Consider the following 110,165-nt stretch of genomic DNA (forward strand, 5'->3'; position numbering starts at 1 on the left):
CTGTTACCATCTTAGGCTGCATCATGACTTACCAGCTCGCGTGATTGCAGTCAAAGAGTTGTAGAGGGTGATCTTACGCGGATTGACGTATAAAGTACAATTCTATTTCATAGTACCTAAACAGAATTAAAAATAGACAGAACCCTCATTCATGATTCAGCCATTATTGCATGCAGTGCATTATGTCTGAAATCAGTGAAAATGCCCCGCGGGCGTCTGTCTTACTTCACATCCGCGGGAAGTTCCCTAGCTCTAACTCGCTAACGTTTTACCATTTTCCCATTTTTAACAGACTTTCCAAAAAGGGAGAGATTCAATTCGCTTGGATTTACTTTTCTTTTTTTTTTAATTCGTTATTTATTCTGGACTTTTCTTAACAATAAGAATGTCAGCCCCATCGTTCCCTTTACGAAAATTGATACTTCCTTTCTCGTATCTTAACTTAAAATCTAATAGCATTCTGGCTACCTCTGAATATGGTGTTGTATTTACTTGGCACCGACTAGAAAATTTTGGTGAAAATATTTATTTCTTGCTTTTTAGTGGTATAACATAGTCTGTTCTTTTTTGTGATTTTTTTTTTATGATTTTATTTTTAAACTTTTAGAACAAAGAGGTAAAATGGTTACTGTCAACTGTTAAATGGTATGAAGTGACCAACCGGCTGTTCTTAAAACACTACTAAAGTTAAGTGGTTTTCGATGGTTCAATATTGGTGTACACGGTTTCTGTTTGTTCTTAATTCTATGAGTACTTACCTAGTTAGTTCTGACAAGACGATAAGCATGCTTAATCATAGCTTAGTATGAATCATAGGATAGTTTCGGCTTCGACCTACATTCTCGAGCACGCGATAGCATCAATGCAGGCCACGTCGCGAGCTCTGTTTAAGGGATTGGCTTTCTTTCTTACATCAGCTAACACTTGGGGAACAATTACATAATGGACCTACGAGTTCCTATTGTGTAACACCTTACCTTTGGGAGCCTGTACATAGCAAGCATAGAATCCGATACCAGTAGCCTTAGTACAAGAAATACTCGCCCGCATCGAGGTGTCGTTTTCGAGTATTGAAATACTAGAACATCGGAGTAAAATGGATCTTATGTGTATTATTTTTAAAGCTTAAATTTCATAAAACGATTGCAAGATAAAAATCTAAAGCAAGTGATATGAAATCCATTTTGCTAAGACGATACAAAGTTTGGTTTGCTTAATGAACTCCTCAATTGCGAGCGAGCGCAAATCTTGTACTAAGGTGGCCATAGGCAAAACAACCTTATCCGAAATAAATTTAAAAAAAAACCTTTAGTAAAAAAATTTGCTAAGTAATACAAATTAAAGTGTATGTTCAGATCAACAATAATTAAAGTTAGTAAAGAGTTAGACTTAACCATAAAGGTAAGTTAAAATAAAAAAGCTTACTTAAATTTCCCATCATAATTTTAGACACAGTGGTATCTACCTACCTAATTTTTATAATAAGTAGGTACTTTTTTAAGACGGTACATTTAGGTACCTGCTTCTTCTGTTCCACACCTAGAGGGTGCATGTTGCGGTACTATCTATAATAGATAATAGGTATGTTGGGAAGAAACTTTTAGTCGGTGCACAATTATTATTTATGTTATAATTCTAATCTAACTAAGTACCTATATAAGTTGGTCGACATTAACCAGCTTACAAACCGTTCTCATTGAGATTAGCCGTTTTGGTTTGGATAAAATAAATAAATATATTACGACAATACGCACATCGCCATCTATCCCCAAAGTAAGGGTACTTGGTATTATTGATGTTATGGTTAGGAGGATAATCAATGATTTTTTTTTAATAGTAATAGAAAGCTTGAAAAATAAATATCTAAGATAAATATTCAAGAGTAGGACCGCAGTAAGAGCCTACTTTGAGCATGTTTGAAAATAGGCGCTAACTTTTTAAAGGGACTACAGTTTCTTCGGTTAGCCGCTAGATGTCATGTCCTCCAACATGTTGAAAATTCAAGTATAAGGAGAATACAATCAGTGTATATTACATAAAATAATTTTAGAGAAATATTTCATACATTAATAAAATACTTTTTTTAATAACTATTATCGTTACCTAAGTATTAATTAAATAAAAAAGCAAGGAGTTTAATGTTTAATTCTACGGTCATTTGAAGAACAAACGACAATTGTGTGTAGTTCAAGCATACAAAGTAATGTAAATCTCTGTCTCTCCTACTCCTATTTGCATGAAAAATTGAAGTGAACGGCATGAACTTTATTCAGACAATTGTCTATGCTTGTTATGCTTCGCTAAATAGAGTAGGCTCTGTTCTGTCTGTGATTTTAAGTTAACTTTCAGGTTTGTCTATGACTCTAAAAACATTTTTTTTTGCTGCAAGTGATTGTGAATAAAAATAAACAAATTATGGATTAATTTGAATTAAAATAACTTTCAGAAGATTAAAGATACTCCAACTTTATAATTAAAAACCTTTAAGTCATTAGTTTGTAACAGCCTCTGTGTCTCGATTAAATTAAACTCGTAATTCACCGCTTCATCATGCTTAAAAAATAAATAAAGTTAATTACAATTGGAAGTGCTTTGAGAGTGTTAAAACGCCTTTTCAGCGTAATATTTAAACTTAACTTGTTACATAAATCGATAGCTACAGAAACATGTCGATGCCACATAGCAGCTCGAGCACAAGTTCTAGTACAAAACGCAAGGAAATATACAAGTAAGCTATGATTGTATGATACAAGAAAGAACTTTTTATTAAAAAAAAGTGCCATGTTATAAACTTGCATATTCAAAAAGGCCCTATTGAACATGCTTGCATACCTGTTGATCTGGCCAAACTCAGAACAAGGGACCTACCTATCCATGAGCATGAGTGTGGTTTAGATGAAAGCACTGTATTTCTCTATACATCTATCCAAATTAATCCTTTCTCTATAACATTCGCCAGTCTATCAGTACAATGCTGGACAAAAAGCCTCCTCGCAGGAGTGTTTGCTCATACAACACTGGGTAGACGGCTGGATAATAGCAGTAGATTATCCATTTATATGTTCATAACATACAAAATAGGTACAAAGTAGAGAGATTATTCTGATACCTACATTATAATACTCCATTGTGGAGGATTTATAAGCCATCATCCTCAGCCTAGCAATAGGAGATTGATAGGCGGAAGATGGTGGAGAAATAATATAAGTTTTTTATTTTTCTTCCAGATACCAAGCACCATGGCCCCTGTATTCAATGAACTGGTCTGTGCGTCCTGACAAAAGATTCAGGCTTGCTCTAGGGAGTTTTGTCGAAGAGTACAACAATAAGGTAATTAATTTTTATGAGATAAAAAACTATAGGATTGTCATCTATCCATCCGTGCTTGTGCTGCAAAACTCTGCCAAACTTTGTGGTTTTTGTGGTTGTGTGTGGATTGAAGCTCATAGCGTTTTTATTACAGCCTTCCACCCTGTTCTATCCTCAGCCTTTTTGATAAGTACTGAAATAGGGAGGTCTGTGAACAACTACATGGTCAGACCAGTGACAACAAGGTGATTCGCCGCTTGGTCTTGTACCCTCCACCCTACTTACCAATATTAGCTTATCTAGGTTACTAGGCAGGCATTGGGCAAATGTGACCGAATTAGTCAAGAATATTCTTCTTATGTACAATGTGCAGAGCTTAGAGCTAATTCATAGCTGCGCCGGCCGAACTACTCAAACATTATGTCATGTTTAATAACAACCTCCCTGGAGCAAAGGTGAGCTCTATGAATTTCAATGGGAGGTCCCTGGTTCGATTCCTGGCAGGGGCAATTTGGTAATTTATAATTTCTGAATATTCTCTGGTCTGGTCTGGTGGGAGGCTTTTGCCGTGGCTAGTTACCACCCTACCGACAAAGACGTGCTGCTAAGCGATTTAGTGTTCTGGTGCAATGTCGCGAAGAAACCAATTAGGGGTATGACTGCCATACTCCAACAAATTAACAATCCGTCTTATACTGCATGATATACATAATACCTTACAGTAAATATCTACAGTGAAGATTGATGTACTTCTTATATTTCTTATTCCTACCTTTGATGGCCATTGCAAAAGTTGCATTTGAGCATGCCATATGTATCTATCTATCTATCTTGTAATGAGGCCCGCTTCAGCGGATGCACTTCGACCCTCCAGGATCTTTTGTGCTTGCCCCGTCCTTGTATCCCCTCACCCGAAATAGCTTCAAATATCCACTCTAAGAGTTTGATTGAAGCTTTTACGTTGGAGGCACAGTAATCCTCTGGTTGTGGATAGGCCACTCCCAAGAGGTCCAACCGCTTTCTAGCCAATCCGTCGCATTCACATGTAGGGTCATCAATTATGCCCATTTTGAGCAGCATGGACCCTGTGCCAGAGTGTCCTGTTATGGCCGCTATATGCCATATGTATATAACCTGTTTCTTTTATTTTAGGTGCAAATAATATCACTAGATGAAGAGACAAGTGAATTCAGTGCTAAATCAACTTTTGACCACCCATATCCCACCACCAAGATCATGTGGATACCCGACAGCAAGGGAGTGTATCCAGACTTATTGGCTACCAGTGGTAAGTTTGCATTATTATAATATGACTGCTTGTGGTTTTGTGACGTTAATATTCATTTAATTAAAGTAGGCTTAGATTATATGCACTTTTGAAACGTCAAGTCGGTTGGTTTGTAGTGACTCTACCACCGGTTCAGAAGGCAGATTCCACTGAGAAGAGCTGGCAAGTAACTCAGCATATTGCTCTTTTCCACATAATTTTATAGTTTAACAATCTTTTGAATTTTTCCGTTTTGTGAGAGATGAAAGCAGAGTGGCCTGCTTCCAAGCAGCCTTGTCGTTAAGGAATTCGTCAAACGTGTTGTAACCACGATTGGTTAAATTGGAGGTACTGGACTCAAAGCCTCCTTGCCTGGGCATTTTCACTCTGTCTCAGTCTGTGCTAACTGGACTTTGCCATCAGCTCTTCTAAATGGGGCTGAGACTGCGCCTGCTCGCTGCAAGCCTTGTGTTAGAGGGTTCGGTGGGATATTTACAGTAGGATTGAAAGGGGAAAGTATTACTGATACTGTTTCTTAGTACTAGATGGCGCTTTTAGGATTCCATACTAATCGTAGCTAACGCTCACGCAATCCAATAAGTTTACATAGATAGTTCTGAATTTGAATTTAATTTTACTTTCTAAGCTGTCATGTTTCTTTGACTTTTAAGGTTTTTTTAAGCCATTATCTAATTTTGACAATTTTTATTGAACAAAAGATTTACTGGTGATAGCATTGTGGTCTTTATATGTCAGGTTCTCTTTATTTATTTATTTATTAGTAAGGCAGATTCCACTGAGAGATTTATCTTTCGGGAAAACGTGGAAGGCAGAAATAATTGAAGGCTTCCAATTTATCTTGGACCACGTCTGCAGCTCGTAATAGCTCTGGGTGGAAAAAGTAGTCTCCGCCCTACGCACCACCAGGTTTTCAAGGGCTCAAAAAAAGAAGAATAGAAAACGGTTTAGTAAAAGGGGCATGAGGCCCAAACAAAAAGTATTAACTGCAATCAAACCTGAGTAAAACCAGTCGTATATTTAATCTAAACCTGTAAATCACTTTTAGTGATAAGTTCACCTTTTGCTTCTAATTTTTTTAATGTATATTTTAAATTTTTCCCATACTACGCATAAAAAGGATGTTTAAATAAATAAATAAAAATATTTTCCAGGCGATTACCTCCGCATTTGGCGTGCGGGCGAACCGTACACGCTATTCGAGTGTGTGCTCAACAACAACAAGAACTCTGACTTCTGCGCGCCGCTCACCTCGTTCGACTGGAACGAGGTCGACCCCAACCTCATCGGCACCAGCAGCATCGACACTACGTGCACCATCTGGGGGCTGGAGACGGGCCAGATGCTGGGCCGCGTCAACGAGGTCACGGGCCATGTGAAGACGCAGCTCATTGCGCACGACAAGGTGAGTGCCTAATGGCACAGTGCCCGCCCTACTCTACCTGGCTGAAACTGTAGTAGTAGTACAGATTTTTTCTTAAATTATTAGGTACTATATACAGATTTTCGGATGGACACTTGCCGATAACCACCTGAGGGTTTGCTACGGCGTCACCGGGGGATTTGGGCAAGTAAGAAAGCTCTTCATGAGAAAAGCCCCAAGGCTCGACGTAATCGGGGGAGGTAGGAGGGTGCCTCCTGCGAGGACTTTGATTTCGGCTCGGTACGACGTTAATCTGAGTGTAAAATCAAGCTCCATAAACATCTAAACAAAACTAGAATTGTTCTCCGAGCTTAAATAAAAACTTTCTTGTCCAGGAAGTATACGACATAGCGTTCAGCCGCGCGGGGGGCGGGCGCGACATGTTCGCGTCCGTGGGCGCCGACGGCTCCGTGCGCATGTTCGACCTGCGGCATCTGGAGCACTCCACCATCATCTATGAGGTGAGGCGTGTGCTGCTGTGTTGTATCACCTTTATATCAAATATATCATTTTGCAGGTTTGTCTCTTGGGTTTTGAACGTTGAACGTTGCTGGCACCATTTAACAACAAGTTGGTTCGCGTAAACGTTGCTAGCACCATTTAACAACAAGCTGGTTCGCGTAAAACGTTGCTAGCACCATTTAACAACACTTAACTTAATTTAGCATTTGTGACAGTGCTCGTTCGGGCAAGCTTATTACTGCTGCCAAGCAGCTTTGCTGTGTTCCGTTCTGAACGGCATAATGGTTGGTGTAGTTAGAGGCACATGAACACCTACGACGCCCCAGGTTGATGGATACAGGACTATAGGACTATGAAGAAAGCGTTCCTTGTGCTGTGAAGTGTTGCTCTGTTTATAGTTTACCATTTACCAATGGCCCACCTGTTGGTAAATGGTAAACTATAAACTAAGTGCGTTTAAAATTAACGCTATTATGTCACTTGCATTAACGGTGAAGGAAAACATCTTGAGGATTCCTGCATGCTTGAGAGTTCTTCATACTTCCACCAGCGTGTGAAGTCTTCCACTCTGCACTTGGTGGGGTAGTTTAAAGTTTTAATAAATTCTCATTCTGAAAGAGACCCGTTCCCTGTAGTGGGCCAGTAATGGGATTACGATGATGATGATAGTATATAATTTAAGATTGTTATGTAGTATATAAAATATATATATATATATATATGTATATATATATATATATTTATAATATATTTTATTTAATGATCAATTGTTTTTTTATATAAATATTTTATGTGTTTTTATATGTTCATTGTTGCCTGATGCAAATAAATAAAGTCAAAGTTAAAATTATCTTTATTCAAGTAGGCCCATAGTCAAGTGGCACTTTAGATACGTACATTACATGAACCATATTCGTAAACTTAAAACTAAAACTCCAAACGCGCCCTTGTCTAAGAAGAAACCAACAACAAACTTAGCCAGGTGTTTTTTTTTTTTTTGTTATCACTATCTCACATTGTCGTTTAAAATTATTAGAAGAGCAACCTGGTTAGAGAAATAATTCACACCCAAGCTTTTTTATTGATTACGTAGTCCTTTATACTATAATAGGACTTTCCTATAAGCTTACGTTTAATACAAACTTTGAACTTTTTAAGAGACATCTCCAAGATCTGAATGGGGCAATGATGTCAATGGGTCCGTTTTTCTGAGAAACCTGTGCCCTGAAGTAGTTCGGAAATGGATTGATATGATGATTGTATAGTATTGTATGTGTTATATATGGGCCTTGTTGCAAGAGACAAATAAATAAATAAACTCTGTTCATTCTGAGAGAGGCCCGTGGCATGTAGTGGGCTGGTAGTGGATTTATATGTTGATTGTACAGTATTGTATGTGTTATAAATGGGGCCTTGTTGCAAGATGCTAATAAACAAATAAACCCTGTTCATTCTAAAAGCGACCTGTGCCCTCTAGTGGGCCGGTAGTGTATTGATATGATGATTGTACAGTATTGTATGTGTTATATATGGGCCTTGTTGCCACATGCAAATAAAGAAATAAACCCTGTTCATTCTCAGAGCGACCTGTGTCCTGTAGTGGGCCGGTAGTGTATTGATTGTACATTATTGTATGTGTTATGTATGGGCCTTATTCCCAGATACGAATAAATAAATAAACCCTTGTCATTCTGAGAGGAACCTGTGATCTGAAGTGGGCTGGTAGTATATTGATGTGATGACTGTACAGTATTTTGTGGGCCTAGTTGCCTGATGCAATTTTTTCGATGTTTCGACAGGACCCGCAACACACGCCGCTGTTGCGGCTGGCGTGGAACAAGCAGGACCCCAACTACCTGGCCACCATCGCCATGGACGCGTGCGAGGTCATCATCCTCGACGTGCGCGTGCCGTGCACGCCCGTGGCGCGCCTCAACAACCACCGCGCCTGCGTCAACGGCATCGCCTGGGCGCCGCACAGGTCAGCATTCACTTCTAACGATAATAATTTAGACGGCCGATTGGCGCAGTTTGCAGCGACCCTGCTTTCTGAGCCCGAGGCCGTGGGTTCGATTCCCACTACTGAGAAATGTTTGTGTGATTAGCATGTATGTTTTCCAGTGTCTGGGTGTTTATATGTATATTCTAAATATTTATGTATATTATTTATCATCTTAGTACCAGCAACAACACAAGATCTTAGCGGGTAATACTGCATGGACTGAAGGTCAAACTCCTCAATGGTGAGCAATTCTGCTTTCGAGCCAAACATTCTTGTGTCCACCAAGCGGAGCTACCACCTCACGGAGTACATTTTGACAGGTGTTACAGTAATTTCATAAAGTGGATAAATAATTAAACTTTTGATAACTACAAATTCGTATAGGCCAGATATTTTATTAAATTGATTAGGATTTTTTACAAATACGTAAGTGATAACTGTACTCGGACTCTATAATGTTAAATGATTTATGATAATACAGTATATCGTTGGTATATCTAATGAAATAAATAAATAAATGTGGTGTGATTTATGAAATTTAAAATGTACCGATCGCTCAGCTTAAAACTATGCTCAAATTTCGAAGCTGTTTGAAAAACCTTTGGTCCCCAGCTCTTGCCACATCTGCACCGCGGGCGACGACCACCAGGCCCTGATATGGGACATCCAGCAAATGCCGCGCGCCATAGAGGACCCCATCCTCGCGTACACCGCGGCCGAGGGGGAAGTCAACCAGATCCAGTGGGGAGCCACGCAGCCAGACTGGATCGCGATATGCTACAACAGGCATACCGAAATACTGCGGGTGTAAAACACACGTTCGTCGGACCTATTTAATATTAGTACTTTTTTTAACCGATTTCAAAAAAGGAGTAGGTTCTTAATTCGACCGTATTTGTGCTTTTTTGTTTGTTCGCGGACAACTTCGTCGTTTACGAACGGATTTTGATGATTCCTTTTGCGTTGGAAAGAAGATATTTCAAAGGTGGTCCCGTGATAAGGAGATCGGGGTTTTGGTGATGGCAGACCAGAGAAATCGAAGGGACCTTCCGAAAATCGTAGGGGCGACTAGTGCGATTGTAAGTTTATCAATTTGTATTTTATATTTTATTCTGATGAGAACTTTGCACCCTTTGTATTTAGGTTAGGTTGTAGTGAAGCTCTGCAGTAGATCTGATGCTGGAGACCATAGGCAGTCGAAGGAATTTTTTTTTATTTTACAAGTTAGCCCTTGACTGCAGACTCACCTCATGGTAGGTGATGATGCAGTCTGAAATGGTAATGGGGTAACCTGTTTTCAATAACCTGACAAGGATCAATTTATTTATTTTTTTATTCCACAAGTTACTTACTACACTTGACTGTAGACTCACCTGATGGTAAGTGATTACGTAGTCTCAGATAATAATGGGTATGGCTGTTTGAGAGTATGGCAGTTACATTAAAACAATACCCAAAATCGGAATGAAAAACAACACTAAGTCATTATTTTAAGACTGAAAATTGTATATCTAAAACACTAAAATTTAAAAATGCTTTTGTTCTTATTAAATTAAATCTTTATTAACAAAATGTACTGCATTCCCTCGATTATAAAATAAGATTTGTCTTTTTTTATTTGCATTTATACTTATGAATATTGTGTATATGATGCCTGAATTTTGAAAAAAAAAATCCTTTTAAATTTAATTTTACAGCAATATAGTTCTAGAAAATATGTAAAAAGTATTAAGGTCTGATCAAACTGAACCGATCAAAGAAACTAGCTTGCTTGCTTAGCCTTTGCGGACGGGACTAGACGGCTAAACGTCGTTTTAAGTAAAAAAATGTACACTCGTTAGAATTTATACTTCTTTGGCGTAATAAGATAAAAATCTAATATTTTATCTTTCGCCTTATTCTACGTCTGTAAAGAAAATGACACTAATATTAGAAAAATAAAGTTTATTTAAATATAACAAAAAAATATTTCTAACTAATTAAATAAATGGACATTTTATATATATTTCTTGTGTGCGTGTGTATGTCACTGAATTCCAACTAAACGGCTGGAGCGATTTAATTGAATTTTTCGGTATGCGTTTGGGTGGCACCCTGGATGGTTTAGATTCACATATCAGCCCGACAGATGGCGCTGGGGTCCGCTAGTAATAAATATAATTCAGGGAATATTAATTAACTCATAATCGGACAACTAAGTCTCACAATTGAATCAATTATATCACCGGAATGAGCCCGCAGACTTTGACAATTCAAAGTGTGCACTGTCAAACCTTATAGCTAACTTCAGGGTGCCGACTTTTTGTGACGGTGTGCGCGCGCATCGTAAAAATTTACTCTCATAATTTATCCCTAACGCGCCAAAAGAAGTATAACTTAAAAATTTTCGGAGTTTCTTTTTAAGCCCTTCCGTCCTTTGCGAAAGGACTCGTGCCCTGTAGTTTGCCGGTAATGGGTCGATAAATATGACGATGAACCTATCGCAAAATGCACTGTGAGGCTTCACAGTAATGTTTGTGAGTACAGGGGTGTCGGTAATTAAATGACAAAGAAATATGAGTGGATTCATCTTTAGTATATTATTTACTAACTTACCCTTAATTTTACTTGAAGTAGGTTCAGCACCGGTTTAGCATAAGCTTCAACAATGAATCTGTGCCAAATGCTTTTCGGTTGGCTACAATACGAAGTTTTTTTTAAGAGTGCTGTAAATTGAGCCAATCAACTTCGACAATAGAAAAAATCCGATTTAAGTTATGAATTCCATGGTGGTTTAAAACTGAGCACTCATTGTATGAAAGCCTCGCCCACCATGTTTCGCCACTCACTAGTTGTGGAACTCATTAGAATTACATTGCATGTCAACTTCGTGCATAACACGTTCGGTGCTAGAGCCCCAGGTAAATAGTACTATAAAATATGGTAGAATTAATGTTTTGAACGTCAAGCCTCTTAGCGTACCCTAAACCCTTAGCTCTTTCTCAGTAGACATTGCATTTAATATATTCGTAGTTATATAATACATTTACTTAAAAACATGACTTTTACAATCTTACATTGGCAGCATTTTTATCTCTCCGATATAATCTTTAAGCAATATATAAAATGTATCTGTTTCTTTGCACACATTTTGTTGCACTAATGATAAAAAAAATAGTACTTCTCAAGTATTTATTGAAATATTTTACCCCTAAGGTGAATGACCATCCTATTGCCCCTCTAAAGTCAATTACGCCTATGCTTAGATGCTGGAAGGGCGACGATACATAATTTTAGATTATCGTATCTAGAGGGACAAAGGAAGATTCTATTCCTTCATTGTTTGATTAAAATGAAATAAAAAAACGACCAACAGAGTCGACAAGCCTACCCGCCTGCACCAAGTACGACACAGTTAGTATAGGATGTTTCCTAATACACCACCAGAAAAGTCACCGTGAATAACAGCCATTTTTTGGGATAGGGTAGGATGTTTTTCTGTTTGGAATTACGTCTCCTTCTGAAAGTCTAAAGGGCAGATATTTTAAGCCAAAACTAACATAGTTTTGGATTAAAATATCTGCGTTTATTTAGCGCGATTATTTTAACACTAGATCAGACTGACACCAATAGGCATAAAATAGGAAATCGAGGACGATTAAGTATAAAAATTGTTTATGACATACAATTGTATAGATGCTTCGCAATTTGGATTGTTAACTTGAAAAGGTAAAGTTTTTACAGAAGGTTTGAAGAAGTTACGAAGAAACTTATACCATTGCAAAATTTTGCATTATTTTTGTTTTAGTTAAAAAATAAATCAATTTGCTTATTATCCATGACCTATTGTATAATGATGATCCCTGCACAACCTCGAACAACCCCCTACTGACCAGGAGGTTAAATTGTATGGGATAAAATTGGTAGTGAAAAAAATTCAATAAATCAATATTAATAAAAATTCACTGATTATAAACAAAAATGTAAATCAATGTAGATTTTTTAATTTTGTATAGTTAAGACTAGATTAACTTAATTTATATACAAAAATAGTAATATAAGATTTCTTACAACATTAAATAGTTATACAAATATTGTGTATTCTTTTTTATATCTACATTCATTGCTTGTTATATATAGTTAAATAAAAATAGTTTTTTATACAATATAATTAACTCTTATTTAACTGTGGACAGGTAGTGTCCTAAACCAATGAAAATAGAGAAAACCAGGAGACATTAGCAGTTATATTTACGACAATATAGTTATACTTTTGGTAAAACGAAAACTTTAATTGTAAAAACAGTTTTAGACAATCTACTGAAAATAATGATAATCTTTGGTCACAGATTTCCCCATGCTGCCAAAGTACAATGAAACATTACCTTAAGATTGTGCACCTTTTGTTGAAGTTTCAGGCACAGATGAAAATAATAAAGGAATAAATTCCTAACAGCATAATGTTGATAGTACACAGGTAAATATTAACAAATATTGTATCAGCATTAACCAGATCTTTGTCCTAAAGCAAATTCTTCATATACCTCCAACATAGACTGAGGTGTTCGCGGCTTAAATTCTTTTAGGACATGTTCAAAATGCTCCATTGTTACTGCTGCACAATCCAGATCTTTCTCTAACGCTCGTAACGCCGCTTCATGGCAAAGCGCCTCTAATTCAGCGCCAGAAAACCCCTCTGTCCTTGTCGCTAAACTATGAGGATTCACATCGTCACTAACACTCATTTTATTCAATTTTAGCTCGATAACTTGTAATCGTGTTTCGAAATCTGGTAAAGGCACGTATATCAGTCTATCAAGTCGTCCAGGACGAAGCAAGGCTCGGTCCATTCTGTCAGGACGGTTCGTGGCTGCTACAATTGTCACTGAATGCAGAGGAACTACTCCATCTAGTTCTGTCAAAAGTTGGGCTAGTACCCTTTCATGAACGCTGGCTTCCCCCGCACCCCTTTCCCCACCTAGAGCGTCCATTTCGTCAAAGAATATGATAGAGGGTGCTACTTGTCGTGCTTTAGTAAATAGATCTCTTACGGCGCGTTCAGATTCTCCAACCCACTTCGAGAATAGTTCCGGGCCTTTGATCGATAGAAAATTTAGCCCACTTTCTGTAGCTAATGCTTTCGCTATCATTGTTTTTGAACAACCAGGGGGTCCATAAAGAAGAACGCCCGAAGGCGGACGAACTCCTAATCGACGAAAGCTTTCCGAATGTTTCAATGGCCATTCAACTGCTTGGCGTAGTTTCAACTTCAAGTTGTCTTGTCCTCCTATATCAGACCACCTGACATTTGGTATTTCTATTAGTAACTCCCGCATAGCGCTGGGCCTTACTACCGTTAATGCACTGACTAAATCTTCCTTTTCTATTACAGGACTTTTTCTTTTTAAACATTTAAGTGAAGCTTGGGTGCACAAATTTACTAAATCTGCAGCAACATAGCCATGAGCCAGATCTGCTATTGATTCTACGTCGTTTGATGCAACTTTATGAGGAAGATTTTTTAATAGTGCATACAAAATTTCCCTACGCCTTATTCTATCGGGCACTGGAACTTCGATTTCTTTGTCTAAACGTCCGAATCGCCTTAACATAGGATCTATCGCGTCTGGTTTTCTAGTCGTCGCTAAAACGAAGACTTTGCTAGACTCTTGGTGTAAATTGTCTAATAATGACACGAAAGCGGATGTAACCCGTCTTTCCTGTTCTGTACTACCGGAAGAACGGCGTGGACAAATAGTTTCAATCTCATCAACCAAAATAATACTTGGTTCATTTGTAACAGCTTTGGCAAACAAGTTTTTCATTGTAGATTCAGTCTCACCAAAGTATTTGCTAAATATTGTTGGGCCATTGATTTCAATATGAAAACAATTTTCAATTAAATATTGACAAATAGCTGTTTTACCAATACCAGAATGTCCATACAATAAAAGACCTCTAGTAGGTTGAAAATTAGCTGCAAACCCATATGTGTCAAAAGAAATGTTGATTAATGTTTTTATTTCATCTATAATATCATCTACACCACCTAGTATAACAGGTTTCTTGTTTACTTTTTTATCAATATTCTTTTCTATATTCCACACTGTGTTTTCACTCAAAAGGAACCATGTTCCATTAAAATTTTCAGATATTTCTGAATGCTTTATATTGATAAATTCAATTTGCAATTTTTTGCCAAAATAATAATATACTAAGACACTTCCTGTGCTCACATAATGATTTATAAATCTCTCTTTTAAGATATCACTTATGTCTGTACCTACTTTGTGATTTCTTATTTTTACTGTGACAAATGATGCTGATGGGATTACACCTTTTAGAATAGCTACACTAACTTTTTTACTATCACTACACCATACACCAGTTAGATCTGTAATAAGAAAAGTTTATTGTCAATTAAATAATAAACACAGAAATAGCTTCCCAACCTGGGCACCTTAGAAAGTACTCCTTCTGTACTTCAAAAAAGTCAAGACTTATTGTTTCTTCAATAAATCAATCAATCAATTTTATTTATTTGCTGATACAGAAACATCTGTAACACCTACGTGTTACAGATAAAAATTTTGATATGGTATGGTAGAATGTAGATATTAACACCCTCCAAAAGTTGGAAACCCCCTGCTTAATAGGCAATTCTAAAATTGCATTTTCACAATTTTTTGATATCTTGTGACATGTAGCTGCAATCATATTCTGCACAAAATAAATAACAATGATATCATATAATATAGATTTCTAAAATGTAATTCACAAGTTAAGTTATTGCTGGCTTAGTAGAACCTGCTTGCAATCTTAGTCAATAATTCAATAATATTTGGAGCAATATTTAGAGTTTGGATATCTCAGGAACTACCACTACAATTTGTAGCAACAGAACAGTTATTTATAAAATAAACTATTAATACCTGCAGCCGGTAATATGACAGCGGCTGGTGCAGACGCCTTCGACGGCCACATGCGCTTCACCAGCGTCGGAGCGCCATCCCTTTTCAACTCCAAGGGTTTTCCGATTACAGCACCAATGAGAGTCCCAGCCGACGGATGGACTAACACTGCGTCCCTAGGCACGCTATCAGGAGGCGCACTGGCTCGCTCCAGCCATGTAAACAATGTCTCATTTTCAATATATGGGCATTTTACTTGATCTTTTGAGCAATTCAAATCGATGTGTACATTTTTATCATTGGTTAGAACGCTGCATTGACAACGCTCGCACTCGACCCACAAGGTCTTCTTGGTTTGTTTTGGAGGCATTTTTCTGTTAATACACTAAAATTTTAATCATTTTCCCTAATAACTAATTTAAATTAGAAAATGGATATTTATTTTTAAATCGCACATGCACTTTACTTGCTGTCAATGTCAATAACTGCCATTTTGACACTGATGACTGAAGTGCCATCAATGTCAAAATATAAGATATTTATTTCATTGCGTTTAATCCTCGGATACAGAAACTACTCATCCTAGGTTCATCATAGAATAATAAGGATTTTAAAGGTTAATGCCTCAGTCTGTTTAGTATTATATTAAAGCGGTGAATAGTGTCGGAAAGACAATTGATAGCACCATATCTTTGCAATCACCACATTGTTGCCGTAATTCCATGATAACTGGCAAATCACATTCCAGCTCTCTCAACTCTGAGAGCAGAGTTTGAGGTTTTTAGGCTATAAACTATGATCTTAAAGTGAGACCTTTGCGTTTTCCGTACGGGAAAGAAAAAATAAGTTGGCGATTGACGTTGACAGTTGTCAATTGTCATTTGACAAAGCAAGTTTTCGTTTGTAAATTTTATTCTTGTTTCCGAATTTGTTCCTTTAAATCATGAATATAACAATGAAGTTCTCTTTAAATACTGTATAGATGTGTAGGACGTAGGTTTAAGTAACACAAGAGTTATCTATAACAAAAGCTTAGGCTTTAGTGTTAACTGAACCAAACTTATAACTAAAATGACTCTCGCAGAGTTTTTCAGTTGTTCCCTACTTGCCTTCGGGCCCCCTTTTGCGATGTTTGCGCTGACAATCGCAAACGACCCGGTGCGGATTATCATCATGATTGCTGCAGCCTTTGGGTGGCTCGTATCGTTTTTAATGTCGTCACTAATCTGGTTCGCAGTGAGCCCCTTGCGATCGTACTTAGCCTTTGGAATGGTGTTTGCAATAATAATGCAGGTAAAGTAACAGTTGTCGACCCTTTGAATAAATAAACCAGGCCTAAATTCACCGAAAAGTGGGCTTTTACTTTGTTGCTTCACTATGCCTATTTACACTGCATTATTTAGGAAACTAAACAAATACATATCACTATGACTAGGAAAATTGATGATATCACTTTCCTTGCTGATTATATTCTATGGCAAACTATAATAACACCCTGTTAACTTAATAAACTTTCTGTAAAGTAATAATTATCTGTTATAAAGAGAGGGAGTTTACAATTTGGCTTGCAATGACTCATCATCCTCAGCCTATTGGTGTCAGACTCCAACAGAGGGTTTTAAAGATATATATCCTCGACTCTATACTCTATACTTTGAAATGGATCATTATACATTTATAGGCTTACTTAACGATTCTGTAGTTCAAATTTTCTTTGACAAAATTTATGCACACTTAAAAGTGTTCAAATATTTTCACATTTTTGTCAGTAATTGACAATTAATATGTAACATTATATCTGAGTAATTGACAATTACTATGTAACAATTAATGTAAGAAATCTAAATCTAAGAGTGTTACTCTCTTGAGTGAGTTTAGGTTCAAAACAACCTCAGCGGAGTTTGAATTTGAGTCTTATTCTTTGTTTACCACAGTGACTTCAAAATAGTGCTACAGTATAGCCACACTCAGGAGTGTGCATACAGGATATGCAGTAAGTAGGCAGATAATTTAAAATGAAAAAAATCTCCAGTATATGTTATAAAATACTTTAGGGCTTGTAGTTATAAAAAGCCTACCCTTAATTTTTATAACTCATACTGGAGATTTTCTTAATTTTATATCTTCTGCAAACCCTGTACATACACTCTATGCATGCCAATGGCCACACTGCCTATAAGTGTGATATTCTGGCTTATATGAATTTTAACCTGAAAATAATTTTAGGAAGCTTGTCGCTATGGAATGTACTTGCTACTACGAAAGACAGAAGCTGGTCTGAAGGAGATCTCCGAGAACCATGAGATTTGTAGCAACAAACTTGAGATGGCATATGTCTCTGGGCTAGGCTTTGGCATTATGAGTGGGGCTTTTGCCCTTATCAATGTTCTAGCTGACTCAGTAAGTATTCATATTAATTATCTTAATAAATTTATCATCCACAATTCTACATAAAATAACTTGACTATTACGTTGGTTGTAGCCTGATGTTAAATTAAGTAACCTATACTATACTTGAGAGTGGTTATCCACTCTCAAGTATAGTATAGGGTATATGCAAAAGGTTTATCATGTCCAAATGGTTTTATATAGTATTTGTTGAGGAGGTGCCTCCCATTGCCAGAAGGCTGATATGTCCTACGTAAAGCAGGACTGGTAGCGCCAGAAATTAGAACAAACCATTTAAAAAAACAGCAGTCCCCTCTGTAAATGTACATATTTTGGAGAATGAAAATAAAGCAAAATTTTATTATTTTTTTATTTTTTCAAATATTATTTTCAAGGATGATTGGCGCAGTAGGCAGTGACCCTGCTTTCTGACTCTGAGGCAGTTGGTTCGATTCCCACAGCTGGAAATTGTTTGCGTGATGAACATTAATGTTTTTCAGTGTCTGGGTGGTTATTTGTTTATTATAAGTTTATAGTAAAGATTTATATAAGTAATAAAGATTCATCAGTTATCTTAGTATCCAAAACACAAGCTACGCTTCACTACATCAACCTGCATGGGTCTCCTTCTACCATGAGAAGGGGTTAAGGCTGTAGGCCACCACGCAAGTCCAGCGTGGATTGGTAGACTTTATCATAATATATTTATTTATTTATTATTATAACTTATATCTGTTTTTATCGACAGGTAGGGCCAGGCAGCGTTGGCCTCCATGGTGGAACAGAGTACTTCTTTGTCACAAGTGCAGCAATGACTCTGTGCATGATACTTCTCAACACCTTCTGGAGTGTCATCTTCTTTAATGGACTAGACAACAAAAACTATGCTAAAATTGTATGGGTCATTGGTTCACACTTCTTTGTGTCAGGTTTGTATTTACTACTAGATTGATATTTTAGATTAAATTGGCTCTATAAAAAAAAGAGTTATATATACATTTGATTAATAGAACCACAAAAATTCAAAATTTATTAATTCTTTATTTGTTTAGGCCTATCACAGGCACTTAGGAAGTGTTTATATATATATATATGTTAACATAATTTTAAGGGGATGTTGATACATATTGATACATTAATTCACTGGGATTCTTATATCATATTGATAATAAAACTATTTAGTCCATAAATAGACAACAACTCAATTACCACCATGTCATGTAACCACAATTTTTTTCCATAATAGAGCCTAGAGGCCATTCATAAAAACTATATAAGTCAATAGCTAGCGTCAGTTCAAAGTTTTTTATACAATCAAAATCATCCCAAAGTGTTAAGTTTTAAAAATACATTTACAAACAAGGATAATAATATTAGTAATTTATAATTCTATTTGTCAAGTTAAAACTGTTCTTTTCAGGTCTTAGTTTGCTCAACAAGAAGGAGTTGTACGTAGTAACGATTTTACCGTCATATATTATACTCATTATAACAATTGTGATAGCTTTCAAATGTGCGGGAGGATCAAGCAAAGGACTCATTCAAAGCTTTACTGGCCGGCCATAGAAAGGCATTCCTTTAGACCAGCCTAGATAAACAATTCTAAGGTACCCACTATTATGTTAGAGGAAAATAGACAAACCCTTGCCTCTAACGAAACCCAGAAAATATCGTGAAATGGTAATTGGTATTGAATGCACCCTTAATGTGATAATACATAAACATTGTTTGCTTAGTTTCAACTTTGGTTGTGTTCACCTTGTAAACTTGGAATCGTGAAAACAAAATCCTGTTTTTCAGAAGTGGGATAATTTAGTGTACTGAAATATTTGACATTTCGGCTTAAAGCTTTATTTGTATTTATTATAAATAACTTACAATATGACATCATATAATATACGTAACCCATTTGCAAAATGATGAAATATAAATTAAAATCTAAATAATACTAATGTTATAGCATCAAAAAGTATGTCTTCAGGTATGTTTGAAAATGCTACTGATATAAAAAATATTGTATAAAAGAGAGTAATTAAGCAGCAATTGTTGTATATCTTCAATAAGATGTTCTAATAATCGTTAAAGCCCGCCGTTCCGCATTAGAGCGGCATCACGGGTCTTTGCTCAAAAATTCGTCTATCCTATGACCTGTGCCCAACTGTGGAGAAATAATAAGTTGAGGATCATGAATAGAATGAAATGAATGCAACAAAATACTGTAAAATTATTATTATTGTTTAGTTTGTCTTTAACCTTTGTATTTGTAACATGGGTGCATGAATGTATTAATGCTATACTTAATATGAATAAACTGTAAAGTTGGTCGCACATTACGAGCTGATCAAAACTACAAGTAGTGTTTCTTTTACTAATCTGCCAAGTAAACACTGACATAAGATCCTGGACATAATTTTTTTTCCTTTCATTTCTGGAAAGTACAGTGGAGTCTGCGTTTTATGGTACCCTATCGTGGTGTGCAGAAGGCATGAATTGTAAAAATCTTGCCCCCAAAACGCGATATATGTATAGTAGGTATTGCTTTTATGCATGTATGATGTACAGAACTGCCACAGACCATTTTAACTCAGGTTCTTCATTTCTCATTTGATCATGTAGACTCCTAGCATAAATCTCTTAAAAGCCTACTAAGGCTCGTTTTCACTAACCACAAATAAGGTAATGCCTAATCTAAGGAGGTTCCTAGGCATACATCAACAGTTTTTAATTGTTATCACCTAAGAGTTGGTGAAACGTTTTTCTTTTATAGATGTCGCCTCAATTAGTGAAAACGGGCTTGATAAATTCTTCCCATAGTTAGCAACCTAATGGATACCAGCTCTGTATTGAATATCTAAATATTCCTATAAATGTATTGGGCCATATAACATCCGCGCCTAGTGTGAGATTTTATATATATTAGATCGCGTTAAATTCGATTTGTATGGAATTGACACAGCAACATCTAGTTATAATACCGGTTAACAGTATTTTCACTAGATGGCGTTTTTTCAATATCTTACTGATCGTAGTTAACTTTCTCGCAATCAAATTAATATAAATAAAAATAGGTGGAAGAAAAACTCAAACTTGGCAATCAGAAGGTTTGTTATGTTAATAAGAATTGCTTTCTACTAAGCAGTTTCTAGCATAAGTACCAATAAATAAATATATTATTAAGAAAATTTATACAGTTGAAAAAATAGGCGTATCTGACTAAAGCGTGTTTTATGTATGTTTGTGTTCTAAATTATTGAAAAAAAACCGTTAACTAATTGATACATAACCATTCCAACATCTGATACTGGATAGAACAAGGTCAAATTTGTGTTAATGATTTATTATTAATGTTCCCATTAATAATAATACTTTTTATAAAAATAAAAGTAATGATTGAATTGTTTTTTTTTAATTTGCCTCTATCAATTTCAAAGTTTAACCCCCTGATCAATCCTCAAGCTGAAAATCAGAAAATATAGAACCAAAATCAAAATTTAATTTTCTCAAGTAGATCTATTTTTAAATGTCAAGTAAATGTGCTGTTGCTCTTATCCATGTGAACTAACTGACAATCATTATGCTATCTTGTGAGATGAGAAGGACAAAATAAAGTGGAGAGCTTTAATAAGCAATGCAACAAATGTACACAACAACGGTAATTAATTTCATGACTCAACCTTTAATAATTAAAAAAACATCAAAGAAAAATAATAAGTGAGATAAAAGTAGAGCTAACTGCAACCAAGCAACCATGTTATTGTGCACTGTAAAAATTTGATTGATTAATTTAATTGACAGATTAAGTTGATTTTCCTTTATTATCAACACCTCACAAATACTTGAGTCATACAAGACAAATGTTATAAGTATACATGAAAGATAGAAAGTCAGGGTTCATTTAGTCGTCAATTTTGTAACACAGTTACAACCATATATCTACTGACTATGAAATATTGACAAATCCTCATGTTCATAGGTAGTTTTATAGCATTTAAAATGTTCTTTTAGCCAATTCAAATAATATGTGTTTTTTCATTACTTTAAACCACAATTAAATGTATTGTATTAAATAACATCATATAAAAAATGTTAAAACTTATTTAAAGTGACTAAAATACGAAAGAACTCTGATCCACCATTCTTAGATTATGATGATTGTTTGTCGATTGAAATGTTTTAATTTTCACTCTTCACCGCACACCTCCTTGTGGAGGAAGTCAAAATAAAAAATTACGAAGATGCTTGTTCTTCCTCAGCAAGTTGCACCAGCAATGAGTCAACGGTCCACACTGTGTCAGCAGTATCAGCCTCTACTTTTGGCACATAAGAGAGCAGAACCTCCAGGGCTGCCTCCACACCCTCCACTGACCCACTGACACCACCAACCTCTGCCAATGTGTTAACTGTTTCAAAGTCTTGCTCTGGGCTGTAAAATTGCATAAATAAGTATATTTCCAGAGTACATTAGCCAGCCGCATAGCTTTAAATCCTGCTAATAGTTAGCAATATAGCCTTATTGGATATTTAACATTGTTCAAGAATTTAGTTATCAGATGCAGCAAAGATTTTTTTAACTCTGACTGCTAATCTCAGACAGTGTGTTCAAACAAAAATCTTTTGGCTTTATTATAAGTCTAGAACATGTAGTGTAGTCTACGATAGGTGCAAACTATAGTACCTACATACTTTGGAGAAACATACTTTGGAGTTCTCCAAAGTAAGTGTAGTTTGTAAGGCCAGATTTTGTTTGTAATCATATGGATGGAGCTCAGTGGATAGAAGTTGGTATAAGGCACCAATGAACAATAAAGTATAAGGAAATATCGATTAAAGATCTTACGGCGATGGTTTAGAAATCTCTTTTTCCAGAATGTCCTGAAGATCATCCAAGTCCGGTATCGTTGGTATGTCGTCAATGGATTCGGGCGATTTTTTGGGCATTACATACTCCCTGCATAAAAGATTAGCTTTAACACCGTTTGATTGTTTTTAATACAGCAAGAGTGAATTAAGGAACGAAAATTAAACCTTGGTTCTACGGGCGCTCCTTCTGACCAAACGCCTACTTTTCTCGGCTCAGGGCCAGTGGAATTAAAAGGTTCATTCATTGTTAAAAATACAATAATACAAGTAAAAGTACAAGGAAATCTGTTTATGCAATTTGTTATCTTGTTTGTGTACAATTTGAATATGTCAAATCAAAGTCTCAAGTCACCTGTCAATATTTTGTCATCTGACATATTATAATGATAGGAAGCGTTCAGTGTTTCAAACGTGTTTATTACCTATGTGATTTATTGTAACCCCCGATTCATACGAGTCTTACTTTAACGATAAAAAATTCAAAGGTTCGTTCGTTTTAGATAAGGTTGTTTGTCATGGCATTTATAGCCTCGTTGGTTTAGTGCTTATCAGGTTCAACTACGGATCACGAGGTCTTTGGAAAAAATCTCAGTACCAGTCCGCAGCAAGAAAATTAGCGTTGTCCACCCCTGTGCCTAAAAGAGTCGGTTGGAGCATGTTGGGTCACTGCTCTAAAACCATCCCCCTATAAGGCCTGTCCCTGCAGTGGGACGTTATTAGTCTAATGGTGATCAAACAGCGTAATAAAATACAAAATATTGTAAAATATTTATTTTTTCAATTTCTTAAAATATGAAAACAATTATAACTATCACATTAAATGCGAACTTATATTATTGCACGTAGACGTATTTATAGCGTGGTGTTTCATAAACTATTTTATTCTTGAGAACATTGAATTTTACTATTTGATATACGTAGACATGGCTAATGCAAGTATAATTAGTATTTGCATCCACAGAAAAAAAAATGTACAAAGTGAATGAATATTTGCCTATTTTAATTGTCATGAAAAAATTAGGGCAGGTGCACAAATATAATTTATAAAAAAAACTATTTTGTGTAAAAAAAAAATTGAGAAATACAATTTTTCAATCAAACACAGCTCCGCTAATATTTGGTAACAAAAAACATAACAGTAATTTATTTCAACCTTAGTATTCACTTTCAACTTAAACGTAACAATAATAATTAATCACAAATAAAACAATTATTAATAAATCTCACAAAAATATTTAATCTCATATTGTATCATACATATTGCAAATTTTTGTTTTCTTTTTCAAATTTTCTTTGTTTATTTACTGTTATATAATTTGAAAATTTCAATTGAAGAAAAAGTAGTTAACCAAAAAAAAACCACCTTAAACATGATTTTGGATAAAGCAGTAACTACTTTCAATGAAAAAAAAACCTGTGTGTACTTATGTACACGCGATAGAAGTTATACTTCTTCGGCGTAACAAATAACGTAAACTTTTCAAAAATTTAATCTTATACCTTATTCGTTTCTAGAGAAAACAACAATAACAATAGAAAAAAGGTATTTAATACACTGTTACTAATACTAAGTTTTATTATTACGCATTATCTAGTTTTCTCACTATCGGACCACCAAGTTTCACTGAACATTAAAATTGGAGATTTTTGTAAAATTGAATCAATTAAATTACCGGAATTCTTTCGTAACGAATTTCGAATTCGATTCTTCACCCCGCTAAAGAAGTATAACTTCAAAAAATTCATTACATAGATTTATTGATCAAGTTTAAAACTTATATAAACACAAGCTGTTGCTCGCGTTCTTCGTTCGCGGTTATTAAGATTTTTTTAAAATCCTGTGGGAACTATTTGTTTTCCTGGGATAAAAATTTGCTATGTTACTCTCCATCCTTTTAATCAAATGCCAAAAAAACAAGTGGGTTGCTTAGTTAGAGCGTGAAGGAAGGACAAACTAACAAACGAACAATAACACTTTCGCATTTATAAAATAACCAGGATAAATATCAATATTTTACATAACCATAGTTTTTTTGTATTTTTTAATATTATGAAGTTATACAACAGTGAAATACTGTTCGTCAATTATCAAGAAATTGAAATAATTACAACTGAAACTAAAATTCCTAATAGTCATTTCTAAACCAGTAGAAATGGTACTGGAATTTGTGGTCATATTTTGAAGAAAATAGCATACTATCGCATACTATAGCATATATTTGAATTTGTACTAGCTACCCAAAACTTGCCCATTTTTTATTTTCTTCTAGGTGGAGCAAAAAATAAATTCATATTTTTTGCTTAAGTTTGAATGATTATTAGATTAGATTTGAACTGAGGTAAACACCTCAGTTCAAATTTAGCTGAACAATTTTGTTTAACGCTAAAGAATTGTCTTCTTAGGAAACCACAGTTTTTAAAAAAATTAACCATGATATTTGAATTGGTTTACATTGTTGTTATTAAAACATTATCTAATTTAGTATGAAGTTCAACTCAGTAGTGCAATTCGTAGCTACCTCAAGGAACATAATAAACCAAGTATTTTAATCAATGTTTCATGGTGTTCTATCAATCAAAAGAAAATTATGTGGCACAAAAAAATCTGACCTTTTATTTAAAATGCTACTCAAAATTAGATACAAATATACAATATACTGACAACACTGTACAAATACGTTTTTTTATTTATTTTGTTCTTTATTTAAAAAAAAACTGCAAACCTGTCCGTGATAGATTTGTGTTTATTAGCTTATCATATAGAAGACTTTAGTCATTATTTTAATAAATTCCTTAAAATTTCATTCAAGATCACATATTATTCTATTAACTAAAAATATTCTTAATATAGAAAGTTTGTAGTGATTCAATAAAGAACATAATTAGATGATAACTAGGTATGAAATTTCCGTAAACACAGTATTACCCAGCCAACCCTTCTTGGAAGCAATGTGATATGTCTAAGCACCTTCATCGCACCTTTGCTTGAGAGCAGCTCCAAACCAAAAATGGGACATAAATTGATGATATATATATAGCAATATTCACCACAGGTAGTAAGAAGGTAATTAGGTAATATTTTCTACCAGTTGTAAATATTATTAAGTTTTCTGGATTTGTATCACCTGTAGCGTTTTCTAGTTTGTTTGGGAATGACACAAAGTTATTTAACATATTTTACTTGTCAAAATTGTCACAAGGCAATATATCATATGAGTAAGTCACTTTCATAATCTATTGGTTTACTTTCAATTTTAGTTTCACAGTTCATTCACAGGGCCCTGTGGCTAATGCAGAAGGTCGCTGGTGGAGAGCCTGTTAAGACTGTCGCTGAGGTCGGGGCCGCGCGCGTCCAGTAGGGAGGAGAGTCCGGAGAACTCTCCTGAGTACTGTATTCCCTCGCCTCTCTCCAAGAGGAGGCCGGTGAGGGAGGGCGTGTCGCTAGTCGCCGCAGCCTCCATCAGATCTTGTTGGGTCATCTGAAATAAGAGACCGATTTAAATTTCATAGTAATACGGATCTAATTTGCATTTTTTCTTACCAATATTTCTGTAGTCAATAGTAGTTTTAAAAACGAATAAATAAAAATAGTTAAAAAATACTATTTTTATTTATTAATATTTTCAGCTTTGCAATTTTCAGGTAGTTTATATAGTACTCACCTGTTGTTGCATTCGGTTAGGAGAGATGTGCCCCATTGAAGCGGGAGAAACGTGTCCCATGTTTGGCGAGATTCCCACTGGGGACCTGACTTGCCCCATTGGGGACATTTGTGACATCTGCATGTTCGGCGACATGGCTTGCATGTTCGGTGACATTACTTGCATGCTCGGTGACATGGCTTGCATGTTCGGTGACATGGCTTGCATGTTAGGGGACATGGCTTGCATGTTCGGTGACATGGATTGCATGTTCGGTGACATGGATTGCATGTTCGGTGACATGGCTTGCAGGTTTGGGGACATGGACTGTATGGGTTGCAGTGTGTTCTGCTGCAGGTAATTTGTCATGGATTGCAGGTTCGATGCCATGCTAGGCAGGTTTTGGGGCACAGACTGCATGCTTGGGGACAGCTGTGGCAGTGTGGTGTAGTTTTGTCCCCACTGCATTTCCTGGTTGTAAGTCATTTGCCCGGGAATGTTGAGAGCTGGCATCTGCCATTGCTGAAAGTAAAATGTGTTAACATTACACTTTATTTACTAAGCCCAAACACGAAATCCTTATAAATCCTGATAAGTTTATTTTACCATTTTATTTGTCAGCCTTAATACCAATTTTTATCAATATTATTGAAATACTTCTACATAAAATTTGTAATTCATTCTAGGGGAATATAAAACTAAGGATTACATATAGGATAAAAAAGCTTGGGTATGAATTGCTCTAACTTCAAAGCTATTAATTCACTGTGAGATGGTGATAAAAAAAAAAATCCGGCGAATTTTGTTGTGGGCTCTTGCCTCTTCTTCAATCGGGGCGCGTTTGGAACCCTCCTTTAGCTAACCAATGTAGGTACCGCACACACAATAATGGAAACATCTTATATTTATGAACGCTGCATAAGTGCCAAATGATACGCCTATATGAATAATGAATTTTTGAATTTGATTTTATCCGAATAATTCAGTTTTTCCTAAAAGAAAACTTCGTATCAGCGTATATACATATCAAACGTGCAGCGAGCAAGTAGTCTTAACCGTACCTGATACGCGTGCTCGGCGACGTGCTCCGGTTCGTAAGGCGGCGAGAACACGTTCCTCGGGCTGGACTGGTGGGGAGGGGTTTTTTCTAGGGAAAACAACAAGAACACTAGTATAGTACTACTATAATAGTATAAAATAGCCCGCTGTAATTTCAGGCAAACGTAAGCTTATAGGAAAGTCCTATTATAGTATAAAGGACTACGTAATCGATAAAAAACCTTAGGTGTAAATTATTCCTCTAACCAGGTTTCTCTTCTAATAATTTAAAACGACATTGTGAGATGGAAATAACAAAAAAAAACACCCGGCTAAGTTTGTTGTGGGCTTCTTCTTAGACCAGGACGCGTTTGGAACCCTCGTAGCTTTAGTTTTAAGTTTACGAATGTGGTTATCGCCATCATCTCACTACCGGACGTATGGGCCTACCTGAATAAAGATATTTTTGACTTTGACTTTGGCACATAAGGCACCTACGTCTCAAATTGATGGACACAGTTGCATGTTGCAGGACGTTCTCTTGGAATGCCCTGGGAAGTGTTGCTCTGTTTATAGCCGCTCCATAGAAGCAAAGGTGTATGTGTAAAGAAGCATGAATATGAACAACTATTAAGTATATACTAGTATAATATTGAAAAACTAGTACTTTATTATAACGGGTTTTTGCAAACCCCGTTTTTATTTTGTCTGTGAAAAATAGTAGCCTACGTTACTCTAAGTTTTACACCTAACTCTTTGCCAAAAATCGAGTTTATTGGCTGCTTAGTTAGGGCGAGAAGGAAGAGCAAACAAACTAACATTTTTTCTTATTTATAATAATAGTAAGAAATAAAAAAGTAAATACCTCCTCTCGGTTCCGATTTGATATGTTCGCCGCCATAGGCACCTCCTGTGAATAAAACCAAATGGTTAAAATAACTGTTTTATCAAGTACATAAGTAAATAATCAATATAATGCTGCGGAAATAAAACCGTAATAATAAACAACCAACCATCTAACAAAACAGATAATTCATTACTACCACTTTTGTAAAACGATATTTGTTCGTGAAATATAGGCCTTGTTTTTTTTACGTTAAGATATAAAATACAAAATCAAAAAAAAAATAAAGGTCTCGTGTTATCTCGCTCATTTGAAGCCATCATGACGCGCACGCAACAACCTAGGCCTTGTTACTTTATGTAAAGATTATACAAAGTACAACAGTAAGGGTCTCGTGCTATCTCGCTCATAAGAGAAGAAGTTATAATAACGTGTAACTAACAACCAATGGCGCATCAATTCGTTTTATACGTATATAAATGGTGAGTTCTGATTGGCTAAAATATTTTAACGCCTAACAATTATACCTGCACTAGGGCATCGTTATTTACATACAAAAGTGCTAATACTGTAATTAATAAAAAATAAGCAAAGACAACAAAAGGAACAACACAAAATCCATTAAGACACACTTCAACCATTTCATACCTATAGGGCCTAATTCTATAGGTGTTAAGCATAACGTGCCTGTAACTACAACGGCAACCACACCCTTCGGAACAGAGTGGTACCGAGTGAAATTTAAATACATCATCGTCCATTTATTTTGCGATGCAATGGGGCAAAGAGACAGTGAAATGTATGGGTTCATTTTGGTCCATTTGTATTGCGATGCAGTGGGCCAAAGAGAAAAAGAAATGTATGGGTTATTTTTGGTCCAATTACTTTATGATGCAGTGGGCCAAAGAGAAAAAGAAATTTATGGGTTAATTTTGGTCCAATTACTTTACGATGCAGTGGGCCAAAGAGAAAAAGAAATTTATGGGTTAATTTTGGGCCAAAGAGAACAAGAAATTAATGGGTTAATTTTGGTCCAATTACTTTACGATGCAGTGGCCCAAAGAGAAATGAAATTATTGGGTTAATTTTCGTCCATTTATATTGCGATCCAGTGGGCCAGAGGAAATGAAATTTATGATTTAATTTTCGTTCGTAACCAATTATCGCGGGAGTTCGCTGTTGAGCCGTCGAACGTAAGTTGTTTTCGCTGATGTCAACTGTTCGAGGGCACAGGAGAAAGGCGACCGGGCGAGCTAATTTCCTGCTAAGGTTAGCAGGAAATTAGCTCGTTGACTCGACACACCCTCGTTGATTTTGGTTTGCTCAAAGCATTCGGAACATCGTATAAACTGTTGATGTCATAACAACAATGTGCTGAAGGCGGTGTTGTATGTTTGCGGATGCTCGTGCGGATTATGTTACGCGATCATCCGCAAACGTGCCGCGTCTATAGCAGGCTTATGATCTGCGCCAACACTCTTCTCAGTACATTCGCATGTAAGCTGGATGCCATTGATAGAGAAGGTTGGAAAGGTCTACACCGAAAATAGCATAGCTTTTATGTTAAAGAAGAAAGGTTGAAGTGTGACAACAAACCAATCCTAGCGATCTCCTAAAGAATAAAATAAAACATGCTTGTTACAGTTCAAAACTAAAAATAAAACGCTCGCTACACTCAGACAACGATGTAGCCATGCAGAGAATAAATATGCTAAAATGCATGTGTGTTAAGAAACGAAAAAAAAAAACAACATAACTTAAAAATAACCTTTTTAAGCCGCAAATTTAAAGATTATCTTACAAAGTAGTGTAAATATTGTGCAACAGTTTGTAGTTTTGGGAGGTTCATCATAATCTCATCATCCCATCACAGGCCCCCGAGAGCATGGGTCTCCTCCCACAATAAGAAGGGGTTAACGTAGTAATCCACGTCGCTGGCCCAGTGCGGATTGGTGGACACGACGAAACTTTGAGAACATTGTGTAGTACTCTCAGTGCATTTTGGGACGTTAATACCTCCTAAAACTAAATACTGTCAATTTAGTTTACTTAGAAATTCGTTACAGATTTCTTATTTAAATTTTGCAGCACAGCTAAGTTACTGAATAAATCTGCATGCATCTTTAAATTGGTAGCTTAAAATAAAATTAAAACAAATCTACCTCAAAATAAATGACTACATACAAAAACACGCCCATGCTATAAAATGCGACTGTACCTTTTTGACAGTAGGGTACACTTGTAACAGGGATATGTAATGACAGAAATACATACATTCTTACTTTTATTGGCATATTAATTTATATAATAATACATTTCACGCATCCAAGCTATGCTATATTAATATTTCTTCTTTCCTTACAAAAATTGTACAAAATTTATTTTATTTCTCGTATTTTAACTCGCAGTTTTTTTTTTCAAATGTCAACTATTTTAAAACAAGTCTCTTATAAAATTATATAATACAGAGCCTTGAGTGCAGTATATACCAGAGCCGGCGGCAAATCAATTCGCATAGTAATAAAATAGAGGCGTCTTTCGCTCGGCTACGGTATATATTGGTGTCAATTATGTTGAACATTAATCTCTAAACTAAATTGACAGTTCTAAAAAAGTTCTATCTCTTTTTACTGGGAACGTTGTGAAAAGGGCAACACTACTTGTAGTCCCAGTAAGTTTAGTTTAATTTATAGATTTGTGTAGAATGGAATAGTCACCATTTTCTACATGTAGTCCAGTCAAGTAAACAAACATTTTCTCAATTCGTTAATGTTTATAAATTAATAAACATTATTTATATTTGTAAACCACATTAAGTTCCGAAACAAAAAGAAGTAGGATACAAACGGAACGATCTCTGCCAGAACATTGAGTTAGTCGTTGACAAATTTGTTTTGAATTACCGTTCGGTTTGTTTACCTGACAACTTTTTTTATACACTCAAGTTTTTATATATTATTAATTTTTCTTAACAATTATTCTTTGATCGGATATGTTTTGCATACAGGTTAGGCAACTAAGGCGAAACAGTACAATCGCTATGAATAGGAAGTAATTTCAAAAGCTAAATTTACCTGACTGTCGTGTGAGAAGACGACAACGATAACAATTACTTTTATACTAGAATATTTGGTTTTTGACAAATTCCTATGGTCGAGTATTCACTAGTATAAATTTTGTTCATGTTCAAAGAATGTTGTTGTTTGTTTTTTTCATTCACTAATATTTTTTCTGTAATATGTTGCTCTGTCAGTATAACTATATATTTTTTTAGGTACAACAAGTATCTAAGACAATTATATGATATAATGTAGAACTAGGGTAAAATTACACAAGTTTTCCTAGTAAAACATCAATATGTAGGTATTTGACGATTGTATTAAACTGCATTATCATTGTTTCTCATATGCCTGCAGAAATACATCCCATATAAAATATTAATACTTATACTCCAAATGCACTCAAATGCTTTGCCTAGGGCCAAGCTTATTTATAAAAAAAAAAAGTTGAATTAACGCAAAAACATTTAACTACAATACAAACATCGGCCCTCTTAATAATAAACATAGCGTAACGTCGGATTTTTCTTATTCCTAATTATATTATCCTCTCGCAATGTAATTTATAAAATAATTAATAAATGTCCTCCTACCAAAGCAAAGCAACAGGGAATAGGAGTTCACCCACGTTTACTAGCATTAATTACTTAGCTTTTTTTTTTAAATTCTTAACAATGTTTAATTATAACATAAAAGACAGACACTAAATATTAAATTATTATTTTTAAAATGGCTGTACGGAGATACACCTTTGCCTTTTTCCTACGGGAAAGAATAAAGGTATAAAAAAACGATTCCTTCGCTTGTGGGACTTTTAGTCCCGGCAGCCAGGACTCCAGCGAAAGCTTAAAAAACCGCCGCCTTACTATTCCGACATTATGACACGTTTATTAATAAAGTCCCATTAGTATTAATTCTAGAATAAAAATAAGTTAATTGACCATTTAAAATACACATATTCACATTAACATATTTTTGTTTTAGTTTAAGGGAGTAGAAGGGACGAATCAGGGCACTAGTGACTGTATTCCCACACTAGTGAGATTTTATTTTTTGTTACCCTTAGAGAGGTATCCGAGTTTTCAATAGCTTTAAAAACCAAGCAGATGGTCCAAATGATATTTTTTTAACAAATAAGTAAATAAAATAAATAAATTTATTTTTACACTAACGTTTTAGAAAATATATTTTTATCTTTATCTCTAATGTTTTGAATTTTTATGTTACTAAGAGTTTGCCCTTGATTGCAATCTTACCGAGTGGTAAGTGGTGATGAGATCTAAAATAGTAGCGGCTTATATGTTAGGAAGTAGGACAGTTATATTAAATCCTGCAATAACTTTAATCATAGTAAATTGCTTGACGCACGTCTTGGCCGAAGCCACATATCAGGCAAGAGTAAATTCGGAATTTTGAATTCCTAAATTGCCGCTGATCGAATCCTGTACTTCCCACTTATAAGACCACAGCCCTCACCCCTGCACAAAAGAGGTCGTCATGTTACAACTATAGAAGTAAATAATATCCATTAGGTATCGAGCGGTAATAAGAATAATATCTCACTATAGTCGTAAAAATGTAATAGGCCCGTTTTGACATTTGTCATCGCGACGTAACTAGTTATGGAACCATAAGACTCTGTACTCGATACTCACGATAAATCAATTCAAGTTTGTATCAGTACTTGATTGATATTATTATGTATTGTAAAGTGTTCGTTCGTTCAAAGTATTCCTTTAACTTCACAACCAATACGCGTGACTGGCTGTTGATTATACGTCCACTTTTCAACATGTTGAAACAGAGTTAGTACTATATAACAACAAACACAAAAATCGAGTCAAATCACTATGTTTAAATTAATGTCCAAATTAGAAGAGCCATAGTTAACGTAATAGTAAACAATATATATCAAACTTAAACGAGCGCACAGTCAACTTTACAAGATATGGAACGAAAAATTGCGCAGTGCGCGCGGGGACGCTTCAGTCATGTGCCGCTTGGTCAGATACATCATCTCAGACTCATTATTTAGAACCCATTTTGAGAACCAAGCTTATTCTTTGCAGTAAAGATAACTACACAATATTTAATTTCGATATTCAGTAAAAAAATGGTTACAGCTCTAGTATAAAAAAAAAAAAGACTGAGAACGTAACTGTTTTCGAAACGTTTCGCAACAATTATAAATTGCATGCTACTATGAAGTAAGCGCAAAAAGAATACTCGCGATATATTCTTTCATATTATTTAACGTCCCAAAAAAATTTACGTATTTTTTAAAACACTGTATGTAATTGATTTTTATTTTTTTGTTTCTTTCAGTTTCGTTCCAAGTTACATTCTATGGTCTTGCACAAATGTCAAAACGGGCCTATTACATTTTTCCGACTATAAGTGTGTGAATTAAGTCATATTTAAAAAACCAGTATATGTTTTTAAACGAGCTTTATAAACAACCAAGAAATGCTATGCCTCACATAACAATTTCCTAAAATTACTATAAATATATACTCTTTTTTTGGACGTGTGGTTTAGTGGCGAAATAGTAGTAAAACATAAAAGTGTGGCACTAAAACCATCGAGTCTGAATAACAATATCACGGGTTAAATCGTCAAATGAAATGTGTAATGCACTTTATACACGATACAAGTTTCCTGCCCATTCCATATCAGAGTTAGTTTTCGTTCATGTTTAACTGCGTATTTTAGGTATGAAATCATACCTAAAGTCGAATATCGATTACTCACTGGACGACGTGAAGTTTGATATTTCTTTGTTTAACGGTTATATACCACCAAATAAATAGTTGCCTTCTCTGCTCGACTGGCAAAGAACGGCCAGATGCGTTAAATGGTGCAAGGAGCGTCTTGTACTGCCGTACTCTAGGAAACTCCCGGTATATTTTCACTCATAAGGATCCGAACAGACAAATAGAAATCAAAATTTAAAAGGTGTTTCTAACAAAATAAACTTGTATAATCTATAGAGGCAATTGTTATTTTATGAAAATATCATAGAGCAAAATTATAATGACTGATAAATAATTAGTAGATACAGTAAATTAATATGAGAAATAATCATGATTATAATTTTTAAAAGATTTAGTTAACACACATAGCTCCTTTAGCATATTTCGTTACAATGGTCCAATAACCAAATTAATTTAAAACAACTATTTTACTTCTCCTGTAACACTTCGCCAATTAAAACAAAAAATATAATAATAATAACAGCTTGCGAGTTTAACTCACTTTAAATAATTAATTGCAGAAGCACCAATAAGATTTGAATAAAACATAATTTTTATAGAAATATTCTACATAAATGTTCATAATTTAACACTTAACAAAACGTGCTCTTCTAAAGAAATCAATATAATAGAAAAATAATTAGAGTAATATAAAAGATAGTAGATCTCTAATTATATTAAATTTATCCTACATAACAATAATTTAATAAATAAAATCAAAACTATCTAATGACAAGATTCTCGAGAAAAACCAAACATATTCCTAACAAATAAAACAACAAAGTATATGGGACGAATAAGTTATACCTTAAAATTATGGTTAATTAAAACAACATAAACTTTGTCTAACTAACACCCAAGTTTTATGACAAGAACCAGCACCAATAATTTGTAACTGTTACAAAAAATACACACGCTGTTGATACAATTGATCCATCTGCTAAGTTATCCATGATTTTGTAACATTTACACAAAACACACACGACAATTTTAAAGATAAGTATGATTAACTTATAAACGTTGATCTGGAAAATTATGAATACCACAGATTATAAAAACAACCGCCATCAAAAATAGACCCATCACCTAAAATCAACGCTGGACGTATAAACATAAACAATAATTTAAATAACAGCCACAAAATGGTTAAATAATCGCCTGCCCTTATGTTGAAGTATTTTGTTAAGTTACAAACTTTACTCCTTGGGCAAGTTCATATTTTCATTTTCTGACTGTAATAATTGATGTAATGAATAATCATGTATACAAAGCGTAGACAAAGACTGTGAAATTTTAAAGGGTACTTGTCTAAATAAGACAAATCGTTGACTATGAACATATAGCTGAATGATAGCTAACACAAACTTCAATTTCTAAAAGAGCGTTTTCTCTGCAATTAAGATGGTAACTTATTAAAGAATACCACTACTTTTAAGCTGAACCATCTGACATAAATTATCGTCAAGATTAATGAATCAGGGTACAGACAAATAAATATCTTTAAAAACGTTAAAATATCTTACTATAATGTAGTCAGTTTTAACTCTGTATACATGATTAACCATTAATATAAGAAATAATAAGCATTGAATAGTAAACTCACTTTCTTCGTACGCCATAAGAGACGACGACAAGGTTTTCTGTCTCTTATGCTTTAAATAATCCATACCTAGAACATAGCAAACACATGTTTAACATACAAGCGGGTTATTTATCTGTGATCTCTTGGTCTATAGTCTCGCTATAGATTGGAGATCGCAGCACTAAACTGTTTTCAATGTACATAATTTTCCTCGTTTTTGTTTGTGTACAGTGTCATAAGTTTGTACTTTGCGATCATTTAGCACGACGCGACTTATACAGATGATAATGATGTATAAAAAATACTACAAAAACTTGGCAAAATGGATGTAGTATATTATAAGTATTACTAAAAAAGTGTAAATTCGAAAGGTCACAGAACGAACGTGAAAAGATGGTAATACGAGTATCATCGCTACCGAAATATATTACATAAAAAACTTCTTAACCTACATAAATAGACTCTTAGTTTTCTTCTGTATCTTAGTCTGTTTTAAAGGGTAGAAAAACCACAACCCGAATGTGTGTATTGTCGGTTAAACAAATGAGCTTTGATACAAAGGGGCTAGTTCTGGAACTTGCTCCCATCTACGGGCGAATAATAGCAGCTTGTCTCGTCGAACTCAGAAACGGTTGCGTGGGGAGCGACCGCCATATACAGCGCGTAATGCTCCGCTTCTGTCAAATCTAGATCATCCTGTAGCTTCTTGAAAGCGGACGCATCGAGGGCCAAAACACTTTCCGCAACCAGAATGGTACCCCCATCTGTGGGAGGGAGGGGAGCGAGACTCGCGGGGCGTTTTAACGACGTCTGGGATATAGACTTGGTGTCATCCCCATCTCCGTGTAAGGAAATATGGGTAATGCTGTCCGCGTAACTCAATCCTGTGCCGGAAGCGTTATCTTTTAGAGACGTATGCGAAACGGATGATTTAAATTTCGACGGACGAATTCCTGACACGCTACTGACGGATCTACCGACGGGTTTAGACGTAATATCCTTTCGACACTCGGAGTTGATACTGGGGGCGGGAGATTTATCCTTCCTACGGAAGAGTCGCGAGAAGAAAGAACGTTTTTTCGGCGCTGGGGGTAACGCTGGTTCGCTTTTCGCTACAGTCAAGTTCGATTTTGGGAGTAACGCATCCGGATTCCGAGTGATCGGCAATGGTTTCCCCGGTTTCAGAATGCTGTCTACAGAAGTTTGACTGGTTTTGAAGGAGTCCGTAGTTTTGCGGACGCGTTTCGGCGGGAGGGGTGGCGCGTCATCGGTATCGCGTTTGAGCTGGGTGAACTCAATAATGGGACCGCGGTAAGTTTGCACTTGAACGTCTTCGTACGCGAGAGACTCCGGCTCGCTGATTTGAACCGGGTTTTTGAAAGCTAACTGCAAGCTAGTGTATGTCCCGGCGTCGTTGAAATCTTCTAAATCAGTCTCGGTATCGTTCGAGTTAACGTGTTCAAGGCGCGTTCTGTTTTCGGAGTATATTTCGTCTAGCTCAGCGACTTGATCGAGTAGATCGTCTAGACTCTTCTCGTTAGTATCTATGACCATAGCTTCTGGGACTGGCTCATCGATTACTATGTTAGAATTAATATCGGGCTCTACGGTGTCACTAGTAGATGACACAAGGTCGTCTGTCGGTTTGTCTGTGTTGTTGTTTCCATCTGTTTGTGTGTTCTGTGCGCTGTGTGTGTGTACGACATGGTTGTGTGAGTCGGCGAGTAGCAGCGACAGTACGCTGAGATCCGGAAGTGGTTTTCGCGCAGTACCTTGGTGGTTGGGGATGTATTCGAAAGGTATTGCGTTGCTTCTGGCGTTGTCTGATGTTCTCTTCAGTTGTAAGAAAACCTGAAATAGATGCACGATTATGAGCAAAATGGCATAGTCGGTTATTGAAATTCAAGGTACACAGGTATTAAATACAATATTTATGCCTGCAGAGTATTTAAAGAGTGTTAATCTTCTGAATCAAAGCGGTCCCCCGCGACTTCGTCCGCATGTATGTCAATCTTAAAAGATAGACGTATGCCGTCGCGGAATTTTTTTATAGCTTTTTAAGGAGAACAATTCAACTGTTTGCGCATCGCATGCATCATAAGCTCTCAACAACAATAATGCAATATTTTCCATGCTCAATATAAGGCTATCTCAATGGAAGGACTATTGTGTGAAACAAAACAAAGTGATTTTTCCAATTTAACCACGAGTAACAGAGATTAGCGCGTCCAACCAAACTATCTGTTTAAGCTTTATATTATTAGGATGTACAACGTGTAAATGAAAACCGAAATAATACTTCACTGGCTCTAGAGGAACATTACTTACTGTCTCTGAGACTAATCTTTGAAAACGAAAACTTATAGTTTTTGAATAAACCACTGCCATAGTTTTAACTGAAAGAAATCGGATACAGCCCTAACATCCCTTGCAAAATAAAAATCATGTTACTCCTATTACTTTATCAAGTACGTGTCACGTAGCGTAGGTACTATGCGCGAGTCGGTCTTTATCATCAATAGGGTTGCCATAAGCAAACACTTAGTGTTTTGAATTCGTTTGTATAGAAAAATAAATATTCTTCTTTTGATTTAATATTTTTACAGGGTGATTCCTTATGAAATATACTTATGTTTCCTTCAACATTATTTCGTAATTCGGTTAGACGTTGTATAGTCCTATAATTCGAGTTAATACATACATATATAGCTTCTCAATGAGAGAAGCAATCTCCTCGTGAACGCGTATTACGGCATATTAACTCGGCCGCTGACATAAGGCGCTGGCGGTGAGCCAACGAGCCAGATTAACCGTTACTTACATGCGAGCGAGATTTTGTGGCTGCGATATTGAAAGTTTATGCTTTAATATGTTTGACTCCCAGGTAAGACCCAAATTTTTTAAGTATGCCGCGTGGTTGTCTGGGAAGTATACAACGGGTTCCCCGGACGTCCAATAAAGCCAACGAGAGGGACATGCCGTGGTGGTTTTTAGTTCGGTTAAACGAGTCCCACATAACCTCTGTCCTGCCAAAAAGAACAGAGCTAGCCATAAAGCTTTTCCACCACGACAAAAAAGTATGCCGCGTAGTGAAGGCAGAATGTTTATAGATCGATCCCTAGGTGTACCGATGCAAATGTATGGCTGTACTTATTTGACAACGACTTGCCAGATGCGCTCATACTTTTACCTGTTGCACGTTTCAAATCAGTGTTAGTTGACAAACTTCTGGATAGGCTTTATCATATTAATGAGTAATCTAATTAACTGATGGTATTTTCTAAGTATTTATTTTTTATATAATCTGTGATTTTCATTTCTCATATTGTTATTTAATGTTGAAAACTGTTAATATTATTAACGACTAACAACAAATTTTTGCACGCTAATCTTTGCAGGATATGTGATACTTATGGAAAAAATAATTAACACCTTTACACTTCACCTGGAACTCGGTCGAGATCTATTTAATGTCCTTATGATATTTTGGAGTTTAACACCTATCTACACATGTTGCATGTAACAAATTCCAGCAAAACAAAAATTATATGATTAATTTCTCTGGTCTCTAAACATTGGTATCTACATATTGTTACCAATAGTTACGATTGTATTAACGTAACGTAAAGATAAGTATGCTCTGCTCTGTCGTCCACGGTGACCATAAGCCCTCGATCTTGGTTATTGCCACTAACATGTGATGATATCCTTGCCAGAACCTTTGAAATCCTTAATCTGAACTCTTGATGAGACAGGGTTGTTTAAGAGAACAGGCCAGTGTCCAGCTGCGAGAAAATAATAAGCTACAGATGTTGATAGGAACAAACGTTTTTTATATACAAAAAAATAATTGATAGATCTAGCAGATGGTCCACCTGAGGTTATCAACAGAGCAACACTTCGGAAGGCATGCAAGTGTGTCCAACAACCTGGGGCATAAGGGTTTAGGCTCATGTTCTTGTAATTACACCAGCAACCGCGCCATTCAGACTGCAACACAGCATTGCAACAATGCTGCTTTGCGGCAGAAATAAGCCCGAAATAGTACTGTCAAAAGTCAAAGTCAAAAATATCTTTATTCAAGTAGGCCCATAGGTGGCACTTTTGATGCGTACATAACATGAGTATTACACGGTAGTGAGATGATGGCGATGACCGTATTCGTAAACCGTAAATAAAGAGGGTTCCCAACGCGTCCTGGTCTAAGAAGAAGCCCACAACAAACTTAGCTTAGCTTTTTTTTATCACCATCTCACATTATCATTTAAAATTATTAGAAAAGCAACCTGGTTAGAGCAATGATTCACTCTACACACTGTGGTGAACGCATGGTGGAGCGGTATGGATGCGTGCGCACTGACCTGCACGTGGCTCTGTTCGTGCGGGTTGCGGTAGGGCGGCGTCTGGAACACCACCGCGTACTGGCGGTGCACCATCAGCACGTTGGCGTTGGCCTCCCACACCACGTTGTCGCCCTCCTTTTGGAAGAACACCACCATCACGTCCTCTTTGGTCACCTGCACACGTCATAAACAAGCCATCCTTATCAACCAATCACTGGGCACGGATCTCCTTCCAGAAAGACGAAGGCTAAGGCCGTAGTCCACCACGCTGGCCAATTGCGAGTTGGTAGACTTGGGAAGCTTTTGAGAACACTTTGAAGAACTCAACAGGCACGCAGCCTCACGATGTACGTAAAATAAGTAATTCCGAAAAGTGAAAAGGATCTGAGGATCAGACTCGAAGTGAAGTATGAATGAATAATAGAATACACTTTTATTGTACGCCAAAGAAAAAAAGTAGTTACAGAGATATAAATACATAGCAAGAGAGTACAATTTGGTGGCCTTATCGCTACATAGAGATTTCTTCCAGGCAACCAATGCGTAGAAGGAAAAAACATATAGGAAGTATTGTAAAGATCAAGAAAGACAGTTGCCATCAGTCTTTATTGACCAATGAAGACTGATGGCAACAGTCATAAGAAAGAGAATGCATTTTTCGTTCGCCTTTAATAAATATAGTATGACAATGCACACATCGCCATTTAGCCCCACAGAAAACGGAGCTTGTGTTATGGGTACTTAGACGACTGATGAATAATATACATAAATACATATAAAACACAGATATATATACACCCAGATAGATAACACCCAGGCACTCATGTTCGACACACAAACATTTTTCAGTTGAGGGAATCGAACCCCCCACCGTAGAATCCTAAAGATTAGGGGTTACGGTTTAATATAACTGCCATACCCATAACAGAATAGCCTGTTACCATCTTTTCATCATCTTTTACAACCAGTACGGCTAGCACAGGCGGGAGATAAAAACTATATCCCCTGGGCCCTGACCGGGGATATAATTAACATTTCCACCAGCCGAAGCACGGAAACATGGAATAAATAAATAAATAAATAAATATACTACGACAATACACAGGATAAGTTTACCCCCCTTTATTATTACACATATATTATTTCCACCAGTGCGCCAAAAAAAAAGCAAAGCTGTGGGTGAAGATACATTTTTTTTCTGTCCCCTGGGAGATAATTATCTCCTGTCTCCTGCAGGTGAGACGAGTCAAGGGCTGATTTAAAGGGCACCGGCACTCACCCGCTCGCACAACAAGATGACCTCGGTGTCGCCCTTGGCGTGCCCCGAGCAGTGGCTGACGCGCGTGATGATGAGGTCGCTGAGCGCCTTCTTGTCGTAAATGATATCGGACACCACGGGCGGCAGCGAGTGCCGCACGCGATTGGTGCGCTCGTCCTGGATGAACACTTGGAAGCAGAGCCGCACGGCGTTCAGGTCGATGCCTTGCGGCTGGTTCCGGTGGTTGAAGCCGGCTGGAGAAATTACACCGTTTTAGTATTAAAGAGCTTTTGTGACAGACGTCGTCCGGGGAAGTACTAGCGCCAGGCTTATTTCTGTCGCTGCATTGTTTGCAATGCTGTGTTCCAATTTAGGCGTGGTAGTTACAGAAACGACAGAAATACGCATGGTAGGAGTCAGTGGCGAGCATAGAGGGAATGCAGGTGATATAAAATGAAGAAAATCTCCAGTACGAGTTATAAAAAACTTAAGTATTTACAACTCATACTTAAGATTTTCTTAATTTTATATCATCTGCATACTCTGTGCATAACCTCTATGCACGCCACTGGTGTTAGTTAATATTATTAATTAGGAATAAGTTATACTAGATACGGTCTGACAAGGTAAAGTCGCTGTGATAAAGGAACTTGAATCCGGACACGACCTTAAGTAATTAAGTAAACGACAAAGAAGATAGTAGATATAGTTTTTATTGTATCCTAGCTTTAAGTGCATGTTAGAGGTTTATAACATGAGCGTTAACTCGCCAAATTTTTTTTATGTTACATGTGTGCATCTTTGATTTAAAAAATCACAAAAAAAAGTAGGTGCTTCGCCGGACAAGATCTGTCACAAAAGCCTGTTCTACTACTATAGGTATATTTATTTATTTTATTTTTTATTAATTTATATATATGTATCAAAACAAGGTTTACTATGACCCACAAATATTTGAATAGATTTAGGTAAAAAGTCATAATTTGGGCTTTGGCCCTGGTGTGGGTGATTATCTGACTCCTAACTAGTTATAACTGTATTTTGGATATCACATATTCTACCGCGGACTAGTGGCATGTACAGGATTCACATTTTAAATACTGTTATGTAATGTACTTAAAAAGTGCACTGTTATTGATTCGACGTAACTTTTTTTTTTGTATTTACAACGTTTAATGTTTTAATAATAATAATAATATATAAAAAAATATATATATATATAATAATAATATTTGTTCAATGTTGAATAAAACATAGGTACAATTTACATTACATCTGTAACTGTCAACTTGTTCTATTGCTGCTATTTCACCATTTTTCTCTGACTCTCAACTTTTAAATGAAGACAGTGACAGAATTGGTCTACCTTAAGCTAAAGGTCCAGCTGGTATAACAGAGATCTTTAATTATCTATAACTGATATCCGTATTAGACCCAAGAGCGTCCTTGGCAGGCCGAGCGGGGCTAGTCCAATGCAAATAGCCGTTAGCCCATAAGCTGACCGTGTTTCGTGCGCGAGTATTTTTGGCCGCGCTATTTCGACGCTGCGCCGCCCGATCGCGTTCGTTTCGCAACCACTCTTACTAGGCATGGTAACATCGCTTTTACAATGTATTCATACAATAATGTATTGTTTTTCAGGATTACGTACATGAGCCCTACTAAGCTTCTGCTGTCAGTTTGTCCGTCCACTTGTCAGCGGGGTATCTCATAAAGGAAATTTTGAATTGATTTGATTTGATTCGATCTTAATATTCCCACAGCTGGAAAATGTGTGTGTGTTGAACATGAACGTTTTCCAGTGACTGGATTTTTATCTTTATATTATAAGTATTTATGTATATTATTCATAAAAATATTCATTAGTCATCTTAGTACCCATAACACAAGCTACGCTTACTTTGGGGCTAGATGGCGATGTGTCCATCGTCGTAGCATATTTATTTACTTATTTAATATTGTTGATACCACTATTGCATTGCTATTGGTATCCTGTTATCCTGTTCCTACTCTTTCCTGTAGATAAGGATGCCACTACTAAATTCAATCTACCATCTGACGATATCGGATTAGATTGGCTATATGTTATTAATCTAAATAAAATTATAAGGTCGAAGACTAAGTTTAGTGATGTTTTCGTTTTCTCTGATACCGAGAATAGATACTAACTCAATTGCTGCGGGCCCCGCGCGAAAGGGCCCCGCATATTAAATATCGTTCATCTTTATCTAACTGACTGAGTGACAAACAGACACGCACACGCAGACATCGCCTGTAGTAATTTACTACACTGTTAATTACCCACAAAATTGTAACTTATGGATAGTCTTTGAAGGTAGGGTTAAGTAACTAGACACGGCCGAAGCCTCCCACGAGGCAGACTACTTCTTTAAGTTAGTACTAAGGTTAGTACTTAGTTGAAAACAACAGAAGCTATTCACCAGTAGCCTTAGTACAGTAGGTCGCAATCGAGGTGTCGTTTTCAGCTTTCACATATCAAACTCTGTATACCGTCATAGTAAAATGAGCCTTTTCTTACTCCTTTCAGAGCCGCAAATTCCGTAGCTCTAATGGATCCATCCAGGATTACAAATGGACCGCCAAAAGCGCTAGCTGAAGAATTACAGACCAATAAGAACTTTATAACAATAGACATAAGATCTATTTCACTCTTCGGAAAACGGCTCCTCGATTGCGACCCAGCAAACCTTGTACAAATAACAAAAAGTTTGCTCACTTGCAATCGAGGGGTCGTTTCAGCATGTTGAACTCTGTATCGTCATAGTAAAATGGAATCCCTTTAGAGTCGCAAATCTTGTAATTCTGATCTTTGTTTTACAAAAGTTCTGTCAAAAGTCCGAGCTAAAGATTTGTAGGGAAATTATAGCTTTAAAGTAATCTAAATAAGATTCATTTCACTCTGATGCTCAAGTATTCTTATACTCGAAACGACTCCTAGAATGCGAGCGAGCAAAACTTGTACTAAGAGTACATAAACGCAATACCCAGTTCATAAATCGACGTTGTCTATCTGTTTTCCATCGCGATTCCCATAAAACACGCTTCTTATCGGAAATAACTCGCGCTAACGAAGAATGGCTGCGAGTATTGTGTACGATGAAATAACAGTGCCCCGTCCTGACACAGTGGTAAGCGCTGTGCTCTTGTGATTGAATTCCCAGGTTCGATCCCCGGAATTTATAAATTTTGAATTACCACTTGTCTAGTCTGAGAGGTATTGAACAGCAGGCATTACTTTGCGGAATTCCGTGATATATTATAATCTGTGTGGTATAATTTATAATTTCGTCAATCTGTATACTACACAACAAACAGATCTATATATGTATATACAATGTTTAACCGAATTTCCAAATAATGTTGAAGGATGCGTAAGTTTATTTCATAAGGAATCAATTTGTACAGGACAAATATATCCCATTTTTTTTCAGTGAAAACTATGACCTATATTGTACAGGTACTCAAAAACTAGAAGTATTCGGTTTCACAGATAAGTCTTAGAGACAGTAGTAGGAGAGAGATCTTTCTCTAAAGCCTGTGAAGTATTATTTAGGTTTTCATTTACACGTATGTAAATATTTAAGGAAGGGTTGAATAGGAACGGTTTCCGGGGAAGTTTATAGAGTAATATGACGTAATGGCGTAACAGACGTCTAAGTATGATAATCAGTAATTATATATTTATAGAGTGGAATTTACGCGGGAAAAATATAAATCGGTATTTGAGCTAATATTTACACAGCCTCCGGATACGGGCGCACGACGCTAAACGTAATTTCCGCTGTATTATGCAACACCTCAGGTGCCACCTATGCATGAGTTTTAACTATCAAATAAATATTGGATAGAAGTAGGCGTTACTTTGCGGAACTTAATGGTATATTATAAAAATTAAGCTTAACTTGTTAAACGCCGCGAAAAGTAGGAGAATATTTATATTATACTCCTCACCAAACAGACCTTGAGGGTACATTGCCGAAGATCTGTTTGGTGTGGAGTATAAGGATTGAAGAAATTATAAATAACACTACACAGATTCTTCTGCTTTTCGCGGAGTATAGCAAATACAGTGAGTTTACTACTTACTCTACAATTGATGAATATTATAATGAGAAGCTTGATTGGAAGCACACGTTCCGCTTTGGTCTCAAGGCGGAGTCATCACCAGCATTTCAACCAATTGATGTCCAGTGCTGGACATAGGTCTTTTGTAGGGAGTTCTAAATCTACGCCAGCAAAAATGTCAACAGGTAACTCACTCCGGAAAGGGTCGACCCTCAGCCGCTCACGCGTCTTGAGCGCGTTGGCGATGTCCTTCCGCTTGACGCACTGGATGCCCAGGTTGCTGAACGACACCTGCGGGCTGTCCTCCGTGATGGTGGTCTTCACGGTGCACACGCCCTCGTCGCACTTCTCGCGGCCCACCAGGTTGTGCGGGTGCGGCCTGGTGATAAACGTTCCGCGCTCATTACTCGGTAGATAAAAAAATAACTCGGTAGATATAAAATTGCTAATTCATTCAAGGGCAATTATATATTATTTTCAAACAAAATGACCGAATGAAATTCTTGAGATGTCTCTCAATAAGTTCAAAGTTTATATAAAACGTAAGCATATAGAAAAATACTTTTGTAATGTAAAGGATTACTTAAACGATAAAAAAGCTTGGATGTGAATTGCTATAACTTCATAGCTTAGTATTAATTTACTGTGAGATGGTGATAGCAAAAAAAAATACCCGGCGAAGTTAATTGTGGGTTCTACTTAGATCAGGGCGCGTTTGGAATTAGGTTAAAGTTAGCGAACGAAGTTATCACCATCCTCTAACAATTATGTAAACATTTATGTATGAACGCTTCATAAGTGCCTGTGAAAGGTCTACATGAATAAAGAAAATTTGAAGTATGGTACCTTTTTTACTATAATAATTGTCGCACCAAGCAGGAGACTCACCTGAATCTAAGTGGGAAACCATCGCCTATTATTTATTTACTTTTATTTTATACCAACACTTTCGGCATGCCAGAAACACGCCCTACAACCACGCCCATAAATTAAGTGTTATATTTGATTTTAATTAATTTAGTAAACAAAATAATGACGAACCTAATCGGAATGTTATTAAGTAACCTATTACCTTATTTCGTAACGGCTGCGCGAGCGGATTTCTTGTATCGAGGAACGCGTGGAGCGACATAAACTACGTTATTTAACGGTTGGAAGCCAAGTTTTACAAATAAATATTATACCTAATATTTGGAATGAGTTCACGCAAAATCGAAGTTTGCTTTAAGACTTAGCGCACACGAAATATTTTAGCTTATTTCTACTAAATATTATATATAGGAAAGTCTTAAAATAATCGTATTAAGGTGCAATTTATTAATCAAAAACTAAAGCTTCCACCAACTCCATTCACTACCTTTCTCCCGCATTCGTTTTCGTTTTATAAAAGACCCCGCGGGCATAGTTTGTGTTCCCGAGAATAAAAATATTTTAATATAACTATAAATATTAATAAAACTTTCTCAAAACTAGAGTTCAACGGATTCATTGATGTTTTAGCCGACCTCCTTCAAAAAGGAAGTTATCAATTCAGTTGTTTTTTAATGTACCTATGTTCGGCATAACTCAATCATTCATTGACGGATTTGCATAATTCTATTTTTGTTCGACAGGGTTTCATTCCGATAGGCACCATTTAAATTTCATAAGGGTCTGATGAAGAGTTGCGGAGACGAACAATGAAAATCTTCAAGAAATAAAAGAAAATCAACCGCGATTGCATCTACCACATAAACAAGCTTACGCAATCAGAAAACATAACATCACGCCTGTACATGCGAAAAAGTAACACTGATGTATTCAGTGTATCGGGGTACACCCACGTTTTCTATCAAATTTACTAGTAGTTTTTCTTCGTGACTGGAAAAAAATTGTAGCAAAAATTTGATTAATACAAAAATTTATTTACTTTTTAGTCTTTTTTTTTATTTATTGCAGAAGTTGGTTTTTTTAAATGTTCAAAACTTTTCTATCTTAACCGGATAATTTTCTGGTATAAATGCTTGCCAAATTTTATCAAAATGGGTGCTCATTGAAGATAAGTTATATACTCATTGTAAATTTTAAATGGACGCACCAGCTGCTCAATTCAGTAACTTTTCCAAAGAGTTGCCAATCGGTTGTCTTAATGCATAACACATACGAGTATTTTTAAAGGGACGGTTATATTATAATAATCAATAATTACGTATGGACGTAACAGCTGACCGATTCAGTAACTCTTCCAAGAATCCATCGGTCGGCTTCATACGTAACCAGTATGGATTACAATTTTTATAGTAATGCTAAAGTACTTTATCAGCTTCTGCACAAATCGTAATACAATTTGGCACATATAAAGCTTGTATCCTAAGGATATAAGATACTATGCATTCCGAAAAACACCACTGTAATGTTCCCAGGGGATTTAAAAATATAGAATTTGCTTCCAGTTTCACAGCTAAATCAACTGTGATGAAATTTTGCATTGATAGACAGACATTGCATTGATTGCCTGGAGACAGCATAGGATACTTAGCCGATAGAATATAGATGATTCTGTAACTTTTTCAGTTTAATGTGTATAATGAATACTCATTGCATTCTATGAAGATACATACCGGCGTTTAACAGCTGTCCAAAAAGTCAAGTCAAGTCAAGTCAAATATTTCTTTATTCAAATAGGCACATAGATGGCACTTTTGATGCGTTATTATATACAAAATGTGTACATAGCAGTGAGTAGTGATGGCGATAACTACAATCGTAAACTTAAAACTAAAGCTACGAGGGTTCCAATCGCGCCCTGGTCTAAGAAGAAGCCCACAACAAACTTAGCCGGGTGTTCTTTTTGTTATCACCATCTCACATTGTCATTAGAAAATATTTAAGAAGCAACCTGGTTAGAGCAATTGTTTACACCCAAGCTTTTTTATCGTTTACGTAATCCTTTATACTATAATAGGACTTTTCTATAAGCTTTCGCTTAATACAAACTTTGAACTTCTTTAGTGACATCCCCAAGATATCAACCGGTAATTTATTGTAAAATTGTATACAATTTCCTTTAAATGAATTGCTTATTTTGTGTAGTCTAGTGTACTGCACTGCAAGTTTATTTTTGCTTCTAACTGAACGTTAGATTATTGCAGTAAAGTTATTCAATGAGTGATCGGGCCCGAGTCAGTTGTGCGTTTACCCTAAGCATGCGAGTGAGTCACCAGCGCCCATAACGCCTACGCACACGACGCATAATATATCACCCCCACTATTGCAGTATTGACTCATTCATCCCCCTTATGCTATTTAAGGGTAGATATTGGCAAGGCCATTCATTGACCCTAAACACGATTTTGTAACACAACATAGTAACTAATATTACAATTATTTTTAAGCCTAAGATTTAGGTGCCCGTATTCAATTTCTGCTTGTCCACTTAAGCTCAGATATTTTATGCGTTTTCTATCGATTTTAATTATGTCTTCGCTAAAAGAAAGATAACTATCACGATTTAACATAGGCTATAATTTATTTTCAAAAATATAGAGAACCTTGAGAAAATCACAAAAATGTAACCCAAAGAAGCTAATTTTTTCCTATCAAATTCATTATTTTGCGTGCACTGAGAAAACTATTGATGATACGTAATAATTATGTATTACATATCTAAAATACTTATTTTTACCTATAAAAAAGTCCGCGAGGGTATCTAACTATCATATTAAAGTTGAAATAGCAGATTTTGTGTGCTCTAAAATTTTCGCCGGTAGAAATATAGGTGGATTACATTAGTATCGCAGTTTTAAATATCATTCAAATAAATAGTTTTTCATCAAGGGTTTTTATATAGCAGTAAAATACTTTTTAATTCATTCCAATCGGTTTAAGGTCTACACGTAAACAAGAAACGAAAGAAAACACGAAATAGTTATTTTTAAAAACTACACCCGTTTTTTTTACAAGTTTAAAATATGTTTAAAAAAAACGCAAACATAGTCGCGGGCAACAGCTACTTTAGAAAAAGTATGTATTAGGCCGTAGTCACCACGCTGTCCAAATGCAGCTTATTTACCTTAACTAAAATATTATATAAAAGAAATGTTTATTGTATGGCAATAACAATTTATAACAAATTACCAAATTAAAGTTAATTGACACCGCTGCCTAAACAAAAGATTAAAATTACTGAATTGCTTATGCTTCGTCAGTTTAATTCATTAGACGAATATCTAAAATTAAAGGATTAAATTAAGGTGTTTCTAGATACGTTATAATATTTAATTTTATGTTGATACTGTTATGTAATTTCGCAGTTTTGATACCTTAATTTTCTGACATTTGTATAAAATGGAAAAATAATTTACAATTAAGGTGCGATATTATAATTTGCATAACATAGAATGGCGGATTGTAGCACGGAACATGTTATGTTTTATTATAAGATCAATTTTGTTAACCTGAAATCACGCAAATAAAGAATTGAATTTGAATTTAAAAAGTAAAGTGTGATCTAAGAATAATTGGGCATAGAAGATCACAGCCTAAGAAGGGTACTCGGGATGATGAGGGTTTTGAATGATACGTACTTGTACGGCGCTTCCCTGGTGACGCAGGACACGACGATGATGGCCGGGCCCTTATGCCCACATACTTCGATGGTGGGGTACGATCGCCTCTCGGGCGTGGAGTTTGCGCCCGGGATCGAGCCTGCCGACCGCCCTTCGCACTCGTAGCGGAACCTGCGGACAGTCGCAATTTTTTATTACTATGCACAGCAAGAAACCCACTTATAAAACTTTATATGCAATTTTTTTAATTTATTGAATGGTTTACACGAAAAAGATAGATAGAAAAGTCTTCATTGCACAGATAGAAAACAGGTTCCACAAAACCAAAGGTAAATAAATATTTATGCGCAAATGCGGCCTTATCGCTTGCTACGAATGACGAAATACTGTTGAAGAGTGCATAAATATATTTCATAAGGAATGACATTGTAAAAATTTTAAATCAAAAGAAGCATATATATATTTTCATACAAACTAATTCAAAACATTATTAGTGTTTACTTTTGACAACCCTATTGAAGATTAAAGATCGACAGGTGCATAGTACCTACACTACGCGACGCGTAGCTAATAAAGTGACAGTAGTCGCTTGATTTTACTGTTGCATGAGGTGTTATCTGTATCTAATTTCTTTCACTAAAAACTATGGCAGTGATTTACTCAATAACTATTAGCGTTTCGGTTTCACAGATATGTCTCAGAGACTGTAAATTAAATATTATTAATGTAAGCATTTTATGCCACCCAATTTTTTTTTTTGCTTCTGTGCCATTTTCCTTTGGGTTGTTTATACTTTGTATGATATAATGTTTGGTATTTTTTTTTATTTGGTTTTATTTGATATTTGTGTATATCATATTACTTCTTGTGTACAACCAAACCCTACAGATCGCTTTTTAGCGTTAAGGCCGCCTGTGTGTTATATTTAGTGTTGTTTTGGTTTATAATTTAATTCTTTTAGGTGTACAATAAAAAGTATTTTCAGTTAATTTACACGTTGTAAATTAACTGAAAATACTTTTTATTGTACATATGTATATATGTATATAGAAAAAAATATTAGGACTATCGCCTATCGGATGTTTACATATTAAATGATCACCGAAAACATACCTAAATGCTAATCTTACTAAACATATGCAGGTAGGTACCTATATCTGGTGACGTTTCACGCCTACATTCGCAATTAAATTCTCCCCGAGTGATAGTGGGTGGAGCGGTGTTTACATTCGAGCGGTGCGGTGGCTGCGATAGCAAATGTCATGTGTCACTGATAAGCGAGTGAAACCACAACAATGGCTGACCGATCGACGACTGCGAGATGAATGCAGGCCAAAAACCTCAATTTAGATTTATTTGCATTTTACATTACATCACTCGTACAATGTTCATAATAATATCACAATAGTCAATAGTATTTAAAGTTGTAATTGTAATTAAAACCTTGTTAGGGCGCAGCAATTGGGATGGTAGAGGCAGACCATTCATAAAAATGATAATATTCATTAATAATTAAAAAAAAAACATTTCTTTTACACGCTTTATATTAGCTTCACTTGTATGTTTGTATGTATGTTTGTAACCGACTTCTTTGGACGCTATTTTGACCCACTTTAAACGGTCAGATTTTGTACAAACTTTTTAAGGCTATATATTTATGAACACGTTATCGTTCTCTTTTTCTTTAATATTTTCCTCATCAACATTGACAAACTATTACACCCATTTCACTTAAAGGACTTCACACACGGCAGCTATAATGTATATTAATGTACATTACATCCTGGGATGTATAGCTTTAAATTATCTTAACGTATCACACACACAACAGGTAATGTATCTTCATCTTCATTCTATTGGTATAGGTCTCGATTGACGCATTCTCCAGCTGCTAAGTCGTTAAACAGGTCGTTGGTGTTTTAAATAAATAAATAAATACACTACGACAATTCACACTTCGCCATCTAATCCCAAAGAAAGCATAGCTTGTGTTATGGGTACCAAGAGAGGGTAACACAAAAAAATTCCAGTTGTGGGAATCGAACCCACGGCCTTGGACTCAGAAAGCAGGGTCGCTGCTCACTTATTACTAGATTTATTAGATCGTTCATCAGAAGATGATTCAGATTGCGATTATCATACGCGTATTGCCACATTTGCCAAAAACAACAATGTCGATCGAAGATCACATAAATGTAAGAAAAAATCTTGGAGAGTTTCATTTATATATTGAATTATCAGATGGATTATTTTCGGGAATCAAGATCGACGTTTTCCGAACTTCATGGTCTAATTAACACAACAACTGTGGGTACGAAAGTCGATATAAACAGTCGACTAATTAGAAACGGACATAAATTAGTGATATCTGCATATCATCTGAGAAAAGTACCGAAATCCTTTGTGGGGATGGGTATATGCTTTTATACCTACCTAAGTTTAAACAATATAATAAAACACATTTAACAAATCGTGGTTACTACACGATTGATGAATTCCTTAACCACAAGGCTGCTTGGAAGCAGGCCACTCCGCTCTCATCTCTCACAAAACATAATTCTAAAGATTAATAATTATTTTTTTATTCTAAAGATTGTTTAACTTTAAAATGATGTTGGAAAAGAGCAATCTGCTGAGTTTCTTGCCGGCTCTTCTCAGTGGAATCTGCCTTCCGAACCGGTGGTAGAGTCACTACAAACAGACTGACTTGACGTTTCAAAAGTGCTTATTACGAGTAATTAGGCCTTCTTGAAATAAATTAATTTGAAATTTTAAATTTTGAACAGACTGACTGACTGTACCAAACGACTCTACTATTTGTGTCTCTGTCTTTCACATAAACATTTCGAACATCCATTTCGAGGAGATGTTTAGTTAATATACGGTAATGTATTAACTATAAATATAAATGTATCGCTCTCTATATAATTTTCGTATCGCTCTGTATCTTAAGATATGAAGATGTCAAAATATACATTATAGCTGTCGTGTGTGTGGTCTCCTGACGATTTCTGAGATGAAAGATGGATGAGATGTATGGTGCTATAATATACATCTTTATATTATAGCGGCCGTGTGTCAAGTCCTTAATCCTTATTATGTCGGCCGTTATTATTTGTTGCGTTTATAGATACCTACTCTTAGCGTTGACGCTGTGGTTTTTAGCTAGGTCCCAGGGTAGATTCTCAGCAGGGGTAATTTGGGAAGCTTTTTTTTTTTTTAAATATATAGACACGTGCTTGACTGCAATCACACCCGATGGTAAGTGATGTTGTAGCCTGAGATGAAGCGCGCTGGCCTAGAAGATGCCTATTCACTCTTGATTTGAAGGTACTCAGATTATAGGTATCGGGGAAGACGGCAGATGGGAGGACATTCCAGGCCTTTGCGGTGCGGATCAGAAAGGAAGAAGCAAAACGCTTCGAACCTGTTGATGGTATTTCAACAACGAAACGGTGCAGATTCTTTCGGTACCTCGCAGTTCGATGGTAGAAGGAGAAGCTTCGGACGCGGCAAGTTACCAACCCTTCCATAAAAGAAGTGCCGCCACTTTAGCGTAACGGTACGATGTGTTGAACCGATAGAGCATAGGTTAATATTACGGTCATACCCCTTGCAGGTAAGACCGCTACCATATTAGTATCATCACTTAACCCCAGATTGTAGTAAGGGTAGCGGAATAAAAAAAACCTTCAATAACATAGGAGTAATAGTAAAATTCTATGATTGCATGTTATCAGTCGGTCGCTACTCGGCATACTTATAAACAGTTAACAGGAAAACAATGACAGTCGAGTACTCTGCACTCATGTACGCCTGGTAGTTTTATTTTTTGCACTCTAATTATGTGGAAGTATTTTTTATGTATTTACGTTTGTTTAGCTCATGTTTCCTCGACCTTTTACACCTACATGCATAAAAGTAATAAACTTCATGGTGGTTGGCATGGCATGGTTGTGTGTGTCTGGCTTTGGCATGGTTGTGTGTGTCCGGCTTTGGCATGGTTGTGTGTGTCTGGCTTTGGCATCGTAGCTCCTGAACGAATGAACTGATTTTGTTTTATTTGTTTGAAGGTCGGGAGTGTTCTTAGCTACGTTTGATGAAAATCGGTTTTTGACAAATCCCCTTAATATGGAAATGAAAGCACATGACTAGTCGAATAATATACGTTGTATAAAAAGCTTTTTAAAATTTATTTTATGAACAAAATAATTGACATAATAATTTTATTGTCAAATATCCCACACTTGTGTGGCGATCACAAAGCTCAGGTATCCCATTGTTAGGGTAGTTTTATTTATCTTAATTGTTTGTTAAATTTTTTTTTTTATGATTTCAGTAGTTTCATAATTACTGTGTGCGCCTGTCTGCCTGAATAACAAGTACTTATCCATTTCAACTAGCTAGGTTAGGGCGCGGGCGCCGTGACAAATTTCTTAACTTGCAAAAGCACCGCTGGCTTCAAAAGGTTGGGAACCCCTGGTACAGTTATGTTACGTTTACGTTGAAACCCTTACCCTTTAAGGGTTTCAACGCAATATTGTACTCTATAAATCTTGGCGGCACGTCTTTCGTTGATGTCGATAGGAGGGTAACTGCCCACAGCCAGGGAAAATTCATGAACTATAATTCCCGAATTACCCATTTGGAACTACATTTATAAGACAGCGATAAAAAACCACATACATGTCGGTTTTCACTTACGACAAACAATGCAATATCTGAGTAAGTAACGCCTAATCAAAGAAGATTCCTAGGCATACATTTAACTCTCACCAATCGATTTTACTAGACAACTTATATAACCCTAACTTGTCTATGATTCTTGTCACAAGTTTTGGTTTGTGTTTGTATTATGATATTTTTCATTTTTCCTTTGGATTTAAAGTTTAAAAAAATACTAAATTTTTCATCTGTCAAGTGTCAGTTCAGAGTTTCCCAAAACATTACGCATTGCCGAATCAGTGTTGTAACTTGAGATGGCGCCTAACGTTGTTTGTAATTCCAAGAGTTGGTGAAACGTTTTTTTTCTCTACGCATCACTCAAATCATTAGGCATCATTCTCTTCTTGACATAATAATTGTGTCTTCTCCCGATCTTGTTTCTCAGCACGGGCAATGTTCTGCTGATGCCTTTTCTTATCATGATTTAATTTTTCTGTCGTATAAACTGCGCCCTCCAAAAAATAAACCTAAAATACTTCTGCGACGTAATTTTGGTGGTATGGATGTTGATCGATTGTGTGATGATGCTCGTAATGTTGACTGGTCTGCTGTAGAATCCGCATCTTGTATTAATGTGAAAGTTGAAATTTTCTGTTCTTTACTCACACAACTGTATGACATACATGCACCTATTAAATCTGTCAAGATTAAACATTTACCTGCGCCCTGGCTTACTGATGAATTAAAAAATACAATTTTAAAGAAAAATTTAGCCAAGTCTAAATTTAAGAGCAAAAAATCTGCTGAAAATGAAAGAAAATATCATAAGATCAGGAATCGCTGCAATACATTATGTAGAGATGCACAGCGACGCCATATTCATACATCTGTCGAAAACGGCGACTCTTCCAGAGTTTGGAAGTTTCTTGAAACTGTTGGAATTGGTAAATCATCCAGAAATTCTTCACCTTCTCATGTTGATGTTGAACTTTTAAATCAATATTTTTCCAACCCTTCTAACTCTTTTGATAGTTCAGATAAAATGCGTACTATTCTTTCTCTATCTACAATTCCAACCTCTAATTATCCTCCGTTTGAGTTTAGTCAGTTTACTGCATGTGATGTTAAGAAGAGCATTATGTCCATTGCCTCAAATGCTGTCGGTAGCGACGATATTAGCCGTAATATGCTGGTTCCTCTTCTTGATGTTATAGCTCCTGTCATTACTCACTTATTAAATGAATCTGTTTTCACTTCCAAATTTCCTGAGGCTTGGAAGAGCGCTCATGTTATACCTCTTCCTAAGAAGGCTCTTCCAGCTAGCTTCTCTGATTTTCGTCCCATCTCTATTTTACCCTTTCTTTCCAAAGCCCTTGAAAAGCTCATTTACCAACAGCTGAACCTTTTCATTAATCGAAATTGCTTGCATAATCCATTCCAATCCGGTTTTCGTCCTGGGCATAGTACGGCTACTGCTCTTATTAAAGTTACCGATGATATACGTTGGGGTATGGACAATAAACTGCTCACAGTTCTGGTATTGCTGGACTTCAGTAATGCTTTTAATACGGTAGATTTCGACATTCTGTTGAGTCAGTTGCGTTCTCTTAACATATCTCCATCAGTGATTGACTGGTTTCATAGTTATCTTCATGGTCGTCGGCAGCGTATTCACACTGAGGAATCTCATTCCTCATGGTGTGATATTACTGTTGGCGTACCTCAAGGCGGCGTGCTATCTCCATTACTCTTTTCTATTTTCATCAACTCCATTACTCGGAATATATCTTCTCTCTACCATATGTATGCTGACGATGTCCAAATTTACACCCAGTCAACCTTTGATAATCTTCCAATCGCAATAGCTAGCATTAACAAAGACTTGCGCGTTATTTCAAATTGGAGTAAAGCGCATGGCCTTAACGTTTATCCAAAAAAAACTCAAGCTATTGTTATTGGCAGTCGAAGGCAGATTTCAAGGATTTACTGGTTTTCCCTCCCCTCCATTGAGTTTGATAGTGTCACAGTCCCATACTGTGAAAATGTAAAGAACTTGGGCATTTATCTTGACCGAACCTTAAGTTGGACGTACCATATTAATGAGATCAGCAGAAAGACATTTGCAGCTCTAGGCTCTTTGCGTCGTCTTCGGTATTTACTTCCTATACCTACCAAAATTATGCTCGCACAGACTCTACTCCTTCCCATTCTTGACTACGCTGACGCAAGCTATGTTAACTTAACTGAAGATCAGTTAAATAAACTTGAGAGACTCCAGAATTCTAGCATTCGTTTCATATTTGGGTTGCGCAAATATGATCATATTTCTCAATTTCGGTCTCGTCTCAAGTGGTTACCTATCAGACTTCGCCGGAATTTGCACATTGTTTCTATTCTGTACTGTGTTTTGTTTCATCCTTCTACTCCTCTTTATCTAAAAGAGAGGTTTAAATTTGTAGGACTCCCAGACGAACTTCGTTCTACGAGGAAGTTAGTCTTGAAGGTGCCTGGTCACAAATCCTCCTTCTTCAACGGATCATTTACGGTTCAGGCTATTAAATTATGGAACGCCTTGCCGTTAGATATCCGTGAGGCACAATCGATTGGGACCTTCAAGAAACTAGTGAAGGATCATTATTTGTCTCTTTCAGCCGAACAACGTTGAAGCGAATCATTTTAAGTGTGTAATTTGAATTATTTATGTATTTCATACTAATTGGGGATGTTATATGTAATATATTTATATATATATATTATAGTTATATTTATATATATATATATATATATATATATATATATATATATATATATATATATATATATATATATATATATATATATATATATATATATATTATTTATATTTATATATTTGTATAATTTTTAAATCTTATTTATTGCACCACCTACCTCTTTTCTACGTTTTTTCCTTTTACGCCATTGGTTGCCTGGAAGAAATCGCTATGTAGCGATAAGGCCACCAAATTGTACTCTCTTGATTGTATTTATATATTTGTAACTACTTTTTGTTTCTTTGGTGTACAATAAAAGTGTATTCATTCATTCATTCATCAGATTTAAGCGTTTCCTAGGTTTAGTGAAAACGGGCAATAGTGCATATTCTACTTATAACAACAGTCTATTTTGGAAGTATGTTAATAATTCGTCGCGATCGATTCGGTCCTAGGGGGGATTAACCGCAATTCGTTAGTTATCCGATAAATTACCGAATCGGATTTCAATCACCGAAACTCGGATACGACTATTGTTTAAAACAATCGGAACTGACGGATCCGTCAGTAAAAAATGAACACACTGGCCTTCATCTACGTAGCCGTGAGATGTGACGTCAGTGTCTGAACCGCCGACGGATAGGCACTCATCCAACATGACTGCGCGAAAACGCCAGACAGAAATAAAGAAATCAAACCTACTCACATTATACAATTGTATACTCATTGCAGTATAATTATTATTGCACAAGTATTGCTTTTATTACAACATTCATTATTAATTAGCTCGAACTTGTACTGTAACTTGGGTAAAGAGGATTCCATCATGAGGTTCAAATAACAAAACAGTATTTAATCTATGCAGTTCTTCAGGGCTATATAAAAAGGTATGTATTTATTAAATTAATTATATTATAATTATATTTTAAAAAAGAAGTCTGACACCCCGCCCCCGACGTCGTGCCTAGGTGGCGACGACCGAAGCATGTCTGACGATCAAATAACTAACCACAATGTGTCCCAACAGCACACAAACACACAGCCAACACAGAGTCTTCGCCGGCGAAGACGAGGGCCCCGATTTCTCACGTCATCCGGACGTGGATCCTTACCACGGTCACGGGGGCGAGCCCTCGCAGGAGGCACCCTCGGGTTGATGTCTCCCCCTTCCCCCCGATGTCGTCGAGCCCTGGGGCTCTTCTCATGGAGACGCCGTAGCAACCCCTCAGGTGGTTATGGGCAAGTGTCCATTCAAAAATCGAATCGAATTAATCTTATTTCAGATTATACATACACAAATCTTCAATCAGTCATTGTGTCCAAAAACAGAGACGGCTAGAGCACGTCTCACTTCACACCCGCGGAATGTTGCTAGTTCACAAACTTTCTCCATTTCCCACATTTTATGGTAAGCGTGTAGAATATTAGAGGTAAAATAACTACCGTCAACTCGAAATGAATGAAGTGACTACAAAAAAGCAAGTTTTTCTTAAGAGCTCGTTTGTAAACTGTCAATCAGTAAACGAGGCGATAAGAATATTTTTTTTAGTTTTTCACCGCTTTTCTTGTTAAATTTGTATGAGGTGCATTAGGTTCAATCTAGAATAAGAGCGCCAAGCCGCCAACAAACTGGCTGTCCAGTTTGTTGAGAAATTAAATATAAGGACACTTGTGCATCTAAATGTTACTTATTAATAAATTAAAAACAAAACTTTAAGAAAGGTTAAAACAAAGGGTCATTCGTCAGATGTAAAAGTACGCAGGAAGTTTTTATTGTTAAGATGGAGACGAAGATGGAGATGGAGATAGATATAGATATGGAGATGGAGATGGTGATGGTGTTGGTGATGGTGGTGTTACCTGAGGGCTTTGCCAGCAGGTTGCTCGACGATGCGCACGTAGGGCTGGCCCGGCGCGGGCGCCAGCTGGCGCGGCATCCCCTCCACGCTCATGGGGCCCGCGCCGAACAGCGGGTCCGCTCGCGTTATGGCGTCCACTGCACACACAAACACGAGGGTTAACAACAGTTCCGTATTATTATATTAGCATTACTACAAGATTTGGTCGCTCGTAGTAGAGGAGTCGTTTTCGAATAACGAAAAGTTATGACGTTGAAGGAAAGTGGATTTTATTTAACTAGTAATAGAGTAGCTTATTCTAGTAGCTAGTAGAATACTACTAGCGTTAACACCAGATTAAAAATATAAATCGTTCGCATGTGCCTTTATAATGATTTAATATCAAGTAATCGTAATATTGACATTTTTAACAAAAGGATAGATATTTTTAAAAATCAAATTATTCAGCACTAATCAACATAATCATTAAGGAAATTATATTTATAATATTTTTTCATTGATTCAACTTTAATTTTATCTTTACTTTTTGTTATTTTAATTCCAAGTTGTGTACACATACTTTGGGTTGTAGCTTAGAAAAAAAATTGTATAATAAACATAAATAACAATAAACTTTTCAAAGTTCCGGGGAGGATTATTTTTTTAATCCGACTGATTCTTTCGATATGATTTTTTTAATACTAAGTATTTTTTTTTATTCCACTACAGGTTAGTCTTTGACTGCAAACTCACCTGGTGGTAAGTAACGAGGCACTCTAAGATGGTAGCGAGCTAACCTGTTAGGGAGTTTGGTAGTCACACCCCCAAATCACTGACTCGCTTTAGCGGCACGTCTTTATCATTAGGGTGGTAACTAGCCACGGCCAAGGCCTCCCACCAGGCCAGACCAGAGAAATTCAGAAAAAATAAATTCCAAAAATGCCCCTGTCGGAATCCAACCCGGGACCTCGTACAGCGCTCACCGTTGCGCCAGGGAGGTCGTCAAGTGATATTCGAAACTGTCTCTGGATATTATCACATTGCATCTTAAGTATCTCTCATCTTTAATAGGAGTAGGTATGTCTAAAAGATATAATATATCTACATATATTTCTCTATCGGAGAGATAATATGTGGACGATTATGTTCGCTTATCAATCATGACAAGGTAATAGTGACGTGATGTAATCCATTGTATAACGTTTCTGCGTGGATTACCGTTGATTCATTATTTTGTTCAAACTCAATTCATTCATACGAGGTACCAAGTTCAACTTACTATACAGTTTTTATAGTGTAAGGCTTTGCGTATTGTTAAGTTTATATTAACAAGTTTATCTCTTATCGTAGTTTATCCACATTTAACAGAGATTTCGAGATAGTTGATAATGAGACCTAGTATTAAAAATCTGTGATTATTGTCATATTTATGTTTGTTAAGGTTAGGTTAGTTTATTGTTTTTGACGCTTGGTTCCCATTTGAAGCGGCCCTGGCATATTGTAATGTTTAACGAAACATTATTTATAATTTTAATTTTTTTTAATAAATAGACTACGACAATACAAGTATCGCCATCTAGCCCCAAAGTACGCGTATCTTGTGTTATGGGTATTAAGACGACTGATGAATGTTTTTATGAATAATATACATAAATACTTATAATATAAAGATGAACACCCAGACACTGAAAAACATTTATGTTCATCACACAAACATTTTCCAGTTGTGGGAATCGAACCCACGGCCTTGGACTCAGAAAGCAGGGTCGCTGCCCACTGCACCAGTCGGCCGTCAAAGAAGAAGACTCGTGATTTGAAAAAAGTACAATGAATAATATTTATAACTCAAAAAAGAACTTGACAACGAATCGTTCGTTCAGCGGAATGCGATTTTCGCATCGATCTTGCATTGATAGCGTTGCTGTTTCGTAATTCGAACATCCGCATTTGGACACAGTTCACACCCGTTTCAGTTATTTCTGATGCGGGGAAAACCCGAGAGCGAGTGAAAGTAAGACGCCGGGCGGCAGTGGTCGTCAATTTGTATTTACAGGTCGGTTATTTCGCAGTTTGACGACCTCTGCACGTGCCGCGGCCTTGGGACTTCGTTCACGCGTAGGTGATTAACTGAATACATTTGGCTACAATAACCTATAAAGCCGTTTTTTTTTAAACATTTAATTGCACCTTATCCTATTCATACTAATCTAACTTCCTCGTTTGCCTTGTGTTTAGGCTAAGCATGTTTAACTATGGATCAAGGTACCATGCTCAATTTCTGTAGAAAATTTCAGTACCAACCAACCAAGAATTAGGAAAGCGGTTTTCCTTGTTGCACTGCTGGGTACAGTACTCTCACCGAGAAGAGGGTTTTAGATCATAAACCCACCACGATGCTTCAATGCTGGTTGGTGCCGCATCAGACGGCTAAGCGCACTCTTTCCTAACAATTAGCATGACCCGGGAATCGAATCTAGGCGATCTTCAAATAAGCCAACCACTAGACCAACAAGGCAGACAACTTTTACGCTGCCTTAACTAAATACACACAATTTGAGCAGAATGGTTTATCTTAATATATATAAATCTCCTGTCACGATGTTTGTCCGCGATGGACTCCTAAACTACTTAAACGATTTTACATTAAATTGGCACACCGTGAGCAGTCTGCTCCAACTTAAGAGATAGGTTAGCTTAGATCTTTAATTATAGTCGCAATTTTATTTTATTGCAAATTATTTGTCTATAATTAATCGACAGTCACATGTTATTTATACTACTTATACTCATTTGAGGCTTAGCGATTCTGAATACTTTAAAAACAAAATCAAACGCACACGAAGTCGCGGGCAACAGCTAGTATAATATATAAAGCTTGGACACAACATTAATAATAATAAGGCTGATAATAATCATGATAATTATATTATTATATTGTAATAACAATTGACTTGGTCTTATCAGGAAATCCCCGTAGTTTGGGGAAAACGCAACGCAATGGTATTGGATCACATCTTGTATCGGTTTTACACGTATAACATGAATTCATAAACCCGAACCCACATAAGCTCGCGTGAGGCATGCGCGATATGTCGTCAACATGTTTACGTTCAACGTGGCCACGAGACATTCACACCGCGCGAGTTTTTTGTGCGTGTACGAAAGTGTAAGTACGTACTTTAACGTTTTACAAAATTCTGTAGGATTTTATTTTGCCAATGAGTAGAGAATACAGATTGGTATATTATTAAGCAGAATCAGAAAAGACGGCCGACTGGCGCAATGAGCAGCAACCCTGCTTTCTGAGTCCAAGGCCATGGGTTCGATTCCCACAACTGGAAAATATTTGTGTGATCAACATGGATATTTTTCAGTGTCTGGGTGTTTATCTTTATATTATAAGTATTTATGTATATTATTCATACAATTATTTATCAGTCAGCTTGTGTTATGGGTACTAAGATACCCATAACACAAGCTACGCTTACTTTGGGGCTAGATGGCGATGTGTGTATTGTCGTATTATATTTTTATTTTATTTATTTGCAGACTGTCGTTGACAGAAGATTGTGTAGGAGTGTTTTTAATAATTGTTAAACAACTTATTGGGATCCACATTTCTAGCAAATATATGTTATTATTATTATTACTATTATTATCATCTTAATATATATAAATTACGCGTCACGTTGTTTGCCCGCGATGGACTCCTCTACTTAACCGAGTTTAATCAAATTAACACACTGTGAGAAATTTGATCTAACTTGTAAGATAGGATAGCTTTTATCCCCATATTCAGGTTAGTTCCTATGGTAGAGGGGATGAAGATGTTTGACGATTTTACACATCTTCATCCCCCCTGCCAAAGGAACTTCGTCAAAGTGAACAAATTTTATTAATTCATTTTTAAACGGTAAGGTTGTATTATCAGTTAAATGTAGCCCCTCAGCAGACGGCAGCAAAACCCTCAATTAAGGCCAACTATACTAGTTACATAAAAGTCTGCCACATAGGTATATATATATAAGGCCTTCAAGGCAAGGACTGAATAAAATATTTGAGAAATTTTCTAACTATTAATAGAATTAGGTTTTTCTATCAAGAAATTCTTAGTAGGTACCAGTCCGAAGTTTGGAAATTGATCAATCCACGTGCCACGGAGAGCACGTTAAGCTGTCGGTCCTGCAGCTCTAGCACAAGATTTGTTCACTTGCATTCGATGAGTCGTTTTTGAGTATGGAATATAATACTTAAACATTGGTGTAAAATGGATCTTATTCACATTCTTTAAAGTTTAAACTTGATTAATTCTTAAGATTTGGCTTTCGACAGAACGTTTATAAAACAAAAACAACAGTGCAAAATATTAGCATTAAATATTAGCTCTATATTAACTATAAGTTTGGAAAAATCATAGTCCTCTATCCGCGCAATTTTCGTAAACGGGGATGCAAAGTTTTTGCTTCACTTTTTAATATACAAATACACCAAAGGACTCGTTATAAAAACGTGTTTTGTACACGACAGATTTTATCAGCTGTTCATTTCAACTCTCGGCTCGCTCGGTCCTTTCAGCTCAGCTATTTATTGAGAAAAATTCTTAAGATAGAGAGAGAGATAAGAGAAAGTTTAACAATATAAAATCATGTTGGAAAAGAGCGATCTGCTCCGCGAAAAATAGGAGAATCCGTATGGTAGAAAAAATCGTTTATTTCGTTTCTTACATTGTAAATGATATATGTTGTGGAGACCTCCTACTAAGCATCAAAATACCTGTGTCAGGAGGCCTCCTCACTCTTCCATAGCAAATACAAGATAAAATGGTATGGTGTAATTTATCATTTCTTCAATCCTCCACACACTACTCCACACCAAACAAATCTTCGGCAATGTACCCTCTACGCACGTTTCGCTCCGAAACCGGAGCATCCTCGGGAGATGTTGACTTTACAATGAATAATTGGTAGTGAACAATTTGCCAAATGCCGCCTGTCGCCTTTTATACCTTTCTTATAGAAAGGTTTTATACCTTGGTATAGCAAAGACGACACATTTGGTATAGCAAATTAAGCTTAATCTTCATAACATATCATGGATCTCCGCAAAGTAAACCCCTGCTTCTATCTAATAGTGATTAGATGCCTGTATTCCAGCAGTGGAGGAAGTTTACAGAGGTATTCATCTTAACTGCGAAAGGTGCAGAACTCCTTTGTGGGGTTGAGTATACGCTTTTACAACATGATTCCTAAGCAAATTCTTGACCTACCAATGCATACATTTAAAAAATGTGTAAAAACGCATCTAGTACAGCGAGGTTACTATACATTTGATGAGTTCCTCAATGACAAGGTAGAATGGAAGCAGCCAGCCTCGCTCTCATCTCCCGCAAGATAGCAAAATGATTGTAAATGTTGATGTTGGAAAAGAGCAACTACTGAGTTTCTTGCCGGCTCTTCTCGGTAGAATCTGCTTTCCGAGTCCGAATGGTAGAGTCACACCAGTCCGAGTGTTAGAGTCACACAAACATGCATACTTGACGTTTCAAAAGTGCTTATAAAGTAGGCCTACTTGAAATAAATGAATTTGAATTTGAATTTAACTGTCTCTTTATATTTTAGATATTAAGCCTAATTGTTAAAATATCTTCTTCTTTTATCTAAATTATTAATTAAAAATAGCAGTTATTAAATGATGTCATTAGAGGTCAAAAATGCCAACAAAATAAAAAGCGGAAAAATATAATTTTAACTACTACTTGATTAAAAATCGTCCGTATTTAAAGGTTATCGGGTGAATAAGAAGAACAAAATAAGGAAAAAAAAAGTAAAATATTACTTTTATTATCTCTCGGATGTTTTAAGTATATAAATAGCATGAGTATGACTTACTAAACTTTTTATTTGCCATTTACATTACATACAAAGGGTTAAGAATAAATTGTAAATAACAGAGTTCTATTCATAAGAACAAACTGTTACCAACACAATAACGACTTAGGCACCATGAGGTACCTTTGCAAATATAATCTATATCAGCAGCATTACACCATAAAAAAATGCCGTAGGACATAATGCTGTGAAAATAACTAAAATACACAAGCCTAGCAGTTTCTATATTTGTCATGTGACGAATCTTTTTAACCGCGTATGCTGCAGAACTAAGTCTGTTCATTAAATTATTTATATGTGGGCCCCATTGAAGTTTAGCATCTAACGTTATACCTAGAAATATTGTTGTATCTACCAGATCCAACTCCTCTTTATTAAGTTCTGCAATGGTTTTTACTCGTTGAACATTAGGTAACGTGAATTTAATACACTTGGTTTTTTTCCGTTCAGAGCTAAATTATTGACCAAAAACCATTGTACTACTTTAGCAAGACATTTGTTTCCATCGTCAAGATTTGTTTCATGTCGTTTGATTTTAAACATCAGTGATGTGTCATCCGCAAACAATACTATCCCGTGATTGTCCTTAGCAAGGTAAGGAAGGTCATTCATGTAAATGAGGAACAGAAAAGGTCCTAATATAGACCCCTGAGGGACACCTATTTTCACAAATGACCCGTTAGACCGCTTTCCATTAACGTCAACTTTTTGTATTCTATCGTTTAAATAGGAAATCATTAAATCATACATCTACCTTTGCCCAAAAGTTATCACCTAAGAGTTGGTAAAATGTGTTTTTTCTAGACATCGTCTAAATCATTAGGCATTCAATTATAGTGGTTCCTAGGTTTAGTAAAAGCAGGCATAAATGTCTGTGTAATTATTTGCCCAATAGTTATCACCTAAGAGTTGGTAAAATGTGTTTTTTCTAGACGTCGTCTAAATCATTAGGCATTCAATTATAGTGGTTCCTAGGTTTAGTAAAAGCAGGCATAAATGTCTGTGTAATTATTTGCCCAATAGTTATCACCTAAGAGTTGGTAAAATGTGTTTTTTCTAGACATCGTCTAAATCATTAGGCATTCAATTATAGTGGTTCCTAGGTTTAGTAAAAGCAGGCATAAATGTCTGTGTAATTATCGTATTTTTGAACAAGGAGGTAAACACACCTCTAATCGGTTCTTACGCGAAGTAGTATCGGAACGCTAAATCGCTTAGCAACACGTCTTGTCAACAAGACCAGAGAAAATTCAGCAGTTTTAAGTTCCAAAATTGTGCAGTCCAGCAAATCCTCCTCCGAATAAATTCCTCTGATAACGACGTTTTTGTCTGGGTGTTTCAACGATGCATTTTCTCGTTTGTTAAATTCTAAATGGCTTAATTTTAACACATATTCGTACCGCCTATTGGACATAAAACCACACAAGGCCATTTATATATTACGTTTATGTTTGTTTGCCCCAAAATTTATGTACCTCTTACGTTGCTGTCCCTTTTGGAAATATCCTGTTTTGACATCCATTTTAGATGCTTCTCTTAAAGACACTCTATGCAACAAAATTTTAAATTTACATTTCGATGACCGCGCTTGGACTCAAGCCAGCCTTCCTGTTAAATACGGGGGCTTAGGCATACGCTCCATTACAAGCGTAGCACTCCCAGCATTCCTATCTTCCGCTTCTGCCCCACTCATCAGTCAGATCCTTAATCTGTCATGTCCGTCTGATGTTCTGGTGCAGAGTCTTGTGGATGCGAGGTCAGCCTGGAGTGCTTCTTGTCCTGGTAAGAGCTTCCCTTCGGCTGTGAAATGTCAAGGCCTTTGGGATAAACCGCGTGTTATCTTAGCGCACGCGGGTCTCGTCGCACAATGCACGTCGGCATCGGATAATGCGCGAATTATAGCGGTATCCGAAAAGGAGTCCGGTCACTGGCTACACGCTGTGCCATCTCACAGCTTAGGGACGGTACTCTACCGGACATCGCTTCGTGTGGCCGTATGTTTACGCTTGGGAATTAAGGTATGCGAGCCTCATTACTGCCATTGTGGCATTCGATCAATTGGGTCACCATGGGCTCAGTTGTAATCGAAGTGCTTGCCGTTTGTATCGTCACGGCGCTATCAATGATATAGTCCGTCGCGCTCTGGCCTCTGCGTCTATTCCTGCACAATTGGAACCTCCCGGTTTGTTCAGGGATGATGGCAAGAGACCAGACGGTATGACTATAGTACCGTGGTCGATGGGGCGTGCGCTGGTGTGGGATGCGACCTGCGTTGATACGTTGGCAGCTTCTCACTTGCCGAGTACGTCCCAAAAAGCGGCAGCAGCTGCCGAATCTGCTCAAATGCTTAAGCGCCGTAAATACTCCGTTATTTGTAATGACTACGTTTTTGCGGCGCTTGCGTTTGAGACTCTAGGGCCATGGTCTTCGGACACGAAAAATTATACTAACATAGTGTAACAAAAATTGGTCCTTACGTCTGGTGACCCAAGAGCTGGCGCTTATTTAGCACAACGGCTAAGTCTACTAGACTTAGGGGCAATGGCGCCAGCATTTTGGGTACTATGCCTATAAGTGAACAGTTAGACGGCTTATATTTATTATAAATATTAATTTTAGTTTGTAATTATTATTTCCATAGTTTCATTATTAAAATTAAAGTCTGAATATTTATATTTAAAAAAACGATAAAAATTGCCCCTTTTATCATATTATAGATGATCTTTCGACATCAATAACTGTGGGTATAACACAGCGTTATCCATTTTTGTTTTATAATTATAATTGACGGACCAAGACGATGGCTCACCTGACTGAAAGGGCACGTAAGGAACACGTCCGCGTCCTACAAAAAACCATGTAAACGTACATTGCATGCAAAGCTCTGTTAAATGCTCTTGCGCATATATAAAAGTTTGGTATGAGTTTTGACGTTATTACTGCGGTATGCCGTGTGGCAACGGCAGATCAGAATACAGTTGACACCTCTCTTCCAGGCGACTATACTCAGTTTTCCAACGCGTAAGGGTTCTGAGCGGGCAATAATTTACGGCTGGGACGGGAATAATTTACGTTTCCACGAACACAGAGTTTCGTCTTTTGTTTTCCACTGCAAAAAGAGGGATTTGGAGAGAGCTGAACGGAAAATGAGAAATTAAAATTTACCAATGTCCACAGAGATTGAGTGCAGTTTGTGTTTTAAATTGGTTGCTGGGGTAAGAAAACTGCAAATTAGTCCGTTTCAAACTAGTTGCCGAGACCTTGACGTAGCGGACTCATTTTCAAGTACTTTTTACCCGTTTGATCCGTCCCTCTCACCTTTTTCTCTGTGGAACACTGCAATGTAATTTATCACTGCGAGTCTATCGGATTCCGTAATGAATCCGCTCCGCTGCCTAAATCTGAGCGAGTTCATTTCAACTCTCGGCTCGCTCGGTCCTTTCAGCTCAGCTATTTATTGAGAAAAATTCTTAAGATAGAGAGAGAGATAAGAGAAAGTTTAACAATATAAAATCATGTTGTAAAAGAGCAATCTGAGTTTCTTGCCGGCTCTTCTCAGTGGAATCTGCCTTCCGAACCGGTGGTAGCGTCACTACAAACAGACTGACGTTTCAAGTGCTTATAAATTAGTTTACTCTTGCGAGTTGAAAGGAGTCATTAATGGGTCCACTCCGCTCGCGGTGTAAAACCGGCTTTAAGAGAATATAACGGAGAACGGGCAGCAGCGTTGTCTGTGCTACTGCTACCTTTAAACCCATCTGCTCAGTGAATAGTGATTAGATGTTATGAAAATTAAGCTTAATTTGCTATACTCCGCGAAAAATAGGAGAATCCGTATGGTAGAAAAAATCGTTTATTTCGTTTCTTACATTGTAAATGATATATGTTGTGGAGACCTCCTACTAAGCATCAAAATACCTGTGTCAGGAGGCCTCCTCACTCTTCCATAGCAAATACAAGATAAAATGGTATGGTGTAATTTATCATTTCTTCAATCCTCCACACACTACTCCACACCAAACAAATCTTCGGCAATGTACCCTCTACGCACGTTTCGCTCCGAAACCGGAGCATCCTCGGGAGATGTTGACTTTACAATGAATAATTGTTAGTGAACAATTTGCCAAATGCCGCCTGTCGCCTTTTATGCCTTTCTTATAGAAAGGTTTTATACCTTGGTATAGCAAAGACGACACATTTGGTATAGAATATTAAGCTTAATTTTCATAACATGTCATGAAGTAAACCCCTGCTTCTATCCAATAGTGATTAGATGCCTGTATTCCAGCAGTGGAGGAAGTTTACAGAGGTATTCATCTTAACTGTCTCTTTATATTTTAGATATTAAGCCTAATTGTTAAAATATCTTCTTCTTTTATCTAAATTATTAATTAAAAATAGCAGTTATTAAATGATGTCATTAGAGGTCAAACATGCCAACAAAATAAAAAGCGGAAAAATATAATTTTAACTACTACTTGATTAAAAATCGTCCGTTTTTAAAGGTTATCGGGTGAATAAGAAGAACAAAATAAGGAAAAAGAAGTAAAATATTACTTTTATTATCTCTTCGGATGTTTTAAGTAGGTATATAAATAGCATGAGTATGACTTACTAAACTTTTTATTTGCCATTTACATTACATACAAAGGGTTAAGAATAAATGGTAAATAACAGAGTTCTATTCATAAGAACAAACTGTTGATAACGACTTAGGCACCATGAGGTACCTTTGCATCGTCTGTGTCACAATACAAGACTAAAGCGTATCGGAAATGCACCCTTGTTTTTGGCTTTTTTTTTAGTAATTTATCAAGTTTCAGCCCCGGTTCTAACAAATCGTAGATCCGGAGCTGTACTTTTCTAAAGTAAAACTAAGATTGTACGTGGTAAATTATGTAAAAAAAAATTAACCGTTCTTTGCAGTGAGTACGAGCCGTGTAATATACAATGATAGGTGCACTAAAAGCAACCCAAGACATTTTTGTGGTATATAAAAGATAGGTATGAGACTGGATACTCACTGACATCGCTAATATTCAGGTTGGGGGGTTGTTCGCCGTCATCGCTCTCTAACGGCAGAGCGGCCTCTGCAAAATAAACCGATACCTGTAGCCATAGTACAAGATTAGCTCGCTCGCAATCGAAGAGTCGTTTTCGAGTATCAAAATTTTGTATCTTCAAAGTAAAATGGACCTAATGTAGCTCAATTTAGAGTCAAAAATCCTGTGCTTCTGATTTTGTTTTACAAACGTTGTCAAAAGTCCGAGTAAATTATTGTAGGCAATTAAAGCATTAACACAATGCAAATAAGATCCATTTGACTCCGATGTTCAAGTATTTCCATACTCGAAAACGACTCCTCAATTGCGAGTGAGCAAATCTTGTCGACTGCTTTGTCTTGGCTACCGATCACCGGGGCTGAACGTGCACCACTACCGACTAAACTACTGGTCTTATTAGTCCCCTTTATATATGTATAAGCGGTAAATAGCTAGTATATATATATATATATATATATACACTAGCTATTCACCGCGTTCTCACCTACGTTAACTAATGGACTGAATTCGTAGAATAATGCGCGCGAACGGTAATGAAGGAGTAAATCGTATCGTGCTAGACGTCTCGACAAGATGAGTGTTGTGCGTAACCTCAAAGGGTTTAACTGTAACCAGTGAATAAATGCAATGTGCGTTTCATCCTAATGACTTGAAAATTCAAAATTCATTTATTTCAAGTATGCCTACTTAAAAGCACTTTTGAAGCGTAAAGATTTTCTCCTTGTGACATCGGTAGCCACAACGTGATATGAAAAAAAAACTTTAAAATGAGGGAAATATTGTATGTGGCCAAATTCGTGTAATGATGAACAAACACAGTACTTCATAATGCACCAAAGCATTGCCTACCCTAAAAATCTCTAAATTATATCGTGCACCTGTATCTTTTAAGAAAAGTGTATATTCTTGGTATAGAAATAGCCTATATACGCTACTCTCTGGAATGTGAACTATTTCTGTCTTTCCGCAAAAAATAACGTTAAACAGATGTTCTGTAGGTGCAAAAAGGACGAACCAACAAACGCACTTTCGCATTTATAATATTAGTAGAAAGATTCATATAGACCACAGACTACAAGTCATAAAGAACTGCTAGAAAGTTGAGATAAAAGGAACGCAGAAAGAGTGAGAGACTTTTTTTAATAATCTTAATATATATAAATCTCTTGTAACGATGTTTGTCCGCGATGGACTCCTAAACTACTTAACCGATTTAAAATTATATTGGCACACCGTGAGCAGTCTGTTCCAACTTAAGAGATAGGATAGTTAAGATTTTTAATTATAGTCGCAATTTTATTTTATTGCTAATTATTTTTCTATAATTAATTGACAGTCACATGTTATATATATATAATACTACTATACTAATTTAAGGCTAAGCGATACTGAATGCTTTAAAAACAAAATCAAACGCAGACGAAGTCGCGGGCAACAGCTAGTATACTTATATATATACGTTGGATAAAAGATATATATACTAAATTGAGTGTCGTTTGCTTAATCTAGAGTTCCGTTTGTAATATTTTTACGAATTCAACACGACAAGCTACAGCTACCGTGGGGTAGCTGTAGCGTGTAGCTATCAAACGATGTAAATATCTCAGTATGCAGATGCCGAAGATAATACTTACCAGCTCTTAGTAAGAAATTTGAAAAAATTATATTAAATCAACTTTTATATCATTTTATAACTTACTACACCCTGAGCAGTATGGCTTTACTAAACGTCGTAGCACAACGGACGCAGGCGCTAAACTTATAAAACATGTTTATGATGCCTGGGAATGTTCACAGAACGCCATGGGTGTTTTTTGTGATCTATCTAAAGCTTTAGATTGTGTTGATCATAAAACCTTGCTTCTTAAGCTAAGCCACTATGGTATCCAAAACGTTGCACTATATTTGGTTGCCTCTTATCTCAGCAATAGAACCCAAAGAGTTTGCATAAATGATGCAAAGTCTCAGGGTTCAAATACCTCAATGGGTGTCCCACAAGGCTCGATTTTGGGTCCTTTTCTATTTTTAGTCTATATAAATGATCTACCGTACCATGTCAGTGGAACATGCGACATTGTATTGTTTGCAGATGATACATCTCTAATTTTTAAGACTGATAGGAGTAAAGATAACTCTGACGAAGTAAACCGTGTTATGTCGCATGTGTCGAAATGGTTTACAGTTAACAACTTACTTTTAAATGCAAAAAAAACAAAGTGTGTCGAATTTATCTTACCAAATGTAAAGAAAATTGATAAAAATATAATGATAAATGGTGAATCACTAAGAATAGAGACTTCCACAGTTTTTCTGGGCGTGACCTTGGATAATAAGCTACAGTGGGGTGCCCATATAGATTCACTAGCGGATAAACTAAGCTCGGCTGCCTACGCAGTCAGAAAAATTATACAGATTACTGACGTTGAAATAGCTAGGCTAGTTTATTTTGCGCACTTTCATAGTGTTATGTCCTATGGAATCTTGTTATGCGGTAAAGCAGCTGATATCGAAACTATATTTATATTGCAAAAAAGAGCTGTACGGTCAATATATAAACTTAAATCACGCGAATCCCTCCGTGAGAAGTTTAAAGAAATAGGCATACTTACTGTAGCTTCACAATATATTTATAACAATATAGTATTTGTAAGACAACATATTAGTATTTATAAACAAAAAGTGGACATAAACAGTCGACTTACAAGAAATGGTCATAAATTAGTGTCATCTGCATATCGTCTGCGTAAGGTACAGGGATCATTTGTGGGATTGAGTATACGCTTTTATAATATGATTCCTAAGGTGATTTTGGACCTGCGAATGCACAAGTTTAAAGAATTTGTTAAAACACACTTATTACAGCGAGGTTACTATACAATTGATGATTTTTTTAAATGACAAGGTTGCTTGGAAGCTTCCGGCTCCGCTTTCAGCTCTCACAAGATAGAAAAATGAATGTTAAAATGCAAAATGTAAATTGTTGATGTTGGAAAAGAGCAACTGCTGAGTTTCTTGCTGGCTTCTTCTCGGTAGAATCTGCCTTCCGAACCGGTGGTAGAATCACTACAAACAGACAGACTTGACGTTTCAAAAGTGCTTATATTAGGCCTACTTGAAATAAATGAATTTTGAATTGAATTGAATAAAAACTGTACGAAAGGCTTGACTGAGAAGTGCATAAAGCAAGCACACAAAGTGCACCTTACTGGAAAATGTAAAAAAATAGCACTTAAATTAGCATCACTTCTCTATTTTTACATTAGGGGCGGGAATTGATTCTATAAAAGAAACTAACTACTTCATCTTGTTGAATAGAGATGATTACTGCATGTAGAGTCGAGTCAGGACTAGTTGTTACAGTTACAAAATTCTATTTAATAATGAAACAATATTCACACAAACTAAATTGTCAAATTTAAAAGTACTACGTTCTTTGTGGAAAAACATAGCACTTGTTGGAGACTTGTTTTTTTAACAGCTATAATTGACTGAATAAGCAGATAGGCCTACTGATGGTAACATTCGCAGCATATCCAAGGAGAATTCTTACAGTGCCGCCCTGTGTCTATTGTCATGAGGCGTAGATTGAAAACTAATCTTAATTTTTTTTTTCTCCGCGAAAAGCAGGAGAATCTGTATGGTGCAATTTTAATTTCTTCAACCTTTATACTCCACACCAAACAGATCTTCGGCAATGCACCCTTTACACACTTTCCGCCGGAAACCGGAGCATCCTCAGGATATGCTGACGTTACAATGAATAATTATTAAGTGAAAAATTCGATTTCGATGTTCGGATGAACACGGCCGGGTTGCTACGGCGTCACCGGGGGAGTGGGGCGAGCGCCAGAGGTCCCCATGAGAAGAGCCCCAGGGCTCGACGATATCGAGGGGAAGTGGGAGACGTAGACCCGAGGGTGCCTCCTGCGAGGGCTCGGACCTCGGCTCGGTTTGACGTTAATATAAGTGGTAAAAAATTCGCCAAATGTGTAGCCTTTCATACCTTAATTACTCCCACCTTATTTATCTTACGTAAAGTTTCTAAGAGGATAGCTGATAATATAGCAAAATGTTTGTAAAAATATAATTTGTACAATAACAGAAAAAACCAGATAGCTCGGAATACCACTGGACGTTGAGTTCTGGATTGACCAGAAAACACAGCGAAATAGATGGTCATTAAAGACAGTGTTTAATAAACTGACATCTAGCTAAGAACAGGTTCTCAGACATAGATAGAACAACGCTTGAAAACTTGTTCTTAGCTCGATTTCAGTTTATTTATACGAGCCTAAGTGGACAAGAAGCCGCTGACCACAAACGCCAGAAGACCGTGGAGTATTGAAATGCCGACCATACCTTTTTTTGAGAGAGGATATTACTACCTAAATTAATGCTAGCGGATGTCTGGTAGCAAATGACTTTGACTTTGAGAAAGGATTGCCTTGCAATCTTACTCCGACATGGTAAACTCCATCCTAAGTTGGCTCAAGCGATTCAACAATACTTAGTAGATTATCAGTTTTTAGTTGAAATCAATATAAGTGCGTAAATTTTATAGTTTTAGTTTATATATGTGTATAGAAAGAACAGCCCGGCCCATGTATTAATCTGATTTCTCGCTGGATGAAGAAATACTTTTTAGAACTGTAAAAGAGAAACTATCGCACAATGCTTTATTTTCTTCTAGGCTGCCCAAACACAGGCAATATAATATTGTTATTGTCAATAGACAATATTTTTTACCAATACATAAATTCTTCAATACACGAAAATATTATTGACAATATGCATTATTTCATTAATATCTATACTTATAAACTGTAACTGGAAGATTCCTGTACAAATAATTTATTTAGAAAATTTTGACCAGGGGATATAATCGTTACTGAGTCCAAAACAGATTTTTATTAAATTTTTGTCTGTCTGTCTGCCTATCGGGCATCACTACTGAACGGAAATAAATAAAATTTGGTATAGTGGTAGCTGGTATCCCGGGTCAACATCCCGATGAACATTAAGTTTCCTCCGGGAAATGGGATGAAATTTTTTATCAATTTTACTTCATATCTCCGTTAAATTTGCACCGATTTTAATAATTCTTTTTTCATTTGACTGTGTGTACCACCAAGCATGTATTGTCTAATTTTAATGAAGATCTGATGAATATTCTCGGAGATCAAGGACATAATTCTTCACAGATGACAGCAAGTCACAAGGCATGGGACAACGATCGAATGCATGTGTTAGGAAATAGGGAATTACTCAACAAACCATAGTTTGTATACTCATTGATAGTGTTTTGAAAATAGAATAATGGCCTTTAGTAGACTATCAAAGAAAAGTATAGGATTTATGGCGGGTGACGCAAGTTTGACAAGATACTAGTAGATTGGCGGGAAAGAAAAGTTAGGACGGATTTGAATTAATTAATTGAGAAAAAAGAGATTTAGTATGATAGATATTAAGATAGATTTAGTTTGTGAGAATAGATGTATAGATGGATGTGTGTATGTATGTGTGTATCAGCTAAAATAATGACAATAAATATGGTGATAAAACGATACAAATTGGGAATAGATGATTTTGAATGGTAACGATATACTTAATGAAATATTGTTGTGGCGGAACCAGAGTCGTGTATTATACTGTTGATAGAGTTGTTGAAAGTTGTTGGTACTTTGGCGGTACCTGATGTTACATCACATAAGTATATCTCTTATATATATTCAAATTCAAATTCAAAATTTCTTTATTCATGTAGGCCTATCACAGGCACTTATGAAGCGTTCATACATATTTGTTTACATAATTGTAACGGGATGGTGATAACTTTATTCGCCAACTTAAATCTAAAGCTACGAGGGTTCCAAACGCGCCCTGGTCTAAGAAGAGCCCACAACAAACTTAGCGGGTAATTTTGTTTTTTTTTATCACCATCTTCCAGTAAATTTAAATTAAGCAATGCAGCTAGAGCAATTCACACCCAAGCTTTTTTATCGTTTAAATAATCCTTAATATTATAATAGGATTTTTCTGTAATCTTACGTTTTATATAAACTTTGAACTTATTGAGAGACATCTCAAAGATTTCATTTGGTAATTTGTTATAAAATAATATACAATTGCCCTTGAATGAATTTGCAATTTTGTGTAGCCTAGTAAACTGCAACAACAAGTTTATTTTTGTTTCTAATATTTATATTGTTACAGTGCATTTTCTTTTTAAATTTTGATATATTTTTATGGACATAAATGAAATTTTCATATATGTACTGACTATGCACCGTCATTATTTTAACTTCTTTAAATTTATCATCATTTCATTTCTCAATATACTTATTAATATATTTATATATTATATATCATCAGATAAGTATATTGAGTTATTTAGGTATCAAATATGGAGCCCTAGCATTATTTTATACAGACAGTTTATGTAGCAGAGGTTGCTCTATACAAGCAACTTGTTCCAAAAGTCCTGATGTTATAAGTAATAATAGTAGTTATGTTTTACCTGTCTTATATATCTTATATCAAAGGGCCTAGCGTTATAACATATGACAATGTTGTAATTGTGTTTATAAGTCTAGTTTTAATTGATTGAATAAAAAAGCAACGTCTACCGTTGCTTTTTTATTTCTGCTTATATTTGATTCTTGCCAGTGGCAAGTTCTCTGCCGAAGACAGCATTCCGAACTGGTAGTGTCATTTAAAGGTAACAAGTAATATGAATTATAGAGAAGCTTAATATACAGTATAAGAGTCGGCCCAGTTGTTTTATTTTACTCTTTGGGGAGACAGGGTTATAGAGTACAGACCCACAACATTGCTCTAATTCAGGTTGGTGGGCTTTAATGATATCTTTTATAAATTTAATACTTTAATAGTATGTCATAAGTAAGGAAGGATAATATTCATGGGAGTAAATACTTACTGCAAAGAAACTAGGTATTTAGCTTCAATAATACAATTAATTAATGAAAGATCTAAGTGCCATCCTGAACATTGTTAGTATTGAAGTTAATACCTGGTCATCCATCTCCCTATATTTTTTAGCACATGCGTACCATTATAATAATATCATTAATGCGAAAGTTTGTGAGAATAGATGTATGGACGGATGTTTGTATGTATCAGCTAAAATAATGACAACTTACTAACTCAGGTTACCACGTAAAATAATAGAAGGTACATCGCTAGCAAATATGATTATGATGTTGATCTATTCTAGCTTCTCGATTGACTCATACGCAGACGAAGTCGCGAGGGTCTGCTAGTACAAAATATATTTATAAATTATAGCCTATTTTGATCTATAAGCTTAACTACTGTACAATTTTTTTTCCTAAAATCATAAAGTCAGCTTTGCGTGAATGAGTAGCGAACATGCATACATCCTCACAAACTTTCACGTTAATAATATATGTCGGTGAAACAAATATAAAATGAAGAATAGAATACTTAAATGAGTTTTGATTTGCTACTACAAATAAATAAGTAAAATAATATTACCTGGACATGAGATTCCATCCAAAAATATTGTCATGCTTATGTTTGCAAGTAGAAGCTTCAGTTAATTGTTGAAATTTAGTTTTTAATTGGTTAAAATATCTACGGTAATAATCATATATTGCGGATCAACTCATCCGCTCTAAGCTTTCGGAACAACTGAGATGAAGGATACAAACTCGGCGCTACATTAATTCCCTTATCTAGTAATATTTTTTGATTTCGTTACGTCACGTCGCAGAAAAACCGATATCATAATAACTTGTTTTATTTGGATTCCGCATCTGGGCATGCGAAAACGGAACCAATATTATATGAGTCGTGTGGCTAGTTTTGTTGAAGTCTTTTTGAAATACTTAAGCTAACGAACAACTCCTAAGCGTTGAGTTAATAACGGGTTATTTTTTTAATTCAAGTAGACCTAGTTTATAAGCACTTTTGAAACGTCAAGTCAGTCTGTTTGTAGTGACTCTACCACCGGTTAGGAAGGCAGATTCCACTGAGAAGAGCCGGCAAGAAACTCAGCATATAATTGAGGCACTACCTACACTTAGCTGGACTAGCAAGTCTCTTTTCTTCATAGTAATAACAAGCTGTTTCTCAGTTCTTCGTCCGCGTTTATTATGGTTTTTCACAAATCCCGTGGGAAGCGTTGGTTTGTCTGGGATAAAAGTAGCCTTTGTTTCTCTCTGTTTTCAACTAACTCTATTATATATATTCCAAGGCTTGAAGGAAGGACAAGCAAACAAACAAACAACGCTTTCGCATTTATAATATTAATACTAGAAGGGGGAAGTTTTGGCGGACGATGCTGGTTGAGACATTTTTTTTTGTCCCCGGGGAAAGGATTTTTTTAAAAATATAATATAATTTTTGTCTATGTATTATTATTATTATTTTCCGTCATTATACATACTATATACTATATATGGTGATACATTTTTTGTCTGCTGTCTGTGTCTGCCTGACCGGAACACAGTAATAATAATAATAATCTTTATTTCAGGCATCAACGCTCATAATTTTGTTAGTAAAACAAGACGGAAAATAATAATAGTAATACATAGACAAAAATTATATTATATTTTTAAAAAAATCCTTTCCCCGGGGACAAAAAAAAATGTCTCAACCAGCATCGTCCGCCAAAACTTCCCCCTTCTAGTATTAATATTATAAATGCGAAAGCGTTGTTTGTTTGTTTGCTTGTCCTTCCTTCAAGCCTTGGAATATATATAATAGAGTTAGTTGAAAACAGAGAGAAACAAAGGCTACTTTTATCCCAGACAAACCAACGCTTCCCACGGGATTTGTGAAAAACCATAATAAACGCGGACGAAGAACTGAGAAACAGCTTGTTATTACTATGAAGAAAAGAGACTTGCTAGTCCAGCTAAGTGTAGGTAGTGCCTCAATTATATGCTGAGTTTCTTGCCGGCTCTTCTCAGTGGAATCTGCCTTCCTAACCGGTGGTAGAGTCACTACAAACAGACTGACTTGACGTTTCAAAAGTGCTTATAAACTAGGTCTACTTGAATTAAAAAAATAACCCGTTATTAACTCAACGCTTAGGAGTTGTTCGTTAGCTTAAGTATTTCAAAAAGACTTCAACAAAACTAGCCACACGACTCATATAATATTGGTTCCGTTTTCGCATGCCCAGATGCGGAATCCAAATAAAACAAGTTATTATGTTATCGGTTTTTCTGCGACGTGACGTAACGAAATCAAAAAATATTACTAGATAAGGGAATTAATGTAGCGCCAAGTTTGTATCCTTCATCTCAGTTGTTCTGAAAGCTTAGAGCGGATGAGTTGATCCGCAATATATGATTATTACCGTAGATATTTTACCCATTTAAAAAACATTAAAATATATATGTGTATAGACACATAAGTTCGCTCATAGAACTTAATTTCAACAATTAACTGAATCGCATGTCCAGGTAATATTATTTTACTTATTTATTTGTAGTAGCAAATCAAAACTCATTTAAATATTCTGTTCTTCATTTTATATTTGTTTCACCGACATATATTATTAACGTGAAAGTTTGTGAGGATGTATGGATGTTCGCTACTCATTCACGCAAAGCTCTCTTTATGATTTTAGGAAAAAAATTGTACAGTAGTTGAATACACTTTTATTGTACACCAAAGAAACAAAAAGTAGTTACAAAGATATAAATACAATCAAGAGATTACAATTACAGTAGTTTAGCTTATAGATCAAAAAAGTTTGGAAAATCCAAAAGTGCACGCCTCATAATCTCCTTTTTTTCACAATAAAATTGAAATTTATTTAACTGAAACTTTCAATGCTCATTACAAATTTTTTTTTTCATATTAATTATTATTCATTTTTTGTAAACAAGACACGGGAATGTCATAATGATTGCACATTGAAAGTTACAATTAATATTAGCTAGAATAATTACATGGAAATTTAACGACAGTGAATTGAACGCTCATATTAACTAAGAAATTATGTCGTGTGTTACTTTAGATAATTAAAAAAAAAATATTCCGATACGATCATTTTTTCGACCAATTTTGATGCCACATACACCCGTCCATACACGGACGTCCAGAAAAGATTATGTTTAATGTGATTATTTACTATGTTAAACAAAAAAATTGTTATTGAAATGTATTTTATGTGCCTGACAAATTATTTGACTTGATATTAGTGTACTCAAATTAACCTGTAAGTGCAATATAAATAACAAAAAATCAATTTCAGTTTCGAGAAAACTGCTTTTTTTGAAATGTCGAGTAGAGCACAACCTCAACGCTTCGCTTATGAGGCGTGCAATAGGCTATAATTTAAAGATATAATTTATAAATATTTCAGTGTCATATCTCTGTCTTCCAAATCTCGGGCATTCGGATATGATGTGAATAATATCCTCTGCTGTGTCCTTATAATTTCACCTTAACTATAGGTGTTAATACACCTATAGTTAAGGTGAAATTATAAGGACACACACAGTTTTCGGTATCGATCTATACCGCACTTTCACAGGTTAGGAATACGTCACTTTCTGAGTATGTAATAACTTATGTATTGATTTCTCGGTCCATTTTTCAGTTAGCATGATCCAATTAGTTCGTAAAAATAACAGTGCACGAGGTAACTCTTGATTCCGTATTTAGAAGCACAGTTAAAGTTGTAATTACGCGTTTTACTGCAGAGCGAGTTTTTCGTTACGCTCACGACGGTGGTTGGTTCGGAATAGATAGAGCTTGCACCACGCAGCCTCAAAGCGATCAAACCCACAAATTACGATGCTGCTAAGATACCGTAAGTATTTGTGTGTAATGGTAATAGTTTTCAGTTTTTCCCATTGCACCTGGATTTCGAATACATTAAGCATGAAATTATGACCGGTATTTCCCTTAAGATAAAATTATTATGCTGGTACAACCGTACTCTGAGGGCGATTACGGTATTTTTTATGCCAACCCATTATTATATACCTAATAACATATAATAAATAATAATAATAATAAATAAATATACTACGACAATACACATATCGCCATCTAGCCCCAAAGTAAGCGTAGCTTGTGTTCTAGGTACTAAGATGACTGATGAATATTTTTATGAATATTATACATATAATACTTATTATATACATATAACTACCCAGACACTGAAAAACATTCATTTTCATCACACAAACATTTCCCAATTGTGGGAATAGAACCCACGGCCTTGGACTCAGAAAGCAGGGTCGCTGCACACTGCGCCAATCGGCCGTCAATATATTAGGTAATGCACCGCTACTGCTTAAAATTGTATGATTGCAGTTGCAAACATACAATTTTAAGCAGTGTTAGGTAACAAGCCGATCGGAAAAATCTTTGCGCTAGGTAGATCATTCATGGAAGAAGCTGTGGATTGTGGAATACGTAGCATTACGTTGCGGTACCTATAATTGACGCGGATGAAACCGCAGGGCTCAGATAGTCTACGCTAATAATAAACAGTACACTTAAATGTTTTTGCCGTTCGTTTGTTTCAACGTCTAGAACTTCCGGGTTTAAAAATCTTTTTTTCCATTTCCCAATGCCCAATTCTTAAGGAACTCTGAACTTTACAAGGGCATACGTACGATATACTCTCGAGTTAGTGCAGCGCTCCGTGCAGTGCATATTATACAAAACGAAGAACAAGCTATCGTTCAGAATATTATTGACGAACGATTGGCGCAGTGGGCAGCGATCCTGTCGATTCCCACAATATTATGTATATTTTTCATTTGGATATTCATCAGTCAGTATTTTATGGGCATTTTTGCCTGATGCAAATCAATTCATAATTCATTTATTTCAAGTAGGCCTAATAATAAGCACTTTTGATACGTCAAGTACGTCTGTTTGTAGGTAGGTACTCTACCACCGGTTCGGAAGGCAGATTCTACCGAGAAGCCGGCAAGAAACTCAGCAGTTGCTCTTTTCCAACTTCATAAAAATATGAAATAAATGAATTTTGATATGAATTTTGAATTTCAATTTGAATTTGTGATGATGAAGATGATGATTCGTATGGTTTTAACAGTGTAGGCCGAATACGCCAAATCCTACTACTTGAAATGTCTGTTTTTTTTCCTTACTATTTGTGGAGTACAAATAAAGAGTATAAAGAAATGTGCAGTATAAGTCTTGAAGGAACGGATAGGATTCTTCGTAAATGTCCGTACTACCAAATATCGTGTTAAAATGCACGCAAAATGAGTCCGGCCTTAGGAGCTAAGCAAACGAAGCACTAGCGCGGGCAGGCGACGCGTTTGGTTGCAGTGTATTTGTTTGCGAATAATAGTTTGTGCGACAAAAATCTAGTATTTAGAAATTGAATGCGAACGAAACCGCGGGGAATCTCTAATGTAGAATATAGGTTCGTTTCTGGTAAGTGGATTCTTCACTTATTTTTTTCTACAATAAGTCACTTCAGTGTCTTAACGCTACAAACATTTATGTAACCACTGCACATATTATAATACAATATCAAACAAATTAAAATACAGCATGGCACACCACAATGATACGCAAAAACAAATAAATTCATAACATTATGCAAAGAAATAGGAAAACTCTACTGCAAGTGTCTATTTAGCTACATATTAAGCATACTAATACTGTGCATATAGCATTCAAATGGGTACCTATTTATAAAAAAGTAATGCAATTTTGTGTACATAATAAAAAAGGTGTATCTATTGAAGTTTTATGTAGGGCTGCATGTATTTTTAATCTAGCTAACCAAACACTTAATATTTTAACTAGAATAACTAAACAACTCCCAGCCAAGAAAGTATGCACCTAGTACTGACTTCATTTATTGTATGTTTTATCAATCTTTTCAATATTTTTTTATCTAAAGTGCATAACATTTTTTTAAAATAATAAAAACTTAATTAAAGAAAACAAGTTTTTAAAATTTATTGAACTCAAAAAATTTAATAGCTTTAAGTCTATTAAAGCATAACTTCATTTTGCTACGAGTCTCTAATTCTCTCTAGTTCAGTTAAGTATGTATATTTATATAGAGCCCCAAATTTGGTAAATCTAAATCCTCCAAATTAAAAGGTCTTAAGACAAACTTATTTGTGAATACACTGGTTAAGATCATGAAATTTAATTCAAAAGATAAACTTATAGGTTGCACAACACAGTCAATATTTTCAATAAAAACTGACAATATTTTCTACCAATTCAACTACATATTTAATACTGACAATATTTTATTTTAATTAAGTTTTAAGCAAAACTTACAGAAGGTAGAAGAAAAAGTAAAGTAGCAGAGTATAGCCAAGTTTTCACAAGAGAACTTCAAGTCAATAAGGGGGGAAATGCTCACATTGGAATGATAATTAAAGAGTCAATGTTTAAAATAGCAAGCACCAACGTTAAGTGCTAAGACAACTAAAAAAGAATAAGAGAATGGATAAATAAAAATCTGGACAACAAATTTACCAACTCAAGTTAGTGGTTAAAAAATTGGCTGGCCACAATTTTATGTGCAGAGTTGGCATTGGTACAATGGTTGTTAAATGAAAAGCTAGATCACATGCCCCCACACATGTAATATTGACATGTGTGGGAGCCTAAAAATCTCATAGTATTGCTTGGATGAAGATATGTCACGCACATAATTTGTGAAAAATTCACTCTCATCTGATTTTCATAATATAACAATAATGTACCCAGAAGTATAACTTCATATGCATGTGCCTAATATTTTAACTTGACTAAATAAATTATCTTGATTGAGACTTGGAATATTTAAATTTTTAATAAGTAATAAGAGTGGTGTACCTTCTTATATTTATGTATGTTAAATATGCATTGGGAGAATGGTAGTGAAAGTTCAAATTAACTTAACAGGATGTTGTGGGTGCAATAGCACAAATCTGTCTGATTTGCTAACAACATGGGACACTAGTAAGGTGGCAGACTTTGGGATGTCTAAATTTGGCCTTTATCTTTCCTCTAAGCAATCATGAGCACATCATCCGTCCTAGATAATTAAGCTAACATCAAATAATTATTATTATCCGAAACAACCAGAGTTCAGTACCAACGTGTTAGCATAAAAGGTTGTTTAATGCATATTAAGAGTGGCATGCAAAACAGAGTATGCACTAAGTGGGCAGATGATATTAAATAGTGATCATCTCCAGAACGAGTTACAAAAACTAAAGGGTAGGCTTTTTATAACTTTCACAATGCCTAGCCTTAAGTTTTGTATAGCTTTTGCTGGAGATTTTTGCCATTTTTTTATCTTCTTCCCACTTAGTGCATACCCCTGCATGTAATAATATCCTCTACTGAAATTTAATATATATCTATTTAAAAAAATACTTGATAAGAAGCACTACCTTACCAAAGGTTCTACTAAGAAACTGCTAACAAGAAACTTAGCAGTTAATCTATTCCATCACTAATATTATACAATTAAAGTTTAATAAGCTTCTATCATCATTATATAATGTGTGCTGATGAAAGAGTAGACTCCACAAGTTGAAAAGAGTGCATAAAAGAAAGATAAGTTAGAATTTATATACCAAATATCTGCAATATAACATTATAATTGACATATTATTTCATTTGTTACCTAAAATTAATTGGTAACAATAATGTTTTAAATGCTAGCCATAACCAAATTGCTATTGCACGCCTCATAAGCAAAGCGTTGAGGTGGGTATTACTGTCAGCTTACACACACCAAGTGATTCTCAAAAGTGAATATAAATAGATAAATGTTGAGAAAAAATACTATTTTTGACACTCATGATATTTTTAAATCTCTTTTTTTTTATTTTTTCTCTTTTTATTAATTTAAACTAATAAAAAAACTGTTAAAAATAGTTCTGTCTTGGACGTCTGTGTGTCTGTATGTGCGGATCCCATATCTTGTGGTCACGATAACGAGTCAAATACTTCACTTATCGAGTTGTTTTTGTTACCTAAAATTAATTGGTAACAATAATGTTTTAAATGCTAGCCATAACCAAATTGCTATTGCACGCCTCATAAGCAAAGCGTTGAGGTGGGTATTACTGTCAGCTTACACACACCAAGTGATTCTCAAAAGTGAATATAAATAGATAAATGTTGAGAAAAAATACTATTTTTGACACTCATGATATTTTTAAATCTCTTTTTTTTTATTTTTTCTCTTTTTATTAATTTAAACTAATAAAAAAACTGTTAAAAATAGTTCTGTCTTGGACGTCTGTGTGTCTGTATGTGCGGATCCCATATCTTGTGGTCACGATAACGAGTCAAATACTTCACTTATCGAGTTGTTTTTTTTTTTATAGGCGTCAGTATTTTGAGGAATAGAAGCTTATTACTTTTCACTGTATAATTAGATGTAGTTTAATTATTATTCACAAATAATCTCAATTCTATTGTAATGAATGTTATGGGGCGTGCACTTTTGGATTTTCCAATAATAAAACCTAGAGTAATATTTTATTTTACTCTAGGTTTTCATCACATCTTCAGCTATGCTGGTATGAATTGATTTACATGCTGCAAAGTATAAGCGGCAAAGTTTGATCATTAATTGACAGTTGTTTAATGAAATCTGCATTATTGTAAGTTTTTTTTAATACTACAAGATGTTATGAAGGTAACAAGTAGTATATAGGCAACTACATAGTCATATATCTATTAACTTGAAAGTTCTTAATATTGTGTTTCATTAAACCGTTTTTTCATAGTCACTAGTTAAACAGCAAGTACTAAACAGCTATATAAATTTCCTTGGACGTTAGTGCGGGCAGGTTTTAGGGTATTTTTAGATACACACACATCCAGCTGACTACCAAACGGGTGTGATATTTACAGTGGAGGCTGGAAATGTACTACAGAGAGCTAGCTACCTCATTACTTAGTGGAGTGGTGGGTTATTAGGAAACTAGGTGCAAAGTGCCAGGCGCAATGTCAGGGTTCTCGGGCAACGAACTACACGGGCATGCAGGTGCTTACACAGTAGTTGGTCAATACCTCCGCTCGTGTCCATCGCACGTTTAATATGAACGTAACTGCACCGGACACTTCACAGCGGTTCCTCCGTCGCGCACATTTATATTATAACGTCATAACACTGGCTATTGCACTAAACTGATTGGAAGTGCTACAATCGAACTTTGCACGCACTAAATCTCATTAATTAGCGAATCTATTCATAAACACGCACGGACGAGATTGAAATACGTAAACTAGAGACGTACCTCCTCGAGCATGATCCTATAATAACTGTCTCTTCATTCGTCCAAGGAACTAGTTATCAAGGTCTCGTCTCGAACACAGCGTGCACGGTTCCAAGAATTAAGAAACAGGTTATATCAAATGCGACTTTGTTATTATAACACACTTATTGCGGCGAGTTTGAGTATCACAACCGAAAACGTATAATTTTTGCAAATTATAAATAACTCGTAACAATTTTGACGCGATCGTCTGAAGTTACAACTTTTGCGAAGTGAAGTAATTTGATAAAACACGTCTGTGTGCAGTAAAGGAAAACGCCACACTACTGCCGATTTGTTATGATTGGCTACCGAGGTCACAAGGTGCGTGCTACGTGGATAGACGACGCATGCGCGCCGCAGTGCGCGCCAATATTTCAAACATCTGAGTCTTAAACGTATAGAAAATATACAAGCAAAACAATCTAAATTCATAGATAATAATAATTTATTCTGTACGCATTTGTACAGTTTTTAGTATATTTTCAATGTGCCATTTAATACGAAATAAATCAAAAATTCTTCCTTCATAAATTGAGGAAAATTGATTGCCGCTATTTTTCATTTAATTTTATCTGGTATAACATAAACTGTAAATATATAATATAAAATGCCACAAATACCTATGAGATAATCTTTTTGCACCAACATTTTGATTCAATAAAATAATATAAGCTAATAATTATAAGCTATTCCTATTTTACATCCGCTTTAACTACTAACTTTAAGGACTGATGGGCCAAAGTCCTTTTCTAGCATGAACATCTGGGTCATTAGAAATATGGAGAAAAAATTATGATAAAAACAATAAACTCTCAGAGGATTCAAGTTAGGTATATAATGAAGCGTAGGTGTAACGAATCGAGTTACGAGTATGAGTCAGAAGGCTTCATAAGATGTTTCAGAGCGTGGGTGTCCTATTTCAGCGTATTTCGGTTTAACTATATTTTGGAAGGTGACTCATCGCGGGAAACCTATTTTAGAGCTATAAAAAGTAATTTTATTTTTTATTAAAAATTGATCTGAATTAAAAAGTAACACTACGTGTTATTAAGTTATAATATTAATAATGATATTTTTATTTTATGCAACTTATCCTAGATGTCACAGGCTACGCGGTTCTTAATTTATTTTATTTTTCTATCCCGATGAACAGACAACTAATAGTCTGAAATGGGACTAGACAGACCTTCAAAAACGATCTTGAACATTTTATTGTTAGAAGCTTTCTAAAAGGATACTTAATTTTTCATCAGTATTATATCATTTGTGTTATCAAGTACCGCATAAACAATATTTTAATAACTTTTTGGTGTAAATTATGTTTAAAAAAAAGTAATAGGTATGCTACAGCCGAAACGCCTCACCAGATCAATTATATTCTAACCGAATATCGAAGTAAATATTTTAACGGCCGAGTGGCGCAGTCGGCAGCGACCCTGCTTCCTGAGTCCAAGGTCGTGGGTTCGATTCCCACAACTGGAAAATGTTTGTGTGATGAACATGAATGTTTTTCAGTGTCTGGGTGTTTATCTGTATATTATAAGTATTTATGTGTATAATATTCATAATAAAATATTCATCAGCTTTCTTAGTACCCATAAAACAAGCTACGCTTACTTTGGGGCTAGATGGCGATGTGTATATTGTCGTAATATATTTATATATTATACCTTACTAATAAGTGATTGGAACATTAATTTGCCGAAATACAATATAATCATTAATATAAAACATCTATAATTCTCATCATTAATTCATCATCATTAATTATCTTCGCCATTGGTTGCCTGGAAGAAATCGCTATGAAGCTAGGTATAAGGTCGCCAAATTACGTACGTAATTACGTAATTAGTATACGTTGTTGGTGTGCAATAAAGGTATATTCATTCATTCATTCATTCATAGAAAATATTTTAATCAAATCGAAAAAATCATTTGTATATCAATGGCCACATGGGCCATAATATAAATAGCTTCCGAAACCGAATATACCGAAACTCGTGTGTCGAGTGCGTTGACATACCTACACAGAACTTGGCATGTATCTATTTGAAATTTGGATACAAAAGCATTTATAGAAAAAGCTGATCATGGGAATAAACCAAGTTTAAAACTAGGCCGTCGGTAATCTAGAACTCTATAATATATTTGAATTTGTCAAGGACTAAATTTCAAATTTTCGATTCTACTTTTGATTTTTTCGAATACCTACAAGTACAGCGTATTTAGTTAGTGTTGCCAACCATACTCAAAATAATTATACTATTGTACTTTATGATTCATATAAGTAATAGTTGTTAACATATTAAATTAATAAGTACCTATCTATCAATCAAATCTTTATTCAATTTAGGCTATAGTTAAAGCACTTATGAAAGTCATACATTTTTTGTTTTTTAAATATTAATGTAAAAAATAAAAATGATCAATAATGAAAGTTTATGTTACAGCCTTAAAATATATAAGAGATGTTAAATAAAATTTTGTTCTAAAGCATTCATTAATTATTGTTTGTATTATAATTGTTATATCACCATTATAGGGGTTGGGAATGTTTGGGTTTCGGAATTTATTAATATTATGCATTTACTCCACGATAAATAACCTATCTAATAGAATATGCTAAAACACTCCTTTTATTAAAAATTAACTTATTTATTATAAATTGGTACTCTTTATTTTTACCTTTTCTGAACACAGAAATACGAAATAGTGTACCTAGGTCTTTTTAAATTGGCAAGCCTATCCGTAAGTGTAGTACCGACTACCGATTGTGATATCTACTGTTAAAGAGTATATTTTCCTGTTTGATACGAATGGAAATGGTATATTCAATAGCAAACATTGTAATTAGAAAGTTGAGCCCGTTCCAATGTTGCAATGGCGCTCGGCGCTTCGCAGTGAGTCAGTCGACGCGGCAGCGAGTCGCGCCCGCCACTCGCGTGTGGCGCCACAACCTGGCGCGAGCCCGCCAGCCCGCCAATAACCACGGCTCCACGTTCAAAACTTCAAACAACCCTACCACCCTTTATAATATTGCGTGGAATTACTATTCAAGGAAGGGTTCACTGCAACGAGCGATACGTGTGCGAGAAGACGTAGACATTGCTCTAAGTAGGCTGCTTAATTATCATCTTCATTATGATAAACTCAATCGTGAGACGTCCGCCACGAAACACATATCCACAGGTCTTTTATGGGGATTTCCTGGCATCAAGGTCTTGTGCCGTGCAGAAGATACCGACCAGTTCCTTACATGATATAAAACAGGGGATTTATTGTCGTGGAATTATAGCAATAATGTGACAATTGCAATGGTTTTTGGCGGACACTGTTTTTGCCACTATTGGCTTAAACTTAATTTGGGCGAAGGTTTCGGAAATTGATATAAGTTAAACACAAAAAATGTGAATGAATGAATTGATAATCATAAGTGTTTCACCGGTCCTGGGTTCGATTCGCGACGAAGACAAATTGAGATTATATAATATAAGAATTTTCTTCGGCCCTAGCCCGCTTTTACCGCCCTACCATTAAATATGTCGCGTACCAGTTTAGCGATTGGGCAACTATTGGCATATACAAAAGTAGAGATAATTTGTATGAGCTCTATAGTGAAAAACAATATAACCATACTCCAGCTTTCCTACAACACGTAAAAATGTACTCTAAAACGTTTAAGAACGTTTGCTTTCATGCTAAGTCGCTATACTTTAAGGATCAAATCATAAAATCGGATAACAAAGTACAAACAACCTGGAAAATTGTTAATAATGAAACTGGGAAAGCTAAATCTCGCAACGTAAACTTTGAATTAATTATTAATGATAATAAAGTTACCGCTGACAGTGAGGTTGCAAGTACCTTTGAAAACTTTTTTCAGAGTGTTCCTATTTTGTTGACTGATTCACTTAATTCTTCACCTACTGCAGCTCAGAGTTTATTGAGGAACAACGTTAATGAGTGCAACGTTTTATTTAATTTTAAACATATATCTGCATATGATATAATAAAGAATTTTAAGTTGTTGAAACAGAAAAAAACCGGTGATTTATGGGGTATGTCTGTAATGGTAATATCTAACATTATAGACGTTATTGCCCCTTACTTAGCCATACTTTTTAATGAATGTGTTGATAGAGGTACTTTTCCAAATTTAATGAAACATAGTAAACTTATACCTCTATTTAAATCTGGCAATAAAAACGACATTAACAATTACAGACCCATTTCAATCTTACCAGCTCTTAGTAAGGTCTTTGAAAAAATTATATTAAATCAACTTTTGAATCACTTCAATGTAAATAACTTATTACATCCGGAGCAGTACGGTTTTACTAAAGGTCGTAGCACCACGGATGCAGGGGCTAAACTTTTAAAACATGTGTACGATGCCTGGGAACGTTCGCAGAATGCCATTGGTGTTTTTTGTGATCTATCCAAAGCATTCGATTGTGTCGATCATAAAACCTTGCTTCTTAAACTAGCCCATTATGGTATCAAAAACGTTGCACTAAATTTGGTTGCCTCTTATCTCAGTGACAGAACCCAAAGGGTTTGCATAAAAGACATTAAGTCGCAGGGGTCGGCTACGTCAATGGGTGTCCCACAGGGTTCAATCTTGGGTCCCTTTCTATTTTTGATGTATATAAATGATCTACCACACCATGTCAGTGAAACCTGTGACATTGTACTGTTTGCTGATGATACATCTCTAATTTTTAAAACTGATAGAGGTAGAGACAACTCTGACGATGTAAGCCGTGCTATGTCGCATGTGTCGCACTGGTTTACTGTCAATAATTTACTTTTAAATGCAAAAAAAACTAAGTGTGTGGAATTTATTTTACCAAATGTAAAGAAAGTTAATAAAAATATAATAATAAATGGAGAATCACTAAAAATGGAAGATTCCACAGTTTTTCTGGGCATGACCTTGGATTGTAAGCTTCAGTGGGGTACCCATATAGATACACTAGCAGGTAAACTAAGCTCGGCTGCCTACGCCGTCAGGAAAATTAGACAGATTACTGACGTAGAAACAGCAAGACTTGTTTACTTCGCGTACTTTCATAGTGTGATGTCTTACGGGATCTTATTATGGGGCAAAGCTGCTGATATTGAAACTATATTCATATTGCAGAAAAGAGCTGTACGGTCAATATATAAACTTAAATCACGTGAATCCCTCCGTGAAAAATTTAAAGAAATTGGTATACTTACGGTAGCCTCACAATACATTTATAACAACATAGTATTTGTAAGACAACATATTAGTCTTTATAAACAAAAAGTGGATATAAACAGTCGACTTACAAGAAATGGTCATAAATTAGTGACATCTGCATATCGTCTGCGAAAGGTGCAGAAGTCATTTGTGGGATTGAGTATACGTTTTTATAATATGATTCCTAAGGTAATTTTGGACCTACCAATCCATAAGTTTAAAGAATGTGTTAAAACACATTTATTACAGCGAGGTTATTATACTATTGATGAGTTTCTTAATGACAAGGTTGCTTGGAAGCATCCGGCTCCGCTTTCATCTCTCACAAGATAGAAAAATGAATGTTAAAATATAAAATGTAAATTTTTGATGTTGGAAAAGAGCAACTGCTGAGTTTCTTGCCGGCTTCTTCTCGGTAGAATCTGCCTTCCGAACCGGTGGTAGAGTCACTACACACGGACAGACTTGACGTTTCAAAAGTGCTTGTATTAGGCCTACTTGAAATAAATGAATTTTGAATTTTGAATTTTGAATTTTACAAACCGTTGCTGTTTCGGGTATGGTTTTAATATAACTGCCATACACCTAGCAGGTAAGCCCTTCTGAAGATTGTATTATCACTTACTTACAGGTTAGATTGCAGGCATAGGCTCACTTGCAGTGGAATTAAAAATATCCACTTCCATAATATATTTAGACCACGTGGTCTCATAGTTTGCACGAGGGGAACATTGCGTGTCCGTCCCTATAGCTTATTTTCCGATGAGGGTAGAGCGAGCATTGGTTTTTGAGTTCGCCCTAAATTAGAGCTAGGTTCATAACCTGCCTCAAAAATTAGATAATTAATACATAAGGGGTTAGTGGCACTGTCCTTTTCCATCCCTTATTTAGGGTGATCGATGCGATTGCATAAAGCTAGCAAACGAATCGCATAAAATTAGCCCTTAGGACGTAGCACGATTAAAAATGCAATGAGGGTTAAAGACAGTCAGGCAGTCTAGTCGGTCGGTCAAACAAAAAAATGCCATTATGGAAACAACCAGTCAATCAGTCTAGTCAATCAGTCTAGTCAATCAGTCTAGTCAATCAGTCTAGTCAATCAGTCTAGTCATTCAGTCTAGTCAATCAGTCTAGTCAATCAGTCTAGTCAATCAGTCTAGTCAATCAGTCTAGTCATTCAGTCTAGTCAATCAGTCTAGTCAATCAGTCTAGTCAATCAGTCTAGTCAGTCAGTCTAGTCAGTCAGTCCAGTCAGTCAGTCTAGCCAGTCAGTCTAGTTAGTCAGTTTAGCCAGTCAGCCTAGCCAGTCAGTCTAGCCAGTCAGTCAAAAATGCAATGAGGATTAAAGACAGTCAGGCAGTCGGTCGGTGAAACAAAAAACGCCACTATCGAAACAACCAGTCAATCAGTCTAATAAGTCAGTCTAGTCAGTCTTTGGCCGTTGAAGCAAGCAGCAGAGGAGCAGCAGTTACTGCTAGGATTGCTAGTGCGTGCTAGGATTCGAACTTGGCCCCCGAAAGTGAAGTCAAAGTCCCGGCCTATCAAAGATCCAAATCATAGATGGGTCATACAGAAAAGATGTAGCACAGTTGTAATAAGGTTTGACTACCTCCCTGGCGCAGTGGTAAGCGTTGTAGTTTATAAGGGGAGGTCCCGGGTGCCATCCCAAACAGGGGAACGGAGTTTATAGTATCTGAATTTTCTCTGGTCCGTGTGATGGGAGGTTTTGGATGTCGCTACTGCCCTACCGAAAACGTCGTGCCTCTGTTCTTTAGCGTTCTGGTACGCTGTCTCGTAGAAACTGATTAGGGGCATGGCTGTTTTATAACAGGTAAATCGATCGCTACCATCTTACAACAGGTGGGATTGCAGTCAAGGTCTAACTTGTAGTGGAAAAGAGATGAGACAGTTCTGCGCTGCCTAAGTGTATGAACATTACAAGCAAAAATAAACTTGCAGTGCAATATACTAGACAGTAGACTAGGTACATATAATAAGTAATTCATTTAAAGGAAATTGTATACAATTTTACAATAAATTACCAGTTGATATATTGGAGATGTCTCTGAAAAAGTTCAAAGTTTGTATTAAACGTAAGCTTAGTAGAAAAGTCCTACTATAGTATTAAGGACTACGTCAACGATAAAAATGCTTGGGTGTAAATTATTGCTCTAACCGGGTGGCTTCTTAAATAGTTTTTAAAGGACAATGTGAGATGGTGATAACAAAAAAAAAACAACCGGCTAAGTTTGTTGTGGGCTTCTTCTTAGACCAGGGCGCGTTTGGAACCCTCGTAGCTTTAGTTTTAAGTTGACGAATTTATTTATCGCCATCAACTCACTCCTATGTCATATTTTACATGTAATGTACGCATTAAAAGTGCCATCTATGTGCCTATTTGAATAAAGAAATATTTGACTTTGACTTTGAGCCATGCCTGCGTGGAATGGTGCCAGGTATTCGTAAGGTGACCAGAAGACTGATGTAAGGAAACAATAAATAGGCGCTTCTGTCACAGGATAGGCATTTTGAGGCAGGCACGCACACAGAGTTTCTTTACAGAGTAGGTAGGCATGAAGGTGGAAGATGGCGTCTATTTGAGAAATTCTTCATCTAGGTATACAATAGAGTTTTATACTATTAAACGTTTAAGGAATGCAGTGATTTGGGCATGACTGCAGTACACCCCACTGCTTGGGCAACAACTGTGCAAAGTTCTATTGATTTAAATTACGAAATAAGTGGCATACAATCCTTCTTAGTCTCGTAATAGCAGTAAGCATTCATAGCGCTTAGAATGTCCACGACAAAGAAGTGTTCCAAGCCTCCCCAAACTGTTTAGAGAATATTTAGAAATTATTTAGATTTAAGATATATATATCAGAATTGCCATGCCGGGAATCGAACCTGGTACCTCCTACAATATACCACTCTAGGGAGAGTCGTCAGAACCTTTCTGAAACTCTTTATGAGCAAAACCTGCTTGCGATATATTAAATATATATATTTATATATATATATGTACTACGACAATACACACATCGCCATCTAGTCCTAAAGTAAGCGTAGCTTGTGTTACGGGTACTAAGATGACTGATGAATAATTACATATATTTATATATATAATTCTTGTGTGCGTGTGTATGTCACTGAACTCCTCCTAACCGGCTGGACCGATTTGAATGATTTTTTTGGTATGCCGTTGGGTGGCACCCTGGATGGTTTAGATTCACAAATCAGCCCGACAGATGGCGCTGGGGTCCGCTTGTATACTTATAAAATACAGATAAACACCCAGACACTGAAAAATATTCATGTTCATCACAGAAACATTTTCCAGTTGTGGGAATCGAACCCACGGCCTTGGTCGCTGAACGAGAAAGCAGAGTCGCTGCCCACTGCGCCAATCGGCCGTCGATATTATTACATAGATAGTAAATAGCTAGTTATGTTTGAGCAGTTTGACCTGTAGTTTGACTTTTCTGTGATGGCAAAGTAGTAGTAAATCACAAGCAAGACGAAATGATGACAAAAAAATCTTTTATTTCGCTTATGCTCGATGACAATTTGACTCATTTCTCATCTACCACTGCCATCATGACAAATACATTGTTCTACTAGTCAAGCTCTTTTATTAGAAACCAATATTGAGGGATTTGTGAAAAAACATATTCGCCAACTTGTGGCGGCGGCCATTTTGAACCGTTTTCGATCAACTCTCGCTTAAATTTAACTTTCAAACAAAAAAAACTACACACACACAGGCACATCAAACTTAAAATACCCAGTCATTTTTGCGTTGGGGGTTTAAAAATAGAAAGTAGATAGCAGTTAACAGCCTAATAATAAAAAACTAGAAATATTACGCAGCGACACGCAACTGAAGGCCTAAAGCATTAGGTACCTGGACCCCATAGCTTGAATAGACTATAGGTAGTAGTAGTTAGGTACTTAACAGTACTTTACCTGGTCTAACGGCCTGGCGGGCGCCGCAGAGGGCGCCGCCGAGCGCGCCGCCTGTCGCGAGTCGCGACGTTCCCTTGCCACTTTAAATTATTCCTGATTGTATCGAACACAGGTACTTTTACGACACCCTTACCAGTGGTCGGCAAACTAACATTTTAATTAAGCAAAACAACGATAAATATTAAAAAATTGCACGATGAAAATATACTATCGCAGCGGCAACTTGTGACCTTTAATTTATATAATCTTAACAAAAATTATCATACTTATAACAAAGTTGGACTCTAAAAATAGGCCCAGTGGCTGTTCGAAGATAGTTGCTAATAAAAGCCTGCAGTACGAAAATCCATTTTAATTTGGCTCAGTAAGCTTTCAATGAAATTATTTAACGTTACCTCGGAACACACGTCCTAATCTAGACCTAATCTTAAAATTCCAAGTATGATACGTAATAGTCAAGTCCCAAGTCTATCACAAAAGAAGCACCTCAGATTGCTGACCACTGCTTTAAACTTTTCGCTTGGGTTATAATCACCCCAATATTTTAAAGGGATTGAAGTAGGCCAAGGTAATTTTACATACACGCTTGTCTTACGTGTACAAATGTCATTGGGTAATGGTCGTTTTTCGTACTCAGATTGGTAGGGCCACAGGTTCTTCCACTGGCACAAAGCACCAGGGCTTGAAGAAATTATGGCCCGTCCCAAGATTCCTAAGGGTGGTAGGTGCGACACTCAAAAATCGGCTTGCAGGTAATAACGTTATAGATGGACTAAGATTTGTATATATACAATAAAAAATATATATATTTACACACACATATTTATTACATATCGCGGTATACCCATATTTTGCGTATGAGTTTTTTTTTATATAGAAAAAATCAGTTCTGGCCGCCGATAAAACGTAAGCCAAAAAATTTGATTCAAACTAAAAAATATTTTTGAAATCGTAAATCACACTTGTCAAATTTGTCATTCAATCAAAGCAAATATTCATAAGCATATTTTACTTAATTTTGAGGCTGTTATATTTATTGAAATTATTGAACTCATTATTAAACATTTTAAATCTAACATCTGAAATCCGAAAAGGTAAGCTAAGACAAAGGTAGGTTTCCTTGATCGCTTTCTAAAATAGATAGGGCTTCCATCATGACCAATTATACTTTTTGAATAGTTATAAGCTGGGCTTTTCGACAACAACGTGTTAGGATTTAAATTTAAATAGCATTATAATTTCCACTTTGTTATTTTTTTTAATTTAATCTTATTTTTGAACGAGACGATCGGTTGTCATTCTCCGATTGGTTAACGCCGGTAGACGCATAACGGCGGGAACCAATCAAATTGCTTGGATTCTACCTGGACGCTATGAGTTTTGGCGGGAAATTGGGTTTTCTTCTTGGCGGGTTGGATCATTCTTTTAGAGGGTTATGAAGTGAATTGCGAGGTTGAAAAACGATAAGTTCATATTGTCATAGTTTATAAAGTAAATTAATAAAGTGATATTTGTATAGTATGTTTATTTGCATCTTTTCGTGGCCTTTTCGCTATCCTACTACAGTTCTAATAATCGTAATCTTAATTGCTGTTTTCATCCCGCGTTCAAGCCCTTTTCACGACATATTATATAGTTAATTGTAGTTCATTTAAGTAAATTGGGAAGATAAACCACATGTCCTACCGAATGTGTCGGTAAAGTTTGGCAAAAACTCCGGTAGAGCTTCCATCGTGACCTTACTATGAAAATTAAGCTAAATTTAGTTTAAAGCTTAATCTTCATAATATATCATGGATTTCCGCAAAGTAACGCCTTCTTCTTTCCAATATTCCATCGTGACCCTTTACTTTTTTGATCGTTATAATTTAGTCTTTTCGAGAACAAAGTAATTTTGATTAAATCGGGCATTTTTCGTTCTTGCACCACATTTAAAGTTACTTTTACTTAATAACAAGTAAACTTGTAAGATAAACCAAGTGGCATCACTCTCTGGTCTATTTTAAAAACTTTATTTCCCTCTTATGAAACTAAGCTGTGGGAGATTAATCAACACTTATAACACATGCTTACATTGCATCTTACAGCAGTATTGTTGCGGGGGGCGGCTACCTTTTCTTTTCTGTGATCGACTTTGGTTGTTCGAAATTGGCATTGACCTTCCTTACATGGCCCGGAGTGGTCACGGTCTTTGGCAACACTGACACCTGATAATAATATTTATGTAAAAACCAGGAGGCCTTTGCCTGAGAACCCCAACTTAAATTGCCTGCTCTCTGAGTCCAAGGCTGTGGGTTCGATTCCCACAGCTGGAAAATGATGATGAACATGAATGTTTTTCAGTGTTTATCTGTATATTATTTTAAGTATTTATGTGTGTTATTGATAAAAATAATCATCAGTCATCTTAGTGCCCATAACACAAGCTACGCTTACTTCGGGGCTAGATGGCGATGTGTGTATTGTCGTAGTATATTTATTATAATATTTTTTTTCATATCCTTATCTACTGGGAAGAGTAGGAAAGGGAACATCAACAACCAATTACCGGCCCACTAGATGGCAAAGGTCTCCTCTAAGAAATGCTGGCCGAGGGCAGATTGGTAGACTTTACACGCCTTTACGAATGTCATGCAGAGGTGAACTGTCACGCATGCAGGTGTCCTTTTTCCTTCACTGACAGGAAAAGAATAGACGATCAATTCAATCTACCAAAAAATACTTTATCTATCTACTGCGTCCCGCAGTGTGTCCCGCGGTAAATAATTAGTTTGGTTCCATTCTTAGGACCGCACGTAAAGAAGCGACGATATTTGGTGTAAGAATTTAGAATGTTCCTTAAACCACATATTGGAATTCGATATTTTTGCAAGACCAAAGTAGCCTTTGCACACATCGCCATCTAGCCCCAAAGTAAGCGTAGCATGTACATGTACTATGTAGATGACCGATGATAAGTTTTTATGAATTATATAAAGTAATATAAAGTATTGGATCACTCAGCAACTATTCATGGTAAAGTCAACATCTCCCGAGTATGCTCCGGTTTCGGAGTGAAACGTGCGTCGAGGGTACATAACCGAAGATCTGTTTGGTGTGGAGTATTGAAGAAATTATAAATTACACCATACAGATTCTCCTGCTTTTCGCGGATTATAGCAAATTAAGCTTAATTGTCATATTTTTTCGTACAATATTAAGTGATATCTGTGTGTTGCTCACCGTCCTGCAGCAATACAATGATGCCCGACGGCGTCAAGACCCCGCAGAGCGCGTCGCCGCTGGCTCGCGCAGGCGCTGGTGACAGCTCAGCGGCGCGCGGCAGCCTCCACGCCACGCCGCCCAAGTGAGTGTTCTTGTAGCCCAGCGCTGAGGATACGGAGTCTTGAAACTATATCCAAGCCGATGTGTCCAAACCAGAGCATCCTCAGGAGATGTGGACTTTACAATGAATAATTGTCAAGTAACTATTCATTACGAAGTATAACAATTATAAAGTATACACAATTATTCCTTGTAAAGTTAACATCTCCTGAGGATGCTCCGGTTTCGGAGCGAAACGTGCGTAGAGGGTACATTGCCGGAGATCTGTTTGGTGTGGAATGTAAGGACTGTAAGGACTGTAACGGTGTGGAATGTAAATTACAGATATATACAGATTCTCCTGCTTTTCGCGGTGTTTAAAAAATAAAGTTTAATTTTCATACCTTGAAATTAACGCGTACTTCTATCGAATATTTAAATCTTGCGACCTTTGCTATGCACTTTTTTTGTACGCGAAAAGTGACGTTTGATAGCAATGATCTTAGGATTTACGCCAGTCGCACTGAAAACTTCTCCAACCAATCACAAGACTCGTTTAAACCTATGCAGCCTTAGTACAAGATTTGCTCGCTCGTAATTCGGTTTCGAGTATTGATAATCTGTATCGTCAAAGAAAAATTTAGCTAATATTACTCGTTTTGGAGTTGTAAATGCTGTACTTGACTTGACTACAATCTCATCTGGTGGTAAGCGAAGATGCAGTCTAAAATGGTAGCGGGCTAACCTGTTAGGGAGTATGGTAGTCATACCCCTAATCGGTTTGTACGCGATAGCGCACCCGGACACTAAATCGCTTAGCGGCACGTCTTTGTCGGTAGGTTGGTAATAAGCCACGGCCAAATCCTCACATCAGATCAGGCCAGAGAAATTTCAGAAATTATAAATTCCCCAAATTGCCCCTGCGGGGAATCGAAAAAGAGACCTCCTACTTAACATTCGTAGCGCTCGCCGTTGCGCCAAAACTTTTAGGCCATCCGGGTTTTCTCTCATTTTTTTTTTTATTTTTTTTTATGTTGTTCGTAAAACTGACAATCAACTGCTTACTCTAATATAAACTATAGCACTATTTGGCATGTGTATACACTTGTGCCTTCTCGATGCGAACATAGCATGCAAAATTAGGGCAATACTCCCGAATAAAATCCACGTGAATTTTCAGCTAATTATTATGAATTTTTACAGTTTAAACACCAACAAGCCTACTTAAAACTAAATAAAAAAATCGTTATTTTACTCACCTGTTCCAAACATTGTGATAGCAATTATTAGTACCTCACATACACAAGCACATCCAACTTTAAAAGTAAAGATAAAGTAACGATAACTCACAATTACCTACCTAAAACAGAATTGCATAACATTTAATGTATCTCTAGTTAGCATCTAATTTGCATCTAGTTATCGGAGTAGGTACTTGCACTTAAATCACTTCAAAATTATTATTTAAAATAATTGTGAGCATATGGTGTGCTCGGCGCGGCTAACACTGCGCTATAAGTGAGAAAACAACAAAAATTAACATTATATTATTTATTTTCCTTGTAATAGATGTGTGTGTGTGTGTGTGTGTGTGAGAATTATGGCAGCTCCACGTCATGGGGAACAGGCTGGTGGTCTCACCGTAGTCGCTAGAAGTACAACGAGGTAAAACTTCAATCTTTATTAATTTGAGATAAATGTCATTAAGACGGCAGGTACTAATTATATTAGTATATATATATAGGTATAGGTATCAATCATAGCCTCTGACACTAGCTTAGTATATACAGACCTAAGAACAATTACATTATACAAAAAGTATGCATCGGTAGGTCTAGAATTACCTTAAGAATCATGTTGTAAAAGCGTATACTCAGCCCCACAAAGAAGTTCTGCGCCTTTCGCAGACGATATGCAGATATCTGTTAAGTTGATTATATCTGTTAAGTTGATATATTTTTGTTAAGTTGATTCTTAATATCAGCTTTTTGTTTATAAAGAGAATATTATTTTGTCTCACAAAGAATATCTATACCTACTTATAATAAATCTGTAACTGGAAGATTTCTGTACATTAAATATATTTTGACCGGGGATGTTTTTTAATCGATACTGAGTCCAAAACCGATTTTTATTGAATTTTTGTCCGTCTGTCTGTATGCCTATCTGTCTGTTCGGGCATCACGTGAAAACTACTGAACGGATTTAAATAAAATTTGGTATAGCTGTACCTCCAGCTGTACCTGAAATTCCGGGTCAACCGGAATCCGGGTATAGGATACTTTTTATCCCGATAAACAGAAAATTTCCCCCGGAAATTCTATGAAATTTTTTATCAATTTTACTTCATAGCTCCGTTAAATTTGTATCGATTTTAATAATTCTTTTTGTATGTGAAATTGTTCAATTACTATTTGACTATTTACTTGGGACTGATTACCTTAGGAGTAATATCACCATGCTTATTTCTACAGCTAAACAGCATTGTTGCATTGCTGTGTTAAGGGCGCGGTTGCCGGTGTAATAACAGGCACATGAGGAATAACACCTACCTCTCAGGCAGTGGCGTGCATAGAGGGTATGCACAGAGTATGCAGATGATATAAAATGAAGAAAATCTCCAGTACGAGTTATAAAAAACCTAAGAACAGCCATAATAAGAGTTATAAAAAGCCTACCCTTTAAGTATTTATAACTCACTCGTCACCAATGTTTTTTACAGTGATAAGTGATATTTAAAAAAGATGTTTAAGAGTTTATTTTAAGAAGAAATTATTTGATTTTAAAGACCTGAAGTAAAGGCTTTAAATGTTGTTTCTTGTATTTTCACAGAAACGCAATTTCGTCTTTATTTCAACTACCTATTGAAGGGAGTATTATAAACATTATATCTATATATACAAAGTGTAAATGAAAACCAAAATATTACTTCATAGGTTTTAGGAGTACATTATTTAGGCAAGAACCATAGACAAGTTAGGTTATATGAGTTGTCTATTGAAAATCGATTGTTGAATGGTAAATGTATGCTTTGTCCGTCGATCGTGAAAACGGATATAAGTAAGTAGATATTCTATCACCTTTATCTGTGTTTTGAATCATCTACACTAAGTATATAATATTGTGTATCCGTTGCTCAGAAGTTTTAAGCTATAAATTAATTTCAAACAACACATATTGAACATCTGGGAAATGACAAGGCTTATAACCGGCGATCCTATACCTACACACGATGTCAGAGCGTCGATCGCGTAAAAACTGACACGTTGTTTCGTAAGAAGACACGTGGCGTTTTACATCGCACACCTTACGATTGTTTCGAATATATCTGTATTTTTTTTAAATAGTTTAGTGGTCTAGTGATGAGCATGCTCGACTGCAGATCACCGGGTCCTGGTTTCGATCCCCGGGCAGTCGACGTTACAAACCGTAACGGCAGCTTAGTGATGCTCTATTAGCTTTGTGATGCGCTCAACCGTAACAATAAAAAGATCGTTCTCCGAGCTGGCGCTGTGCTCAGGTATCGGGTAGCAACGGCAGAAGCCTCCCACCAGACCAGACAAAAGAACCCAAATTTCCCTGCCGTGTATTGAACCAGGCACCTCCCGCTTAAATCCACAGCGCTCGCCACTGCGCCAAGAAAGTTGACCAAATGCAATGTTACCATCTGAACTCTTAATTTCGAATTTGTTACTTAATTGTTAACCGAATTTACCTATAATGGCATTCTAGGTCAGCATGCATGACGCAATGATATAAAGAGGACCAGCTATTGCCCGCGGCTTCGTACGCGGTTCTTGGTTTGTCATGAATACTGCAGGAACCGTACATTTTCCCGAGATAAAAAGAAGCCTATCCAGGGTATAATCTATCTCCTTTCCAAAATTCAGTCAAATTGGTTTAGTAGTTTTTGCTTGAGAGATCAACAAACATCCATGCATCCATATTTTCGCACTTATACCTAATATTAGCAGGATATATAAACTCTTAATTTTGTTTATTCAGGCGTCTTCACCCGGCTCATCCGAAGAAGCAGATGTACTCGGTCCCAGTCAACAAGTTTACCGCCAAGACCTGCGCACCCAGCGCCAACCTGGTCAGAATCCGGAGCTGCCTCGACCAGTACCGCACCACTCCAGTCAGGCCTGTCAAGATTGGACCCAAGGCGGTGTCTATGGAAGATTTGACTCCAACAACGAGGAGCAAAAAGGACAGGTTATATTTACCTACATAATCAAATATCTGTAATAAGTTGTGGATGATGATGATGAGTACCTGAATTTGAGACATGTTCTGGAATGGAATTCGTAGTTTAAACAGCGTCTTACAGCAGGAAGGAGCCAAATCTGCCAACGGTTCGTTCCCCCGGGTTAAGCAGCGCAGCTGAGGAGAAAGCAGCGGCCAGGATCGGCAGGTTCATGTTGGTGGCAGTTTGGAGACGGCGTCGCGACGACATCCGTTGCTTGAGGAAGACTCTGGAGTGCCAGGTGACTTGAGGCCATTGTTATAGTTCCAGCGATAACGTCTAGAAAGAGCAATCTCGTTATGTCGGGGCTAGGAAGGACCCTTACTAGCCTCAGTAATAGTATATTATGGCTACGTACCTAATATGTAGGATACCTCTTTCTTGGCCAAATGTCGGACTTCCATATTACTTATGGAGCTCTGACGATAACGTGTAGAGTCTAGACGGAGCAATTTCGTAATGCGGGACGAGGAAGGACCCTCACTGGCTTCAGTAATAGGTAATGGACCTACATAGATAATCATGCATGTCCTACGAGAGAGTTTTACGGTACTGGTCTCTCTAAAGTATGGAAACAACATAATTTGTGGTTTAAAAACAATTATCGCAATAATAGGCTGATGAAAAACTGCAGAATCGTCGGAATTTTCACTCTCCGAACTTCTTCTACTCCTACTCTCTACTTGTGTATTTTACTAAATGTTAAAGTAAGAGTCACATGGTAGAGTACTTTCAAGGTGACATGCTCGGAGCGCCTGCGCATCCAGGTTTGTGCGCTGAAGTCTCTGCTGGACTCCGACAACGCCAAGGTGCGCCTCGCGATACGCGAAGTGGAGAGGCTAAAGAAGCTGCTGCGGGACAAGGAAATGGAGAAGGCTGTGCTGGAAAAGGTACCAGATGACTTTTACTTCCGATTCATCCAATTGCATGTTTTTCTAATCGGACGTAGTTTAACGCAAGCGATCCATCATAATCCATTCAACTCATTTATAAATGTTGTTTGCAGGAGAAGTATGCGCTGGAACAAGATGTTTGCGCTGCTGAGGACCACGCCTCCGAGATGAGCGTCGGTAAAAAGCTCACTCTACCTTTCCATTCCACCACACATGTGGACCCTCCCTCCCTAGCGCAGCGGTGAGCGCTGCAGTCATATAAGCCTAGATCCTAGGTTATATATTTTAGAAGTAGTCGGTAAAGCATATTGTGACAGAGTTGGTCCGCAGAAGGAATATCACCATGCTCATTTCTGCCTCTAAGCAGCATTGTTTCAATGCTGCGTTCCTGTCTGAAGGGCGTGATAGCCAGTGTGATAACAGGCATATGAGGCTTAACACCTAGTCCTCAAATTGATGGACACAGGGCGGCTTGCTGCAGGATTCAGCCGTTTGGGATGTAGGTTGTCTGTCAGTCTATCAGTGAGGACAAAGCCATAAACATTATAGTAATAAATGAGCTAGGTGAATAATAATGCAGCGTCACTGACAATTCTTGATCTTTTATTTACAAGTGACTGAATGTCTTCGTAGAAGTTTAGACTCATATATTTACGCATGTAAATCTAGTAGGTAAGTCGGTATGTACCTATCAGTAATCAGTATTGTTTCCTTTAATTCCTCAAAGCCGCACCACAATAATTAAGAATACGTGCGGTTCAAATTTGTTTCAAATTTTTTTTCCGCAAGTAGGTAATCTCTCTCGACAGGTATATATATCTTAAAGATCAAATTCAAATTCAAATTAAATCTTTATTCATGTAGGTAGGGCTATCAAAGGCACTTATAAAACGTTCATACATCGATATGTTAACACAATTGTATGGGGATGGTGATACCTGCGTTCGCCAACTTAAACGTAAAGCTACGAGCAAATTTATATTAAGCTATGAAGTTAGAGCAATTCACACCCAAGCTTTTTATCGTTAAGTAATCTTTGACATCCCTACTTCCCTACTCATATTATGTTGTTATTAATGTCAATGTAAGTTTGTTTGTTACGCTTTCACGCAAAAACTACTCAACCGAAACTTTGTACACATATTCTTGGAAGTGTTAGAAGTAATATAGGATACTTTTTATCCCGACATTAAGCTCGGTTCCTTTGGAAGAGGGGATGATAGTGTTTGACGATTTTACACCATAACTCAGACATATTATAACCGATTCAAATAATTAATTTTGTACTATAGAGGTTATAATATCTGTTTAATTTTGACCAAACTTTGTGTAAATATGATGAATGTGGTTGGAGATAGAGGGGACAGAACTCCTGAGCGGACAACAGCAAACCCCTCATTTAAGGCTGAATACTTTAAATTTTTGGAGAACTACAATTATTTTGAATGCCACATCAAAAAAAATCAAACGCAGACGAGGTCGCGGGCAATAGCTAGTTATAATATAATTTTCCTGTGAGCTTATGTTTTATATACACTTTGAACTTATTGAGAGACATTTAAAATATTTAATTCGGTAATTTGTTATAAAATAATATACAATTGCCCCAATTGTTAAATTAACTAACAATTTTCTATTAGGTTGAAGTACAAAATGTTGTTTTTGTATACGAATCAAATGTCCGCCACCACAAAATGGAGAATTAAATTTTTCCGCAACTTTATCATATGCGTATCAAATTAAAGGAACCCTTTCGACTAATTCACCTTTCGAACAACAAAAACAAAATCAAAATCGGTTCAGCCGTTTGAGAGCTACGATGCCACAGACAGACACACAGCCACAGGCACGTCGAACCTAAAACACTCAGTCTCGTCGAACTTAAAACGACCAGTTGTATTTTCGTCGGGCTTAAAAAGAAACAAACTCTTCGGTTTTATTAAAAAGTCACACTTTGAATCAAAGCCGCAGGCCGCCACTAGTTATAGAGAAAAAATATAGACTGGTCGACTAGAAGGAAAATGGTTAAGAATCAATCAAGAGGCATCACTAGAGCCTGGGTTTGTGGGCGGAGTCTGAGCGCCGTTTTTTTTTTAATTAATCCTCAATACATTTTCCCAATGTGTGATCATCGCGCGGTCATTACGGACGGCCGACTGGCGCAGTGGGCAGCGAACCTGCTTTCTGAGTCCAAGGCCGTGGGTTCGATTCCCACAACTGGAAAATGTTTGTGTGATGAGCATTAAGTGTTTTTCAGTGTCTGGGTGTTTATAATATGTATTTTCTAAGTATTTATGTATATATAATTCATAAAAATATTCATCAGTCATCTTAGTACCCATAACACAAGCTACGCTTACTTTGGGGCTAGGTGGCGATGTGTGTATTGTCCTAGTATATTTATTTATTATATTATTTATTTATTTATTACACAGACCTTGGCTTGATATGATGATCGCCGGTTAACGATCATACCTACTCTTGGGATGAGATTTGCATGTGTGAACGGATTTTATTTCGATCTGATGGTTATTTTTCATTTTTTATACTGAGGAACTCTAATTGATTAAGACGTGGTGCATTTGGATTTGATGCGCAATGTTTTGAAACTGAGTTATTCAAAATGCTTTCATAACATAACACAAATTGCGCTTACTTTGGGCCTAGATGGCGATGTGTGCATTGTGTGTATGTATATATATTTATTTATTTTAAAAATAGCGATGGATTATGGCAGTGGCTGTATTAATTACTGTCTATACATTTGTGTAATATACTTAGGTACGTACCGAGTATGCTAAAAATGATGCACAGGTTGGCGCAACTGCCGCAATGAGCTGGAAGGCGCGCGGGTGGCCAACGCGAGCGTTCAGCAGGCGCTGGCGCTGGAGCGAGCTGCCAGCCAGGAGGCCCGGGCACTCTGCGATCGAACCTTCGATCAGGTTAATTACGAGCTTTTTCACAACACCAGCGGCGAGGATCCTTATCACATATAGGCTAGGTAAAAATATTTAATTCCGTCCTCCCCGTTTTCTGCCACATACATGTATTTGATAGGTGTATTAATAAATAAATTATTAATTAGTGTATTGCCAATACAGTATTAGATAGAACAAGGCGTTACTTTGCGGAAATCCATGATATATTATGAAAATTAAACTTAATTTACTCCAAGAAAAACAGGAGCCTTGAGGGTACATTGCCGAAGATCTGTTTGGTGTGGAGTATAAGGATTGAAGAAATTATTAATTACACCATACAGATTCTCCTGCTTTTCGCGGAGTATAGGAAATTAAGCTTAATTTTCATAGCATAAAAATAGTCCTAAACTCCAAGACGAGATTATTTTTTATTAAATTCACATCCTACCATCCTACCCCTTGTTTTAAAGCCGAAATATTTATATTCCACTCGCAGCTGGCGGCGCTGCGCGAGGAGCTGTCGCAGCGCGAGGCGCAGGCGGCGTGTGCGCAGGCGCAGGCCGCCGCGCTGCGCCGCGACCGCGACGACGAGCTGCGACAGCTGGAGCGCACGCGAGAGCAGCTGGCGCTCGAGCGAGTGTGAGTGTGCGAGTGTCGCGACTGCGCGAGGAGCTGGTGTCGAAAGAGTAAATGGATTCAACTGATGGACTGTGTAGGACTGGGTGTGTCCAGCGTCTCGCTTGATATCGTTTGACAACCTAGTACTTTATTTATCATTTATTTAATGGACAATAAACAGGTTACAATAACTCTTATAAAACTAAATAAAAAATAAAAAAAACATATTGATGTAGGTAATATTGGAGACCCACTTAAGGACTGCCACAACTTGCTAACAAAAAACTAGATTGTCACTTAGAAAACTAGATTGTCAGTTAGAAGGAGTAAAAACGATGAAGAAGAGAGACATGAGAGTATAAGCTGTAAGATCCATCAAGCTGTGACATAAACTAGCTAGCGCCGCGAACAAAAACATACATTTTGGTATTAATGACAAATAAAACAAATACTTATATTATATATAAAATAACATTAAATAATATTAAAAATGCTTACAATATATACTAAAGCACAAAACAAGCTAAACTAATAAAAAAAGAAAAAGAAATAGGTTTAAACAATACTATCACAGTATTGCGATAGGAAGTGGTGCTTTAGTCTTTTTTTTAATTCAGGAAGACTGTCCCCTATTGTGTCTATGTCAAGCACTTTATTAATGCTCGATCGGTTGTAACCTACTACAATGTATTGCTACTGCAGATTAGCGACTTGTTCATCTGTGTTATTAACTTAATAGTCTCTATAGCCTGCAGAATTACTCTGAACTTCGATTTACTTTGAAAATTCACAGTCCAATATAAAGTGGTTGTTGCTTTCCAGGGCACGCGAGCGCTGTTCGCGCGAGAGCTCTGCGCTGAAAGTGCGCGTGTCGCTGAGCGCTCGAGAGACGAACGCACTGCGCGCCGCAGTGGGGGAGTTGCGCGCTCAGCTACAGCGAGTGGAGTGCGAGCTTGAAGTCACCCGCGAGCAACTGGACTGGTGGCCGAGGCCGCTCACCAAGTCAGTTTGCAATGCTCTCTTGGCGTTGCGGGCTTTTTTACCTACTCTTACCTACAACCCTGTACAGAAATATTTAAGTCTCAAGTCAATTATAGGTATAAGAAAATTTCATGTAAGATGTTGCCATCGTCTTGGCAACGAGACAACGGTGACTTGCACTGTCAAAAAGTTATCAAATCTCATGTAGAACCAAGCTGCTAACTACACGTCCTAACGCTACATGGCCTATTTTCACAAACTACTAAGGTGTAGAGTCAATATTATGTTTATCACAATTTTGCGCCGCTGATTTTATTTACTTTCATAAGTACAACACATTGAAATATTTTTGGGCCCCCGAAACTAAGTACGAGCAAGCTCACTTTAGGGCGGATGAACAGCTTGCAGACTGGTAACCACTGTATCTAACCTATGAGCTACGTAGAAAACCTCAATCTGCGGCGATTATGTCGATTCTCGCGGCGTATCGCTCCTCGAGCTCCGCTGCAGGCGTTCTGCCTGCTGACCTTGATGTGATCCGTGCTGCAAGGATCGATGAGGCTCGCCAGACCGTGCCAAGAACGGAGTTGCGCAGGCGCAAGCGAGAAATCGTGATAGAAATTGAAAGGTTGTGGCAGCAGCGGTGGTCCTCAGATGTCTAGGGCGTCGAATTGCGGCACTTCCAGGACGTGTCCGGTAGACTCAGGGCCACGTGGGTCACATTGGGTCATGCTCCCATGGCCCCTGTAACCTCGCGCTTATATGACCCACAATTGTGTTGTGGGTTGGTCTGTTTGTTGGCTTTTATCTTGGCTAGTTACCATACTGCTGACAAAGACGTGTCGCTAAGGGATTTAGCGTTCTGGTACGATGCCATGGCAGAAAAACAAACAAATGTTTATTTCTACGCGACATCATACCGGAACAATAACCGGTGACGTCCTTGTTGTAATCGTTAAGTGCATTTGTGTGAGAGTGTTCAATGTTGTACAAATTATATCTACTGCAGGATGCTCGGCGCGGCTCGCTCTTGGCTGCGTCACCCCATATCCATTCGGGAGGCAGTGCTGTGGTCAGTCACACCGGCGCGGCACGGCTGCTAGTGCTAAGCCCGCGACACTACCTATCACTTCAAAGAATCATTAAAACTTACGTAGTCTTTATGCAAGTACCTATAGTATTTTAGATATGAATCATATTGTAACATTATACCAATGTAATATCTGTTTATGTGTATAAATGACTCAGGAAATCGGTACGCTGAAAGGTAGTTAAGACTAGTAGAATTTATTTTTCAATTATTTTGCGGGCGGTTGTACTTCTGGGTGCATAGGAAAAGGAAAATGATTCGACTTTTATGTATGAGATTTTAACGAGATCTACATAAGTTAGTAGATGTTATTGATATTTTTATAAGTTTTATCTATCAAGTTTGGTAAGTATGTTACATTTGTTAAAGTTATAATCAGTAGATTTTTAGGTTTTATGTTTTTCGGGTATTTTGCGAAACTTATGTACTAGGTAAATTTGTTGACTTAGTTTTTTAAGAATTGTATTTATTTAATAAATATTATTGTAATATTGTTGTTTTAGTTCTTGCCTTAACTACTGCACGGTACTGGTATCTTACAATCTTGCCCCATCGTTAAATAAAGACCAACATATCTGCCCTGGCAGCTCTAGATTACGTTCCAAGACATCCTTTATCATTATCCACCAAATACTTGACCACACGGGGCACTGCAGGGTGGCTGGCAAAACTAAACTATTGCATTTT

The 110,165-nt window shown here is 36.4% G+C and overlaps 6 protein-coding genes across 13 annotated transcripts; 3 read left to right on the forward strand and 3 right to left on the reverse strand.

Annotated features, from left to right (window-relative positions):
• The first annotated feature begins 2,381 nt into the window (after positions 1-2,381).
• LOC120627353 (DDB1- and CUL4-associated factor 7) lies at positions 2,382-10,354 on the forward strand. The gene is made up of 7 exons (XM_039895338.1): positions 2,382-2,728; positions 3,228-3,330; positions 4,462-4,597; positions 5,749-5,999; positions 6,353-6,478; positions 8,279-8,460; positions 9,094-10,354. The coding sequence occupies exons 1-7, from the start codon at positions 2,667-2,669 to the stop codon at positions 9,290-9,292; spliced, it is 1,059 nt and encodes a 352-aa protein (XP_039751272.1). The 5' UTR covers positions 2,382-2,666; the 3' UTR covers positions 9,293-10,354.
• Positions 10,355-12,569: 2,215 nt separating this feature from the next.
• Positions 12,570-15,861, reverse strand: LOC120627579 (ATPase family protein 2 homolog). The gene is made up of 2 exons (XM_039895586.1): positions 15,393-15,861; positions 12,570-14,854 (listed from the first exon to the last, which is right to left on the reverse strand). The coding sequence occupies exons 1-2, from the start codon at positions 15,739-15,741 to the stop codon at positions 12,966-12,968; spliced, it is 2,238 nt and encodes a 745-aa protein (XP_039751520.1). The 5' UTR covers positions 15,742-15,861; the 3' UTR covers positions 12,570-12,965.
• Positions 15,862-16,252: 391 nt separating this feature from the next.
• On the forward strand, positions 16,253-20,112 carry LOC120627310 (gamma-secretase subunit Aph-1). The gene is made up of 4 exons (XM_039895271.1): positions 16,253-16,664; positions 17,598-17,771; positions 18,508-18,688; positions 19,180-20,112. The coding sequence occupies exons 1-4, from the start codon at positions 16,443-16,445 to the stop codon at positions 19,323-19,325; spliced, it is 723 nt and encodes a 240-aa protein (XP_039751205.1). The 5' UTR covers positions 16,253-16,442; the 3' UTR covers positions 19,326-20,112.
• On the reverse strand, positions 19,714-22,945 carry LOC120627311. Its single transcript, XM_039895272.1, has 3 exons — positions 22,785-22,945; positions 22,597-22,707; positions 19,714-22,182 (listed from the first exon to the last, which is right to left on the reverse strand). The coding sequence occupies exons 1-3, from the start codon at positions 22,862-22,864 to the stop codon at positions 21,987-21,989; spliced, it is 387 nt and encodes a 128-aa protein (XP_039751206.1). The 5' UTR covers positions 22,865-22,945; the 3' UTR covers positions 19,714-21,986.
• A 430-nt stretch (positions 22,946-23,375) lies between these two features.
• On the reverse strand, positions 23,376-100,218 carry LOC120627238 (embryonic polarity protein dorsal). Of its 8 annotated transcripts, XM_039895139.1 has the most exons (14): positions 100,090-100,205; positions 98,649-98,795; positions 69,918-69,983; positions 59,028-59,163; positions 49,789-49,941; positions 45,418-45,602; positions 41,159-41,391; positions 39,898-40,053; positions 37,309-37,387; positions 35,558-35,623; positions 28,164-28,208; positions 27,322-27,407; positions 26,282-26,782; positions 23,376-26,098 (listed from the first exon to the last, which is right to left on the reverse strand). In XM_039895139.1, the coding sequence occupies exons 1-14, from the start codon at positions 100,109-100,111 to the stop codon at positions 25,907-25,909; spliced, it is 2,067 nt and encodes a 688-aa protein (XP_039751073.1). In that variant the 5' UTR covers positions 100,112-100,205; the 3' UTR covers positions 23,376-25,906. The 8 variants fall into 8 exon arrangements, with proteins under 8 accessions (XP_039751073.1, XP_039751064.1, XP_039751065.1 ...); XM_039895130.1 differs by lacking the exons at positions 23,376-26,098; positions 26,282-26,782; positions 27,322-27,407; positions 28,164-28,208 and having other exon boundaries at positions 35,619-37,387; positions 100,090-100,218; XM_039895131.1 differs by lacking the exons at positions 23,376-26,098; positions 26,282-26,782; positions 27,322-27,407; positions 28,164-28,208 and having other exon boundaries at positions 35,619-37,387; positions 99,989-100,218.
• Positions 100,219-101,921: 1,703 nt separating this feature from the next.
• Positions 101,922-109,910, forward strand: LOC120627452. Its single transcript, XM_039895455.1, has 10 exons — positions 101,922-101,963; positions 102,188-102,249; positions 102,735-102,944; positions 103,060-103,216; positions 103,713-103,865; positions 103,982-104,045; positions 106,683-106,810; positions 107,286-107,428; positions 108,230-108,409; positions 109,398-109,910. The coding sequence occupies exons 1-10, from the start codon at positions 101,922-101,924 to the stop codon at positions 109,489-109,491; spliced, it is 1,233 nt and encodes a 410-aa protein (XP_039751389.1). The 3' UTR covers positions 109,492-109,910.
• The last annotated feature ends 255 nt before the right edge of the window (positions 109,911-110,165 follow it).

Source organism: Pararge aegeria, chromosome 11 (genome assembly GCF_905163445.1).
Source record: "Pararge aegeria chromosome 11, ilParAegt1.1, whole genome shotgun sequence".
NCBI lineage: Eukaryota > Metazoa > Arthropoda > Insecta > Lepidoptera > Nymphalidae > Pararge > Pararge aegeria.

Coding starts and splice junctions, on each gene's coding strand:
- LOC120627238 (XM_039895130.1), bottom strand. CDS start 100,111: ATGTTATGCAATTCTGTTTTAG. Junction 40,054..41,158: donor TCATCTTGTTGTGCGAGCGG/GTGAGTGCCGGT, acceptor TGACGTGTGCAG/GTGACCAAAGAGGACGTGAT. Junction 37,388..39,897: donor ACGAACAGAGCCACGTGCAG/GTCAGTGCGCAC, acceptor CATCTATTTCAG/GTTTTCTTACAACTGAAGAG.
- LOC120627353 (XM_039895338.1), top strand. CDS start 2,667: ATGTCGATGCCACATAGCAGCTCGAGCACAAGTTCTAGTACAAAACGC. Junction 3,331..4,461: donor TCGAAGAGTACAACAATAAG/GTAATTAATTTT, acceptor CTTTTATTTTAG/GTGCAAATAATATCACTAGA. Junction 6,000..6,352: donor AGCTCATTGCGCACGACAAG/GTGAGTGCCTAA, acceptor TTTCTTGTCCAG/GAAGTATACGACATAGCGTT.
- LOC120627311 (XM_039895272.1), bottom strand. CDS start 22,864: ATGAATGAACCTTTTAATTCCACTGGCCCTGAGCCGAGAAAAGTAGGC. Junction 22,708..22,784: donor GGAGCGCCCGTAGAACCAAG/GTTTAATTTTCG, acceptor TCTTTTATGCAG/GGAGTATGTAATGCCCAAAA. Junction 22,183..22,596: donor GAGATTTCTAAACCATCGCC/GTAAGATCTTTA, acceptor GCAATTTTACAG/CCCAGAGCAAGACTTTGAAA.
- LOC120627452 (XM_039895455.1), top strand. CDS start 101,922: ATGACAAGGCTTATAACCGGCGATCCTATACCTACACACGAT. Junction 102,250..102,734: donor CGAGCTGGCGCTGTGCTCAG/GTATCGGGTAGC, acceptor TTGTTTATTCAG/GCGTCTTCACCCGGCTCATC. Junction 102,945..103,059: donor ACGAGGAGCAAAAAGGACAG/GTTATATTTACC, acceptor AGCGTCTTACAG/CAGGAAGGAGCCAAATCTGC.
- LOC120627310 (XM_039895271.1), top strand. CDS start 16,443: ATGACTCTCGCAGAGTTTTTCAGTTGTTCCCTACTTGCCTTCGGGCCC. Junction 16,665..17,597: donor TGTTTGCAATAATAATGCAG/GTAAAGTAACAG, acceptor AAATAATTTTAG/GAAGCTTGTCGCTATGGAAT. Junction 18,689..19,179: donor TTCACACTTCTTTGTGTCAG/GTTTGTATTTAC, acceptor TGTTCTTTTCAG/GTCTTAGTTTGCTCAACAAG.
- LOC120627579 (XM_039895586.1), bottom strand. CDS start 15,741: ATGCCTCCAAAACAAACCAAGAAGACCTTGTGGGTCGAGTGCGAGCGT. Junction 14,855..15,392: donor TGTCATATTACCGGCTGCAG/GTATTAATAGTT, acceptor TTCTTATTACAG/ATCTAACTGGTGTATGGTGT.